Source organism: Lupinus angustifolius, chromosome LG04, assembly GCF_001865875.1.
Source record: "Lupinus angustifolius cultivar Tanjil chromosome LG04, LupAngTanjil_v1.0, whole genome shotgun sequence".
NCBI classification, from domain to species: Eukaryota; Viridiplantae; Streptophyta; class Magnoliopsida; order Fabales; family Fabaceae; genus Lupinus; species Lupinus angustifolius.
In genome coordinates this window covers 7576236-7689974 of record NC_032012.1, presented here as the reverse complement: position 1 = coordinate 7689974, position 113739 = coordinate 7576236, and the positions used below count along the sequence as shown (strand labels likewise).

At 33.5% G+C, this 113739-nt stretch overlaps 7 protein-coding genes and 1 pseudogene across 11 annotated transcripts in view; 1 reads left to right on the top strand and 7 right to left on the bottom strand.

The window, feature by feature from the left end:
* The window catches only part of LOC109345432 (uncharacterized mitochondrial protein AtMg00810-like), a 16017-nt gene extending 10805 nt beyond the window's left edge, over nt 1-5212 (bottom strand). The window contains exon 1 of the mRNA XM_019584425.1: nt 5208-5212. The gene's annotated coding sequence lies outside the window, so the exon portion shown is untranslated. The remainder of the gene's footprint in view (nt 1-5207) is intronic.
* On the bottom strand, nt 9257-33340 carry LOC109345428 (probable serine/threonine-protein kinase At1g54610). 3 transcript variants are annotated; one of them, XM_019584417.1, is made up of 9 exons: nt 14719-14882; nt 14634-14652; nt 13757-14207; nt 13115-13399; nt 12687-13004; nt 11593-11820; nt 10881-10981; nt 10511-10628; nt 9257-9921 (listed from the first exon to the last, which is right to left on the bottom strand). In XM_019584417.1, the coding sequence occupies exons 3-9, from the start codon at nt 14135-14137 to the stop codon at nt 9592-9594; spliced, it is 1761 nt and encodes a 586-aa protein (XP_019439962.1). In that variant the 5' UTR covers nt 14138-14207; nt 14634-14652; nt 14719-14882; the 3' UTR covers nt 9257-9591. The 3 variants fall into 3 exon arrangements, with proteins under 3 accessions (XP_019439962.1, XP_019439963.1, XP_019439961.1); XM_019584418.1 differs by lacking the exons at nt 14634-14652; nt 14719-14882 and adding an exon at nt 33328-33340; XM_019584416.1 differs by having other exon boundaries at nt 14636-14882.
* Nucleotides 18653-20222, bottom strand: LOC109345429 (RNA-binding motif protein, X chromosome-like). 2 transcript variants are annotated; one of them, XM_019584419.1, is made up of 2 exons: nt 19018-20222; nt 18653-18936 (listed from the first exon to the last, which is right to left on the bottom strand). In XM_019584419.1, exons 1-2 carry the CDS (start codon nt 20028-20030, stop codon nt 18855-18857), a joined length of 1095 nt encoding a protein of 364 aa, XP_019439964.1. In that variant the 5' UTR covers nt 20031-20222; the 3' UTR covers nt 18653-18854. The 2 variants fall into 2 exon arrangements, with proteins under 2 accessions (XP_019439964.1, XP_019439965.1); XM_019584420.1 differs by having other exon boundaries at nt 18653-18953; nt 19071-20222.
* Nucleotides 23463-65583, bottom strand: LOC109345435 (protein MON2 homolog). The gene is made up of 44 exons (XM_019584430.1): nt 65296-65583; nt 63031-63216; nt 62697-62786; nt 61515-61588; nt 61207-61362; nt 60926-61046; nt 60688-60743; nt 54599-54653; nt 54436-54492; nt 54217-54318; nt 53126-53206; nt 52976-53028; nt 51058-51127; nt 50662-50725; nt 48510-48658; nt 48288-48415; nt 47654-47711; nt 46678-46775; nt 46481-46565; nt 46270-46335; nt 46132-46191; nt 44541-44627; nt 42807-42993; nt 42544-42587; nt 42337-42468; nt 42123-42254; nt 41981-42033; nt 41850-41898; nt 40357-40415; nt 40032-40171; nt 39778-39950; nt 37773-37901; nt 37598-37683; nt 31100-31215; nt 30900-31012; nt 30588-30711; nt 30300-30421; nt 29297-29465; nt 28976-29195; nt 27023-27344; nt 24902-25041; nt 24190-24311; nt 23888-24095; nt 23463-23692 (listed from the first exon to the last, which is right to left on the bottom strand). Exons 1-44 carry the CDS (start codon nt 65398-65400, stop codon nt 23587-23589), a joined length of 4947 nt encoding a protein of 1648 aa, XP_019439975.1. The 5' UTR covers nt 65401-65583; the 3' UTR covers nt 23463-23586.
* On the bottom strand, nt 72544-75055 carry LOC109344812 (benzyl alcohol O-benzoyltransferase-like). The gene is made up of 2 exons (XM_019583554.1): nt 74501-75055; nt 72544-73705 (listed from the first exon to the last, which is right to left on the bottom strand). Exons 1-2 carry the CDS (start codon nt 74960-74962, stop codon nt 72830-72832), a joined length of 1338 nt encoding a protein of 445 aa, XP_019439099.1. The 5' UTR covers nt 74963-75055; the 3' UTR covers nt 72544-72829.
* On the top strand, nt 85081-87054 carry LOC109345426 (probable rRNA-processing protein EBP2 homolog). Of its 2 annotated transcripts, none has more exons than XM_019584413.1 (2): nt 85081-85163; nt 86018-87054. In XM_019584413.1, exon 2 carries the CDS (start codon nt 86022-86024, stop codon nt 86865-86867), a length of 846 nt encoding a protein of 281 aa, XP_019439958.1. In that variant the 5' UTR covers nt 85081-85163; nt 86018-86021; the 3' UTR covers nt 86868-87054. The 2 variants fall into 2 exon arrangements, with proteins under 2 accessions (XP_019439958.1, XP_019439959.1); XM_019584414.1 differs by lacking the exon at nt 85081-85163 and adding an exon at nt 85209-85227.
* LOC109345425 lies at nt 88815-92944 on the bottom strand (annotated as a pseudogene).
* LOC109345424 (40S ribosomal protein S24-1) lies at nt 98935-100778 on the bottom strand. Its single transcript, XM_019584411.1, has 5 exons — nt 100554-100778; nt 100418-100459; nt 100045-100215; nt 99281-99367; nt 98935-99188 (listed from the first exon to the last, which is right to left on the bottom strand). Exons 1-5 carry the CDS (start codon nt 100623-100625, stop codon nt 99147-99149), a joined length of 414 nt encoding a protein of 137 aa, XP_019439956.1. The 5' UTR covers nt 100626-100778; the 3' UTR covers nt 98935-99146.

Below are 113739 nucleotides of genomic sequence, written 5' to 3'. Positions count from 1 at the left end.
TATTATATATATATATATATATATATATATATATATTTATTTATTATAATAATATTTTTCAAATTTAGCATTTGTTAGTAAAAATTTGTTTCATTTGTGAAATTTTTTATTATTCTGTCTGATTATTAAGCAACGTCACATATTAAATTTGATTATAGAAACAACATTTAATAGGAGAAACAAATATATATTTAAAAAATTATTAATTTCTTATATATAAGGTGAGAGAATAGAAATTATTATTCTTTTGCCAACAATGTATGTGTGTAATCAATGAGTACATATAATGTCTCTTAATTTTACAACTACACACAGATACTTATAATTAAATGTTAGTTATTGGTTATATGATCACTTTTTAATTTTGATGTTCAGATAAAATTTAATTATACATATTAACTATTCTCGTGTTTTTCTTCTTCACAATAACAAATGTACTCACCCAAGGAATTCCCTATATATATATATATATATATATATATATATGAGGTGGAGGGCAATATTGATGTCCAACTCCCTTAAATTATCCGTATTTTCACCAATTCAAAAAGTAATTTATCATGAATAAAAACAAACATGGGAAAATTGTATATTTACTAATAATGTAAAAAAGAAATATATTATCAACATATCATTTATATGTTAATATAATTGACTTTTAAATAAAAGTAATATATATGAATATTGTATAATGTATAGTAGGTGGATTTTTCCCATTGACAATGTATATATTAAACTCAAAATAAAAAGAGGGTTATTAGTGTGGAGTGTCTTAGTAAGACATAAGAGGGAGGTATAAGTCAATGAATGAGTTTATTTGACAAAAATATAAATCTCATCCTTTTTTATTTAGAGAGAATTTCAAGTGAAAACTTTAGGATTATAAGCTTTTAAAATCCTTAAATTGACTTCGGCATCTGCCTTTTCTGCCTTCTTCAACTAACTTTTTAACATTATATTAATTTTACTAAACACGCTCAAATGAATGACTAATTAAAGAGAGAATTAAAAGAGTTAATTTATGATAAAAATATATACATGAACAATATGTGAAATTTATATATTGACATTACATCATTTAACATTTTATTATTATTAACTTTTAAAAAAGTAATACAAAAATAATAGATGATATATTGACTATATATATACATTTATATTGTCATTACTATACTTTTAGTTTATATCAGTCTTTCTACGTAAAGGTATATAGTTAGCTGTCACGCGCGTTTCATCTCGCCTACGACCTCAATCCCATTCTTCGTTTGGTTAGGAGAAGAAAATAAGAAGAGAGAAATATGTGAGAGAGAAAATGAAAAGAGAGAAATATATGAGAAATAAAGTGAATTTTAGTGTTGTTTGGTTGTATAAAAAAGAAGAGAAAAAGGTGATTTTTCTCCCCCACTCTTCTTCACTATAAGGATTTGTTGTATGAAAACATTTATATGTCAATTAAAAAAAATTAAATATTCATTTTCTCAATATTATTGGTCCAGGACATGGTTTGAGATACAGTTGGTCTCTCCTTTTTTCTCTCCCTCCCTCAAACTCTCCTAAACTAAATGAGAGAAATATGATATTTTTCCAAAACTTCAATCCTTTTTTTCTCTTTCTATTCTTCCAAGTAAAGGCTTAAAGCATATAATTTGAAATAGTATAATAACATGATCGTGCATGGAATGTATACACTTTTTCTTGGCCCCTCCACCTCATAATGGTGTAGTCATGTACTATCCAAATTATATTGTTGATGTTTAAGATAATAATTAGAGTTTAAGAAGTCAAAAAATTGTGTAAAAAATGAATACAATTTGAATAAACTAATAATATTTAATGTGTGAATTGAAACCTAAATTAAAAATAAAAAGATGATTCACTTACTTCAAGAATAAGTTAAAAATTTACCTATATTAGTCATCCTAAAATGAATGACTAAGATATAGAATATATTTTTATGTTACTACTGAAATAAGTGAATCATATCTATAAAAAATAAATATGATGTCATAAAAAGAAGTAATAAATAATTATATAATTGAAGAGTAAAATATCACTTTTAAAAAGTTAAAACATAAAAAAAATTATGGAAGGGGAGATGTATACATCATGATTTAATTTATTATTATACCTGAATCCCTGTGAATGCATTATTCTACCATGATTTGGTGACATATTGGACATTATACCTTATATTTTAATATATTTATTCTCTGTTTTCATTTCATATGGAGACTCAAAAGGTTGGGACATCATGAGTATAATGACGTTAAATTTGTATCAATTTATAGTTATTTAATTTAATGATTGAATTATAGTTAGTTTATTTCATTTTTATATAGTTTAACTAACTCGCGTTAAAAAAAAGTCTATTTACTAATTATATGACGACATATCTATAAGTCATGAATGACTTTTGAGGTTGTTAATATAAGCTTAATTTTATTTAATGACACGCCAGTACATATTTAACACAATTGGTGTATCTAGTTAAGATATATATTATTTTTAAGATAACTATTATTAGAGCATAATACCTTTCAATGACACAAGAATGAATGAACGTGCTCTCTATATTTTTTTTCTTCACAAACAATAAGTGTTCGTTTGGAACACAATTGAAATTGGCTAAGAATGTGATTTTATGTCTGAATTATATAAAATATTAGAATATAGAATTTTAAGTTCATATCCAATTCCATTGTTTGGACAAAAGATAGAGTTTAAAAAAAGTAGTAACTATATTTTGTTTTATATTTTCAAAACTTAATTATAAAACTTCAGAATGGCTAGAGAATTAAGAATACTTAGTATAATGTATTTTAAGATAAAAAATATGTCAATATGAAATAACCAGAAGATAATATAAGGAAAAAAAGTTAAGTTGTGCTTACCCAACTTTTTCAATCTTTTAAAAAGGTTTTTGAAAATAGGAGCAATGTTAAAAAATGAAAAACTTAGACGGGCGACTTGTCTAAAGTTTAAACAAATCGGAGAATTATATGATTAATTCGTAAATAGATGAATCTTCAAGTCAAAACTTAAATAACAATATATAAATACACATAAACTTGAATTGTGATAGTTTGGGAGATAGGAGGAAAAAGAAAGGAGATGGATGAGAGGGCAAGGAGGGGGAGGAAGGGAAGGAGAAGGGAAGACAAATCCAAGGATATTTGGAAGTGTGGAATTTACATAAGAGGTGAATGAATGGTTAATATAATACAAAAATACTATTCTACCTCCCCTTTAAAAAATCAATAGTACGTTACATATTATATGTTATAGAATAATATTTTAAAACAATTCACATTTTAAAAATTATTTCAAATATTGTGGGACTCTGATATTAATTTTAAATTATTATTTTTAATAAAAATTTGTTTAAATTTAGACAAAATAATTTTTAAAAAACAAATTTATACAAACGAATATGTAAAAATCAAACAATAATCTCAAACAACATCAAAAGACTAAAATATAAGTTTAGACAAAGTAATTTCAAGATGAATATAAATAACCATTCAATGATTGAGTTAATACAAACTACATGAACATATCTCATTCTACAAAAGTAAGAATGTAGAGTTCATCTATATTCTTAAGTACATTGATTTTACTCAAATTAATTACAACTAACATAAAAATATGCAAACTTCCACCACTTCAAATATTGAGCAATTTGATTTTTTTTGCAAAACTATTCTCAATACCTGCAAATAAATAAATAAAATGGACTTAGAAATTTATATTTGATAGAAGAGAATATGCAAGATGTAAATAAATAATACGATACACAAGGAAACTAGGACAAGTACCTCGAGGGCCAACTGGACCAAACACCATCTCGAGTAGTAACTCTATGCGCTTGTCCGGAGGACATCCAATTACTGCTCTAATCCTATCAGGATTGTCAAGTAAATACAAATATGCACGAGTGAATACATGTCTTTCAATCTTTAAATCCTCCAAATTTCAGCTTCAGAAATTGGAAGTTTTTGCTTAACTTTATCATACACAATGTTTCCCTCTCTAATAGCTGATGCAAGATCTTGTAGTGATACCTTTATTCCATCAAATTCTTCATCATCCTTTGATTTTCTTGACCTTTTAGCTTGAGTGCGAGTTCCTTGTACCTCCGAGGATGTTACTTTATTTCCATCATCAGTGCCTTGAACGCTCTCCAATATCACCCCATTACCATCATCAAAAGACTCAGATTCACCCACGAGTTGTCTTTTGTTTCTAATGTCTTTTGCAGTCTCACCATGTTGCCCAGTAGCTCTATCCTTTCCACACAAGATCATCATCTTATCATAATTTGCTATAGGTTTTTTCATCCATTCTTGAGCATTAGGATTTTTCTATCACAAAACAAAAAAATTATTTAACCAATATATGCTTATCCACCTAATCCTCTAACCTTCTAAAATGCATGCACACATAATAATGTATTGAAACAATATGAATTTTAAATTTTATTATAATATGAATATACAATAAAATTGAAAAATACTAATATACTTCAATTAGTTGTTGTCAAACTTCTTTTTCAGCACACCAATGCTTTATCGTTGGATCCCAAGCAAATCCACTCAAGCCACTTTTGAACAAATCATAGCATTTAGAAAAACGTATTTTCACTAACTTCCAACGCCCTTTCACTTTTTCTTTTCCAAAAGCTCTTTCAAAATTTTCCTCTAACTCTTTAACTATGGTATCATAAGCAGTTGTAGTAAAAATCCCATTCACTCTATTTCCCTCATTTTGTTGATGCAAAAAAGCTTCAACAAGAGCATTATCCATGTCATCAGTCTATATCTCTCTTTTAAGCTCACTTTTTGTCTCGGCCATAATTCCTATAAAGTTGTCACAAATTCATGAAATACATATCCATGACATACATCACCAATTCTTATATTAAATAATCACAAATACGTCAAAATTTTAAATTAACATCCAAAAGTATATCAAGTCATGAAATACATCATAATTTTCCATATTAAAACATTACGAAAATATTCTAAATATTTACACCACAATCACATGTTCTCAAATTAATATCCTAATCAAGACTGATAGTCTGTCCACATAGCAGCAGCTATAGAATTTCTCAAATTCTCTCTCAAACGAGTATGTTCTTCATCATTGTCATTTATTGGTGCTCCATCACATTAAACTACACTTCGATAAGAAATTTCTTCATCTACCTCATCTAACAAATCTTTATCCTCAACGGGGTGTACACCTATCAAGTAATTATGCAAAACGCAACAAGCTATGATAATCATATTTTGAGTTTTAATTCCATAATTTGACTCAGTTCCACTTGCGATAATGGGAAATCTTTTTTTCAAAAGTCCAAAAGTCCTTTCAACAACATTACGTAAGGAAGAGTGACGCATATTGAATAATTCTTGAGGTGTTTGAGGTGGATTTATTGTAGAGAATTCCTTCAAATGATAACGTGCTGATCTATATGAGGTAATGGTAATTAGTCCCTTTCTCAACATGAATCCAGCATCCAAAAGATAATATTTACCTATTAAAACATGAATTGTTTAAAAAAAACATACATAAATGAAGAAGCAAAAAGAAAAAAAGTATATTATCTTAACTACCTCTAGGTATTTTGAGACCATTTATTCTATGCAATGCATATTTCAATATCCTTGAATCAGATGCAGTGCCCTCCCATCCAGGTAGAACATAAGTAAATCTTAGATCAAAAGAGCACGCAACTAGAACATTTTGTATTGGAAAATCCTTCCAACCACAATATTTTGGAGCTTCAAGCAATGACACTTTTACACGTACATGTGTACAATCAATTGCCTCGACACATCCTATCATTACCAATTTATCGTCGACATCAATATGTTTTAATAAGACACATTCTTAATTTTAATAGTAAAATATATTTTACCTTAAAAAATGGGTTAAATCGGTTGCTTCCAAGAATTTCTATAGGGATCTGCGTGCCATCGGGTTGCTTGTGATATCCTTTTTCTAACTCAATTATCGACAAAAGCACACGATGAAAGTGACGACTAATAGTCTCACCAGATCGTTGAAACCAGAATTGAATATGATGATTTCTGACATTATGTGTTAAAATGTAGAGTGTTTTGTCAACTTGTTCCTCTACACTAACCCTTTGTGTTGATCGGAGGCCACCCTCTGATTATAAAATAGCACATAAGTTCAAAAAGGTTTTAGATCTCATTCTTGTTATCTTTTTACCTTCGATAGTATCGAGTTTCTTCATAAATTCCCTTCTTATTCTATCTTTCTCTAATGTCAAAGCACGATCAACTATCATTTTATGAGATCGGATTTTCATTATGTAGTAATAAACTACAATGCTTATAACTTGAATGATAGCCCTTTGACGACTTTCTCTCCATCTAAAGTAAGCAATGCTTCTTTCTTCTCCTTGATCATCCATCTATTATTCTATTTTCATTTAGACAAAGAGAAGATTAGGTCCTAACTAACTTCCACATCATTAGTTCTCCTCTATTTGCATTGCAAAATTCTGGCAACATTTAAATATTGAAATTTTAAAGGAATTATGAATGTGGAATAACATTTACTTACTGATAAGATCATAAGACTTTAATTTCGTGATGACATATTGTGTTTATTATGATTATAAACGCATGACAAAAATGGACACAATTCAAAAAAAGTAAATAATCTCCAAATAGGTTGGACTATCAGTATTGAACAACAAAGCAGATGCTAAAACAAATAAAGAAGATACACCTAAGGTAAGGACTTCAGTTACTTAAATTCCATGTCTCACAACTCTGTTAATTGAGTTGACTTTGAACCCATAAACACCATAAGTATATTTTTTAGATTATTTTGCTGGTATGTCTTAATTAATTAATAGTCAATTTAATTTTATCAAATACTTACCAATTTTCATCTCCTAACTCCCAATTTTCTAGCTTTTAAACCAGTTGATCTCAATAGAGGCAAGCTATTATATTCACTTCACATTAACAGGTGTTTAGCAAATACAAAAGTAGCTTATAAACTAATCAAGTAGCTTTTATCAAAGGAGAAAAAAATTAGTATAGCTACCAAACGTGTATAGTCACATTAATAAGTTCACCTGTTTTTGCCATTATTTTAGAAGTGTGAAAATGAAAGGAATGAGGAGATTAGTTGAGAACTTTAAACCTGAAACAGACTTTAGAAACCAATATAAAATGGACCACAGTGGAAAACCACTTCTCACCTCTCCTTATTTCTATAATATTATGTCTCAAATTTTATATCATTCCATATATCACTTATTTTTTATTGGTCAACAAAGTAAAATATCGATTAAATATATATCACCTTTATATTTTCTAACCAATTAGAAACAAGATGTACATGAAAGGTGAATATCTTTGTCCCAAAAAGTATATCACTTCATATGCCATCTGAGTCAATAGATATACTCCATACATAAGTGATACAAAGTTTGGGAGAGAAGATGTGCTGTGCCGACTTAGCCGGTCCAAATGAACATTAAATGTCGAACTCCATAAATGTTTGAGAAGGAAAGGAACTAGAATTCAGCCAAACGTGTATAGTCACATTATTAAAGTAATGATGATAAAGAATATGCATGATGAAGCATCCACATAAAAAATAGAATGCCCCATATGATCTAACTCAATTTGTCAAGGATTATGTGTTGTCACACATCAAGCTAGTTCATCGTATTATAATATGTACAAGTAAGGTACTAGATTAATATCATGCAATGTGTCATTCTTAGGTGTCACATGTTTATTTTGGGTTGTTGGATTGCAACTGAAGGACGCAGCCTAAGAAAGTACCTTCATGTTTATAGGTTGTAGTTTTGTTGTGTGATACATCTCTTATAGGTTTAAAAAATTGGGTTGAATATAGTATACAATTGTACATGTGTAGGCATAAAATAGTGGGACTGTAATCAATGAAATACATTGGATAACTTTTATTCTTCAGTTCCACCATGCATATATTATGAGCCAAGGGTAGCACAAACAAACAGAACAAAAGTGACAACTCTTGATAGAATGGTAGCTATCAAATAGGCTTTGGAAGGTGAGTTGCTTATGACATTAGAAATATTAGAGGTGAGAATGAGTTACTCGACCTTGGCTAATTTCAACTTGATTCAATAACAATGTTCTCGAGTCAAATTTCAAGTTACATTTAATACGAACTATTTTTAAGTTTAGTAAGACTCATTTAAAATTCACAAACTTTCAAATAAGTTAATATACTCAAATTTATGCAGCTCTTTAACTTGAATGATTATCGTTGATATAAAAGAAAAATGACTTTAAAAAAAAATGAATATACACACTATACATTCATGTATTGATATAAATGAACATACGCTATATAATCAAGTCAGTTCACAAACCTAACCAATCAAACTAAACTTGGCTCAACACTACAAGAAAAAAAGCATCTTAGTTGCAGTTAAAACTATGACTAGTTTACAGAAAGACGTGACAAATAACTAACTACCACACTTAATAGAACTATTGTTGATAAGGGCATGGCGAATTCTTTACCCCGTGTTTGGTCACTGTATTAGTCATGATTTAATGATGAATGTATTTCATATTACCCACACTTCAATATTTTATCTATCACTAAAATTATAATTTCTTTAATTCAGACACACTATAAAAACCCACATCCAAATGATGAATATGGAACTTCTCAACCTTAAAACAATATCTAGCATTCACTTTAACAACAAATAATTACAAATTAAAGGATGTCAAGGAGAAATATTAAGTAATTTCAAATGACATAGAAAAGAAGACATGAAAAATCAATAAAAGTTGCAATAAAAACACAAATAACTATTCAAAACTACTAGTCATCACTTACACATGTGCAATAAAAACAATCAATTAGTTTCGAACTCAAGGATGTGCTATTTGGGTTGCATATGTCAAGAATCTTGAATGATAAGATGTAAGATAAATCTGATCAAATAGGGGAAAAGACTTCCTAGAAAATTCAAGCTGCATTATCACAAAATAATGAAACACTATACTTTATAAACTACTTAGACTTGGTACAACCAAAAAGATAAACCATTTTTACATTCAGAATGCCACCTTCAACAATTTACCTTATACAAATTATTTAGATATAGAAGGAAGGTTTAGAACTATAGTAAGTTATTGGTGAACATGAACCGTGAATATATTTGGACTGTACCTTTTATAAATTTATGTAATAGATATAGTTTCACAACAAATTAAACATAATTCAGCTATCAACAGAGGGTTGAAAAAAGAAAGATATAAATTCACAATGTACATCATAGTAATTCTTTCATCATACCAACAAGATGAACCCAAAAAAAAATCTTTTATCTAGATGAAAACCAATAAATAAAACTAGGACACAAAAATGCTGGTGTAAATATGAGGGAAAAAATGATTTTACCCCTTTGTAACAAGCAATTATTCTTCACTTGGGCATGCAGCAGAACATATTTAAAAGCAGCAAATCCACCAAAAAATAAGGTAGCAGACACATATCCTTTCTTAACTTGAACTCTAAGAATATAATAAATATCTAAGCTATGACTTTCTTTCCTTTAACTTTATCCTTGAGAGAATTTTTATGTGGTTTTGATAAGTCCAATGCATCATTTGCAGTTTGTTTTTTCTTCTTCTTTGGCACACCATTGCTAGCAGAATTACCAATGGGACCTGACCAAGCTTGGAATGGTTCATTTGAATAGATATACGAGGTCGAACCCAAAGAGACATCATGCGGAACAATATCTGGATCAATATGTTGTGAAGATCCCAAAGGAAATCCAAGTTGTCCATCTTCATGTGGCGGAGGGAACTTTTCACTCTTGCTCTTAGCATTTGCATGAGAGACTAGACGCCTTCTCAGCTACACATGAAATCGGAGAAACAATTACATTTTACTTTCAATTATGATTATGCAGATTTTCAATTACAGAAGATTAAAAGTACAAAGAAAAGCAAGCATAAAATAAGATCCTTAAAGCCAAAAAGAAAGGGAGGGGGAAGCAACACACTGCTGCTTGCTTTACTCATCTTCTAGTTTAATGCTACTTTATAAACAAATTGAGCATTAATTCTAAATAATCTAAAAAAAGGTGGCCCAGTGCACGAGGCTCGCATTTAGTGCGGTTTAGGAAGGATAAATGTACACAACTTTACCCCTACAAACGGAGAGACTGTTTTCAGGATTTGAACGCGTGACCTCATGGTCACTAAGCAACAACCTTACTGTTGCACAATCTATTTCTTGAAATTGTTATTCATGCATATATGTATCCAAATGAGAAACAATAGGAAAGTTCAGTTCCCAAATCTTATCAGTCTCCCTACTTAATCATTTCACTTCTTTACGCATTCTTCAATGATATAATAATCTCAAAGCATATGTGATTTCACAAAACAAATTAGAAGACACATACTTTTGGTTATCAATAGAAATAGTGTTTTTAACATACATCAATATTGTATTGAATCTCAGCATTGGCTCCAGGAGCAAGAACATGTTTTACAGCACGATCACGAGTACGATGCTTCTTTGCACCATCACCACGAGCTTTGCCGGCAGCTCTTAATCTGACCATTCACATTCATGGTGTAGTTCAGAGTTAGTCAAACATAATATAATGGCTAAATTATGACTTGCAGAGTTGCAGATGCTAATCAAAAACGAACAAAGGAACACTTTTCACTCTACCGATGACCATAATTGTCAGTGTGTTTGGGTGGGTATGTGTAAGTTAAAGCAAACTACAGTTTATCTATTCAGTGTCTTTAACATGTTTACATTCCTATACTATGCAAAAAGCAAAATTAGAGCACGGATACCTCCTTGCTTCATCGTCCCGTCGTTTAGCATCCATTTCCTTGGTGGGGGGATATTTTGGAAGACTAGAAGGATCACAAGCACAAGGTTCTGTGGTAAAGAACTGCAAAATCATAGGATAGACAAGCAAAGTAAATGTATATATAGTAGATATAAAAAATAATATCTAAATTCAAAAAAGATAGCATCTAAGTCAAATTCAAGACAAGATTCATACAATTTCATACACCTATATAACATTAATTTTGGAATCTCTACGTGTTTTATCACGAGATCATGTAAAACATGCCAATCATTCCATTGATTAGGGTCTATTTTACTTATTCTTCCAAAGAAAACAAGACCTCCACAGTAGCCCACACACCCAGCATTTTATACCTAACCAAACTTGTTAAACCCTATTCAGAAAAGGAATATATATTTTAAAAGAAAAAAGGCTTAAGAGAGGGCCATTGAAGATTTGAGGACTATTCTAATATAACAGTACTTTATAACATTCATGCAAACAAGTCATAGGGCTTTGTGAAATTCAACATGCATTTTATATGTTTCAAAAAAGAGTTTCAAGTATGTTTTCAGGAAACCTATATGCACCAAAAATGAATCAGGAACGACTAGATTAAGACAGTCTAAGTGGCATCAAATCATAATTAAACAAGTAGAACTCTACACGAGCATTATAACAGCAAAGAACAGAAATTTTTAAAATTCTACCTCACTTCTTAAAGCAACCGAGGCACTCCTCCGTTCTGCTGGATCAATAGCAAGAAGAGTATCAATAAGGGGTAGTGAAGAAGGTGGAAAATTTTTAAATGTCTCTCTTATGCATCTCTTGTATGGTTCTCGGGGTTTAAACAAAGTAGAGTTGGGCAACTTTGATTTCTTCCAATACTCATCAGAAGGTGAACCACAGAGTTTGTATATCTTATGTAATTGTTCCACCTACATAAGTATTCAAGAAAAGGGTCAGAAGATATACAATGGAGATTTCAGATATAACCTTAATGCAATACATATTCCATTTAACCATGTAAGAGACGTTCGAACAAAATATAAGATCTAGTATACCACTTAAAAGGGGTGATTTACTCGGAAAAAAGTTGGAGATGGATTTAAATGATAAACACAGAAATCTTGTAGAGGTTGTAATTTGCTAGTCATCACTCCACATTGCATGATTAGATAACTGAACCAAAATGACTATTACTATCCTCATAACTGGCTTTTCTAAATACTCACAAATGCATGCCTAGATCCTTCTACTTTTGAGAGGCCATTATTTGATTTACCATTAATCCAATCCTTAATGGTATGGGCAAGCTATAGCTTTATAATAGTCAGGTAGGTGATAATAATTGTGTGCTGTTCCCCGATCAAGACCCAATTGCGCTTCACCACATGATTCACCATTTCACCCCAAGAAATTTTTAAAGAAGTATCCTTTGATCATCATTCAGCACCCCTATTAAAACCATGCCCCTTACAGAATTAAAAAAAATATGTACTCCTTTTTAGTTTTTACCCAGTATCAGTACATGTACACGAAACAACTTGAACAAAGGGCCTTAAGAAGAGACTACAGATGCTGTTTAAGGCCCTTTGTACAATTTGATTTATTGAAAAACCGGTAGATTCTTCCATTAGGATATGTAAATTAATGAAGTCATTCACAGACAAGAGATTCAGAAGTAATGTCTCTTTCGCTGTTTCAAAACACAAAACTCATTAAAGTACCACACTACTGTCAGGCAGAAATTCAGGGTAGTAAAAAATCCCATAAGCCAAAACAAGGCATTTTAGGTTTTCACCTCTGTACGACCAGGCATAATTGGTTTCCCAGCAAATAACTCTCCTAAAATGCAACCAGCACTCCAAAGGTCCACACCAACACCATATTCTGTGGCACCGAGCAGCAACTCAGGAGGCCGATACCAAAGGGTAACTACACGATTAGTCATAGGATGCTTGCGGTCTGGATCAAACAAAGATGCAAGTCCAAAGTCGGCAATCTTGAGTATTCCTTCCTCGTTAATCAGAAGATTTGATCCTTTAATATCACGGTGAAGTACATGTCTCTTATGACAGTGCTCAAGTCCTGATAGCAGTTGATGCATGTAACATTTGACCTGCCATACGAGATGCATCATATTTGGAGACATCAAATATTGCCACTTTTAAAAAAAGAGAACCAAAGGATATCTATTTTCATAAATTAATAAGGCAAACCAGGTCTAACCTGAGGCTCCGAGAACTTGATTTCAGGACTTGCAGCAAGTCCAGCTAAATCATGCACCATGTAATCAAACACCAGATACAAACTCATGGACATCCTCGATGTAACTAAACCTTCTAGCTTTATAACATTGGGATGATCCAATCTTCGTAAAATAAGAATCTCTCTAGCCATGAATTTTACACTCTCAGGTTCCAAATTGTCAAATCGAACCTTCTTCAGTGCAACAATCTTACCGGTCAACATATCTTTAGCTTTGTACACATTACTATATGTTCCTTGACCAATCTAATATGAAGGAAAAATTAAAAGAAAAAGGAAACAAATATGAGAAGACAAGAAATATTGTTGAAACAAGAAAATAAGAGATTCTACACTATATAAGTCTTTCGACTCAAATAACAGACTTTATTCCTTATAATCCTGCCCACAAAATGATCAGTCCAATTATGCATCATGAGTTTGGACAACACAATAACAACATCAATCATTCATAATCCTCAATGATGAACTTTAAACCACATCCACATATCCCTAATATGATATGACCCATTAAAGGCATTTCTATTTCAAGTTAACTGTAACGTAAGCGCCCGGAATTAAAGTGACTGAGAAATTCAAAACTCCGACCAAATACAAACCCACCTTATCAATTTTCTCAAATGTGTCAGCTTTCCGCGGAGTCCATCCACTAAGTGCTTCCCCACACACTGCTGTAAGCCAAGATGGCCACCCAGCTGCTACTTGCTCCCCCTGCAAATGCTTCGGGGGATTACTTAGCCTAGGATTCGGCTTTAATTTTCTTCTTCTTTCACCTTGTGGCCGCTGAGTCTGAGTCGCATCATCACCAGATTCACCACCCTTCTCTTCCTTCTCCTTCTCACCATTCGTAACCTTTACCACATTTCCATCAGCACCGTTGGTGGAGCCTTCCTCAACCTTCCTGTTTGACTTAACACTCAAATTCTTCTCCTCCTTCGCCTCAGAGACTATTCCCGACACTTCTCGGCCAATCACACACCCCATTTTTCTTAGAACCTCTAAGCTTCATTCCCTTGACATTGTTTGTTAGTGATCAACAATCACCAAAATTAATCTAATAAAAACACAACCACAGTTAGATTATGAATAAGCAGCATGCTTATACCACTATTTAACTTGGCAATCCTACACTTAATAACATCATCTCAAGAAAGCAGTAAACTTTAGTATAAATCATATGATCAAACCAATTTGAGATCAAATTCAAAGGTAAAAACTTTTCAAGTTTAGAATGATCACAAGATGCAGGAGCACAATAAGAATCAGTAACAAAATTAGAATTCAATTGAGGTCAAAAGTAGCAAGATTCATTCAGTGGGGTTGTCAAAGTGATCCAGATAAAGGGTAAGTGAAAATGAAAGTTTTTATTTTTATTAATCATTGTTTTATTCCAGATAAAGCACATGATGGGGTTGAAGAGCAAAAACAGAAAAGAAAAAAAAAATTGTACTACGTTGTGGCAAAGAAGAAAGAGAAACTTACAGTAATAGTGATTGAAGCTGTAATAATTTCTATAAAGGGAAGATGATGAGGATAGTTGTCTTGTTTTAGAGAGAGAGAGAGAGAGAGAGAGAGAGAGAGGTTGTTTGGTTTGGTGTTTATGTTTATGTTTCTTTCTTCAGCTTTCTGAGGTGTTTGGTCTTTTGCAGTGTTATGTTGGCATTCAGAGAAGAAAAAGAGAAAGGAATGGAATATAGAGAGGATTAGAATTAGATCTTCCAACTCTCAATAAAAATAAGTCAAAGCCCCAAACTTTCTTTATTACAAACTCATTTCTAGTCATTTTAATTTTTTACTTTCTGCATTCTTCCATCTTCCCATGTTGATGACTACTACCATTTTAGTGCTTTTATTTTAATTTCTAGCCATTTAAATGTCTTTTGTGGATATTTTTATATATACATTAAAGTTTTGTAATTAATATATCTATTTGCATTAAATTTTTATTTGAAAATAAATGTTAAAAAAAGATACGAAACAAGTATTAATAAACATTTTAATTTTGTTACAATGTAGAAAAATAATAATTTTTTTCCTATTTTACCGTTTGAATTTTATTCTTAACTTTCATTATTATCATCATAAGTGCATTATTCAAAAATATTTATATATTACTTTCTTAAAAGTGTAAATGAACATATGTTTTGAAAAATATTTTATTCTAACTAATAGTTATTTTGAAACGAGATGAACATATCATAATCCTAATGTAACTTTGATTCTCTGTAATAGTTATAGGTTCTGTTTTTACTCATTATCTCACCTTATTAAATAAGTATTACTAAATATATAAAAGTACTAATTAATATTGTTTTGGTTTTCTAAATAGACCTATAAATAGGGGAACATGTTTTTGCTAAAAAAACAACTTAAAAGGAACATAGTTACTAATAACTTTTGAAATCAATTAAAATAAAAATAAATTATTTTTAATTTAATGTAAAAATTAATATTATGTTTGAATCTCACATCACATAAAAAAGTTGGAGAATATATTTACATCATCAATGTTTAATTATTATCGACCATTATAAAAAAGTAATACATATAAATAATATCTGATGTATTTATCATGTAAAAAATAAATTTACAATATATAAATATTAAATTAAAAAAATATCACGAATAATACAAGAAATTATATTTTTCTAGTCTTGTTTTAAAAACATTTCACTTCTTTAAAATGTTCACATGTAAGATAAAAATATCCAAACACAATTCAATCAACATGCTGAATGGCACCCTTTGGTATAAAGGCTACAAATAGCCAAATGGGTGAATCACCCATCTTAATTTGAGCAATGATTTTTTAAGGTGTTTATCAAATTAGCCAGAAAATACTTAGTTGCTTATAGAATATTTATTTATAGTTAATATCACTTTTTATTGGAATTCATATGGTTAGTTATTATGGTTTCATATCTGTATTTATTATTGATTTATATTTTTATTAATTTCATAACTAAAGTTACAGGTTCAATATAATTATATAGTATATCTTATAATGTTGTGAGGAATAGATAAAGTGATTTGATTGAACTCATCGTTGATTGGACTTGAAAATAATTTTGATTTACAGTTTTAACTAAATGAGGGATTAAAGTACTATTTGAACCGAGAAAATTCTAATTCGTCCATATTAAACCTGATTAAATTGGAATAATCAGGAAATTGAACAGACCAGTTTACCTAAAATAAGAAAAACGAAATATTACTTAAATGTTTTGTTTTATTCCAGTAAAAAATAGAGATATGTTATTTTAATATAATTTCTAATTATTTAAAAAAATTATGTATATATAATTGTGTATTTATAGACAATTATTAATTATATATAGAATTAATCAGTCCAACTGCTAGGTTTAATCACTTAAACAAATTAAACCTAATATAATTTTTTTCTAATATAATTTTCAGCTTAAATTTTACAACATTGATATATCAAACTATAAAAGAATATATGAAATGTATTAATTGATTGCTAGAAATAGTTAATTAGTTTTTAAAATTTAAATATAATAACATAGTATATCAGTGTTAAAGAAGGTAACGATAATTTATTAAACAAATACAGCCTCTTGATTATTTTTATGTGACTATTCAATTATTTTAGAATTTTTAGATGGTTAGTTTATTTTAAATCTTGAAAATCGTCGAATCTTAAGTTTAACTAATATAAATAAGCAATGAATAAGAGAGGAAGAAAATAAGTGACAAATTTATAAAAATGCAAGTTAATTTGTCATTATAAGCAACATGAATGAGCTTGTTAGCTTATCATCAATTATGAGAAAAAACTTCTTTAGAAACTAGAGATAATCAATTAAATCTCAAACAATACATTAAGAAATTAGTTCGAGTTAAAATTTAATTAAATAATTATTAGGGATATCACAAAAAACAAAATATATTTATTTTAAAATATGACGGATTGAATATGTCTCTAAATTTTTTTCCTACTTAGACATGGAAAATCTTCACAATCCAATCACTCTTCAGCAGACTTTTGATTTCTTGTATCAATGTAGAACAATCACGACTGGGAAAGGATGAATTAAATAGGGGAAACCAAATCTTACTAATCCATCTCAAGAAGTACCGAACGATACGTTCAATTTTATTCCAAAACATGCTTGAAGCTTTAGATATTCACTATAATAATTCACTCATTTACCATATGTCTATAAGATATTGGATTTGTGATAATTCAATACACAATACAATAGATAGGATAAATACTCAAAATTCATTACCCTTTCAATCCATTCACAACTACTTCTTTGATAACCTTATAAATCACATTACACAAAGAGATAGGACAAAATTCAGTGATTTTGTCTGGGTGTGCATGGTTCAAGTAAGGAATGGGAGTAATAATAACCACATGATTAACCTCCTCAACTTTACCCGGATTAACAAGCACATATATAACAAAACTGAAAACGAAGTGTTATTGTATTTTACTTTTTGTTTGATTTCTTTTACTGCACTTCCCTCTTTGGTATTGGAGGAAAGGATACCAACTCAATATTTTTGCACTCAATACCAATGCTCTTATCCATAATTAAATGCAACTTTATATGTTAAGATGTGGCATATAGATTCTGTTCATGACCCTAAGTTGAGAAATTACACTACACTCTCAATGAAAGCATAGAATCATATTATGTGGATTGTGGATGGAGGCCTAAATTCCAATGCTTTTTAATGATGTATATTACAAATTAAAAAGCAAGAAAATGATATTGAATGAAATTCAATATTGGATGGATGAACTACAAAGTTTTAATGAATTTTTTATATAAAAGGAAGGAAAAACTAACTATGACCAAAACTAACTAACCAACTAACCCTTTTATTCTTAGGAACTAATAACTTGGGTTAAAACTAACCCAACAATACAATTGGACATATTCACACACTATTATTTACATTGATACAATATATTTCAACAATGTATTCTTTCTACTAGACTTACATGCTCGTTTATGTTAGAGCCAACTTCGATTACAAAGAAAAATAGGGTAACACAAAATAAAAATAAAGAATATGAACTGATTTCAACATAGATCACATGCTAATGATTTCTCCAAGATATGTCAAAGATAAAATGATAAAAACAGCTAGTTATGTTATTTGCACAGCACATGCATAGTTATGTTAGATGGGAGACATTGCTTTGATACGTTTTGTCAATAATGACACTTCTTTGAAGCCGAGTTGTTAGAAAGTAAGTCACATATCGCCTAACTCATTTTTATGAATGATTTAAATTTCTGTTGGACTACTCTTCTGGTTATCAGTTGGTTTTGAAATGAAACCTTAACACAAGTCATGCTCTTCATACAATTCATAGTGTAGAAACATATGATAAATTGGTTTTACTTTTCACTGTCATTGTTTTTCCTCAAATTTTCCTGCATCATGGCCATCTTGCTAGGCCAGTCAAGTATTCACAACATAGGCCACATAGTCATCAGTTTTATAGACATGATCCACTAAGAAAGGATAGTAAATTATTTAGCACACCACATGTTTATTCAAACCTTACAACATCTTATATAATACAAGAGCTTATCTTTAACACTAAGCGCATACATGATGCATATCACAACAGAAAGGTAAACACATACATAACTTCATAACTAACCAAAAGGACACCTTAGAAGCCTTCAATACAGAACATTGTTGATACAGATTTTCAGACCCTCCTCCCTCCATACCTCTTCTCAGCTTCCCTACTATCGATGATTGACGCGTTTCCATATCGTTCTGCATATTCCCTGCCATCAATATTATCCCTATAATCAGCCACATGTGTTAATGGTGTGTGTGGTTGTGATAGATGGTTAAAGCTTCCAGACCACCCTGTAGCATCTCGATTGTCCTTGTTTGGAGATGATTGCTCAATTGGCACCGAGTATCGAGAGTGGGGAGTACCTATGTTGCCGAATTTGCTAGTTGGCTCATCATAGTTGTGCCCTCCTTTGTTGTTGTGGCCACTCAGATTTGCAGCCTCCTTCAACATCTGCACAGCCATGTCAATATCATTTGTTGGGTCACTTAGTTGAGTTCCTTTTCTTGGTGACACAGTCCAAGCTGTACTAATATTTGGCTTCCCAGGGATGATTTTGTTTGGGACTTTGCCACTCAGAATAGGACTCCCAAAGGGCTTGTACCCTTCTTTTTTGCCATAATTTCCGTAGTCACCATAGCCATTGCCACCATGGAAACCATCATAGTTGTCATTTTTAGTGGTACTTCCATAGGGTCTGTGCCCTTCTTTGTTAATATAACCACCATAGCCATCATTAGCTCCATTATAACCATCATAGTTGCTATTAGACTTGTACCCTTCCTTGCTATTATAGGCACCATAATCATTAGGATTATTATAACCATCGTAGTTATCATTCCTAAAGGTAACTCCGACTGGCTTGATCCCTTCTTTGTGGCTACCATAGTCACCATAACCACTACGACCATCGTAACCAACCAGCTTGTGCCCTTCTTTGTTGCCACCACGGTCGCTATAACCATTAGCACGATCATTAAAACTTACTGGCTGTGGCAACTGGCGCCGATCAGTTGAAGACACAGGAGTGGACCTTTTTGGATGGCTAGCTTCATTCTGCACCTTGGTGAGGAACTCATCAACTTTACTTGGAGAGCCATAGCCATCATCACTAGCAGGATAATCATCAACATAAGGTTTGGTAGCAACTGGCACTATTGTTTTCTTCGTAACTTGGCCCTCTGAGTTGCTATTGGTGTTGGGGACAAAAGGGACAAATGGCTTAACAACAGGACCGCGTGTTTCATCTCTCACTGTGTTGTAGGTGGAGATGCTTAGGTATGTGTAACCATACCCTTCCATGGCTTTTGGTTCTCAAAGACACCCCCTCTATATATGTTTTTGGTTTTGATAACCCTTTAAAATTAAAAGTTCCTACAACAACTACTTATATATAAAAAAGATTATGATTTGAGGCTAGCTAGAAGTAATTCCAACCAAAAGATTGAAGGCAAAAGATTCAAACTTAGCGTGCTTTGAGAGAATCATATGCCAGTTACACCATGGTCTCACAGATATGGATTATATTCATGTTCTTATATTAATTAACTATATAGTGGGAGTATAGAATCTTATTCTGGCAATAGGTGGATAAGCGTAAATTCCAATTCTGGTAATGCATTTTCATGTTGGAGTCCAACATCAACAGAACAAATAGAAGTAAAGCAAGCCATGCCAAAAAAAACAGGAAAGAAGAATATGAACTGTTTTTACCAAAGAAATCTACTGTACAAAGGAATTTCAGTGAAGCTTGACTTGGAAGATTGAGACGATTTCTCTGTAATATTATTTAAACAAAATTATGTCAGTCACATCTGAAATGAACTATTGAATAACCTACAAATAAGATCTGATAAAATTATCAGGGAACAAGATGATTAAAAATACGAGATAAATAATTCACAAGTCACACTAAATACTTAGTTGTCTTTCTGCTTTTTACATGGTGGAAAATGGTCATGTTTCCCATCTTTAACCCAAAGTCTACATGGTTATTCTCCACAAACTAATAGGTTAAAGAATTGGTGCTCCACTTTTGTTGGTGATGCACCCAAGTTAGCACAACAGTTATATTCTGCTTTATCACAGATAGTGATATCCATTTTTCTCATTACCATTGAAATCTCACTTCTTTTCCAATTTAGAACTTCTACCCTTTCTTCCTTTTCCCTTTGTTTGTAGAAAAAGTGTAAAATTCGCTAGGGTGAAGTGTAGTAAAATTATCACATCAGATTTTATAACCTTTAAATGGCTCAATGTAAGCTTATTTCAGAAGCTTTTCTGATAAGCTTGTTAAAAAAAAACAAAAAAGAGCATACAGCAAGATCACAAACTAGTTACATAAACTCTTCCAAACACATGCTTAAGTTCTACATGATAATATAAACTAAAATAAGTTCTCTATAAACTCTTCCTAACTTACAGTAACTTGCATTCCACTTCTATGTTACAATGTTACAGTTTTCCTAACCAGATGGTCCACCCGAACAAAGGTAATGCTCTCAAATCGCAATTACAACATCCCTACTTTCGATTTCCCTGCAACACCAGAATGATGTTGAAACTGAAGTAAAAGTAACATGGGACCTTCTAATTCCATGCTTACCAATCAAGAAATCCTAATGAATATATGGAGGAATAACACATTAACCTCATAATTGTGTCTGATTCCAATTCGGTTGAAACATACTTGCTACTGTGAGTTCCTGTCCAGCAGTAAATACTTTTCGTGATTACATAAACAATAATGAAAATAAAATGATATCATGGTACTAATCTTCCATATTCATTTTTTATTAAGCCTCAAAAACCCAAACATAATTCTTCCACTATCAAGATTCTTTATACCAAGCTACCATTTATTTCTACCAATCTCTTTTTTCTAAATTTTTTATACAGGGTAACATAATTTAAAGCTTAAAAAAACATTCTCTCTCAGTTTTCACTCTCACAGTTTAAAGCTTAAAAAAATAAGAATGGAATTTTAATCTCTCTCTCTCCCACAAATCTCAACCTCTACTCACCACACATTCAAATAACATGCAGAGGATAGTAGGAGTCTGATATGTGTTTCTCATTTTGAGAGCATATTTGACAGTGGCATGCATGGTGACTGGTGAGAGTGAAGATCAACAAATATGATCATGATGATAGAAATGGGTTGGAGATGAAGGTGTGTGTGATGGGGTTAAGAAGAGATTTTCACTAACAAATTAAATGATGCATCATGCATTCAACTAAGCAAGTTTCCTTCAAATTCAAAGCATTTGTGACACCCTTCAAATATCCCTATGCCATAATTTGTGACATCGTCTGTGTTGTAATTAATTCAAAGAAATTAATTATAATTTGGTGAAATATCATTAAGTTTGAGTTTTCTTTACCAATCACAATATAACAGTGGCATATATTATAGGATATTTTTTTTGGGTACATATAAAGATGCGTGATATGTATGTAATTTTTTAATAAAAAATGATTTCATTAATAATTAATCTCACCTTATGTTATCACTTATAAGAATAGAACACATTATAATGCTTTAAAATAATCACAGATATTCTTTGAAAAATCATTTGTAAATGGGAGAAAGATGTCTTACTCGCATTTTATTTGTGAGGAAGACAAACTAGCTCACAGACAATACCTATTTTGCCATATCTAATTATGAGCATCAAAATTTTCTCTCAAGTATTTTGGACAATTTCCTACAAACCTAAACGCTACCCATATTTAAGTTAGAAAAGTTGGCCTATCTGTTGGTGGTAATATTTTTACATTTCTCATGTTGTCGACGGATTATAAAGAGTGACAAATGACTGTTAGGAACGAGCGATATCAAAATTGTCGTTGGTAAAAAATAAAAATGAATATCTAATATATTAATAATAACAATGGATGTGCAAAAAGACTTAGAGTTTCCCAATATTTCTTTACTGTTTAACTCTATTAATACATTCTTATATTTACATAATTATTCTCCAAAACATCTTTTTGCGATTAGATAACCATCGTTACTTTTTTTTTGGGTGCAATAAGCATCATAATTTAAAAATGTTTATTTTGATATTAAGCGTAATTATTCAAACATAAATTTGAAAATAAAATTGCACCGAAGGAACGCATTGAAGATCTACGAGGTACCCTACAGTAATGTTCTCAATAACACATCAATATACTATTTATGCAATTGGGGTCTGGGACAGGATCCAGAACACATGTTCTATTTCAAAAATTATATTTAGAAGAATGTAATGCCAATTTGCATGTGAGTCTAAAATCAATCTGATATAGTGATATGTATACACATCTTTGACAATTTGAAGAAGCATGAAAGGTTTGTATCCAAAACCAAACCAAAAATAAATTGGGGAGGGGGGTCCTAGTTAACAAAAAAGGCTGGGCCCAACATCAGACTCAGTTCACACTATGTGATTGAGTACAACAAAAATGACAAGGGGAATGTAGATCCTCTAACCAAAACATAGGTTTCTTCTTCCACACCTTTTGCTGTTCCTGTCTTTAGAATATCTGGTTGTACATACCACACTTAATTCTCTCAGCTGCTCAATTTCTCATTGTTCTCCAAGTTTGGCTCCAAATAAATTGTGCAGCCGGAATGGTTTGGAAATGGACTATACGGAAAACTTTGGCTGACTTAAAAACCAAGGTAGGCCAAATATGGGGCAGAGAAAGAATGGTCGCCACTATTCATGATATGCAATAGCATGAGAAGAATGGAAACCTCCTACATGTGTTTCTATTGTAGTCTACAGAAAAAATTTACAATGCTAGACAAGAGCATAAAAGAAAGACAGGGCTGCGCTTACAACATTTTAAGCGAAGACTAAGCATGGGCTTATCTGGAAATAATTGTTTCATCCGCTAAGTTGAGCTTTTCCAGAGACAATTCTTTCGCGACTAATCGAAGCAGCACTTGCACTAGCTCCCGTATTCTTATTTCTCTGTCCATCAATAGGAGAACAAAACTTAGAAACAGGAAGGGAAGAAAAAAGTGCATCATGCTTAATAGAGTGGAGCATAAATGAATATTTTGGGATCTCAGTTTTCAATCTCCACTCAACCCAATGATATACACTCACAAGATTCTACTGGTGCATGCCAAATATAAAGCACGGTACACCCAAATTTATGTTTACCTTGAAGTAACAAGCTCACAAAAGGAAGGTAATAGCCCAAACAGATGGGGACGGTTGTCATGCTTCTCTTTCTCCTCTGCTAAGCCACTTCTCAAAAATGGGTGCAAGGGGAGAATGGATGTCGCATCTGGATGAATTACAAGACATGCCAGTTCTTGGAGGCAGTAAATAATTTCTTCAAGTCTTGCTTTTGGTAATGGATAGTCACCTAAAGGAAAAAAACAATAGTCAAGTGGGTAAATAATGGGAGATGAAAGGAAGATTATTGATCTTGATTATCATTCATCAGAGAACAACCTCACCTAAGTCATTTTCATCTGTCAGAAACCTGCTCAAGATGTTTTCACATCTGGTTATAAGCACCATAATTGAGATTTTGCTGACTTCAACTCTTGTCGCATTCCAATTGACTTCATTGGAGTAACTAAGAACATGTGTAAAACTTGTCAACATAATCATTTTAATAGTTAATATAGTAAAAGTAAAGAGAGAAAGAAACAAGGACTTGAGATTAAAGCTGTTTAAAATCACACTATAGTAATAAAGAACAAGTGAAAGTCTGCATTAGATGGCATAGTCCCTATATTAGCTATGGTGAACTGATCAGATCTCATCAATGGAAATTTTGAGAACAGAATGATGCCAGTATTCAGGTCTCTACCAGTGTTATTCTAAATCACAAACATATGGGATAAGTTATTCATCCAGCAATGAAATCATACCAAAACAAAATGCGGAAAGAATAACAAAAATTGTAATTAGAGCATTTTTCTGATGAAATTACACAAGCAATGCATCCATTAGAAAAACAATTCCACACAAAGCAGACCAATGTATATAAGAAATGGACACAAAAGCATAAAAGCATCTATGACATCCATGCCATCATTATAGATGAAAATTAAATTGACTGCTTCCCCAAAGTTAGCTGCCGAAGTAAAGGATACTTGACGCTCATATACTAGAAATTCAAAGTTATTAATAATAATTAAATAAGCCGTCAAAGAATGGCACCTGCTCAAAGAGAATAACTTCTGTAAACAAGTTAAGGAAAATCTACTGCAGTGTGGAGGCATAAGCTCTACAGTCTCGACTGGTAATGAGCAAGTGCGCGATGCACAACGGTCCAATGTGGAGACCAGTCGCTGCAGAATCTGAGGACATTTACAATATTAGAAAGGTAAATTAAAATGTCGAACTGAAACCTCAAGATAATGGTAGCCTTATTGGACTATATGATCCAAAGTGCAACTGTGCAAGAAAACCTCAAAAATAGTCCATTCATGTGATTTTTGCAGTTAAACAAGCAAACAAGAATGGTTGCAGGAAATATATTATCAATAGCCAATTCAGTTATTACTGGCAAATCATGCACAGCAGCTGGGACACCATTCCATAATAGAGCTAACTCAAATAAATAAAATTTAAATTCCAAATATTAAATAAATAATTTACACAGCAGTTTCTCCATAACTATTGGCATAATCAGCAGCACTGCCATGCACAGTATATTCGTTGTAGAGGGGCAGTTAAATGTTGTAAGAAATATACTAAACCTTAAGGGTGGTATGAAAGCTTTTTCCCTCCGATGCTTATATACACAGTAGGCAGTAGAATTAGAGCTATAATTGTTTTATGTTACAATTCAGAACTGTAAGAATCATCATTATCAACTATTTCAATACATCTTTTGCAGCTTAAAGGTAGCTGGTTCAGAAGTTTACGCATTAATTTCTTTAAACCACATTCCAAAGAGAAACGTTTGCAGGAAATTGTTGGACTAAACTTTTGAAGTATAAACATATAATATTATCATTTGACAAAGTAACCTTGACTTTGGCATTGATTAAAATAGTTAAAATTCTAGATTAGCATTCAACTTTTGATAAATTACACATTTATGGATACATGTAAGTATAACTAAAATTTATGTTTGGAGAGGGTGAGTTTGAGGCAACGGTAAGGTTGTTGCTTAGTGACCATGAGGTCATGAGCTCAAATCCTAGAAACAACCTTTCCACCTGTAGGGGTAAGGCTACGTACATATACCCTCCCCAGACCCCACTAAGTAAGAGTCTCGTGCATTGGGCCACCTTTTTTATTAAATTTAAATATTTCCCACCCTTTTTATTAAAATTTAAATATTTCCTTATTTAAGTTTGATGCTAAATGACCAAGATGTTATGGATTCGACTCTTGGAAACAACCACTCCGCTTGTGGGGGTAAGGTTGCATGTTGTGTAAATCTATCCTCTTAGGATTCTACTAGATGGGAGCCTCGTGCATTGAGTCAACCTTTTTATATCCATATTTAAGCTAGAAACTAATGACATTCTACGTCTCAATAATAACTACTTGACATTGTATATCTTTATAACTGCTAGCTCCATATACGATTAAATATATTGATATTGGGTTCTAAATATCAGAGAATCTTGCATGTGGGCATGAGAATATGACAGACATTATATATCTTTATAACCACTAGCTCCATATATGATTAAATGTCAGTGTTTTTTTTTTGTTCAGCAATATTCTAAATACCAGAGAATCTTGCATGCAGGCAGAATACTGCACACACCTAACATAGACATGGCAATCGGGATTATGTTTTCTTGAAGCAGCCTGATCAAGCCGTGATAAAGCTCCAGCCTAAACCAAGTAATAAACCCTCTATGCTCACATCAGCCAAGCCCTTATTTCTATGTTGTAGATGAGGAGCTCAAGGCCATATAAATCCCATACCGAATTCCAATGCTTCCAGATGTGGGACTCAATTCACATACCTTGCAATTGGACCCTAGCATCCCACCGTGCTCTGAAGCTCCGGCAACCACGTGGGTTGACTCTGCACTAGCCCTGTGACTAGTAAGTGACAAGCATGCAATGTCAGTGTCACCACCCACGGCATACCGGAAAACATTGATATCAATTGTTACGAATCTTGGGAGAACCACAACACAAAAACTAGCCTTTGTGGTTGGAGAGCGGAAGACCACATAAACCCCATACCATAATCCTATACCTTATAACTGGATCCTAACACTACAAGTAATACATTGGATCGACATGTTCATAATAACTTCTTGAAGTAACAACCACTATTAACATTATTATAACTGGTGAAAAACTTACATCCTTAGGAGCGTCAATTGGCAACTTGAGTACTGTGTCACCCAGAATATTTAAGATGGACATCTCAAGAGACTCATCAGCCTCTAATACCACTGCTGAGAGAGAATTTGAAGGAAGGGCTCTTCCACAGTATCCAATAAGGAATATTTCATAAACATCTGCAATTTCTTTCCATATACGTGTTCTGACAGGTTTACTAATGCTCAAATCTGGACCTTCGTTGCTTAATTTGCTGACATAGTCAACGAGAATGCGGTTGAATGCTTCAACCGCTAACCTCCAAAGTGCAAAATCTGGATTGTCTCTTCTTGTTGTCATACACCTGAAAAGTAACATAACAGTATTATAGCACAGCACTCATAAATATATGAACAAAAAGGAAGATATTACACACACCAATAATGATGCTTGCATGCCATTTTCTACACATGCTTATGCTATTTCCTTTTTAGGTAAAAACACAAGAAAAACACAGTCCAAAAAATGCTCCATCTTTTCTATCCCAAATTAGAGAAGTGTAAAAATGGTTTCAATTTTATGGTTTACAAATATCAATGCCCATTACACACATCAACAAGGTTATATCTTAAATCTATTAGAGTCCCATATAATTTGGCATAAAAGAAAGAACTGGTGAAGTAGTAAAACATCCACAGCCGTCAATTTCAAGCGTAAAGGTTTAGCTTTAGGAGAGCTACTTCAGAGGTTAGTGAGTTGTAATCATAGGCATAAGCTATTTCTCTTTTATCTCTCTCCTGTTGGGTTTTTCCCTCTCTGAAGCATTTCAATTATAGTTATATGTTAATATACAATAATTGCCTACGGAACTGATATTTGTGCTCTATCTGGAAAAGTTGTGTTGTTCCTCTAAACTGATATTTGTGCAAACTGCACTTTAGAGTTAAAGTGCACCAATCTGGACTATTGAAGATGAGAAATGGTTGAGATCATTATACCTTATGTAATGAATCTACATATTTTAGTCTAGAATCTAGATTAATGCATTTTATATGACCCTCACCCCTGGAAAAGACTTCACTCAAATTTTGCAATGAAATATGTTGTCTCCAAAAAATTTCTGTTAAGCTAAAATTATATGATTCAAGGTCCCAAACGTTTATAGTGGCTCCGATGCACAACAAGCCAAAAAAGACGAAAAGCGTCATGCCAAATTGGCTCCCCTGCTTGAGATGGCATTTATGAGGCTTGGGCCAATATCTCAAGTCCAAGCATCTGACCTTAATTATTAAAAAGAGAAAATATAGAAAATGCAAACAAAATCAGAAGGTTCACAATTATTAAGGTTCCAGGAAACTGACCCTTTGTATAAAAAAAATCTATGATTGAAGCACTATGCAAAGAAGTAATGCGATAAAGGCAAGAAAGAGATAAATAAAAAGAGAGAGAATTTCCCTAACCACACATCGTGTCAAAATCAAAAGTAGGAGTCATTCCCTAGCAAAGAAAAAAAAAAGCAGAATACCCACGAAATGAAATTCCAAAGACTCATAAGTAGCATTCACCATGAGATTGCATTCAGTCATTTTTCTTAGCTATGGTTTCTGATTAAACCAGTGACCATGAAGTCACGGGTTCAAATCCCGGAAATAGCCTCTCTGCTTGTGGGGGTAAGGCTGCGAAGATCTATCATCCCTAGGCCTCATTAAGTGGGAACCTCGTGCATCGGCCCACCATTTTTTTTGGTTTCTGATTAAACAAATTAGTAAAAAGCTAATCCCTTTAGCAATTGTAACCTGTAAAACTTTGTTTGGGTCCATTATCACCTTACAGAAGCACAATCTCAGCCTTTTCATGACTATAGTATACAAATCTTCCCAACTGAAAATTTTCAAAAGCACTCTCCAAACCTTATGCAGACTATCCTATCCTATCCTATCCTACCCCTTAACCGTGAAGTAGCAGAAAACAAAGGACATTAAGAGCAATTGCTACCTTCCGATGCTTTGAATAATTTCAGGGTATATGATATACTTTTCAACTGCAGGTGCCTGCAAGAAAAGATCTGCCAGCACAGGAACTAGCTTTTCTGCAAACAAATATTTAGGAATGCCTGCATTGTTAGCTGCAGTTGATCCAGAACCTGGAGATGCTGCTATTTTATTAGGTGATACAGGAATAATGCCATTAGGTGCTTCATGGTTCACTTGAGAATCTGCAAACAAAGTCATAGATTTTACAAGTTCACCCAAAGGAAAAACTGAAAACTAGATCTGGTACAGCCAGATACTTCTATACTTGGGATAAGGTTGGAACCTCTTGTTTGATCTATTTTACCATCCTCATTCTGTAAATAAGAATCCTGTCTAGGAAGATACTTCAGAAACTCTCGAAGAAGAACAAGCCACATAGAAGAAATGTGCTCTGCTGGGCGTAGAAGTGGTAAAATTTCCAGTACAGTCCGTAGCACAGGTGGGATATTCCCCTAGAAAAATGAAACATCATATTCAAGAGTGTTTCTACTTGAAAATAACAATTGTTCTACAAAAGCAACTACTATATATGTTCTTTTGTTTATACTTCAGTATTCTTGCTTTTAAAGAGCCTATTATGATTTCAACATAAGATGTAGTGTAGATTGTACACAAAATGTTTTCCCTTTCTTCCACTCTGCAGTGAACTAAATATGAAGTGAAGAATTCCCAAGGTTACTCCGAAGTTACCACTTTGTTTTTACAACACCGACCCTGCTGCTAAGTTAGTATAAAGTATTAATGAAGATGACAATGAAGTTAGACGCAAAATATTCTGAATGTACAACAAGATAAGCAGAAGTTTACAAAATTATATGAATCAATGTAGCATTCCAATTTTGTGCTGCATTTCTTGCTAATGCCCAAACACCTTTCATCTAGCATATTATAACTTTCAAATAGTTTTGCATACTTTTTCTCAAGTCATGAGAAGCATGATAGTCAACCTTTACTATTTAATGACAACATTTGACAGTTCATTTTTTCCAAGGTCATAATACAAGAAAGTTCACAATTTCACTATACCATGTATTCTGCAAAGAATATACATTGGTAATAATTGGCATGTATTATAGATTGATACAATATTTTTCATTTGAGTTATGTATAGGATCGATAAACATGATTTACGATAGAGCATTATGTGTCATTTGATTCATATAACCGACCCCACCTAGTGGGATAAAGGCTTGGATGTTGTTGTTATTGTAATGTATAGGATAATTGCATGCATCATATTTCCCCATAAGAAAAAAACTTAGAAATAAGTTATAAAAAATGCTTACAAATTCAATTTCAAAGTTATCATTAGTTAACATCGCTTGCTTCACAGCCAAGTCTATAATTGCTATGAATTGTGTGTACATGACATCATTGAACAATTCTTTAGCTTGCACATGGAGCTCTCCTGATAGAATATCAAAATATTAGAGTAAAATCAGTCTAAAATGAATATCGCTATCTGAAGCTAAGGTGGATATGCTGCAGATAGAAACATAAAGTCGTGATTATTAATTCATGCATAATGTATACATAATTAAAATCTGGATTAATAAAAAAAATCAGTATATTACCGAGACCATGCAAAATCTCCTGCTTGACTTTGTCAATGGCATTGCCACTGTAACTGGATGGCCTTTTCAGAACCCGCTCGTAAACATCAATCACTGAAATAAGGTAAGGCATCGGCATATTTCCCTAATTCATGAGCTTCTATCAGTACATAAAATGAGTATATGCCACTAGTGCAGCAATCTTATATTTGCTAATTATTTAAAAGTGAATATGGCTAGTGCAAAGGACAGGGTACTCAAGTAGACATAATTCAGCTGTCTATTTTTCATCTACAAACAGAAGATCAGCCTTAATTCAGTCCTTTTCCCTACCTTCGACGAATGAGAGTTAATAGTTGTCTGCAAACAATTTATTGCTGCAAGTGCTACCTCTTTGCTACCATTTAAAATGCTATTCTCAACAAATTGAAGCAATGATTTCCAGCCTATGTAGAACCACATTAAATCAGGATAACTTATAAATTACACCAAATGAAACTATCAGATACATCAAATTTTAATAATGAACCCACCAGACCAGAAGTTACTTAAGCTTTTGAAAAAAGGAAAGAACAACCGTAATATACGTGCTATTCCACCCAGAACCAGCACAAGAGTTTCATCCCACTGCTTCTGAGCTGTGTTACGACTGCAAAGCCAAACAAAAATTCCGAACATAAGTATATCACAAGCAATTTTTGAAAGTGTTATGAGATTAATGAAGAACTAACTATAGTGCACCTACAGTAAAAGGTATCTATGCCATTATGTGTTCATAGTACCATCATAAACACAGGTGCTGGGGTTAGGTTCTTAGATAAAAAATCAGATTTTATCTTATCTTTCTTGTGCTTTAACACATGTACAATAATCCATTAATCTCATTGCAAGTTGTGGTCTGTTGAGCTTGTTAAGTTGTCATTCATTGAACAATACAAGTTTTTTGTTGAGTTTGTTAGTTTGTTGCTAGTTGTTCTTGAAGTACAAATTGTCCTCACTGGAGCTCTGTTTTGCACCAGTACGGGCATGGGGTACGACATTTTCTTAAAAAGTAGAGCACGGGTACATTAATATATGTATATAATTAATATATTTAAAATATGTATATAAATTAATATTTATATAATAAAACATAACAAAAATGCGCAAAATTATCATAAACAGTATCGTACATCAGTTTTAAAAAATCATCAGTATCCTTTTAACTAATACTCCTGCTATCCCATTTTAACTGTCACTTTATCATTTTTATGTTTTTCCACATTGTTTGCCAAATTAGGAAATCAAGGTGTTTAACTTATTTTTCCCTTTTTCACTCATTGCATTAAATAAAGTGTGATAATGGTGAGTATGAGTAGTTATGGATAACTTAGTCAAAATACATTATTTTACATTGGTAATTATTAGAGTAGTTAAGTTTCAGTACATGTTTTCAATTAAATGTATCTGGGCCCTTATCTGGCCCATTTTTAGTCAAGATACATTATACTTTAAGTTTTCTGCTCTTATAAAATAGAGCATGTGGCTATTGTTTTCAGATAATAATAATAACAAATTCCCTTTTCTCTCTCTCTCTCCTATTATTCTTCCTTCTTCTTCTCGACATTCTTCTTCTTCTCTCTGTAACTATCTCTCATTTCTTCTACATCTTCAAATTCAAACATGGTATCAAAAGCTTATAGATCCTAAAGCTCCATGGATTCTTTTCCGCCGACGTCGCCTTCTCTTTCTCCTCGACCTACGACGGTGGTTCCTCCGGCAACGGTCACTTTTTCTCACAATGTTTCAGCCAAGCTTTCGGAGAAAAATTACTTCATATGGAAGCAACAGGTTGAAGTCATTTTAGCTTCGCATTGGCTTGAAAGGTTTGTTGTAAATCCTCAGATTCCTCTTCGTTTTCTTTCAGAAGAAGACCGTGAACTTCATAGGTTGAATCCCGCCTTTCTTCAATGGGATGAACAAGACCAACATTTGGTCTCATGGTTGCTTCAATCGCTTTCTGAATCGGTTCAATCACGAGTTCTAGGGCTCAAGCATGCCTGGTAGATTTGGGATGAGGTTCATACATTCTTCGATTTTTTGATTCGTGCTCTGAGCTTCGCACCATTAAGAAAGGAACTCAAACTAATACTGAATTCGTATCCCGTGTAAAGGCGTTGATTCACTCTCTTGCTGCGGTTGGTGAGGTAATTTCTGGTCGTGAACAAGTTCGTTTAGTACTTGAGGTCTTCCTTCAAAGTATGAATCTTTTGTCACCACTATCAATAACAAAACTGAGTCTTGCTCGTTTATTCAACTGGAGTCTCTTCTCATGGCTCATGAAACTTATTCGGAGAGAATTCATCCTCCTACTAATGAAGTCCTTTAAGTTAATGTTGCTAATTCTTCTCTCAAAAATCAGTTTTCTAATGCTGCACATCCACAGTCTCAGATTCTTGGTTATGAGGCTGTTTTTCCTTCACCTGCTGAATATCAGTTCTCTACTACTGAGTATCAGTCCAATAGAGGACGTGGAGGTTATTTTGGACGTGGCAGGGGGTATCGTTCAGGACGTGGTCGTAGTACTGTTCGCTGCCAGCTTTGTTCTAAACCTGGTCATGAAGCTTTGCAATGCTGGTATCGGTTTGATCTAGTATTACAATCTGAAGTTCCTCCTTCCCCTGTTCAGTATGCTCAGCATGCTTCCCCTGCTCAGCTTGTTCGTCCTGCTCCTCCTCACTATGCTCCCTCACACTTTCAGCATAAGTATTCAGGGCCTTACAGTAACAATGCTTCTCCTCACGTGTCCTCACTCTAAAAAATTTACTCCTGGTTCCTTCTATAACTAAGAACCTTGTTAGTGTTAGTCAATTTGCCAAAGACAATTCTGTTTATTTTGAATTTCATTCTCACTATTGTTGTGTAAAATCTCAGGTTGATGGTACCTTACTTCTAGAGGGAACACTTGGTCCTGAAGGGTTGTATGTCTTCACCGATCTCCAACTTCCAGTGTCGCTGTCGTCTTCGGCTTCTAGTACTAATAGTCCTAATGTACCTTCGTGTTGTAATTCTTCTGTTTCTTCCACATATACAAACTCTAGGAATGATACTTTGTATTTGTTATGGCATTCTCGGCTAGGTAATCCGAATAAAGAGGTTGTTCAACATATTTTGAAATATTGTAAACTTCCTTTCATAAATAAAAACAACATTGTTTATTCCACTCCTTTTGAGTTGTTGTTTATGGATCTTTGGGGACCTTCTCTGGTTGTGTCGATTTCGGGGTTCAAGTACTATATGTCTATTGTTGATTCTTGCACTAGATACACTTGATTTTTTCTCCTCAAGCAAAAGTCTTGAAGTCCTTAATATTTTTAAGCAATTTCACATTATGATTGGTGTTCAATTCAAGGGAGTCTTAAAATCTGTCCAAACTGATTGGGGTGGGGAGTTTTGTCCTTTTGCTTCTCTTTTACAAACTGTCAGTATTCATCATAGAGTTATTTGTCCTTATACTCATCATCAAAATGGGGTGGTCGAAAGGAAACATTGGCATATTGTTGAAATGGGGTTGACATTGCTTGCCCAAGCTTCTCTTCCCTTAAATTATTGGGAGTATGCTTTTGACACTATTGTTTATCTCATCAATAGAATTCTCAGTCAGTCTATTAAGGATAATGTTCCTTACATGTGTCTATACAAATCCCTTCCTGACTACACTTTTCTAAAAGTTTTTGGTTGCGCGTGTTTTCCTTGTTTAAGACCTTATGCTAAACACAAATTACAAAATAGGTCAGAAGAGTGTACTTTTCTAGGATATTCTTCACATCACAAAGGATACAAGTGTCTTTCTTCTAAGGGTAGGATGTATGTTTCTCGTGATGTTATTTTCAACGAGACCAAGTTTCCTTACACAGTTTCTTCCACACCCACATCCAACCACCAATCTAGTAATAATGAGTGTATTCCTCTCTCAATGGTGTCTCAATCTCCTCCTCCGAGTACCTTACCTTTTTCCTCTACTTCAGCTACCAACTCTAACCCCATTTCATCCTCCACTACTCCTTCTCCCAGTCCATCCTCATCTCCGTGTGTGTCTCGGCCTTCACTGGTTCGAGGTCCTAGTCAGGTGTTGCATGTTAATTTTCACTCGATGCTTAATCGGTCAAAAACTGCCCACTCTAGAACTTTGACATCTCCTAGTGCTCTTACTGCCTATGTTGAGCCGAAATCAGCAAAGATTGCCTTATCTCTTCCTGAGTGGCGCAATGCTATGGAAACAGAATTTGATGCTTTAATAAAAAATGGCACTTGGAGTTTGGTTCCTTTACCAGAGGATAGAGAAGCTATTGGGTGCAAATGGGTGTTCAAGGTCAAAGAGAATCCTGATGGTATCATTAATAAATACAAAGCACGATTGGTGGCTAAAGGGTTTCATCAAAAACCTGGGTTTGACTATAATGAGACATTTTCTCCAGTTGTAAGACCAGTATCTGTGAGGGTCGTGTTAACCTTAGCTCTAACCTTTGGATGGGACATTCAACAAATTGATGTTAATAATGCTTTTCTTAATAGAGTTCTTGAGGAGGTTGTTTACATGCAACAACCAGAAGGGTTCAAGACCTCAGATAGCACCTTAGTTTGCAAGTTGAATAAGGCTATTTGTGGTCTCAAACAAGCTTCCAGGGCATGGTTTGATAAACTAGCAGGAACTCTGTTATCCTTTGGATTCCGAAAATGCAGATGTGATCACTCTCTGTTTCTCTTAACTACTTCTACACACAAATTGTTTGTGTTGTGCTATGTTGATGATATCATAATCACAAGCACTTCTTCTGCTTTGATTAAGCAACTTATTGAGAAGATGAATCTTACATTTGCTCTTAAAGATTTTGGTGCTTTGGATTATTTTTTGGGCATTGAAATTCAAAAACTTCATAATGGGTCTCTTCTTCTTACTCAATCTAAACACATCAAGGACTTACTACAAAAATTTCATATGGATAATATGAAAAGTCTACCTACACCTATGGTTGGAGGATGTAAGCTTACTAGGCATGGGAGCAATTTCTTAGAGGATGGAAAATTGTATCGGTCTCTTGCTAGGACTTTACAATACATCACGATCACCAGACCAGAGATTTCTTATAGTATCAATAAGATTTGTCAGTTTCTCTCACAACTTCAAGAGGAACACTGGAAAGCCTTAAAGCGGATTTTGCGGTATCTACAAGGAACTATAACTCCTGGTCTACTTTTAAGACCGACATCTCCTCATCATCCTCTGTCTCTCTACATTTATTGTGATGCAGATTGGGCCTCTGACCCTGATGATCGAAAATCTACTTCTGGAGCATGTGTTTATCTAGGTCCTAATTTGGTTTCCTGGTGGTCAAAGAAACAAGAATGGGTGGATCGGTCCACAGCTGAAGCAGAATATTGCAGTCTGACTCTTGCTGCTAGTGAAATGATCTGGATCCAAAGTCTTCGTCAAGAATTACAATTCAAGACCTCTGTTCCGGTTGCTTACTATGATAATATGAGCACTGTCTTACTTTCCAGAAATCTTGTTCTTCACTCTAGGACCAAACACATTGAGCTTGATCTTTTTTGGGTCAGAGAAAGGGTAATCAGCAAGCAGTTACTTGTTGAGCATGTTTCCTCTGAGCATCGAGTTGCAGATATTCTCACTAAACCTCTCTCTACTTCCAGATTTCTTCTTCTTCGAGATAAGCTCCATGTGACCAATCTATGTACTGCTCAACGTGATCATAGTAGCTCCAAATTTAGGGGGGAATATTAGAGTAGTTAAGTTTCAGTACATGTTTTCAATTAAATGTATTTGGGCCCTTTCTTTTACTGTTTCCATTCATATTGTATTTGGCCCATTTTTAGTCAAGATACATTATACTTTAAGTTTTCTGCTCTTATAAAATAGAGCATGTGGCTATTGCTTTCAGATGATAATAATAACAAATTCAATAACAAATTCCCTTTTTTCTCTCTCTTTCTCCTATTATTCTTCCTTCTTCTTCTTCTCGACATTCTTCTTCTTCTTCTCTCGGTAACTATCTCTCATTTCTTCTACATCTTCAAATTCAAACAGTAATAAACACACATTCAATAATTGCCATAATTAGTGTGCATTATGATAAACCGACAATTAAAGTGGGATGGTGGGAGTAGTTAAAGCGCAAATCTCAATTACAGTTTTATCAGTATCCACAAACAACAAAACACAACTCATACAGTGAGCAAATAGATGTGAGTCGGCGAATCGTGATTTCAAGTTTGGGTTCGACTTCAAGTTCATAGGTACTTCTGTGGACTGGAGTTCGGATTCATTTTGGATGGTACTTCTATGGCTCGATTTCAATGTTGAGCTTCAAGTTGGATTTGGGGGTTTAGGTGAAATAGAGAAAAGGGGAGTTCGGGCACCATGTCATGTGTTTGTGTGAAATGCACAACACAACAACATTAAAACCTAAAAAAATACCCAAAACGACACTGTTTTGGGATATACATGCCCCAGATACCAACCAGAAATATTCAAATCGAACCCGCAACGTACCCAAAACGAATTTCTTTTTTTTTTGGTGGATGGTATGAACCCATGCATCACAGCTGGAGCTACATGAGTCACAAGTAGTTGATTGAGCTTGCTAAGCTGCAAGTTATGAATCTTAGTCTTTTTGCCTCAGTTTAAGTTTTTAATTTCTTAAGTTTTGGTTATAAAAACTAGCTGAAAGCCTTTGTAAGCTTCAACTCAAGGAAGAGTGCAGCGTTATGTAATTAAGAAGGAAGTTAGTTGTAGAGTACCCAAACTAAAGGGAGTAAGTGTCATAACTTAGTCTATTATTAATGTCAGTATAAATACAAGTTAGGGAGTTTAAAGATCAGTGTCATGTACAAGGTTCCAGAGTCATTACAGTAAATGTTTTTTCCTTACTTTTCTCTCCACATTCCACTCTTCCTATTTTTTTCAACCAAATGTATCACTGAGGCCATAAATAAACAAATCTGGAAAAGATATTCAATTAAATTTCAAATACCTATGATGTATGAGCATGTGAACTGCTTTTCCTCCTTGAGTTCCAAGTTCTTTCCCTTGCCATTCATCTTTTGATGAAGTAGCAGCCTACTTGTCAAATGATCAAATTTTCTAAGCACATCAGCTTAAGCTAAAGATAAGCTCTCAAATATCGACTAATAAGAATTTCAGCTTACCATATGAGAAGCACGATCTAGTGTAGGAAATACATAATTCCAAAGACAGTTTTCCCACATGCACTTCGAAAGTTTTTGCCCATGAGTTCCTAAAGTTTGGAAAAGTGTTCTGACGGCAGAATTCCTCACCTACAAAACAAAACTTCCATTAACAGCAAGTTTTCACATCCAGCAGACACAATGGAACTAACTAGCTTCACATGATATCATCTCAGTTAGACAATTTGTATGTATACTTTAATAATTGCTACAAAAGGTAATCTATAAATGTTGAAGCACAACTACTTTTTCCAATGTGATAATTAATGAAATGAAACCAACTCCAAATGCAATTCATACAAGAGAAAGCACTAAAATGAGAACACAGACATCTCAATAAGAAAAGGATGAGCATATCTAGAGCAGAAAAGATGAGTGATGCCAGAATATAAGTACTTAAATTATTATTTAACAAATCAGAAAAAAGAAAATCTACATATGGATGCTCCTTTCATGTTCCAACAAATACACTTGAGAATAGTTGATCGTGGAGAGAATAAGATAAAATTAATGTTCCTTTTACTTACGATTATAGATCTTATTACATGATAGTTATCTAGGGCTGTTTACTATGCTGTTATATAAATTTTATTCGGTCTTAAAGCTAGTTTAGTAATTTTTGTAATCTTGTTTTGGGCTGGGATTGGTCGAGTTTATGTTAGTTACGTGTTAATTTTTTATGTTCCAAATTTCCCTTACTGCTTTAGTAATTATAGATAGTAACTGGTGGTATTTTGGTCTAGCACTCTCCTTAGGGACTGTTAGAATTTGATGATGAGGAGAAGAAGTAGTGATGATGAAGGAGGAGAAGAAGAGTGAACCGTAAAGAGAGAGAGAGACGAAGGAATTAAGAGATAAATAGAGAGAGAAAGAAATAAGAGAATGAATCTGTTTTTGTATATTGAATTATTATTTGGCAATGAATACATGCTCTATATTTATAACCACTATTTTGGCCATATTTTCATTTGATGTTGGACTATCTTAACACACCTCACACCCAGAATAGGAAAATTGCGGGTGGCCAACATCGTGATTGGATTTGACTCTGATATCATATTAGAATTGTGGAGGGTTGGGCATCATAACACAACCCCTCGTGCACGACTAGACATATGGAGTGTGAAGTTTGCAAGTCTGGATATCTGCGGGTGACTCCATATTAGAATTGATACCATATTAGAATTGTGCACACTACCTATGATGATGGACGCCCAAGCCTTATAAGCACTATTTTGGCCATATTCTCATTTGACGTGGACTACCTTAACAATTTATAACCATCCATCTAATGGTGACTCCATTCTCAGCGGTTGAGATAAGTACCAAGAAACAATAAAATGAGAGGGGTTTCAATATAGAAGTCAAGTTCTAAGACCATAAAAAACAAAACAGAAATATAACACGTAAGCTTATGTGGCTTCATGAGTTCTGCTTACGTTGGTTCAAATCCAATAGAAGAGTCCTCACTCCTCAGTACCCAGACCCAGGGTCCTTGATCATGAGATACCAATTATACATGCAAATATTACATCGGTATCTTCAAAAATCAGTGACCTCACCTCTGAAAATTGCTTATGCCAATCTTTCAACTATTGTTCTCTCATTGCTAATATTCATATTGAGTTGAGGAAAGGAAGCCATTGTCTTTCAAAAATCACAAGAGCAGTGTTACATGAACTGAAGTGTGCTATATCTAATTAGATTCGAGACAGACAGAGAGAGAGAGAGAGAGAGAGAGAGAGAGAGAGAGAGAGAGAGAGAGAGAGAGAGAGAGAGATTCAGATGCACATGTAATGGTTACACTCAGTGAAACACCATTGTTAATTAGCAATATGGCAAAAAGGTAATCCATATATCACATAAAGGATGTTTCGTGAACCTCCTTCTGGAAGAAGACCATAAAAGGAAAGGTAAAGTGGACAACTGACAAGTACAAACAAGATTGTAAATTTATTCATCGTACCTCTGGTCTCTCATCAGCCCCAAGGTTTTGAAGTAATGAGAAAACGGAGAACATGAGCTTCTCATAATAAACCTCATCGATACAAGAACCCTGGTCTCTCACATTGTTAGAAATGCTACTAGTTTGATTCTCCATCTTTCTGCTGTCTATCTGCTTCACTGTGGAACCAACACCTGAAAGGTTGAACCATTGTAAAAGAACTAGTATAAATTACAACAGTTTGTGAACAGATGGTTTGACAATAAAATCTAAACCTGTTTCTTTTTCTTCGGAAGGTCCATTGAGAAGGCCCTTCGCAATGAAATCAGTCATAGTCCACAAGAGGCCAACTGCTGTCAAGCTTATGTTCAACTCTGTCTTCTGAGCACTGTATGCTCCAGTCACATCAATACACCTGTTTTATATGTAATATGATGCATATAAGACAACAGAGAGAACCCATCTAGTAGCTGATGTATGTGCACCCACATGCTTGCATGTAAGTATGCATGTCTAACATGAATACATCAACAAGAAACTCATAAACTAAGAAAACATAAATTTTATATGCATGTACAGAGGAAAAAGTTAGAATCTCACACTTGAAGGCAGTCTGTAGGTAAGGTAGACAGTCCATCATTCATTATCACTCGTAGGTTCTACAAAGAATTAAAAAAACGGAAAATCTGCATGTCATAATGTAGTAGAGAAGAGGTTAATATAAAAAAAAACTAGTTTTTTGGGAAACCGATGCACGAAAAAGAATATGAAACTATAACTAGTCATGCATACAACAGGTTTCAGAAAAAACATCATGGAAAGAGATTTAAGAAACCGATGCATGAAAAAGAAATTAAAACAACAAGGGATAAGAGGAATAAAATCATAAATGGTTGCAATTTAAAAAGGTTCCCCAAATTAACTAGAACATTTTAAAGTAATAAGAATGAAAAATGATACACGTTAAACACTTATAAGCATGCACTGATCAAATGACAGATTGGACTCAAGCCTTGTAAATTTGATCTAACATCAAAAGCATGACGATAAAGAACTGTGTGCCGAAGTACATAGAAGTTTGATACAAAAGAGAAACGAAAAAGCGAAGTCCTACAGAAAATAACTCTGCTTATCTGCCAAGTGCCAACATCTTTAAATAAATGAACAGTCTAAAAGGGAAAACACCAACAGACACAAATCAAGGTTAAATAACTGCGGAGATGATTTTTAGAAAATGAAAGATGTACTTATTATCCAATAACATGAAATGTTTTTTTCTCTGAAAATTATGATATTTTTTAATTAAAAATGGAATATATGTAAGATGGCAATACACTAAAAAACAAATAGTAAAACAGAAAGAAAAGAGAAAATTCCTCACGAAAATAATAACACCAAGTTTATCTACTAACATTTGTAAATAGACATACTTAATGGAAGGACACAAATCAAGGTTAAATAACTGCAACGATGATTTTCCCATGTTTCAGAAGTAAAATTCATAATCCATTCATTTTTAGTAAAAATAAATAAATGACTTCAATTTAGCTGATTTATATGTATTGTTAACGATTTAATCAATTAAAAGCAGAGCAACCCACTAATTTCGAAACCTATGTCAAGGTTATTTTATAGAATTGGAAACATGAGTAGCTAGAGAGAAGGGTGAATATACAACTCTACACCAAAAGCCACACCACAGCAATAATGCTGCAAACTATCTTCTCCCTGCAGCCCCTCCCACTACCTTATTGTTCTCCCTTTCGCACAGGGGAGAGACAAATAAAGAGGAGATACTTGGAAGAGCATATCATTATCTACGCACATGTTTTTCAAGTGGCATTTGTGAACGGTTATAATCAAAGCAAGCATTGGGCAGCCTAGTGCACAAGGCTTCCACCAAGTGAGTTCTGAGGAGGGTAGATATACGCAGCCTTACCCTCTCAAGCGAAGATGTTGTTTCCATGATTTGAGCTCATGACCTCTAGGTCACATGACAAACAACCTTACCGTTGCGCCAAGGCTCGCCCTCTTTTTCGAAAGAGGGGCAAACAGAAATGCCCACCAAATAAATTAGTCACATCCTTACTGACCTGGAAACCAAGAGTAACAAGATCCTTCTCTGAAGCATCTGCTACATACCTTACATTAAGACAAAACTACTAAGGTTAATGAATGGATTACCAAAAGCTAGGCACATAAAGGGGATGATAAGATGGCCAACCTCAACATTTCGAGTATGTTAGGCCAGCTGTAATGAAGTTTTTCTCCGTATCTCTGAAGAATTCGTAAAAATAAAATCATATAAAGAGAGGAAATCCAAAAGTACCAAAGACAACAAAACATAACAATAAGCAAAGTGATACCTCCAGGACATGCAACAGAATTTTCAAAGATCCAATGCGAACATCTATGCTTTGAGTAGAAAAGTAAAGAGCCTTTAGTGGCGATATAACACAACATTCAAGAGACCTCAACTTATCAAGATTGGCTTCCACCTGCTTATCATGGACACACATCAAAACCTGTATTGAATAAAATATGGGGTTACTGGCTATTAAAAATGTTATAAGGTCTCACTTCCTGAGATGTTTCAATATACTTGGATTCCTTGTAGTCTTGGAATTGATCAGAACCTAAGACTGCAGATATAGATTGATCAAGTGCATCAAGTGCCATGTTTCTCAAATGTGGATTAGAATTATCAGCAAGCTGCAAAAATAAATCAAAATATCAAAAGGGGTGAAAATGAAACTAGCATTGCCACATGAGAGAGAGAGACGAAACCTCAAGAAAATGACTAACAACTTGATCCCAAAATGGTTCCACTCCTGTAGTGAATAATAATATAAAAATCTTAATACCTTCGCTCAATAATACATTCAAGAACAAAAATATTCATAAAACCCAAATAAGTAAATGGAATATAATATCACAAGAATCTCTCGTTGAAGAATGGACAACATGACTCACATGAGAATGAACAATTAAATAGCATACAGCATAAAAGTACATTTTCTATCGTGTTTAAGGTTATTGAAGCTACATACTATGAACATTATTCACAAGGATGGATATCATTCTTTCCACTGAAAAGCTGATGCTTCCAATTTTTTGACTAGCTGTTGGTCCCAAACCGCTTGAAGTACCAAGCATGCATTGATGTGAAAGTTGACATAATGCAGAGAGGAGGGATTTTACAGCAGATATATGCATCAGAGCGGAGCTTTCAAAGAGCTTTCAAACAAAAAAGACATACCGGGTTAGAGCAAATAGCCTATATATTCTGAAATTTTAGTAATTGCTGAAAGTCATTTTCCATGTCTGCAACCAAACAAAATCAAAGTTGATTTACTCACCTGAGAGTTTAAAGAAGAGAGTATATTGAAGTCACTGTATTGGGCAGATGATTCCCTTGTGAACTTTGGGACAGGGGTAGAGACCTCCTGCAGATTTAATGGTTATATACTCTGTAAGACTCTGTTGAAGTTAATTGAGAAAGAAAATTCGAACAAACCTACGCAGCGAATAAAACTTATGGCAAACAAATTTTATTTTATTTTTGTGAAACAGAGTCATATTGGAAAGTCTTATTAATTGTGGTTGGGCCAAACTCATCCCAAAAAGCAAGCTCAAAGGGTGAGGGTTGCCCAAGCCTTTATAAACGTTATCTTTGGTTGTTGCCCGACCGGTGTGGGATCTCAAGACCACCCCCATCACGCCCAGGCTCTGTATCTTGTGCGTGAAGTTTGTATAGATAATTTATTTTTGTAAGTGGTCCATCTTTCGTACTTGGATTAGCTCTGATACCATCTTATCAATGTAATTGGGCCTAACACATTCCAAAAGCTAGCTCAAAGGGTGGATGGAGGTTGACCAAACCTTATAAATGATATCTTTGGCCATTGCCCATCCAATGTGGAATCTCAATAAGAAGAAAATAATAGAACATGAGAGGATGAGAAATCCTCGACGGTGGAGACAGAGAAGGGAAAGAGAAAAATCAGACATCCAAATCAAAAACAATAAAGCTCTCCAATCCCTTTCATGCATTTGCTATGGACAATCCCTGAAACAGACCTTTTACCAATCACTAAAGATATGCCAAAAGAAGAATCATGTCCTAAACGAGATATGTTCAGTGAAAAGACTTCTTGCCATATACTTCGAAGAGAAGAGTAAACAGCGCGTCCATAGTCATTCCATGATTTGTTTTACAAAAACTCCTGAAATTGAGCCCAGGAAATTGATGTAGCTATAGGTCAGTGGAAAATTGCAAGCAACCATTTCATAGCTAGATTGACATGATACGTGTCAAGGGAGAGTTTTATAGTCGCCTAATTTTCAACAAATCATTGGTATATCATCTTATTGAGGAAAAAGGAAAGGCTTAAGCTAGGAAGGGGTGACATGAAAAAGAGGTTTGCTCTAGTTGAAGATTGAGAAAGAAAGTGAAAGCAGAGCTTCCACGAATATTTTCCAGAGGTATAAAGAGTCCATACTCATCTGATCCACTGAAAAGCTGATGCTTCCAATTTTTTGACTAGCTGTTGGTCCCAAACCGCTTGAAGTACCAAGCATGCATTGATGTGAAAGTTGACATAATGCAGAGAGGAGGGATTTTACAGCAGATATATGCATCAGAGCGGAGCTTTCAAAGAGCTTTCAAACAAAAAAGACATACCGGGTTAGAGCAAATAGCCTATATATTCTGAAATTTTAGTAATTGCTGAAAGTCATTTTCCATGTCTGCAACCAAACAAAATCAAAGTTGATTTACTCACCTGAGAGTTTAAAGAAGAGAGTATATTGAAGTCACTGTATTGGGCAGATGATTCCCTTGTGAACTTTGGGACAGGGGTAGAGACCTCCTGCAGATTTAATGGTTATATACTCTGTAAGACTCTGTTGAAGTTAATTGAGAAAGAAAATTCGAACAAACCTACGCAGCGAATAAAACTTATGGCAAACAAATTTTATTTTATTTTTGTGAAACAGAGTCATATTGGAAAGTCTTATTAATTGTGGTTGGGCCAAACTCATCCCAAAAAGCAAGCTCAAAGGGTGAGGGTTGCCCAAGCCTTTATAAACGTTATCTTTGGTTGTTGCCCGACCGGTGTGGGATCTCAAGACCACCCCCATCACGCCCAGGCTCTGTATCTTGTGCGTGAAGTTTGTATAGATAATTTATTTTTGTAAGTGGTCCATCTTTCGTACTTGGATTAGCTCTGATACCATCTTATCAATGTAATTGGGCCTAACACATTCCAAAAGCTAGCTCAAAGGGTGGATGGAGGTTGACCAAACCTTATAAATGATATCTTTGGCCATTGCCCATCCAATGTGGAATCTCAATAAGAAGAAAATAATAGAACATGAGAGGATGAGAAATCCTCGACGGTGGAGACAGAGAAGGGAAAGAGAAAAATCAGACATCCAAATCAAAAACAATAAAGCTCTCCAATCCCTTTCATGCATTTGCTATGGACAATCCCTGAAACAGACCTTTTACCAATCACTAAAGATATGCCAAAAGAAGAATCATGTCCTAAACGAGATATGTTCAGTGAAAAGACTTCTTGCCATATACTTCGAAGAGAAGAGTAAACAGCGCGTCCATAGTCATTCCATGATTTGTTTTACAAAAACTCCTGAAATTGAGCCCAGGAAATTGATGTAGCTATAGGTCAGTGGAAAATTGCAAGCAACCATTTCATAGCTAGATTGACATGATACGTGTCAAGGGAGAGTTTTATAGTCGCCTAATTTTCAACAAATCATTGGTATATCATCTTATTGAGGAAAAAGGAAAGGCTTAAGCTAGGAAGGGGTGACATGAAAAAGAGGTTTGCTCTAGTTGAAGATTGAGAAAGAAAGTGAAAGCAGAGCTTCCACGAATATTTTCCAGAGGTATAAAGAGTCCATACTCATCTGAATTAGATGACAGATGAAAAGATTCTAACATTGGCAAGAAAGATTTCAGCCTGTAGCTTTTATATCAAGCAAATTCCTATCCAAAAAGTCCTTACGGAATCTGATTCGAGAATAATCAACTTAAAGGGGGGAACTCATACAAATGCCAGACGCTGAAATATTTCTAGTCAATGCTAGAACCTTTCTTCCCAATAACAAAACCTCTTGTCAATGCTGTAGGCTGAAACCTGTTGCCAATAAAACTACTATAATGCCAGAGGCTGAAATCTTTCTTGCCAACCTAAAGAAAGATTTTAGGTTTGTAGTGCTGTTTTACAATAGAAATGTAACATGTGCGACATCTCACCGATGAAAATCCAACATGTATAACAATTGTTGCACATTGTATTTTTGTTGAGAAATGGCACCACAAACAGCTAAGTCTGTCCAAAATAAAATTACCTGAGTAGTAGCATGTGGGGAATGAATTGCTCGATCTAAAGCTGCTAGAGTTTCCAACACCTGCATTTATTCGCCATGTCCCACTCACTAAGACAAAACTCAATCTAATGATAAGAATAGAAAAGTATGATAACGCACCAAAACCCAGGATGGGCCCAAAACATTATGCAATCGATGAGCAATGTTGAAGAGAGTTCTCAAGGCCTAGTTCACAAGATTAATCAGGGTGAAATATATGAGCAATTTCAATCAAATTTACAGATCCACAGAGAAGAAATGAACAGTAGAAAACCGAAAGAAATACAGTCTAGTAACAAATTGCCATAAACAGAACCAGAAAGATGACCACCTGTACATTTTTGGGAGTGAGCACAACGCTATCCCTTTGGTCAACTGATAATTCTGTCCGCTTTGATACCGGAGATGGCAAAGCACTGCCAAAATATCAAATTTTAGCCAAACTCTCAATACTGCCAGCCTGAATTCTGGAAAGACATTAATAAATGATGAGCAGAAAGCAGCAACTGAACACTTAAAACACCATACCTCCTTTTTTCTGTTTCAACAGGAAAATTGATGGTAAATTTGCAAAGGGATGCGAGAAACGAGTTTAAAGGTTCTACAGCTCGGAGAATCCCACAAGCCTGTAGAATCATGTCATCCATCATCACATGTCTGTATTTAAATATACATGTATATATGATTTTTAAAAGTTCAAGTTGGTTTCAATTTCTAACAACAACAATCAAGCATTAGTTTCACCAGGTTGGGTTGGCTACATATATCATGTCAATTGACAAAACGTTGATCTCTAAATCTTTCGTAATTATTTGCCTCTAGAAATTGAACTAACCTCCATTTGGTCTACTCTCCTTATTGGAGTTTCTAACGGTTTCCACCACTCATACTCAAATCATCTAAAGCGTGATTTTGTCATCTTGTATACGATAGGAGCTACATCAACTTTCTCTCAAATCTATTCATTCCTAATCATATCTTTTGTATTGTGTCCACTCATCTAACATAACATTCTTATATCTGCTACAATGAGTTTATTCTCTTATTGACGTTTACCGTCCAACATCAATCCCATATAACATTGCGGGTCTTATAATTATGCAGTAAAATTTCCCCCTTAAGCTTTAGTGGCACTTTTCCATCACATATGACACCTAAAGCACACCATCATTTCATCTACCCCGCTTGAATTTTGTGCTTTATATCTCCCTCAATTTCCCCATCGTATTGTATGATTGACACATGATACTTAAATCTAATGATTGTTGGTATGGTGTGATCTCCAATTTTTACCTCTACAATAGGGTTTGCGCTCTTGTCAAACTTACACTCTATATATTCCGTCTTATTTCAGTTTATACGAAAGTCATATGCTTTTGAAGTTTGTCTCCACATTTCTAGATTTTGATTTAAATTTCCCATCAACAAAAATATTATTTCAATTTCAAATGTGACAAGTAAGAAAAAAGAACAAGAACTGAGTCAGAGGCAGGGACTGAGTTACCTGAGTGAATGCCTGATATCCCTTTAATATTTCCAATACAATGGCCTCTCCTTGTGACCTTCAAATTAACGAAACTCAGAAGTTAAGGAATTTCTTGAAATCATGACAGGCAATATGTAGTTAGGAATAATTGAAACTATAAAAAGGGTGACACAATGCATGAGGCTCCCACCTAGTGGGATTTGGACTGGATAGATGTACGTAGTCTTACACTCTTACCCTGGCAAGCGAATAGGTTGGTTTCAGGATTTTAACTCATGACCTCTAAGTTACAAGAGCAATAAAATCAATCTTAGATTACTGAACAAAATTTTACAGAATGAGTTTCTCACAAAATCCATCTGATTATTAAAAGTCCTGCCATGCTGCTCAAAGTCAAAATTTCATAAGAATCAGATTCTGAAACAAGTTTGTACTCCAATCTATGTGTCTTAATACTAACATTTAGTATGGTTTTCAAAAAATAAGAAAATGCGAACCATATTTATGCATGCCCAGGTTTCCTAGCATTCATAATTACTTATCAATCAAAAGGCACATTTAGTAGTACCTTACTGAATGATATAGGTAATAGAGCTTTCCACCAGTGTTAATTGTTATCTATATAATATAAAATGCATGTATAAAAACAAACCTCGATAGAATAAGGGATAATGCATCGAGTATTGTCAACCACAGTGAATCCACCATTGAAATGCAGAGAACTGCAGTTTTACCAGTCCATTTTAATGGTGGATCGTTATCACCTCTAGGAGACTCAAGCTGCTTGGACATAGAGAAAGCAGACCAATAAAGAAACATAACCAAAAGAAAGTAGAAAACGGAAATGAAAAACAGAAAAAATGTTAAAAATTACCTCTCCAACATCTATGGCTTCATCTGTTAAAGTTGCAACAGTAAAGACAGCCCCTAACAGACCTTCAACTGCCAAAGTTATGGCATGTGCTTCACTGGCAACTAAAACTGCAGCATTTGATGCATCATTGTCTAGACTCCATTCAATGCCTACAGAAGGAACAACATCTCATCTGTTACACACATCAAGGATCATTCAGATGCCATGATGTCCCGTACCATTATTAGACTTATATAACTACCAGGGCTAAGTAATTGATACACTTAAGACTTGAACAGGATTGGTAAGTTTTAAGTGGGTTTAGTAAGAACACAGAATAGTATAATATTAAAAACAATCAATTTCAGCAAATATACCATGCCACATATCAAATATTTCTTTTACAGTGACCTCCAAGACCACCTCTAATTTACATTCCAGAACATATGCCAGTTGGTAAAATATAACAAATACCCATTTCTCTCCTAGTGTCTACTTATAAACGTGAATATAAATTTATGCTATATTTGACACATGAAAACCAATATAATTATTAAGATAGAAATACAAAAAAACACATTTACACTGTGGAGAATGGAGATAGATCACAGAAATAGATAGCCAAGGAGCTCAGAAACTTATTAACGACAAAGAACCATGTAACATAGCTTAATCTGTTCAGTAAGAGCAATAGAGCGATTCTTGTATTTCCACCACATCTTCACTTTGAAGCTAAAATGGAATTGAAACATAAAGGAAGTATAAGGTCAACATTACCTTGTTCTGAAATTTAAGTAGGTTAAAGTTACATTTGGTTTGCTAAAATGGGGTGGAGAGATAGAGAAGGGCCAAAACTGTGTTTGGTAACAACCTTTCCACCATGAAAAGGGAATGAGCATTACTTCATCTAAAGATGTTGAAATTGGTGGGATAAGATGAAAAAGTGAAAAGAAATAATATATTTCAATGATGTAACTCTAAATAATTGTGATCTTGTGATACAAAACAAAAATTATTCTTCTCTTTGTCTTGATAAAATAACATCACTCTCCTTTCCATGCGAATAATATAGGCCAACAGTACAAGTGTGGTACAAGCGCAGCCCGTTAACAATCCATCCCTCCAAATTGGAAGGAAACCTGCTACATTCCATCATGGATTAATTCATTACCATTATACCCCGAAGATTTCCTTTTGAAATGATGATATCCCCACCCAATCACGCATCACCACCATCTTCAACCACCATCCCTTCAGCAACATTACCTCTGCTGGTGCCACTGCTACCACAGCCACCAAAGTGTTACATTCTCCACCACCATTGCCACCCACAGCTTACTCCTTACTTCAAGCCGATAATGTCATGAGCAAATTGTTCTAGTTCTATTCCAAGGTAACTAGGTTAGGTGTATTAAATATAGACAGAATAGAATAGTCATTCCCACCCTTGACAATACCAAACATGCTCAAGGGAATAATTTTTCCACTCTACCCAATTATGATTGACATGGTCAGTAAGCCAAATTAACATAAAGGTGGCCAGAAATGAACTGTGAACAACTTGGTGGAGCGGTGAAGATGTTGTCTTGTGATGTGGACGACAAGGAGCCAAATCTTGGAAACAACATTTCCGCTTGCAAGGATAAGGCTGCATACATTTACTGTCCCTAGACCCCGCCAAGTGTAAGCCTCATGCATTGGGCCGCCCTTTTATATATTGATAGTTTAATTAACTTTTCAAAAACAAAAACAAGAGTTCATGAGAATGGAAAGAGAACACAAAAATATAAGAAAAGCCATCTTCTTGGAAGAAGCCAAGCAACGAAGGGCAGAAAACATAAAACGACAGCTCATAAGGCAATCAGCTGTGATAGTTCTATGTACAAGTCAAAGTAAAATACAACAAGCCCATATACCAAGCCCAGTGATAACATGGAGGGATGCCTTAAAGATACGAAAAACTACTTTTCCAAAATAAAACCTAAGAAAAAGTCCAAGAAGAATCAGCATAATATTTAATGAACAACTTCTGAAAGGAAAGATGTTAACAAAGTACCATGCAAAATAAACACAGTTGTGGGCAAACAAAGGGAGTCAAAACAACTACTTGACTTGGTAAAAAGGAGATATATGTATTAATAGAACTTTTCAGCGTGAATATGAAAATCAATACCTTTGGCTTTGCTACTAAACATCCCTGCAACAGCAACCAGGCTCTCCTCACTTGATTCTTGAACCTACAGAATGCATTTAAAGTTTCTTCTAAACAAAAAATTTATATTGAAATCTAGACAAAGAACAGAGACACCCCCCAGTCTTCAAATAGTACATGCATGTCAATTAGGAGATTGGTGAAAAACTGTATTAGCAATAATGAAAGTAAATTTCATTTTACCAGCAGACTTTAAGTACCAATACATGTATCAGAAAAATTGGAAATGAGATCCAATTAAAGTCAGGTACTTCAAGTAAAACAACCAGAGCTATACCATTAAATTTTTCTTGGTAGCTTGACTACAGAAACATGACTGTAAAAAATGGATTGAAGCCTGTGCTGCCAAAATCATACCTGTACATTTGAAACAACTCTTGCCAGAGCTTTGACCATTCCCTCCACAACATTTGTATTCTTAGGGTGCCTACAACGCCAATGGATAGCAGCAATGAATGCATAATAATGAACTTATACCACACTCTTTTAACCCAAATCTTTACGCCAGAAATGTCAAATCCTATAAATATGATAATGGCTTTTGCCAATGCCCAATATTTAACTGATGAGAAAAGAACACAAAATGTTTGGATATGGTACTAAACTCCAAAATGTTTGCACTGCATCATGTGGCTACCACTAACTAACTAGAGAAGGACAATCTCATGTAACAAAGCACAATATAAAAAAATTCTTATGCCCATAATACTGGACAAGCTATAATTCTATGTGGAATTTTATATGACTACTGATTCTTATACCACCTTTGCACATGTGGAATTTTATATGACTACATGTAAGAATTTCCAGTGCAATCTTACCCAAAAGGGTACTTAAAAGGGGCACACATTAGAAAAACCATAAAAGAAACATGTTAGATTCCATCTTAAAACCAAATGGTATTAAGTGGAGTTTCCCAATGGGTATATAAACTGCACCCAGGAATTGAAACAGGCTATATGGGACTTCCAATACCCCCTTCACAGACGCCTACCAAAACAGGCAATAAACAATGAAACTATGGGATTGGACTCTTTCTGACGGATAGATAAAATGCACCCCACAAAATTTGGTGATGTAGGACTTCTAACATCCTCTCCACGTATGTCCTCCAAAATAGACGGACAAATGACAGTATGTCAAAGTTGGCCTCTAGCTCCGATATCATGGTATATTCCATCCTAAAACCAATTGGCATTAAGTGGAGCTTCCCAACAAGCATATTAACAGCATCAGGAATTTGAGGCATGTGATGTGAGACTACCAACAAATTACTAGATGAGAAGCGAAAAGTACAAAAGAAGAGGGTAAGACATCCTCCTAAAAAAACAAAAAAAACAACTAAAAACTAGTGACAGAGCTATGCAACAAAGCATGTTCAACTCTCTTAGCAGAAATGGCATCTCCAGTAAAAAATCCATGGGCGGAACAAAAAAGAGAAGCCAAAAATATTACACCATCTCCTAACAAGTATAGGAGCAAAGAGACACTAATATCATATTATTTTATTTTTTTATAGAATAACAGTAATTTTAAACCACCGATCAAAAAATTTAAAAAGAAAAAAATTATAAGTGAAGGATATTTGGGTCTTTTTGCAACCAACTATAAGGCTTTCAAGTCATCCCACTGTCAGATTCAAAAGCCGACATTTAGAAAAGAAAATGGAACTCCACAGCCCATAGGTCATTCACAATCACAACCCTAGCACACTCGCATTTTCTTGGTTTGTGATTCACATCCTTACTACTCGAGCCTTTATAGTGGGACTCGTCTTTTCTTTTGTTTTGTGATTCACGTTCTTGCAAGGCTTTTAATTTATTCTCCCTTTGTTTTCAAATTAGACACTGATTGAGGGAGGTACAGGTTGGCGTTGTATTGGTTGATACAGCAAAGGGAAAAGGTACATGTAATAGACATCGATTCCCTTTGCTTAGTCGATGAAGTAAAATTTTTTTTAACTCCATTTTGAAGAAGGATTGGGAATAAATGTAGACCTTGGTGTAGGTTGAATTTTGACAAAAAGTCTAGTTCTCAATTACCGATTTATAAATTGGCAATAGGTTTGTGCAAATTTGATTCATAGAAACAATTTTGTGGCTAGAATCACCAAATTCTTTAAATTTTTCAATGGGCCCAATAAGCAATAAACTGTCTTGTTTCGGATACATACATACAAGTGAGACACAACATTCGAATAATACAAGGCATACTGATAAACCATTGCCCCCTAGCATTATTCACAAAACCATTAAACGAAAGAAAAAGAACTTACATATCAAAATTTTGAAAAAGTATACGCAATGTGCGTGCCTCAATGCAAAATCCCTAAACACCACCAGTTCTAGATGTTAGGTTAAGGATCACAGTAAATCAATGACTCATGAAAGAAAATTAAAAGAATGATACTGCAAATCAACATTACCCTCAAAATCTCAAGAACAAGAATGCGATGCCATAATGGCAAGTCAAGAAAGGTAACCTTCAATAACATACTGAGAAAAACCTGTGCATTAAAAGAAAAGTTTAGCAACTGCAAATATTGTTGAGAAGCTATATACAATATATTAACTGGGATTGACAAGAAAGGTCATCATAAATTACTTGTTTTGAACTTTGAAGCATTAAACTCGAGTGAAAATGTAATTTTAGCCTATAGACAAGAGCCACAAGATAGAGTGCAATATGGAAGACTACAAACAATATTCTTAATTGCTTGATTACTCCCAGGGTCTTACAGAAATGAAATGAAAACTCATGGCACATAAGTATGATATTAGAATGCACTGGCTTGGAGGTCTCCTGTTCCATTGTGGAAACATAGAAAAATGCAGATAAGAACTTTGGTAGATTACGTGCAATACACTATCTTCAAAAATTAATAAGCAAGATAGAACGAAAGGCCTAGTGGAAGTGTGTTATATTTGCAGGGCCGTTGTGTGAGTATTAAGCATGAGAAAGAAAGAAAAATCTCGACCAGAGATCTCGACAAATATTTTCTTTAATAGGATTGCTTTCATGGCCTTCGTGGATTTCAATCAATAATGTCTATAAGGAGGGGTATTTAATGGAGTTTCAGAGAGAGAAATGGAGTAGACTGCAAAAGTCTCTTGAGCTAACATCTTTTCTAGTTTGCCTTTTCTGGCTCTTTCTTTTTCTTTCCTTTTCTCTCTGATGGGATTAGGAGGAGGAGAACTCCTCCTTACTTCCTTTCTCTAATTTATTAAATTCATTGTGATCCTAAATTTTGGTTGCCACTTAAAAATTAGATTGAATTTTTCTATTCAGTCTAAACCAGATATAATAAAAGCATTTGTATCTTTATTATCAACAAAAAGATAGATCCAGTTGAAAACAACTCTTTGCACTCCTGGGGTACAGCCTCGGAACATACAGTTACCAAATATATCCCGGCCATCAGAAAACAAAAAAAAAACAGAAACCTGCAGTGACTATTTCAATAACTTAATTAGCATGAGAGAAGTGGCTAGACGGAAAAGGAAATTGAAAACTTGCCTCACATTCAGTGACAAGGGATGAACTGTAAAGCCTTATAATATGAGCAACTGAGCGCAAGACCAAACGGCGAAAGCTAGGCTCACCAGCTTCTCCTTCAAGCTGATTAATATATTAAAGAATTATGGCAGTTAACCTTTTTACACTCAATAGTCAGGAATGAAGAATCTCAATGGCGAAACAGGATAATCATATGACATGTGTTAGGGCACTAATTACCTCAGCATTGGTGCGAAGTGAAGTCATCAGAAGTGAACATATCTGCCGTCGTAAGGCCTGACAAGTTTTTGAACAAATATATTAACACAAGACCAAAAGATTTGTTCATATGATTAAAGTAAAGGCCAGCAAGAATATTCTGATTTCCATTGAACATATTCACCTGTTCATACGGTAACAAGGTTCGGAAAACACCCACATAATTGGACAAGATGAACCTGTAAAGCATGACAAGAGAATTAAAATGAAGATCGATGAATGAAGATCAATGCACATTCGTATATTATTCCAGTGGAAAAATTAAAATGATTTCATCATCATGATGACAATTCAAAAGCAACGGTATGACCTAGTTTGTGGAATATATGTGTCGATGGCTTGATACGTGATGTAAGCGGAAACAGGTGAATATATAACTTAATGTTGATAGTGTAAAGGTTTTTTTACATTGTCGCTTGTCAACCAATCATGAATTATCAAATCACTAAAAATATTTAACGTTCAAATAACTACATGTGAAGACATACATAGGGTGATATGATTGGCAGTGCCAAAACAATACCCAGACAATGCATCAAAATAAAATTCATTAAAAGAGTTATCAGAGTTTTAAAAAGTTAAGGCTAATAAATTCAAGCAGCCTAGTTCCATAATAGACTATGACTGACATAATAATAAAAGAATGTACAAGAGGAAATTTTCATTAGAGGACTGCATGAGGCATGTGACAAACCATTTTGAAGCAAAAAATTCGGGAAGCAATCATGATGCAAAATCTCAAAACTGAACAATCAAAATTAACAGATGAACCAATAATTTAACTTGCACAACAACAACCAAGCCTTTGTCCACTAGTTGGAGCTGACTACATAACAAATGATGTAAGAATATTGGGATTTATGCACAGTTTGTACACTGACTGTACACGTCGTAAGGTTTGTTAGCCTTGCCTTTAATCAATCAAAGCTGTTAAGCCTTGATGACGTGGCCTGTATTCTCTGAGTCCTCAGTTTCTATAAATAGAAATGAGGAGCTCTTATTGTGTAAGAAAAACAGTTTAACAAATTACAAACTAACTGAATAAAAGTTAGTTATTCTTTTCTCTCTAGCTTTTGTAACTGCCTAGTCTTCTTCTTCTTTTGATATCTTTACATGGTATCATCTCCAATGGCCAACGCCATGAATGATCCTCCTGTGGAAGCTTCTTCTCCACCTCCTCCTTCAGATTCTGCTGCGCCAATACGTGTTCATTCGTCATTCTTCTCTCTGCAAGTTCCAACTGCGAAATTGACTGAACAGAACTACCTCACGTGGAGTCAGTTCATGCTCGCAATGCTCAAATCAAACCATGCTTTAAGGTTTGTTCAATCTACTGAGATTCCCCCGCGTTTTGTTACTAATTTGGAACGGGAATTAGGTCATGTGAATCCTTCATTCACAGCTTGGGAAGAACAAGATCAAGCTGTATTCTCGTGGATCCTTAATTCAATTTCTGAAACTCTACACCCTAGGGTTGTAGGTTGTGTTTATTCTTGGCAGTTATGGAATGAGTTACTTGCGTTCTGTAACTCTCACACTAAGGCTAGGAGTCGTCAATTGAGGTCTCAACTCAGATCCCTTACTCAAGGTTCATCGAATATTTCTGAATTTTTCTCCAAAGTAAAAACCCTAACTGATTCGTTAATCTCAATTGGTACTCCAATTTCGTTAGAAGAGCATGTTGATTGTATACTCGATGGTTTGAATGAAGATTTCCATCATGTTATCACCTCAATTGAGAGTCAAGTTCATCCTCCTTCAATTCACGACTTGGAGCAGTTTCTTCTCACCTTTGAATCAAGGATGCTCAAGAATAAAAATAAGTCTGTTTCAGATGCTCTGTCAGCTAATGTTGCTGCTCATTCTCCTCCTCCTCAATCACCAAATTCTGTTACTATGCCTCTTCCTATGCCTAACATGCAATCAGGTGGTTACTCTACACCTTACAAGTCTTCTTCACGTTCATTTCAGACTGCTTATGGAGGCTTCTTTCCTAATCCTCATACTGGTTTCTATCCTCCTTCTCGTGGTGGAATTTGGAACGGGAATTAGGTCATGTGAATCCTTCATTCACAGCTTGGGAAGAACAAGATCAAGCTGTATTCTCGTGGATCCTTAATTCAATTTCTGAAACTCTACACCCTAGGGTTGTAGGTTGTGTTTATTCTTGGCAGTTATGGAATGAGTTACTTGCGTTCTGTAACTCTCACACTAAGGCTAGGAGTCGTCAATTGAGGTCTCAACTCAGATCCCTTACTCAAGGTTCATCGAATATTTCTGAATTTTTCTCCAAAGTAAAAACCCTAACTGATTCGTTAATCTCAATTGGTACTCCAATTTCGTTAGAAGAGCATGTTGATTGTATACTCGATGGTTTGAATGAAGATTTCCATCATGTTATCACCTCAATTGAGAGTCAAGTTCATCCTCCTTCAATTCATGACTTGGAGCAGTTTCTTCTCACCTTTGAATCAAGGATGCTCAAGAATAAGAATAAGTCTGTTTCAGATGCTCCGTCAGCTAATGTTGCTGCTCATTCTCCTCCTTCTCAATCACCAAATTCTGTTACTATGCCTCTTCCTATGCCTAACATGCAATCAGGTGGTTACTCTACACCTTACAAGTCTTCTTCACGTTCATTTCAGACTGCTTATGGAGGCTTCTTTCCTAATCCTCATACTGGTTTCTATCCTCCTTCTCGTGGTGGAAGAGGAGGAAGACGTGGTGGACGTAACTCTAAGTTTGGAAGGATTTCACCACGCTCTGGCAGTTACTTTTGTGACTATTGCAGAAGACCAGGACATGATGTGTCCTGGTGTTACTATGCTCCTTATGACAGTCACCAGGGCACTCTGAACCCTGCTCATTTCTATGGCTCTCCATCAGGACCAACTTATGGTTTTCCTAACATGCCTACATCTCATTCTCATCCTTCTAAACAATACACTACTCCTCACCAATATCATCCTCATAACTATGCTCCTCATTCTTCTGTACCTGGAAATTCCTCATCTACTTATCACAGAAATGCTTCTCATATGCATCATGAGGGCTCTGCTTTTCCTGCTCAGTATCAAGGGTATGCAATGAATGCTCACACTGGTCATGACAATTCTAAAGCCTCTATGTGGTATCCAGACTCAGGGGCTACTAATCATCTTACAGCAGATCCAACCATGCTTCATGAACCTACTGAAAACTTTGGACCAGATCAAATCTATATGGGTAATGGTACTAAAGCCTCTATTTCTTCCTGTGGTAATACCTACTTTAAGTCTTCAAATCCTCTGGTTTGTCTCTCATTACAAAATCTTCTTCTTGTTCCTACTATCACAAAGAACTTAATGAGTGTCTCTCAGTTTGCCAAAGATAATTGTTGTTATTTCGAATTTCATCCTAACTATTGTCTTGTTAAATCACAGGATACTGATGAGGTTTTGCTCCAAGGGTCTCTCACTTCAGAGGGTCTCTATGCATTTCCAAGTCTTATTCCTAAGTCAGCCCAAACAAAGTTCTCTGCTGGTCCTACCTCTCATAATGCTTCAGCATTAACTTCAACTACTGTCAACACTAAGTCTAGTCCTTTTCTTTTATGGCATTATAGACTAGGTCATGCTCACAAAGCTATTGTCAAAAATGTATTGACCAGTTGTAATCTGTTACCCACTCCTTCTCTCAAAAATACATCCCCCTATTTTCTTCTGTACAATACAAAACCTGATTACACATTTCTAAAGGTTTTTGGTTGTGCATGTTTTCCCTTGTTAAGACCCTACAACAACCACAAATTACAGTTAAGGTCATCTCAATGCACATTCCTGGGATATTCCTCTATGCACAAGGGTTACAAGTGTTTGTCAAAAGAGGGTAGACTTTATATTTCAAAGGATGTTGTCTTCAATGAAAATATTTTTCCCTATGCCTCTGTCTCAGTCATACCAAACAGTTCCAAAAAGGAGTTTCCTGAATCAACCACATCTATTACTCATGAGTTTATCCCTAGAGTCACCTCTCCTCATATGTCTCCTTTATCCTCTGCTCAAGATGTGTCACCATCCCCTGTTTTCTCAAACTCTTTACATACTCATGTCCCCACTTACTCTACAAACACACAAATAATGTCTCCTTTCAGTCAATTATCCCTCACATCTCAAAGTCTCCTTGAGTCATCTAGTCCAGAGTCTACTAACCATACCAACACACATAACAACTCTGCTTTAGTACCAACTCACCCTATGGTCACAAGGTCCAAGTCAGGAATTGATAAATCCATAGTTCCTAGAGAATTTCTCAGAGCTCTCTTGGTTCAAACTGAACCTACAACTGTAAAAGAAGCTCTTAATGATCCTGTTTGGAAAAAGGCAATGCAGGAAGAATATGATGCTCTAATCAAGCTAGGAACATGGTCTTTGGTCTCTCTTCCTCCTAATAAACGTGCTATTGGTTGCAAATGGGTGTTCAGAGTAAAAGAGAATGCTGATGGGTCTCTAAATAGGTATAAAGCTAGGCTTGTAGCTAAAGGGTTTCATCAACAACCTGGTGTAGACTATACTGAAACTTTATCTCCTGTGGTCAAGCCTATTACAATCAGAATTCTTCTTACTCTTGTTGTTACTTATCAGTGGCCTTTAGAACAATTGGATGTCAACAATGCGTTTCTTAATGGGTTACTGAATGAGGATGTTTACATGGTGCAACCTGCTGGTTTTCAGAATGGTGACAAAGGTGTAGTTTGTAAACTTCATAAAGCTTTGTATGGCCTAAAACAGGCACCAAGGCAATGGTTTGAAAAGCTTAAAGGTACTCTAATTCAACTTGGGTTTCATATCAGTAGGTGTGACAATTCTCTCTTTATTCTCATCAAATCAACATATAAATTGTTTGTTCTTGTGTATGTTGATGACATTATTGTCACTGGTTCATCTAAACCTCAAGTTATTAATATCATTGACAAGCTAAGTCACAATTTTGCTCTAAAAAGATTAGGCCCTCTGGACTATTTCCTTGGCATAGAAGTTACTCATCTTCCTGATGGTTCTTTATTTCTCTCTCAAACCAAGTATGCCAAGGATCTTCTACAAAGGGCAAACATGCTATCTGCTAAACCAAGTACAACACCTATGGGGACTTCGTGTAAACTAACCAAGTCTGGTTCAAATTCTTTTGAACATCCTAGCTTATACAGATCCATTGTTGGTGCTCTACAGTATGCCACAGTTACTAGGCCAGATCTTACTTTCAGTGTCAACAAAGTTTGTCAATTCATGAGCCAACCTCTTGTTCAACACTGGATTTCAGTTAAAAGAATTCTAAGGTATCTACAAGGCTCTACTTCCTTTGGCCTACATATCAGGTCAGCCACTTCCTCTATGCCTCTCTCTGTTATGGCATGCTGTGATGCAGACTGGGCTGCAGATCCTGATGATAGAAAGTCCATATCTGGAGCATGTGTATTCATTGGACCAAATATTGTCACTTGGTGGTCTAAGAAACAACAAACTGTCTCTAGGTCTAGCACAGAAGCAGAGTATAGGAGCCTAGCCCTTGCCACTCAAGAAGTTATCTGGATTGAGTCCCTATTTTCAGAACTTCAGTTCAAACATCAGACTCCCCTGATTTTGTGTGACAATTTAAGCACTGTGGCCATGGCACATAACCCTGTGCTTCACAATAGAACAAAACACATAGAACTGGATTTGTTCTTTGTCAGAGACAGAATCCAGTCCAAGGCTCTTCAAGTGAAGCACATTCCTTCTGAACATCAAACTGCAGATGTCCTCACTAAACCACTATCAACAACAAAGTTCACTGCCATGAGGAAGTGTCTCAGAGTCATTGATGGTTTATCCCTAAAATAACTAGTAAACCAATGTATTCTTTTCTTTTGCAAAAAGAGATACATGGTTTCAGGGGGGGTATATTAGAATATAGGTTTTGTTAGCCTTGCCTTTAATCAATCAAAGTTGTTAAGCCTTGATGATGTGGCCTGTATTCTCTGAGTCCTCAGTTTCTATAAATAGAAATGAGGAGCTCTTATTGTGTAAGAAAAACAGTTTAACAAATTAGAAACTAACTGAATAAAAGTTAGTTATTCTTTTCTCTCTAGCTTTTGTAACTGCCTAGTCTTCTTCTTCTTTTGATATCTTTACACTATCAAATATGGATGCGAAGAAACTGAAAATGACATAAAATATGTTACAAAAAAGTCCTTACTCAAGAATATCAAGTGCAAATGCCCTCTGATTAATATTAGCTTGTAACCAAGTCGCCTGGAGAATAGATGGGAAGTTAATAACATCATGAAAAATGTATTTAATAAATATCAATGCCATCACTAATAGCATAAATAAATAAAAATGAGCATCTAAATGGTTTCTAGATACATAAAATAAATCCCAAAACATGTATCTAATAATGTAGGAGAAAAAAATAGTTCCAAATAAGCACATACAGATCCACCTGCGGCAAGAGATGTCAGGTCTTCAAGCAAGCGCAACCCAAGTTTTCCAGTTTCAGTTAAGGTCTCCCTCATCAATGAAGACCCTCCAGAAACAGATTCATTATCTAATGAGCTGTCCAAGATTATGAACATTGTATAAGTACAAATCTTGAGAATCAAGTAATCAACTTGAGACAACATCATTAAACAAGTACTGTATCTATTAAAAATACTATACTAAAAGGTAAAAATTCACTTCAATATAGGAATTGTATTCATGGGAGAAAACATACTCAGACAAATTGATGCTACAGTTAACATCACCAGTAACTGTACTTGTCCGGGAGAGCTGACCTCCAAAACAATATTTTCCGGAAGGAAGAGACTCAGCCAAAACTACACGGTCAAAAATCAAGGCCACTGCTTGCCTGAAGGTAGCTCCAGCAGTACTGCAAAACAATTGCATAGAACATATACAGACAAAAAAAATCACATCTCTAGAAACATAAAGCAACTGGCAGATATGATATGAATATGGACAAAAGGTCTTCATGGAGAAAATCTAGTTGAATCTCAACATGATTTTAAAAAATCTGCTTACTTCCGCACACTATCATAAGATCGGGTGTTTTCAAGAAGCCTGAGACAGATGCCAAGAGCTTGAGACATGGTATCCTGAAACTCATAAAATGCCAAAATAAAATATTTAATTGCAAAGTTTATTAACTTGCTTTCGGTGATAAAAGAACCAGTCACATATTCAAACTCCAAAGGTAATTCCAGACTGTTTATTTCTCAGATAAAAAACACTGACTTCTCAAACTGCAAGTGAGTTGCCTTAAGTGATATGCCAACTGTTTGCTCGTTGATAGTGTGTAAAACTTTATGCTAACATGATTATAGCAGTAGCTCAAATTTATATGTATCACATATTATTTTCAAATTATAGATGATGGTGACAGTGTATTGACTCATTCAACAGTTCTAAGAAGAGTGTGCTTGGATAACTACGAAATAGATTATTTCAATAATCAATTATATGTATAATTGACCATTGTTAAATTCTACTTAGTATAATCTACTTTTTTTGGGTCTGTTCGTTAAACAACAATTTTAAAATAATCTCTTCTGCTTGGATCGCATAAAAAATCGCTTTTAGAAGTATGAAAAATGGTGGTTGTTGATGAGCTAATCTATATTACGCAAACATGCACTCAGACTCATAACTAAACAGATTTAACTCATTCGTCCCAAATGTTCTTAATAAAGTTAAAAATAGAAAAGGGGTAAAACGTTATTTAGGTCCTTGAAAGACTTGTGGTCAATCAAGTTAGTACCTTAAAGATTAGGTCTACCAAATCAGTCCCTGAAAGATCAAAATGGGACCAAATTCGTTCCTGAGACAAAAGTGACATGCATCTGGAATGCCACGTTAGACTCAAGGACGAACTTGGTGCCCATTTTGATCATTCGGGGACTTGGTTGGTGGACCTAAACTTTGAGAGACTAAGTTGGTAGGTCGTGAACCTTTCAAAGAGCCAAATGACGTTTTACTCATAGGATAAGGTTCAATCTCTCCAACATGGAATTCCTTCATTGGAATGTATTAACTGTATCACACAATGAATGTCACAACATTATCTTTATTTAGATCTACTAAACTTTCTATCGAATTAGAACTCTATTACATTTAACAGAGTACAATCAATTTACCAACCAACCTCCAACTACATATAATTTATATTTGTGGTGAACATATATAGGTCATGTAGTAGAACCTTACCTCGCTTTCAGGGTGTAAACGCGACTGAAATATTATTGATATTGTTTGAAGGGTCTTGAGCTGAACACCCTCATCCACCATTTCTGCATGCTACAGGGGGCAGGTGATAAGAAAAGGATAGATTGGCAGGTTATCAATGCATGAGTTGGGTTTCTAGCTAAAATGAAACTTAAACATCATGTTTCAGCTCTTGCATAAATCCACAATAACTAAATCATCAAAGTACTGACAAGATTTGTATAATTAAAAACAGCTAGGCCGTAAAATGAACACTACAACACGAGATTGGAAGTATCGAAACCATCATATGAACTAACTAGTTATCGAAACTTACGTCTTTCAGTGTCATTAGAATCTCTCTCAGAGCAGATGGAGAAACAGCATCATGAGATATTAATTTTTGCAAACATGAAAGTCCAATAATGCTAAGCTTGACTGTTCGGACCTCACATGCCATCAAAAAGATTCGCAGTATGTCCTCATTGTGTGCAATTTCACTAGGACTAGACAATGTACGAAGCTGCAAGTTCAAAATAAGAAATGTGAAGATTTCATAATTAACATCTTTCATCTAGAAGAAAAATGGGTAAAGAAGTGCACACGAGTGTCACTATGAAATGAAAACTGCTTACTACACCTCTGCATCTAGCAGAATAAATAGAGAACGCTGCCATAGAATTCTCTGTCCCTCATGCCTCCCTAGACACTTACTTTAGCATCATTCAAAAATTCAAATGACATATTACTCATTTTTTGAGAACCAGCATCAAGCAACCTACAATTTAACTCAAAAATCACATGCAATAGCAACCAGGAAGTGGAAATCAAAGTCCACACAGTCACATTACATTACCTCGCAAGCGGAGAGGTTGTTTCCATAATTTGAACCCATAACCTCTTGGTCACTAAGCACCGAACTTAGATATGAAAATATTTAAATTGTAATAACATTTGTTGGGAAGTCTCACATTCTCGCATCATTCTCTTGGTCATATTTAAATATATGTTGGGCTACTCATCTAAATGACAATTGGTTTTGAGATGAAACCTTAACTTGACATCAGAGTTAAAGTCCAACTTCTCTTTGGTTGTGATGGCCAAGAGATGCCCTTTCGTATTGGGTCAAAGGTAACTCATCACCTGGTCCAGCGGGCTTCTATGGAGGGGTCATGTTGGGAAGTAAATCTCATATCGTCTACCTCCTTGTCTCGACAATGGTTTAAAATTTAAATACATGTTGGGCTACTCCTTTCGTTGCCAATTGGTTTTGTGATGGAACCTTAACAATGACCGACCACTGCAATGCAATGTTCTAATTTGAAAAATCAAATCAAATGCAGCATAATCTCGGAGGTGCAAGACTTGTGAAGTGGGTCACAGACACAACATTGAATTCAAGCATCATTCAAAATTTCAAGACAAATCAAATCACATATTCCTCAACTTCTCAGCAACTCGCATCAAGCATTGAGTATAATTCAAATTAAAGCCTACTAGTCAGTAATCAAACTCCATTTGAATAATTGTGATGATCTAGCAACCAAGAACTGAAAATCGAATTCCACACAGTCACATTATCTGTACTTAAAATCAGCTCCTAGAATAAGCAAACACGGCAGTACAAGATCCAATTTGAGAACTCAGATAAAAGTGCAGCATAATATAGGTCTTTACCAAACATGTGAAGTGAGTTACAGATATAGCATTGGAATTGGGCATCATTCAAAATTCATAAACGAAAATCACATGTTCCTCATTTCCTGAGCAACGAACATCAAGAACTGAAGTCAATTCAAATTGAAACCTACAATTCAACTCAACCAAGCACTATTTGAGTAATTGTGATGATCTGGCAACAAGAAATGGAAATCGAAGTCCACACAATCACATTATCCTTGTCTAAAATCAGTTTCTAAATTAACCAAACACTGCAGCACAATCCTCCAACTTGGAAATGCACCATGATCTCAAATGTTATACTTATTGTTCCATCCCAGTGTCAGGATCGATCAACACCGGTCGGCCACTAGGAACGGGGCTAATAACAAGCTGAACAAGATCTTGTCTTACACGACTGCCGATCACTCGAAAGGTCAGCCTAGGTGCCCAGCCAAGGGAAAAGACAACAGGATACGGCCAAGTCAACACCTACTACGCTGGAAAACCTTCCTTCACGCCAAAGGCAAGGCCACGCCACCTGAGCAGAAGACATGTTCATGTTGCCCAAAGAGCATAGGTAATCTAGCTCCACAGCATTGTACTGATAGGCGGCTGAAAAGGATGAACCACATCATCCATAATGATGACAGACCTCCCTTCGGAGTTAAGATTACTGCACCTCATACTATAAATAGTTGAAGCTAACCATAAGGGAATGGCATGTTTTCTCACTCTACTTTCTCTCTCTAAGATATACCTATAAATACCTGCTCGATCTTAAGGCCAGAAACCGACCGGTTCAGCAGATTATCCAGATTCCGACAAACCTCTTTCAAAATAACACTTAACTAACAGCTACAACCAGACGCAATTCAAGATCACTAATACGTAGCGAAAAATGTGAAACGAGCTACGGAAATCGCATTGAAAAGTAACTAACCTTGAGAATTGCGTGTTCGGCGCCGTCTTTAACAGCAGGATAGCGACGGCGAGCTTCAGCAGAGAGAGCGCGAAGATCGGATTCCAAGACCGCCATGAAAGCCATCTCGGAAGCTCTCTCTTCAGCAGATAGGAATCTCAGAACGATGAATGACTATTGATATGAGTATTGTGAGGTTTCAATACAGAGAAGGTGGTGAAGAATTGCAGTGCAGTGGTCGTAGATCTTGACGCAGAAAGGGAGGGACATAGATCCGGTGCAAATCACACGTGCGAATGCGATGTGTGGGACATGGTCCATGAGGGAGAAGGGTATTTGGGCTTTGAAGCATGTGCTCTCTGATCTCCTGGCCCAAAGTACCTTTCCTTGTGGCAGTCCATTCTGTTTTTTTGTTATAACCAAGATAACTGTTAACTTGTATTCTATTTTTAGTGTATGTATATTTATTCCAACAAGTATCACTTCAAGTAATTAAATATTTGGCATTCAGCTTAGTATCATTTTAGGAATCCAATAGGGTATTCCATATTATACTAACGTCTCCTTTTGTGTTTTTGTTTTTTCTATTTTAGAAAGATATATTTACCTTTTCATTAATGTTTGGATTGATTGGTGAATATATGAGGAAAGGGTGGTGTTACCAAAGATATCAAAAATTGAAGGTTTTTATGACTCTAGATGATTTATTAGAGTGATGTCAAGAGATTGAATACAAAAATGATTTTGTTATTGTTGACATTAAGTTTGATGGCATTGAATACTATAATATAATAATGATAGCAGTTATAATTATTCATTATTTATTTATTATTGTCTTCAAAACCAGTGTCTAGTGTATATACATAAGAAGATATGTAGAAAAAAAATGATGTAAAAACATAATTATTCAAAGTGCACAAAATTATATTATTCTCCTTCATCCAGAACTAATATATTTTTCATGATAAAAATTATATAAATGGATTTTGAATCTTATCTTTGATAACAAATAATATTTATCTTACACGTGATAAAACAATTGTTTCAATAAGAATCTAAGTCGATCCAATTATATGAGATAAAATTTGTATGAGAATTTAATTCTAACAATTGTTTCAATAAGGATCTAAGTCAATCAAATTATATGAGATAAAATTTGTATGAGAATTCAATTCTCAGAATCGTTCTCTCTTTCACATCCACTAAGAATGTTAAGATTCAAAGTAATCACATCTTTCGATGTATACAATATGAAAAAACACTTTTATAATGAATATTATTCAGATTTCAAAAGTAAAAACACCCTTTTTCATATAGACTCATCCTCAAAATATATTGATTTAGAAGCCCATTCCTATAAAACTAATTTTCTTAAGAAACCGGCCTCATTGATAACTCGATGAATCGGTGAGAAATCTTTTTCCGCTACGTGCTATGCTGGAAGCATGGGCATGGCCTACTAAACAAGCAACATCCTTGCCTAATAAACAAGTAACATCTATTTGTTTGGGACCAATCCATGTGAGGTGTTGTTGAATCTTTACTGGTTGAATGGTTAGTTTGAATTTTAACCCCGACATATGTAGGCATGTAATATGAAAATAGTTCACACCCCTTACAATAGTTTTGTCACTTGATTTGTAATAGAATAGATCACACTTTTTTCATAAATATATCATTTTTTTTAAAGTATATTTAGCTTAATATATCAAATTTTAGGTCATATAAAACATTTATTAAACCTAATAGAATAATAATATTTATATTATTATATATTAATATAACTAATATAATTATATATTAATTTTAGATATAAAAGTATAATTTATTTTTTAATGTTAGATGGCTTAATTTAAAAGAAAACCTATAAACATATTTAGAGAAATACATTACCTATATAAATGTCTTATAGTATAACAAGTTTTTCAATAGATTAATAGGTATGTTTTGTTGGAACACAAATGCAAAACAGAGAAAGTAGAAGTTGTTTGTGAGAAGAAGAAAAGAAAAGACATTAGGAAGAAGAAAAGAAAGTATGCAAAATCAATGAGAGTAATAGAGAGGAGATTATGCAGAAAAGGGAATTCAATTGTATTGATTGCTTGCTCAAGAATTAACACTACCATTTATAGTAAGTTTGAGTCCCAACTAACTAACTGATTTTGAAATACTACTATTTTTAACATCCCCATAATTCGAAAATCAACAATAACAGCAACAAGGACAGCCACAAAATTCAATCAATCTCAACTTCTTGTACACCTATTTTCCTTCTCAATTCCTTGAATCTCTCTATCTTGAGAGGCTTGGTCATAATGTCAGCTAGTTGAAGCTCACTTTTGCAGTGAGAGAGCTTCAGTTTTCCCTCTGCAACTTGCTGTCTAAGGTAGTGATACCTTGTCTCAATGTGTTTGCTTCTTCCATGTGAGACCGGATTCTTTGCCAAATCAATTGCTGATTTGTTGTCTATCAGCAACTCCATTTTGTCTTCAATGTCAATGCTTAGTTCCATTAGCAAAGCAGAAAGCCATATTGCTTGGCAAGTAGTGGTACAGGCAACAATGTACTCAGCTTCACAAGTTGATAGAGCCACAACCTTTTGCTTTTGAGAACACCATGACATTGGAGCACCTACTATCATAAATACATATCCCATAGTGCTTTTTCTGTCCATCAAGTCCCTACACCAATCTGATTCAGAGTAGGCTAAGAGTTTTGAGCTAATCTTGTCACTTTGATGAGGGAAGCTGATACCAAAAGCAAGAGTCCCTTTCAGGTATCTCGGAATTCTCTTTGCTGCCAACATATGGGAATGCCTTAGATCACACATAAACCTGCTGATTAGTCCAACACTATAGCAAATCTCTGGTCTTGTATGGTAGATATATCTCAAGCTGCCAACCATTTGTCTGAACAATGGTGCATTTACAGCTTCTTCATGCTCACCCTTGTCTAGTTTGAGGTGCATTTCAGCAGGAGTTTCAGAGGAATTGCAGTTGATTGATTCCTTTGATCAATAAGTCATCCACATACATGCATGTGAACAAGGCATCACAAATCTGGTTCAGTGACTTGACGTAAACACCATACTGGACCTCACACTTCTGAAAACCATAGCTAGACAAGAATTTGTCAATCCTTTTGTTCCATGCCCTTGGGGCTTGCCTCAAGCCATAAAGTTCTTTCTTTAGCTCGAGCACTTTATTCTCATTTCCTTTGCTGATGAAGTCTGGTGGCTGAGATACATAAACTAATTCCTCCAAAGGGCCATTCAGGAATGCAGATTTAACATTCAATTGCCAAAGACTCCATCTGTTCCAGCTAGCTATTGCAAGAATGAGTCTTATAGTTTCAAATCTTGCTACTGGTGCAAACACCTCTGAGAAGTCTATTCCTTCCTTCTGCATAAAACCTTTGGCAACTAGCCTTGCTTTGTGTTTAGCTATAGTGCCATCTGGTTTTAGTTTCACCTTGAAGATCCACTTGAATGTGGTTGGCTTCTTCTTATGTGGTAATTCTGCCAATTCCCAAGTATCATTCTTCTCTATGGACTTGATTTCTTCAAGCATGGCTGCTCTCCAAGTGCTACTATTTACTGCTTCTTCATAACTGATTGGTTCAATATCAGCATAAAATGCCATGTGTTGAACAACCTCACCTTCCTAACTCACCAAGTTATCTGAATTTAGCACATAGTCTGATAGCCAAGAAAGATGATTCTTTGTCCTTGTTGATCTAGTGTTTGCTTGTTGAGTGTATGCAAGTGTTTCTCTTCTCAGTTCAGATGTCTCAACATCATTCTCCCATTCTATGTGTAGTTTTGCCAAAGGGTCAGAATTCTTTCTTATTTAGCTCATTAACTGACCTTGCTTCATCAAACTGAACATCCCTGCTAAACATCACTTGCTTGGTTTCAGGGCTATACAACTTATAGGATCTTGTGTTGTTGTAGCCAAGGAAGATCATTGCTTCACCTCTATCATCCAGCTTTGTTCTCCTTTGGTCTGGTATGTGTCTATAGCAGATTGAGCCAAATATTCTCATGTGTCTCACTGTTGGTTTAATTCTTGACCATGCTTCCTCATGAACTACATCTTCAAGCCTCTTGGTGGGACATCTGTTGAGTATATATGCAGTTGTTGAGGCTGCCTCTCCCAAAAATTCATTTGAGAGTTCTTTGCTTCTCAACATGCTTCTAACCATATTCATTATGGTTCTGTTTCTTCTTTCTGCAATCCCATTATGTTGGGGTGTGTAGGGGGCAGTCACCTCATGCATAATGCCTTGCTCACTATAGAATTTGCCAAATTCTCCTGAGTTGAACTCACCTCCACCATCTGTCCTTAGGATTTTTAGGCTCTTTCCTGATTGTTTTTCTACTTGAGCCTTGAACAGTTTGAACATTGAGAAGGTCTCATTTTTGTTTTTCATCAAGAACAGTCAGACCCTTCTACCTAGCTCATCCACAAATGTAATGAAGTATCTGCTCCCTCCCAATGATGGTGTGTCAAGAGGTCCACACACATCAGAGTATACCACATGTAGAAGTTCCTTGGCTCTTGATGGTGTATGTTTGCTGAATGAAGATCTTGGTTGTTTGCTTATCACACAACTATCACACATCTTCTTAGGATGTTGGATTAGAGGTAGCCCTGCAACCATATTTTGTGTGTTCAACTTACTCAAATCTCTGAAGTTTAGATGTCCATACCTCATATGCCATAACCATGAATTTTCTGCTAAGGATGGAGTAGACAAACATTGAGATTCAATGGTTGCTAAGCTTATCTGAAATGTTCTATTTGGAGCCATTGATGCTCTCATTACCAACTTCTTCTTTTGATCATAGACTTCTAGAGATCCATCAATTAGACCCATAGAGAAACCCTTTTCAAGTAGTTGCCCCATGCTAATCAGGTTGCTCTTCATGTTTGGCACATAGAGCACATCTGTTATTATAGCATGTTTACCATATTTTCTGTTTATCAACACATCACAAGTGTCTTTAGCTTGGATCATTATGTTATCAGCAAATCTAACATTACTCTTCTTCCTTTCATCAAAGTTCACTAGCCATTCTCTATGTCTTGTCATGTGGCTTGAACACCCTGAGTCTATGTACCACACATCATTGTTCTTGTTTACTTGGTTTGTAATCATCATGAGCAATAAGGGTTGTTCTTCACTTTCAGTTGTTTCTTCTTTGACCATATGTGCTTCTGTGTGTGACTTGCCTCCATCATTGTTTGATCCAAGAGAGGCCCTGCATTCATTTGAGAAATGTCCAGTTCTATTGCAGTTGAAACACTTTACTCTCTTCCTATCAATTGATCTTCTGCCACCTCTCCATTGACTTAAGCTTCCTCTTCTTTCTGAGTCTTGTGTGCCATGACCAGTTTTGTCATGATCCTTCTGCTGGAAATTCTTATTATTTCCTCCTCTGAAATCTCTTCTTGCACCCCTGCTTCGAAATCCATTCCTTCCATTCAAGCTCCTTCTATCTGTGAGTTGAGCTTGTAGTGCTTGATCAACTGGTCTCGCATTGGACCTTTTAATGAGTCTTTGCTCATGTGCTTCAAGGGATCCTTGTAGATCTTGTACCTTCATCTCTTCAATCTTCTTTGATTCCTCAATTGCCACAACAATGTGATCAAATCTTGGCGTCAATGTTCTTAGGATCTTCTCAATTATAGATTGGTCACTGATTTTCTCTCCACATGCCTTCATCACATTAGTATGTGTGATCACTTTGTTGAAGAATTGTGCTACTCTCTCATTGGATTCCATCTGCATCAATTCATATTGGCGCCTAAGTGTTTGCAACCTTACTTTCTTCAACTGTTCTGCCCTCTGGTTGCAAGCTTCAAGGACCAACCAAGCTTCTTTTGAGTTTTCTGCACCAGAATTTTTTTCAAAATGTGCTTCATCCACACATTGATGCAATAGGAACATTGCCTTGCAATCCTTCTTCTTGTTCTCTTTGTGCATTCTTCTTTGTTCTTCTGTTCCTCCTTCAATGAGGGGTTGGAATCCCTGCTCAACTATTTCATCAACTTCTTGGTACCTCATTAACGCCTTCATTTGTACTCTCCATTTGTTCCAATTATTGCCATCAAGAATTGGGAAGTTTGCTGGGAAGTTGTCACTGCTCTGTCCCATACTGATTCACGCTTCTTTGTGTTCTTGTTTTCTTCAACCTAGCTCTTGATACCAAATTTGTTGGAACATAAATGCAAAACAGAGAAAGTAGAAGTTGTTTGTGAGAAGAAGAAAAGAATGTATGCAAAATCAATGAGAGTAATAGAGAGGAGATTATGCAGAAAAGGGAATTCAATTGTATTGATTGCTTACTCAAGAATTAACACTACCATTTATAGTAAGTTTGAGTCTCAACTAACTAACTGATTTTGAAATACTACTATTTTTAACATGTTGTAGACTTTAATTAACAAGCTCATATATTATATAGGCTGGACCATTTAAAATAAAATTCAGCTTATTTTCACAGCAACATAACTTTCGGTTTGCGACCAGCAACCATTGGAAAGTGGTTCTTTAAAAAAAATTGAACGATACATGTTATAATTTATTTCTTATATAAAAAATTATAAATCAGAAACCACTTTGGACTTCACATTTCAATATTGGAGAGGATCTCATTTTCAACCATTATTTGAAGGTACTACATAAGTAATTGTGGAACAGAGTATTTGATTGGCCATTGAAAATTGGTAAATTCTCATGTTATTTTATTCTCTAAATTTTACACGAGTTTAATATTATTATATATTGTTAATATATAATTCATCATTTATATATATTATTTATATTATTTTTACAAACTGGAGATTTAGTTAAAGAAAAGACAAGGTTGTTTGGGATAAAATTTGGAGGGTAGCATAAATATGATGCTAAATTAGTAAAAGGTTGCAACAAAAATATTGAGAATCCCTCCTTAATTGATAGAAGAATATGATAATTGAACATTGGTATATGACCATTGAACAATTGACTGTGAAGGAGCATATGACCATTGAACATTGTCATATGATCCATTAATTACATATAAATGATTACATTTTTAAAGTTTTGTAATTATTAATTGAGTCTAGAAGATTATTAAGTTCAATATAATGGGCAAGTTAGAGTAAGTGATGTTATTCTTCTGCATGTCATATGACAAGATAGCATTCTAATTAATTTATTAAGTGAGTATGATATCCATATGTACTCATCCATATATTTATTTATTTATTGTTGCATTCCTGCTACAGCCGTGAAGCTATGTCTAACTTAATTAAAAATAGAATAAATTTATTTAGTAGAAGATCATCATCATTTTTTAATCCATGCAATCATGATAATAAGACAAAGTTCAACTAAGAACTTTCCCCAACTTAAAAAACCATGACACTAATTACCCCTCTCACTGTGACTTTATTTATACATATGTAATATAATTCACTCTAGGTGGATTTAATCATACATAATATAAACTTTATAAGGTAGACATATAATTAAGAGGGCACACACACACTCAAGCCTTTTGTGGCTCTCAATTAAGCATGTCATCCAACTCTTTAGCAAAGATTTTCATAATTGGACTAGGCAAAGAAACTAGAACCAATATACCTTCCACCCCTTCAGAATTTTTATAAGGAACATGAAAATTTACTGATGGAAAAGCCCCTGCTCCAGCTTTAGCAATTCCACCATAAAGTGCCTTACCCCATCCAAAATCTACATCTCTAAATCCTGCTTCAGTTGTATCCAACACAAGGATAGAATTTACTATTGTGAATAAGGGAAATCCTTTTGTTACCATTAGATCTGCCAAAGAATGCATGTATTCATCATTGATTTTACCAATTGCATTTTTTATTAAGTCTAGTGCATACTCGAGTGGTTCTGTTGTAAGTTTCCCTGCAGTGGTGACCGCTGCAGCGAGAGCAAAACAGTTTCCATAATAACCAACGGGTAATGGAGGGTTAAACTTGTCGCGTGTATTGGTTACGCACAACATTCGAACATCTTCTTCTGGGTCTAATTGAAGTGCTTTTGTCCGACAACGCCAAATGTATGATGTGAGGACCTCAAAGGTGGATGATGATTGACTAATATGATTAGGAAGCAAGCGACGGATAGTATCTATCTGGGCTGGTCCAAAGAAGAAAGAATGTTGTGTAAAATCAGTAGGAACAACATTGCTGGTATCAGTTAATTGTTCGTATTCATGGTGGCTTTGTGTAACTTGTGGTGGATCCCTTGCGATTAAGAGCTCCCTACGCCACACGGGTGGTGGAAGGGAAGGTTCGTGACCTGCAGCAATTTGGGCTAAGGTATACATGAATAGAATCACACCACCTCCATCGGTCATGGTATGGTTGAAGCTGAGGGCAAAGCTGAAACCACCACACTTGAGACGTGTAACCTATCATTTGAGATACAAAGCAATGGAAACATTCAAATGTTTATGCAATAAAAAATATATACTCGAACCTGACATTATATTAAAGTAATTTATTTTTACTAAAAAATATTGAAATGATATAAATACTACCTAGTACCTATCATGGCTGCTTACCTTAATGACTAATTTCTGTAGGTCTTTCAAAAAAATATTAGCTTATTTTATGATTATAATTTTGTTATTTTCAACTACCACCATAGTTGAGTTTTTTTAGTATTACTAAGATTATTTCTTCACTTTTTTTTGTAAGGAATTAATACATTTTGGTTTTGTGGTTGTTCCTCCCAACACGTATCGCTTCCAAGAATTGAATCCTTGGCTTTTTTGTCTTTCTATTAATGTGGCGAGACTTACACCACTAGACCAACGACGTGTTATGTTGTCTTTTTTAGTTTTTTTGTACTACCAATGGTATCCTCACCTTTTTTGGTAAGGAACTAATTCATTTCAGATTCGTAGTTGATTCTCCCAACAAGCGTCGCTACTAGAAATTGAACCATCAACCTTGGGATCCAGTTGTACCTTACGTTAATAGACCAACTCCTTGTTGGTAGGCTGTCTCCTTGAGTTAAAACTATATTATACATAACAATATCAATTTCATGTTTTTTAATATCATTCTCTACTTAGATGCCATATGAAAAACTCGTTAACCTTTGTTTACCCTTCAAAGGATCATAGTGATTTAGCATGTCTATTTTCTCTTCCACAATGATGAAATGAAAGATAACAAAGATTATATTTAGCGTGTTTAACCTGTATAAGAAGAATAGGAGAATTAATAACTCCTTCTGAACCTGGAGCCTCATAAAGGAGTTCTTCAAAGCAAGGAAATGGAGATTTAAGTTCACCAAATTGTTCAAGTGTAACATCTGCATCAGCCTCAATGAACATCACTCCCTCTTCATTACAATCCACCAAGAGTTTCCCACCAGAGCCTTCCCTAACCCTACCAGCAAGTGGGTAATAGGGCACAAGTGCTCGTGAAAGTGCATCTCTAATGGTTTTCACTGGATCTTTTCCTTCATTTGATGGATCATTACTGTAGAACTGTATGACTGGAATATTGACATGAATACCACTTTGAGCATCTATGTCAGAAAGTTGCTTTATTTCATGTGGGGTAGGGGTGGCTGGAGCAACTAACTCAGGTTCTTTTCTGTGCACTGTGAACACTAGAGGGGGAGATGAAGGTTCTAAGTTGTTAGAAAAAGCCATTATTGCTTGTGAAGGGGGTTGGAAGAAGAGTAATGATGGGTTGAAGTGTTGTGAGTGAATGGGGTTTGGGTTATGATCATGAAGGATTTTATAATGGAGATGAGGCTTGAAAATCATACGTATGTTTTGTTTCTAGAATAAAAATAAGTTATTGATTGATGATGGATAAGGCTAAGTGGAAATAAATTTGTATGTTATTTTTACACCCATATCGTACTATTATGGATGAGATTTAAGTTATTTCAATTATTCCTTTTTTAAGTATTTGCAAGGGATTGTGTTAATTTTATGTAAGTATTTATCTAATTTACATATACGTTATCTTTATAATATTATAATCATTATATTATATTTATTATCTCTCTTATTAACTACTAAAATCGGAAAAAAAAAAACCACGATTAATATTGTCTTAATTCCATAGACAAACAATTAAATATGTTAGAAAGACAAATAAAAATTATGAACTTGTATCATCTAGTAAATCATAATTAGGAGTGTGAATGAGTCACATGAACTCCAATATTAGGGTTCATGCTTGGCTTGTGAAAATAAAGAGGTGGGAATGAGATATAAAGCTTGAGCATGATTCATAAAGCTAATTTAAATCTTTTCCATATATTATTCCTTTACCAATTCCCTAAATTATTCTTTATGTATAATATCAATAAACATTGTTCTAACAATGTATTGATCTAATGGTATAAAATTTTACTATATCCTTAAATAGATCAAAATATCAAAAATTTGTTTCCCGAGAGTAATACTAGTTATAAGATATATTTATACATCTTAAAAGAAATTAGTCCCTTAAGAATAAGATAATTAAATACTATTAGTTATACAAAAAAATTCAACAGTCATTTTATATTAAAAATATAAGTTCAAAGGGGGAGGAGGCCCAATTTGCAATGGTGAGGTCTTGTGTTGTGTCATTTTGGGCATGCGCATTGTTAATGTAGTTGCTTAATCATATCTCCCTAGGATTTTTAATTATTATCACTAGCGTGTGTACAGGCATTTCGTGTCTGCCGATTAATATTGTATAATATTATGTATTTAATTCTTATATATTTCATTTTTTATAATTAGAATATTTTTGTTGTATTCAGTGTACTTTATATTATAATTTTTATGTCTTTATGATAATATTTAGTTTATGTTCAGAAATGTGGTTAATTAATGTGTTGGTAGCGGTTAATTAGGATTATATGGTTTTTTGTAAAAATTAAATAATGTAAAAGACAAAATAAGAAATGAAAATTACATCATGGTGGAAGTCACATTACATTTTGGCTTTATATATAACTAGTATGTATAGGCACTTAGTGCATACTACATATTCAATTTTTATATATTATATTTTTTTTGTTCATGAAAATGTTTTAATTTAAGGTGAGATATGTAGTTAATTAATGTATTGGTGGTAATTGCTTAGGATTATATAGTTTTTTTGTAGAAATTAAATAATGTTAAGGGTAATATAAGAAATGAAAATTACACCATGAGGGAAGTTATTTCAAGTTTTGCCTTTATATATAGTATAGATATAGATAATTAAAAATGAAATGGGTGGTTGGGATGAAAGTTTATCCTAAATAAAATAGTAAATATTTTAATAATATATAGGAATAGTAAACGAGTTTTTCGCATAGGAAGTTATTAATATCAAGTTTATAAAATGTACAGTGACATCTTGATCCTTAATTTTTGAAATGTACAGTGACATTAGTCCTTCTATCTTTATGTATTTACTAATATTAACGGAGTTGATCAACCGTGACCACATAAAAACAATCTTTGTTGGAATTTTGTATAACTCATCAACACAATATCATTTTCCCTTTATTTTTTCAATATTTTAAAACAAAACGGCTTCATTTTGTATTAGTTTTTTATTTTTAAAATTGCATGTCCTTCTTCACCACAAATATTGCAACATCCGTACCATGTTTTCACTTTTCCTTAAAATTTATAGAAAAAATGTATATACTGATAATTGGGAATTTTTATACTGTCATTATATTATTATTTGTCATTCATTTTCAATCATCATTAACTCTTACATATAAAGTAATAAAAATGAATGATTGATAATATAATGACTATATATAAATCTTTACATTGTCAGCACATAGATATTACACTCTAAAATCTATTATTATAACTCAACATATATCGATATTATTAATATTATCTTGATCATCAAACCAATTAAGATATTGATATAATAGTACAATAAATATTTCACTAATTAAAGCATATTAATAATAAAAGTTATATTTATTTATATAATAAATAAATATAATAAGTGGCTATATTATTTACTTGGGAAAATGGTAAAAATATATAATTGCAAGTAACCTGGTGGTAAGTGGTGATGCATTGCAGTCAGGGACATTTTGATTCGAAACTGACCATTTTAGTTCAATTTTGATAAGCTTGCATTGGTTTTCAACGATTCGTATGCATAGCTAGTCCAACTGACTACCCATATTAATCAACAAATAAATTTGTTGGTTTTTCGGTTGAATTGATCTGGATTAGTAACTATGAGATTTATAATTAAATCACTAATGACAAAGATTGCAGTTTATTAAAAGTCATAATCTCTATTTAATTAACTGCTGGTGGACATCATTAATATAAGAGTAAATATCTATTTTAGTCTCTCATATTTTTCGATTTTATCAATTTAGTCTTTAAAAAAAACCTAAAGTGGTTCCAAAAATTTCAAAATATAGGTCAAATTAATCATTTTTAGTATATTTTATAATACTTTATAAGAACTAAATTGATCCAAAAATGATTAATTTACCCAACATTTAAAAAATTTAAGAACTATTTTGATTTTTTTTAAGAACTAAATTGATCTAAAAAGATAAGAAATGAAAATGAGTAGTTACTTTTAATATAACAAAAAAAAAAAGAACACCACATGGCTTACCTGCCGTAAGGTTCACGGAATAATTTCCTCTATAAATTTGGTAGCCAGTTAGGGATTTTATCAACCAAACATTTCTTGCCTCTCCATACGAAGCACGAGTATTATAGTGATCCGACAATGGTCTTTAATTGGCACTATCAAAAGTAGTTAAGGTTTTTAATAAACTAAAGTTAGGTCAACATCCCATTAGGACATATTTGTCGATCATGACCATTGATTTAATAATGTAAGGTCCTGTTAAATCTCCAAAATGATTAAAAAATTCATAATTTTGATTCTTATAAGTGATACTTGTTGAAAGATATCAACTCATCTCGAAAGAGATTAATCTCTCGCCAAAAGATCAATGAATACTTTCAATATTACAAAAAGATATATATATTTCTCAATCCTATCTTATGGAATTCAAACTAATTATTATAACATATTTATCAGTAGTTCATTAAAAAACACTTTTAATACTTTTACTTTTTAAGGTGTAGTTTTTCAAGTTGAAAAAAATTTGTATGAAGACGCATGTAATATATTATATTTGAAGACAAGTATATTTAAATATTTTGATGTTATCATTTAAGATTAAATTTAATTAAAATTAAAATATTAATGTATTGTCAGGATCTTATTAGTTGTCTCTTCATGGTTGCGTCTCCACATAAGTCTTTCTCTTTAAACTTTTAGGGTTAGTTTGGGAGTTAGATTTTGAAGGGGAAGGGAGGGGAATGAAAGGCTTGAGAGCTATGAAACAAGTGTATTTTGTGGTTCTCAAGCCTTCCCTTTCCCTCCCCTCCAAAATCCAACTCCCAAACTAACCCTTAGGTTATATTGTTAAAGAGCGACAATGGTCGAGGCTTCCACGTATGGTGTCTTTCCTTTATTTCTCTTTTGCTTTTAATTTATTTATGAGTGAGTAGCTCTTAGGAGTGGGCTATGCCCTTGATACATTGTCATGAATAATTGATTGTTTCCATCTTCTTTTTTTGAGATTGCATGTTACTCATTCAGTTGACAGTAGACATTAGGATTGGAAACGAGTTGAATCAAAGTTCAACTCGATAAGAATTAGTTCATCTCGAAACTCGATTCGAGTTCGATATGAGTTATTTTTTTAGCTCGAGTTCGATATGAGTTATTTTTTTAGCTCGAGTTTGACTCGGTTAAAGTTCACAAACTATTCAGTTCAGTTCGAATGGTTCATTTGGACAACTCAAATAATTAATTAAAATTTAAAAATAGTGCAAAAAGTTATATATATATATATATCGAGTCAACTCGTGAACCTAACAAGTCGAACTATATCCAACTCAAGTTCAGATCGTTTATTTAATTAACGAGTTCAATTTCCAGCTTAAGTTCAGTTCATTTGGTTCATGAACCAAGTTTATCGAGCTAAATAACGAGTCGAGTTTCAAATAAATACCGAATTGATTCGATTCACTGCTAGTCCTAGTTAACATATTCATATAAAGTATTTGGGGGACAATACTTCAATCTTTTATGAATACTGGATATATTGGATTGCCATGAGACATAGTAATGGACATGGTTGAATACAATTATCATGATAGTAAATTTGAATTAAGTGAAAAACATATTATGTATCTTGGAAGAGAACATTATCTATCTCTCTATGATTCACCCTTAATAATGTCAAGCTTTGTTAATGATGCGGTCCGTTAAGATTCATCTATGTCATTGTGGTACCCACTATTGTAGGATCTTCCTTATGTGAATTATTTAGATTATCTAATCTAAACTTATTTGATCAAACAATATATTTTCTGTTTTTTTTTTATCTTTATATTCTCTTTCTACCAAACTATTTCATACATGTTAGAACTAATTGAATTGAGTTATTAAGTGGTATTTTAAATCCTTGTAGATTTGATGCTCATTATCACTTTAAGAGGAAACCTTACACTTGTATAATCCATGCATATTTTTTTTGTGTTCTTTGATATTGATGTGCCAAATATAATCTTAATTCTTAATTATGTTGTATTTAAGCACAATTAAATTACAATTTTGTTTTCTCTATGATCATCTAGAGGTTGTTAATCGAGTATATGTAAAGTACTAGCAATCATGAGACTTTTGCTACATGTGGCCCATAAATTGAAAGGACTTTTCCTATAAGGGAATATAAAAAGGGAAAGAATGAGATAATGGCGTAAATGGATACAAACCGTCACTCATTAAGAGACCAACAAGTTTGGGGAAGAACCATGATAAAAATTAAAGTATAAGTGGAATAGGAATCTACTTAGATAATTCTTTTATTTGAGAAAGAACTTTCTTAAAAAGTGTCTAATTATATTCATCTTCTCTCATACCAATCCCAAGTTCCTTATCCGTAAAGGTTAGTCAAGGCTAAGCTAGATAGACAATTTTAGGGAAATTTTTAGAAATATTTAAGAAGTTGTTTCTCAATGTGCTCTCCATTAAATAACTAACAAATGTCTACATATCTTAAATTTCTACCCACAAGGTGTTGATATAGTGATGTAAGACTTTATTGAATTCTCAAATAGAACAAAAAAGGTCAAAAGTTTAATATTGAGAATAATATTTATTGGAATATGCAATCACATAACTTGAAAATGATTAGTTCCTTACCTATAGGGTGAGATAATATCATTGGTTAAACCAAAAAATATATACCAAATTTCTTAATCAATCTAAAAAACTAGAGAATTATGAAATTGTTGGTTAAGTGAGGAATACAACGCTTTAATTCAAAATATATCTTATAAGCTAAAAGGTTTTGAGTAATTTTTCCATTTTGTGTTTAATATGAAATTACAGCTTTAATAAGATTGTAATTGATTTATGAACAAGTATTAATATCATGTGTGAGAAGTTGGTGAACATATCCATCACTTTTTTAATATACATCATGGATGATGTATTATTAAGGTACAATGTTTCTTATCCAAATCAATTTTGTGATACTCAATGGATAAAGATTCTGAAATCCCTATCATTTTAGGTAGCAAACTTTTTTATAGGTGCACTGACTGAAATATTATCTGAGAGTCGTTAATAGGGGTGAAGTAGGTACATATAAATTTCATAGTTTTAGGGGGGTTGCCGAGTTTCATAATTTTTTCTTCTCCCTAAACCAAACTCGTCACTCCTGTATAGATTTTAGGAAATATTAATTTTTTTTAAAGTCTCCATTGACCAATTTCATTATTTATCTATTAACAATGTAATACAAAAAACTCATTTATGCTACATATCATTCTCTTATGCCACATGTCACTTTCTCATTTCCTCATGCCACATGTCACTTTCTCATTCTCTCATGCCACATGTCACTTTCTCCTTACATTTTTTCTTTCATGTCACATCCTCCTCACATATTTTTCTTCCCACTTTTTATATATAATATATTTTATAATTAGTGATCGGTTCATGTCGCTACCCCACTAAAATTTAGTGTTTACAACATCTATGTTTTGTTATGTTAAAAAGTAATAGTCATTGAACATTAGATGAAATGGAAATCATTTTTCACATTCAAATTATTTCTTTACATTAATCTATCTACAAAATTTAATGTATATCATTAATCTAAGAATAATTGTACTTTTTCACCTCATCAAAGTTTTTTGACATTTTTCGCACTGAATTTTAATATTACAATTCAGATTATTTGAATTTTAATTTTTCTCTATTAACAACGTAATAAAAAAAAACTCTCTTATGTCACATGTCAATTTCTCCTCACATTTTTTCCTTCATGTCACATGTCACATCCTCCTCACATTCTTTCCTTCCTACTTTTTATATATTTTATATGTTAAATTGTACTTTTTCACCTCATCAAAGTTTTTTGACATTTTTCGCACTGAATTTTAATATTACAGTTCACATTCTTTGCATTTTAATTTTTCTCTATTAACAACATAATAAAAAAAACACATTTATGTCACATGTCAATTTCTCCTTACATTTTTTCCTTCATGTCACATGTCATCTCCTCCTCACATTTTTTCCTTCCTACTTTTTATATATTTTATATGTTAATAATAATTTAATACTAATTGTAGAAAATTCAAATTAAAAATTATCAATTTATTTTTCTTATGTGATTAAACATGCAAATACACAAGTAAGATTTATATTCTTAATAATATGAATGTATGAGTAATATGTGCGTTTTAACTATGCGAATACATGGGTAACATGTGTTTTCTTAGTAATGCGAATGTACGGGTAACATGTGTGTTTTTAGCCATGCGAATGCACGGGTCACATGTATTTAATTACTATCATTATATTATTTAATTAAAAGATAACAATGGTATATATATTCATGAAAAATATATGTATTTTAATTAGTAATATAACAAATCAATTATTAGACTCTTTTTATTATTTTGATTAAATTTATCCAAAAAAATATCTGTCGTATCCTAACTTAGTGTGTTTTTAATTTATGAGTTATTTTTATACAATGATTATTAGCTAAAACATAATCAAATCTATTAACAATATAATAAAAAAAACTCCCTCATGCCACATGTCACTTTCTCCTTCCCTCATGCCACATGTCACTTTCTCATTCCCTCATGCCACATATCACTTTAAGCTAAAAAATAAATCTTTATGATTTTATATGATACTTATAAACGTAATCACAAGAAATATGATGTAAAAATAACTCTTTATATTTATAATTTTATATAGAGAATATAGAGGTGAGATATTATCCAATACAATTTGAATTTTATTTATTAAGTTATTTAAGAATCAAATATTTTCTATAATCACATTTCAACAAATAAATGCTTATACGAACGCATTTATAATTGTTAATATTCTACATATACGCTCAAAAATCAATGTTAATATTGCATCTATATGAATGAGAAATATAATGTTTCAATACATGATTTATTGATATTATAAAATATGTGTATATTATATTTGCATTATGCATAAACAAAGAAGCGACCCGTGCAAATGCATGGGTACACTGCTAGTTTCATTTATATATGAATATATTATACAAATATGTAATGTTGTAGAACTTCTTGCACGGGTACACTGCTAGTTTCATTTATATATGAATATATTATACAAATATGTAATGTTGTAGAACTTCTTGCACGGGTACACTGCTAGTTTCATTTATATATGAATATATTATACAAATATGTAATGTTGTAGAACTTCTTACCAGAGCAGTTTCCATTGTGAGTTTCTATTCTTCTTCATTATATATCCATTAAGAATATGTTCATCTCTTCTTAATCTGTGATAATTTTTAATAGTAAAAATTTATTTGAAGTGTCTATTAGAAAAGAATGAAGTAGCCACAAATAAATTTTGTTGTTTGATAAGAATATGAGAAATAAGAACCCATGTCAAGTGTTAAATGTATTTGTATTATGTATGCTTACAAAGACATTATACTTCATACTTCATACTTCATACTTCAGTAAGTTGAGAATTTGACACGTGAAAGATGAAAATCACCAATGTTAATGGAGGTTTTTAAAAAATTAATATTTCCTAAAATCTACACTGCTAGTGACGAGTTTGGTGTAGGTAGAAGAAAAAAATATAAAACTTGAAAACTCAGCCCTATAAATCGTCACCTCAATTGACAATTTCCAAAAAACTAAACTAGAAAATTAATTAAAATGGTGTACCAAAACTACAACATGTCACTGAAGATGCACCTATAAAGTAAATTTGCCCATTTAGGTAGAGCTTTTTTTAAACAGGGCATGTGCCACCATCGATGACAATCCCTGTATGTCATGTTCATGCCCACAGAATATCTGTCTAAATTGTGATGAATATGGACATGCTCGTTTTTAAATATGACATGAAATATCATGTTTTGTCCACCCTAAACATGGATAAAGTGGGTTTGCGGGCCGTCGTAAACAAAACTAACAAATATATATACAAATTTATACACACTTTATATAAAATAAACAATATATATTTTAAATACAAATATATTTATTGTAATAAACAATCATATAAATGGAATAATAGTTAATACCAAAAATACAAAAGGAACCATATATATAAAATATATTAATACAAAATATACAGTGTACATAATTTACTTACAAAATACAAAAGAAATAGTACATTGGCATATATCTATACTATATATATATTTGTACTTCTATATACTTGGAAAACATGTTGTAACTATCACAATGATATAATTTTTGTTTTCCTATTTTGCTCTAAATACTTTTTAATTTCTACAAAAAAAACTCTATAATTATATGTAACCACCACCAACATATTAAATATTCTCTCGCCTTAATTTGACAATTAAAATATGATAAAAATATGTAATATGAAATGCATCCAATAAAATTACAATATAAAGTATATTCAATAAAAAATTTATTATGATTTACAAAAATAAATATATAAAACTTAAATACTTGACACTAGAAAGTAAACGGTAGACACGAAACGTGTGTCACCATAATAATATAATATAAAAAAATATAATTACATATACATGATAAAAAATGATAATATTTTCTTACATTTGATATACAAATGCATATATAACACATGAAACAAATTTTCTCACATTTAATAAATACATATACTTTTATATATTTGATGTTCAATACTTTATCTAATAATGTCCGCGAACTGCCCGTTTTGCACGTTAGAAATATATGAGAAGGAATAAGACATGTTGGATAAAGATTTTAGGAAAAAACGACACATTTTTTTATGTTTTGCGAGCATGGGGGCATGACCCATAAACTTTGCCCACCAATGATAATGAGTAGGTTGAATTTAATATTACTAATTCTATTAAATAATATGGATCTTGCTCAGTTCGAATTGTCCATTTGGACAACTCAAATAATTAATTAAATTTTGAAAAATAAGATTATATATATATAATAAGAATAAATATAAAAAATAATTAATAGACCATAATAAACATAAAAATTAGTTTATATATATATCGAGTCAACTTATGAACTTAACAAGTCGAACTATATTCAACTCAAGTTTGACTCATTTATTTAACGAGCTCATCATTTTTAGCTCAAGTTTAGCTGATTTATTTCATAAACCAAATTTATTGAACTAAATAACAAATTGAATTTCAAACGAGTACCGAGTTGATTCAGTTCGTTGTTTTGGTACATTAACAAGAGAAAGAATTAATAGTGGAAATTAATAAACACTTGTGTGGTATATGTTGCATCTGTGCTAAACCCTAAACCTCTTACAACTCCTTCTTCCACCGTGAGTCCTTATCCGCTTCCAATCTCCGTCGCCTTTATATTGTTTTACGGTACCCTTTCCTATTGTAAGTGTTCCTTTCATTTCGTTATAAATAACCATATTTATAATTGTTGATGAAGGATCAATATTGTAACTGTTTAAACTCTGTTCCCTCTTGTCATATGTTTTAGCTTGTTTAGGTGAATTGAAGTTTTTGGTTTGTTTCAAAAGTAGTACCACTTTTGTTTCGGTGAATGTAAGTTTTGTCTTTTGTTTTGGTGAACGAGTTATAGATTTGTTGTTGAGTTCTCATTTATTGTTTTGTGACTTGTGAGATCCAAGTGAAAAGAACATTATTTTATGTCAAGAGGATTGTTGGTTCTTAGTTCCAGTAATTAGAAAGGAGAATTTGAATTACTCTGTTGATCTTACAATATGTCAGTTATGTATTTGTTGTTATAGTAATTATCTGTGTCAATTTACATGTTTAGTCCCCCATCCCGCAAAAAATAATGATTTGAAAAATACCGTAGTTACATGGTTCGCGATACCAGTTCCTGTTTGCGGAACCCGGGTCCATTGGATACGTCACTTTTTGCATTACTATTACAAAGACTTATGTTATATGGAGCCTGTTATGTGGCATGCAGTATGCCAAACCCAGTTCGTAGACTATATGAGAGAAGCATGTAACTATGCTGAATACCCAGTTTAAATGTTTAATACATTCAGCGAAATAAGCATGGATTATTGTGCTCTCTGTCTCTCTGAACTATGAACACAATATATGCTGGGTTCTCCTTGTAACATTGTACCTTGAATGTTCTTCAATGAGGTTCTGTTTTGGTCTAATTTTTTTATAAATAATTGTATAGGTTAATGGAGGTTCCTTTGGTAAATGATGATACAAATATTGATAATGAAACTGAAGATTTGAATGAGGAGATGTCACCATCTGAATCAGAAGATGAAGTGAAATTATCTGAACCATCCGAAAATGCAATCAATAACAGAGATGCTCTATTGGATAAACTTGGAGACATAAGTTGGCCAGAGAATGTGGATTGGATACACAAACTCTCCATTGATATTGATCAAGAGCAAGAAGTAGATGTCAACGATGACTTGGCACGGGAGCTTGCTTTTTACACACAGGCATTGGAGGGAGCTAGGCAGGCATTTGAGAAACTTCAGTCAACGCCTTTGAGACCTCCAGATTGTCATGCAGAAATGGTGAAGACAGATTACCACATGGTTACGGTTAAAGGTCACATATTAGCTGAGAAGAAGAAGGTGGAAGAGGTAGACGACAGAAGAAAGGTCAAGGAGTCCCAGAGATTGGCCAAAGAGAACCAGGCCCAGAAATTGAAAGAAAGGGCAGATGAGAAAAAGGAGGATATCGAATCTGTTAAGAATTGGAGGAAGCAAAGGCAACAGAGCAGGTTTGCTGACAGCAACGATGATGCAGATACGGGTTTGGACTTAGAGGATGGAAAAGTATTTGAGAGGTCAAAGAAGAAAAGGCCCGGAGTGTCTCCGGATGATCGGTCTGGAGGGAAGGCAAAACAAACTGGTGGAAAAGGAAAGTTTCAAAAGAAAAAGGATTCCAAATTTGGTTTTGGAGGCAAGAAGGGAATGAAGAAGCAGAATTCATCTGACACCACTAGTGATTTTGGTGGATTCAAAAAGGGTGTTTTCACTGGAAATAAGAAGAGAAAAAGGTAATTTACATCTTCGATTTGTTTTCTGATGAAAGTGTGTCATCATGGGGTGTGCCATTCATTGTATTTTCATATACTGTTTTAGTTCAAGTTTCCTGGAATTAGTTATTGTAACTTGATTAGCTTTTTCGGCAATTATAAACTTCTTTATATATCTACTGATTCTACTCCAATATTTGATGCTTTGTTCATTTATCTGTTACTTTATGCTGGCCATTGCCGAAAAAGTACTTGTTGGCTAATTTGTAGCTTAAATTAGTTCAAGAGCTCGGAAAATATAAATAAAGGGAAAGGAATTCTTCATCATAAAATCTTAGAGCCAAGGAATTCTTCTAGTGTCTATTTGGACAGAGTCACATAGGACTTCAGTCGGTAAGGAAAGGGAATACATAGTTTCCCTTTATCTTTGAAACCCCTCCAAAATCAATTCTTAAACATAAGCAAACCACTTTTATATTACTCTTTTGTTAGAGTAAATTCAAAAATCAAATCAAATTTGAGTAAGAATCAATATGGTGGTGTTATCATAGTAGTTTGCTAAACTAATACCACCTCTTTTGCTTAAGGTTAAGTCGAATCTCATTTATTTTGTCATTGAACTGTTTTTGTTAGCTCATATCTTTATCTAAAAAAAGGAAGACAGAGAAATTGGTGAGGTATATATTCAACTTATATAATTTTTCTTCACTTTTTTGTGAGCCAACCCTTCTCAGCCTGTATCAAAAGTCAACCAACCTGATTTGATTCATCTTGACCATTCTACTAGTTATAGTTCAGTTAAAGTTGTTTGGATTCATAGGCTAACCCAAATTAATGAACACTATTAAAGACAACCGAGGGGTATTTGGACAAAGGTCAGAGACTTCTAGTTTTGTTTCCTTGTCTTATATAATGTAAAATCCCTACGAATATTTGAAGTCAAATGAATGAAAAATTCATCTGACACCACTAGTGATTTTGGTGGATTCAAAAAGGGTGTTTTCACTGGAAATAAGAAGAGAAAAAGGTAATTTACATCTTCGATTTGTTTTCTGATGAAAGTGTGTCATCATGGGGTGTGCCATTCATTGTATTTTCATATACTGTTTTAGTTCAAGTTTCCTGGAATTAGTTATTGTAACTTGATTAGCTTTTTCGGCAATTATAAACTTCTTTATATATCTACTGATTCTACTCCAATATTTGATGCTTTGTTCATTTATCTGTTACTTTATGCTGGCCATTGCCGAAAAAGTACTTGTTGGCTAATTTGTAGCTTAAATTAGTTCAAGAGCTCGGAAAATATAAATAAAGGGAAAGGAATTCTTCATCATAAAATCTTAGAGCCAAGGAATTCTTCTAGTGTCTATTTGGACAGAGTCACATAGGACTTCAGTCGGTAAGGAAAGGGAATACATAGTTTCCCTTTATCTTTGAAACCCCTCCAAAATCAATTCTTAAACATAAGCAAACCACTTTTATATTACTCTTTTGTTAGAGTAAATTCAAAAATCAAATCAAATTTGAGTAAGAATCAATATGGTGGTGTTATCATAGTAGTTTGCTAAACTAATACCACCTCTTTTGCTTAAGGTTAAGTCGAATCTCATTTATTTTGTCATTGAACTGTTTTTGTTAGCTCATATCTTTATCTAAAAAAAGGAAGACAGAGAAATTGGTGAGGTATATATTCAACTTATATAATTTTTCTTCACTTTTTTGTGAGCCAACCCTTCTCAGCCTGTATCAAAAGTCAACCAACCTGATTTGATTCATCTTGACCATTCTACTAGTTATAGTTCAGTTAAAGTTGTTTGGATTCATAGGCTAACCCAAATTAATGAACACTATTAAAGACAACCGAGGGGTATTTGGACAAAGGTCAGAGACTTCTAGTTTTGTTTCCTTGTCTTATATAATGTAAAATCCCTACGAATATTTGAAGTCAAATGAATGAAAAGTTAGTGAAGATAATAGATTACTGGATTGAAAAAAAAAAAAAAATCAGATACTGGCAATGCTACAGATAGATTAATTCATTACACAACACACAAAGCATGTGAAAGTGTAAGTACAAAATAGACCCCAGTGACATCAAGAAAACAAATCTTTTTTCCTTTATTTTAATTTTTAAAGACACTGACATTATGTTCTGTCCAATAATTTTTGCCTATGCATTATATTATTATACTCCTTTTGGTATGGTATAAAGTCCATAGAGAACAAGAAATTATACTGCAAGTGCCTTTTGGGTTTCTGTTGTTAATCAAATGTCATTTGTTCAGCTTCATGTCTAATGGATTCAAACAATGGTGAAGATAAGTAACGCTCTCCAAAACTGGGAAATACCACCTGCATAACAATATGAGCAAATAAATAACTTGCTTCAGCATACACATTCAAACAATACCTATATAAATTATCAGATAATTGTTTTTATATATAATTAAGAGTATCCTCTCATTCTATAGGTAATAAATTAATTTATTTCAAAGTATGTAACTGTTCTCTCAATAAACATTGCTCACAAAAATGGAATATTTGACCTTGGCTTAGTTCGATACTTGTGGATCTAGTGGGTCCTACACCACTAGATCAACGACTCATTGGTATTATCACATAGAGGAAGAGTAAAATATCAGGTTTGTATCAAAGGAAGATCAATAATAATAATCACTCCAAAATGACATGTTATATATCATCAACAGAACATGATAACATCATGGTGCATGAATAGAGTAACAACTGACACTCACAACAATGAGCTTTCCTGCATTTTCTGGTCTCTTCCCCAATTTTATTGCAGCTGCTGCAGCAGCTCCTGATGAAATCCCCATCTGTAATATTATAATCAGTGCGAAGAAGAATAATATGAAGAGAACTATATAAATAGCACTGTAAAACAAATAAGAAGAACTGCGCCATACCAACAAACCTTCTTTCAAGGCAAGCAATTTAGCAGTTTCTATAGCTTCTTCACTTGATACCTGCAGTTTACAAACCATGTCAGGCTTAAAAGAATACCTTGTACTAATTGCTAGCAGAGTAAACATTATGCATATGTTGAATATCTTGTAATCATTGAGGACCCATGTGAATCTTAGGCCATAATAGAGAAGTTTAAATAAGCTTAAAATTAAGGAAGTTGTGATTCTTTTTAAATGATTAAGAAAATATGACTTGATTTTTGAAACACAAGTAGACCTGCATATAATCTAAATATGTCAAGGTTTATTCCAGTACATTAGCTGCAATATATTGGTGTTGAGAGTTACCTGAATAACTTCATCAAGGAGATTAACATCAAGTACGTTGGGAATGATACCATTACCAATCCCTTGGATTAGGTGGCTACCTTTGATATGCATGCAAATGTACAAAACAGTCAGTTACACAGTCTCATTTTTAGAACAATTATTTTTAAGAATTTATGTTTTAACAATTTTAACTAATAACAACATTTAGTAGCTAGATTCAGAGCAAGGTCAATCAATAAGAGAAGCTAGTCCAGCTTTGATTCCAAATCCACAATTTAACAGGATTTGTCCAATTAGAAAAAGAAAACTTGCATATGTCTAATTGTGTTCCCTGAATTTCAAGTGTTGTTTGGAAGCAACAAAATCAAAGAACTAAACATTTTTCAGATCAACCATAATAAAAGGCACACAAAGCAACACACTTTTATGAGACAACAAATGTGGAAAACACCAGTTTACCCTTTATTTTCTAATTTTTTTAGCCATATTCACTATAATTGTTATTACTTTTCAAGTTTTAAGTACTTGTTATTACTTTTGGATGACCCTTTTAAAGATTACTATTTAAAAAATTATGGGTTGATGGTAAAATCACCTGGCTGCCCTCCACTCAAGACTGCACTTTCAGCTGGTTCTACACCATATATCTAGATTAAAGAGTAAAAGAAACATATAGTTAGCATGATTATCAAGAAAACATAACTCCCTCACTTCTCTTTTCCAGCTTTGAAATGAAAGAAGGCATGGTATAGAAATAGACCTTGATCTCCTGATTTCTCTCCTTGAGGAACCTCCCAGCACCTGTTATTGTACCACCAGTTCCAATCCCTGCCACTAAAGCACCAACTTTCCCTCCTGTGTCCCTCCAAATCTCAGGTCCAGTTGTCTCATAATGAACCTATAAGGATGTCAATGGTCAATGACAAAAAATAGGCTCGAATATAAAAAAAATCCTCTTGACATATATCCTACACTTTCGATCAAGGTTGCGTTTGACAGCATTGATAGAACAGTTACACTTCTTTGGGCGGAACCAAAATGTTCTACTTAATAGTCTGTGTATTTGTATGGAAGTGAAGAATACCTTTGGATTAGCAAGATTATCGATCTGGCGAAGCATAATACTTCCGGGCGTCTTGGTTATTATCTCCTCGGCCTTCTGCAGAACTGCAATAGTTCCTTTGTCAGGGTCTGTGAGATGCACCTCAGCTCCAAAGGCTCAAAGTACAATTATTCGCTCAAGACTCGCAGAAGCTGGCATAGCCACTATAACTTTGTAACCTTTCAATGCTGCTATGAATGCCAATCCAATGCCAGTGTTACCACTTGTAGCCTCAACAAGAACACTCTTTTCAGCCATTATTCAGAAACATCAAACTTATTTAGATCATACATTCAACAATACTTGCAATTCTGAATAAAACATGCACATTAGTTCTGATGGATGGTTTATAGACTAATAAATAGTCCATTAAGCCAAGTTGAAGAGGAAATAATGAAATGGAATTTGAATAATGTTCAAATAAAACCAAGTTGTAGAAGTGCATAGCTACAATAATACATACCCAAGGCTACACTAAGAATCACTAGATATGTAGCTTTAGTATTACTAACCTCTCCAGATGTAATGAGACCTTTATCCTCTGCATCTTTAATCATACTCAATGCTGTCCTGAGTTCGAACAAGAAGATTTTCATTGCAAATTCAAAGATGAAAATCCTAAAATTGTATTTTTCCAAACAACATTTTGTAAAAGGTAAAGCTATATTCTTGTCCCTCCATATAGCACTAGTTTTCAACTTAATGCTTACATGTAAAAAATCAATTCAATCCCTATATGTGTTATTTTGGATTTGATCCTTTTCATTTAATATTGGTGTAACACTTGGAGTTAAGATATAGGGACACCCATGAAAATGATTGTTCCATATAAGAACCAAAGTGAAAATGATTTCCACACATAGACCAGATAAGTATTATTGGTCCCTATATGTGATGTTCCTTTTCAATTTGGTCCTATACTTTAACATCATCAACAAACAATGTTATGAGTTATGACAACAACAAACTATAATGACCAATAAATGTACATATTGGGACTGGATTAATATTTTACACATAGGGAACAAGTCACCAAAAGTATATTTTAACCTTTGTAAAATAAATGAATTTCATGCCTATCTTTGACACTGGAGCAGGGTTGCATGGACTCTAACTTAGCAGCAATACGAGCTACACATCCTTCCACAATGTTGTTGAGATATACCATTGGAGTATTACCTATTAACTACACAAGGAAAATATAAGAAGATAGTTATTCAACTTTTTTAAACATACAAGCATGGTAGAAGGTAGAAGGTAGAAGGTTGAAGAAAATAGTTATCAAGATAAAGTATATTACTTCAGTGACATCTTTTTTGATTGCACACTTTGGCTCCATGTCACTTAATCTAGAAGGCCTGTAAGCCAAGCAAAAGTGCTAAAGGAAATGGTTGAGAATATGAATGAACATTTATGCAGACCATATAAAAATATACATCACTAATAAGAAGTCTGCAGAATAAGAATGATTAAGTGTGCCTGATTGGTTCCCTATATACACAGTTTATAAACAATCCAATCAAATTCATTCAAAAAACCAAACTTTTTTGGTTTATTTCCTCTTAAGGTTAAAAGGGAAGCTAACCAAGGTTCATCAAACATAAGAAACCACCAAAACAGTTATTATTCAATTAGCCAATCATGTCAGAAAGAGAAAAAGTTCCAACAATTGAGCATACATAAACAAATACTAAAGCAGAACACACAGTAATATTGGGAAACTAGAATTACCAAGTACCCAAACAACCAAACCCAAAGTGTTGGAGTAGAGTGAAATAAGTTGTCCATTATAGTATACTATCTTCATTGGAATGAGAGGATCATGGGTTGTTTCAGATAAGGATTATCTAAGCAGATAATAAGTGGCTATAAAAAACCTCATAGGAGTGGTAGGAGGTATTTTTCTGTAACTATATAACTTTGAGTAACGTTTGAAGTAGAGAAAAGATATCAAACATCCTTGGAGTTTTCCTCATATTTCATGAGCAGGAGGATCACATTTATTATACTTGAAAATTGATCCATGTTTTGTCTTGAATCATAGAACTTAGTTATCATGAGAACAAGACAGAAAACGAATCACTGAAATATTGGGACCATCGATGAGAAACAGGTTATTGTATTGGTTGGTTAACAAAGGAAATGGCTAGACAAAATAGCATATCACAATGTGCTTGTCCCACATTGGGTAGTTACAAAGGATGATACTAAGTTTGTAGTTATATATTATTAACAAGTATGGAGAAACATTACGATGTAATAGAGTCTCATGCTTATTGCCTTTGTTGCACTTCGTGGTCTCGTTCTGTAGAAGAGTTTATGTTTTTTAATTTACCAAGTTATTATAACTTAAAGTAAATCAAGTGTATTACACTTTATGAAATTATAATATCATGTATGGTTTTTTTAATGTTTTCGTTGTTATGTATTTATTGGCCAAAAAGTTATTAGTTAATGTAAAATCCATTATTATATGAAGTGAGAGAAGTTGTCCATTATGGTATGTTATCTTCAATTCTTCATTGGATTGTATACTTATCTATATTTAAAACCACGACCTCCCTTGGGATTTGCATTGTATGAATTGTGACTATAATGACATCATAAACATCAAGATACAAGTGCAATGATAAACTGCATGAAAGTCATTCTAATTTTTAAAACTAGAGGATGGCAGATATAATTAAGTTAAACAGAAGGGAAATCAAATTAAGGAAAAAACAGTACATATGAATTGCGACAGAAAATATTTTCCTCTTCATTTTGTATATTTAAGGCATGTTGGCCATGTTTAGTAGGAATAACTATACTGAAGTTACTTTAAAGTCATTAACAAGAGCCTCAAATTATCATTACCATACTAGCAAACCTTCTTTCAAGGGCAAGCAGAAACCTTAACATGTTTCAAGACTCCGAGATGTTATTCCATGTGTTTCCGTCATTGCATGATGTGTATATATATTCACACAACGCATGCCAAGGACTTGATAGCTTCCAAGTGCCAAGACAAGGGGAAAAAAAGCATTATCAAGATTCAGGCATGATTACCAGACTTAAACATGAAGCATGTATAACAATCAAGAGTTGCATTTAGGTTCAGTCGCAGTTAAAATGAGACAGTAATACTATTTTCTTAACTCAAGATCATCTCACTTGAAGCTTGTAAGATACTCTGAGTAAACTATTCAAGCACAATTTCTATATCAAGGAGTCTACACTTTTGGATTGATTTTATCTAATATGTTTTCATTTGCAGCCACATTTCTTAAAATTATCCATGACATTTTTTGTTTTTGTTTTTTATGGTCTTTGATCTTAGTCGACTACATTTAGTAGGATAAAAGCTTGGTTATTATTATTAATCTTTGATCTTGGCTAAAAGGCACCATCATCATGTGTGTCATGACTAATTTAGTTTTTTTTTGTTTCCCACATGCATCTTTGCACACTGGAGGCAATCATATCCGAGTCGAGAACATCCACAGGTACGTGAGACTAACTTTCCTAGCTGATATTTTTTCCATCTAAAAGACTCGAATCTGACACTTTACTTAAAGGGAATCAAATATGTACCACTTGAATCAACGCTCGTTGATATGACGTCTAATAAGATGTGTGTGTGGTAATTGGCTGAGTTACTTTCGATGATGCTGATTCTTAAAATTGTTTAGCTCCTTTTATGTTGTCATTTTGTGGGAATCTGTCAAACTTGTTTAGGCCCTTCTACACTTTGCTAGTGGTTCAACTATTTATTCAGTGAGTTTTTTGGAACAAACAACTACACCACACTATTTTAATATTATTAAATGATACTTATTTATTATATTTCTTTCTCTCTCTTCTAATAACTCCATGTGATAAAAAGAGGTGGAGACACAATAGGACGACCTCACCTGCCACATATTCTCTTCATTGTATCAAGAAAAGAGAAAAAAGAAAAAAGAAAGACTCATGTGGAGATGAAATCATCTGGAGATAACTAATAAAATTCTGACAACATATTAATATTTTAATTAATTTAATTTAATTTTAAATGATAATATAAAAAATTATAAAATATACTTATCTTTAAATGTGACATGTTATATACGTTTTGATTAAGTTTTTCTCTCAAGAAAACATTTCAGACCCAAAAGATAGGAGTGTTTGCCTAAGGTCTCCCAAATGGGATAGCCTAACTCATAATTTGTACCCAATTATGCATCCAAAATTGATAATTTAGTTTCATTATATATGAACTGAAGACCCCTTCAATTTTGATTCCGATGTGATCTTTTAGTTCCATTTATAAACGCATTAAGGTGGTGATTCTGTGCTTAAACAAGTTAGTATGTTATATGGGAATGCTATTGGACAATGATTCCTCAAAGGAATCATATCCTCTTATATTCAGTGTGTTTCACACATAAAAAAATAGAGTATGAAGCACAACCCACATATATATTTCATGTGTAGTGGTAGCAAATGGATGCGACAAGTTTTGAATATAACGAATCAACCATGTATTATTATTATTAATAATTGTGGGGATGTGGTTGCTTATAAAGTTTGAAGCTGAGGCCACATACGTTGGTTATGAAGTTTGAAAATCAGAATAAATAGTCCCACATCGTTAGTGTTAAAATAGATGAGGAAGCAGGAAGATATAAAAGGAAAAGGAAGTGTTACAAAAAAACTTACATACCTGGACGGGGTCAATGGGTGATCAAGAAGGCTCATGGCCTAGGTGGATGGCTTCCATTGCACTCTGGAATGTGCATCTGCCTAACATCTCCCTTGTGGAGACTGTACGTCATAATTTCTGGCAGTGGGGGCTGTGTTCGCGCGCTCCCTCCAATGTTATTTCCAATGTTTTTTGTTTTAGTGTCTAATTCCATTTCTGTTCACTGAAATTAAATCTTATTTTTGTATGTTTATCTGGATTTTTAATCTACATGTTTACCGGTTATTGTTCACATTCACGATATGAAATAGGTTTGCTCCTGCAGTTAGAGAAATGAGTTTTAAGGTTATATCTGCGAGTTCAATTTTGGAGGAAAATGAAAGAAAGGAGAGTCATGAAATACATTACGAGACAAATCAAATATTATTTTTCCTTTCTTTGCCTCCAAAATTCAACTCTCAAACTAACCCCAAGAATTGTAAACAATGGTGACTATGGTGGTGATGAAGATTGGAGAGGAACTGAGGATGTGAGAGTGATGAAGGAGTGTAGAACAAAAATGAGACATTTGTAGAACATCTGTTAAGATATATCATTGGCAAAATAGAGCTTGATTAAGAAATAAAAGGACCAAATCACTATTTAAATCTGGTTAAAGCTCATAATTTATTTCATCCTTTAAAACAGTAAGAGTTTGATTGAATCTAGAACATATGAAAAGCCAAACTAGGATTTGTGTAGCGAAGAAACTAACATGGGTTCTTGGCAATAGTGACTATCAAATAACTCAGTGGATTCAAATACTACAAATGTGCTGCCTTATTTAGATTACAAGCATATTTTTTCTAGGAAATAATGGAAAAGGAATATGCAAGCGAAACACAAATTGCTACTTGAAATGCTGCAATTGCTCCAACCTCAGATTTAACAACCAAGAGAAAAAGTAACAGATTGAGATGGTTTGGGAAGACACCAATAAATGTTAGTCATGTAAATGGAATATGGTAAATATACTAATGTAGTAATCTTGGTGATGGTGATGGTAATGTTCTGGTGAAGAATGAACAGGTTGAGAATAATTGTGATGAAATAGATAACGAGGTGCCAAAGTGGTTGCGGTTATGTAATGGCCACAAAAATGGTGATAGTGCTATTAGTATACAAGGTTTGGTAGAGGAGACAATGATGTTGTGTTTCTGTCCATTGTTTAAGGAAGTGTTGGATAAAGAACAGGAAGGGTCAGTTGAAGGGTTAGAAGTGAGAAACCAATGCCTTTATGCTGTGGGGAATTGAGAGAGGGGATGATTTTGGAGTTGTTGCAGGGTCAGATCAAGGCTATATTGGAGGACCTAAAGTCTGGCTGAGGATGACTCAGGTTTTATTCTGCCCAAAAAGTTATAGCTTGTGGTTCCTTAAACACAAATATTGCAATGAATTGAGGGATGGAGTAGTAGAATAGTTCTAGCATTTTTCTCTTGTTCTGTAGCAGACATGGAAGTTAATTATACGTTTATACTATATATTTAGTTGCATGATGGGTGTTTTGTTACTTCAAGATGAATTATGTTTCTTCGACATCAAAACAGGAATATCATACAAAAATCTAGGATTAAATAGGTTGTTGAAAACTTAATACCAAACTAGCATCACATTTTGAGGGGCATTTTAAGGTATGCGCCATCTAACCATTCACTATTTAGATTATGGCAATCAGCAGAGGAAATTTGGTCTTTGTTTCCTCAAATACTTTGTTCTACAATTAGAGCACCAGTAACATCGGTCTTCACAATTAAAGAATCTGTCTGAGAAACATAAACCAATTGTTATTGCAATGAAAAGCCCACATAAAACGTACTATACAGTTTTGGCGTTGTGGCATACTGGCATACACTGTTTAAATGTTATTTATAAGATGTCAAACTTTTATTTGTAAAGTTTAGCTATCATGCTAAAAAACTCGAGGATGATTTATTTTTCCCCTGAACTAGTGACAAACATGAAGCACCTATGCAAATGAAAGACATTTTCCATCCACAATCCTGCATAACGTTTTGTCCCCCACACAGCCTTCAAGGCTTCAACATGACAAAATAAACAAGCTCAGATTTTAGAGTATTCTGCAATTTAAAGCTATGAATATGACTAACCTTGTCAACAATCCATTAATATAATAATAACAGATTACCATCTCTTATACAAGCCTGTACCTAGGAATGACAATGAGTATCCAGACTCGTCGGTAGCCGTAAAAAATACTCACGGTGGATTTGGTTTGGGTTCATATTTTTGGATCTACAGATAAATGAGACCCAAAATTTCAAGAACCATTGTTGGATGGATCTGAGTCCACACAATAAACCTCAGACCTACTATTTCTTCCTAAATATATATCTCAAATATATATCTCATATACACGGTTATATTATTGATTCATAAATATGATTGATAAGTTCTTAAACTAATGTTACATTATTATGTTGATTAAACAATTTTTATTAAAACAAATTACATCATAAAATGTTGAAATTGTCAATTTAAAATATGTTTAAAATTAAATTAAATTTTGTAATTTTTTAATTGTTGATTATCTAAATAACATAAAATTATAAAAAACGAATACACAATTACATAAATTAATTGCAACTATTTTTTAAAGTTTTTAAATTTGTAGATACCAACAAACCCAGTGTGTAGACCTCTGGGTAGCAAACCAAGCGGTCCAAAAATGAAGCACAGATATGGGGAATGAACTCCCCAGATCCAACCACCCATTGTCATCCCTAGCAGCACTCCCTTGTTTCTAAAGATATGGATAACCAGATCCAAAGTGTGATGTCTTTCAACTTATTTGGGTTTTATATAATTTTGAGAAAAAAACACTGCCAACATATTACTCAAATATGTGCATAGAAGACCGTTAAGGAATACATGGTCCAACACATAAAATTCATTGTTTCATTACCAGTTCATGCATAGAAGACCTTTAACAGTGTGCAACTTGTTACTCTTCAAAAAGTTAATATGATAATTTTCAAGCGAAGTCAGAGTTCATTATCAGATTCAGTAAAATTTTGAAAGCAGGTGAAAGTGTTATACTGAACAATCAAAACTGAAAGGGCTAGTACTCAATCTCAAGTTATAATTGAACAATAAATTATAGAAGAATCCACATTTAAAGCCAAAAATGTCAATTCTAGAGAGCTATCCAAAATTAAAATAGCCATCAGAAACTGCCAACAGCAAAATAACCTTAACATTAGAACAGAATAAATATATGAAGACTCATTTCTTCTTTCCCGCCTTAGCAGCATCAGCTGCCTTGGTCTGCAAAGGAAACCAATGTTACAGTTATTATTTGCTTAAAAGAGAGTGTGACGAAATAAACAATCCTCAGCAATAGAAGGTGATCATATTACCTTCTTAACTCCACGGATCTTCTTAGCTCTGTTCTTTCTCTCCTTCAATTGCTTCCTGGACTTTTCTATCTTGGTATCAAGTCCATTCTGCCATAAGAGGACTACACCTTAGTTTTCACACACAAAACAGAGCACTGATGTCTTATATGAGAAACAACTAAAAGTAATGACAAAAACTGTTCCAATTTTCAAAGATTATACAGAACAAAAGCATACATTACAAGAAAAAAATATGGGCAGTTTCAGCTACTAAATTCACAAGCAATAGTGGCAATATTATTTTTTGTTAGTATAGATATGGTACGTAAGGCTCCTTAGCTACAGGGATGTAGCAAAATATACCCATGCTTTTTTAGAATATACAGAAGTGTCATTCATCATATGGTATACACAATGAAAATTTAAAAGAACAACGGTCCCAAAAATACTCTGATCTAATCAAAAAATTAGATAAGGACAACAGTCACCCTCAGAAAACTAACACTATGTAGTACAGCAATAAATTTATTTACCTTGAAAAACTTTGATGTAAAGGCTAATAAGTAATAACATCAGACATAAAAAATCTTAACCAATACAAAATGCCCCAACTAAGCCCCATGCTCTAGGAACATCGAAATTAAAACTTGAAAATGTAATAGCAAAATAAGAGAATCGACAACAAAAGAAACACAATATTTCACAACAAGATATCCAATAAAAAAGGATTTTAAAGGCACAAATTGTTAATACAAAACATAGATGAAGAGATTGAGAAAACTTACCCTGATAAGCCTGTACTTAGGCTCATACTTCTTAGCATTTTCAACAGAGTCATAAATCAAACCAAAACCAGTGGATTTACCACCACCAAAGTGAGTTCTGAACTTGAACACAAACACAGAGTTGGGGTCCTTCACGTCATAGATTCTAGCCAATTTCTCCTTCAGTTCAGCCTATTTTTTCAAACATAAAACAACATCAAATAATGCAATTCTAAACTTTCAAACAATAACTGCTTAAAAATCTAACTTTCAACCAATAACTGCATAAATATCTAACTTTTAACCTAAAATGAAAGAATTATCAACTAAAAAAACTCCGAACACTCACTGATTCAATACCAACAAATGAAAAACAAAACGCAAAAAAACCAACCTTGGACACATTAGCCCTCCCTGGATGAAGAACATCAATAATCTGCAATACACAACAAAAAAGGTTAAAAATCAGAAAACTCATTGACCATTATTTAAGATCAGAAAGGGTAAAATGGGAACAAGGAGAGACTCACGAATTGCTTCCTTGATAGGAGCCTATTGGTCATGAATTTTCGGGTTCGGATGGTAACGGCCTTTTCCGCCATGATGTGCTGCGCCGCCGTGTATGGTATTCAAAAACCGGTAATGGCAGAGAAGAAGTTCAGCTTCAACACCACACAGCAGCAGAAAGTGAAATGAGAAGAAACCCAAACCCTAGTTTTAATATGAAACCCAAACCCTACTCTGCTGCATCATGTGCGATATCGGTGTGGCCCATTTTGTGAGCCCATTTATAGAGCTTGATATTGTTTTGTAGCCCAAATTCTACCCGCTGTTTATATTTTTTATTACTATATGCACATATATTGTCAATCCAGAGTTTTTTATATGATTTATCATTCATTTATATTATTTTTATCTATATCTATATCTATACTACTAATAAAGAGAAAACACAAAATAACCATTCATCATGGTGTAATTTGTGTTTTCCTATTCTGCCCTCAATATCTTTTTATTTATAGCAAAAAACCATATAATATTATTTTCTTATTTTATCCTTATTATCTTCTTATTTTAAAAGTGTATTTAAAAAATTGAATATTAGACCAATTGAATAAATTCAACCGTAAATTTAACGCAAAAAATTATATTTGAATTTATAAAATACAAACTATACATTACAAACGATAGGAAATCGGGTTGACATGCACGACAGTGCGTGTTTATATGTATGTCAATATCTATATCTATATATTATATTATATCTATACTATATATAAAGCCAAAACTTGAAATAACTTCCCTCATGGTGTAATTTTTATTTCCTATATTGCCCTTAACATTATTTAATTTTTACAAAAAAAACTATATAATCCTAAACCAATACATTTATTGACCACATATCTCACCTTAAATTAAACATTATCATAATCACACAAAAAAATAAAGTACACCGAATACAACAAATACATTTTAATTCAAAAAATGAAATATATAAAAATTAAATGTGTAGTATCACATAATATTCGCCGGCAGACACGAAGTGTCTGTACACACTAGTTATATATAAAGCCAAAACATGGTGTAACCACCACCATGGCATAATTTATATATTCCTATTTTGCCCTTCAAAATTTTAATTTAAAAAAACCATATAATTCTATATTACCACCTCAAATATATTAACTATAAGTTGCATATTTATACTACTTAATAAATGAAAAACCTAACCTAACTTTAATGAAGTTATTTTTGGTTTTCCTATTTCATATTTTATAACTTCTAATTTTATTGTATAAGTTATACTTTCATCTTTATATATACTTATACTACTAAACATTTATTTCATATTTTATAACTTCTAATTTTATTTTATAACTTCTAATTTCATCTTTATAACTTCTAATTTCATCTTTATATATTCTTATATTAATAAACATTTATTTCATATCGATTATAACTTTCTAATTTTATTTTATAACTTCTAATTTCATCTTTATATATACTTATACCAATAAACATTTATTTCATATTTTATAACTTCTAATTTCATTTTATAACTTCTAATTTTATCTTTACTAGCGTGTTGACATGCGCTACCATGTTTGTCAACCCGCTTTCCTATTATTTGTAATGTGTATTCTACATATAAAGTTGTATTATATATTGTAATTTGCAGTTGAATATATATTTGTTTGAGGTAATTGTTTGATCTTAAAGAAATGATACATATACAATTGTGTTCATCAAGAATAGAGTATTGATATCTTCACTTAATTTTATTTTCTAGCGTGTTAACAGGCATTGTCGGGTCTGTCAACCCAATTTCCTATTGTTTGTAATGTGTATTCTACATATAAAAGTGATTTTTATTTAATTAATTAAAATTTATTGAGTAAATCTATTGCATTGGTCACAATGTATATCCATTAAATTAAAAAATAAGAATGCATGAAATATATTGTATTAGTGACAATGTATACAATTGAGTAAAGAGTATGTGAATATTTGACATTTAAAACATTCAGACTACACGTTGCAAATAGTATGAAAGAGGGTTGACAGACACAGTAGTACCTGTCAACACGCTAGAAAAAATAAAATTAAGTGAAGATATCAAGACTATTCTTGATAAACACAATTGTATATGTATCTTTTCTTTATGATTGAACAATTACCTCAAACACATATATATTCAACTGCAAATTACAATATATAATACAACTTTATATATAGAATACACATTACAAACAATAAGAAAGCAGGTTGACAGACACGGTAGTGCCTGCCAACATGCTAGTTATATATAAAGTCAAAACTTGAAATAACTTCCCGCATGGTGTAACTTTTATTCCTATATTGCCCTTAATATTATTTAATTTTTACAAAAAAACTATATAATCCTAAGCATATACTACCAATATATTAATTAACCACATATCTCACCTTAAATTAAACATTATTATAAACACACGAGAATATAATATAAAGTACACCGAATACAACAAATACATTTTAATTCAAAAAAAAAAGAAAAATATAAAAATTGAATATGTAGTGTCACAAAATATTCACCGGCAGGCACGAAGTGCGTGTACACACTAGTAATTATAATGTACAAATATTTATCATTTGTTTATATTTTTTAAGAGTCAATAGTAAATAAACATGAATGATAGATAACACAGTGACAATATATAAAATTCATACACCATTAATTGATTCTTCAGTTTGACTTAAGAGTAAATAATAATTAACATATGAATGATATATTAATTGTGTGACTTTTTTTTTACAATATCAGTACATAAATATCAAATTCTTGTAATAATATCAATAGTAATCTACATTAAGTAATAAGCATAAATATCAAATTCATGTAATAATATCAAAGTAATTGTGTTCTATTGAAATTCATTTCCTCATAATTGATAATAAGCTAACATGCTCACTCATGTTGCTTATAATGAAAATTTAACTTCATTTTTTTATAAATTTGTCGCTTATTTTCTTCCTCTCTTATTTGTCACAATGTCTATGGGATTGTGTTCCATAAAATGATTACAAAGTGTACTCAACATAACCAAAGGGCGTTGGTTCAAGTGTACATATTTGATTCCCCTTAAGTAAGAACTTGGGTTCGAGTCTTGTGGATGGAAAAAATGTCTGTTGGGAGAGTTAACCTCACATACCTGTGGATGTTCTCACTCGGACATGATTGCCTCAAGTGCGAGAATACCTGTGGGAAACAAAAAAAAAGTGTACTCAACATTGACATATAGTGTATAATTATAAAAATATAAATCCATAATAAATACATATATGAAACCATAATAACTATCCATGTGAATTCCTATAAAAAGTAATATTAACTATAAACAAATATTCTATAAACAACTGTCAACACCCAATTTTGTCCGACCCAAAAAATGGCCAAAACATTTTAAAAGAAAAATAATAAATTTTATTTATTTTGGTATTTTCCGAAATTTTAATATTTAATGAATAAAAATAATTAAACTATTTTTATGAAATTTTTATATCATTATTTTCGAAATTATTAAATTTAAGTAAGTGAGAATATCCTTTTAGAAGCTTCATTTTCAAAAATAAAAAATAAAAAATAAAAACATATAACAAAACAAAATAAATTAATGTTGTTAGGGTTCCTAAATCTAAGTGATTAGGTTAACTAAAAATTCAAAAAATAATAATACTAAATTTATGTTGATAAGGTTCATAAATCTCGGTGATTGGGTTAAAAAAAATTCAAAAATAATAAAAATAAGAAAAAAACAATTAAATTAAAATAGACGCTAAAACGCCTATAACCATTTTTCTAAAAAAAGAGGGTAAACATTATATTTTATTATTATTTAATTTTTAATTTTTCGAATTTTATTATAAAATAAATAAAAGATAATTAAAAAATATTTTATTAATTTTTATAATTAAATTCGAATTTATAAAATAAATAAGATAAGTGACATATTCTAAATATCCCTTTTAAATTCCAAATAAACAAAAAATAAATTTTTATTTTTATTTTTTCGAAAATATAATTTTAAAAAATTAAAACATATTCACATATAATTATTTATTATATTTTCGGAATTTATAAAATATAAAAAGTACTTAAAATATATTTAATTAGGTTTTAATTAGATTTTTCAAAAAAAAAATGCTTTGGTGGGTGGTTTAGACCCCACAAAAAAGGGAGAAATGAGCAATCAAAATAATTTTATGTTTAGAAATTGTTTAGGGATTAAGTGGTTATTAGTTTAGTATAAATAAGGTTATTAGAATTAGGTTTTTCTTCTTCTCTGGCGTTCCAAAAAAAACACTCTATAGACTATACACTATAAATACTGAACACACTGAAATGCACCAGAAATACACAATAATGCCTTTTGTTTGAGATATCACGAAGGGAAAGTGCAAAGATGAGAGATCCAGTGTGGGTGAGAGCATTTTTGGTTAATGCAGTCATTTTAACAGCAATCCAGAGCCATGGATTCTGCATACTTTTTCCTGCCATCAAGTTGACTCCACTTTGTCCAATCACAAGGCGAAACACGTCCCAACTCCACTGCACCCGTCCATACCTAGTCTGCACACCACATGAACAATGGATCTCCTACCAGCGAGACCACGTTCTATCCCGTGCACCCTACCGATCTACCAGCCAGGACGCGCCACGTGTCCAGGCATGTCAAGTCTTCAAGCTTCATCCAGTCAGCTCCTGCCACGTGTCCCACAAACTCCCATGTTATCCACACACTAACCCATTTTCATCAATGCATTTTCTACCATTCCAAAGGCAATTAGGTATCATTTTTTTTTTACCAAATCTATTTTTTTCTTTTACTAGTTAAACTATACAATGTTGTTAACAAATAAATGTCAATTTATTTTTTCTCTAAATAATTCATAAATAATTTGATTAATTATGTTATACATTAATTAATATTAACAGTAACCAATTAATAATATAATAAGTTATGGAATAAGTAACTAACAACAAATAAGAAAATCATTTTTATGTAGATAATAATCAACCAATATTTTTATGTTTTTTTTTACAATTAAATAATCTTTTACCTTTTGTAAATAATTAAAATTACTTGATTAACAAAAATTTGAACATTTTTTATAACTAAAGTTACTTGATAGGCCGCGCTACGCCGCTTCTTTTCAATCGATTGTCCACTCTTTCTTCTCAAATCATATTCGAAAGGTCGCGCTACACCGCTTCTTTTCAATCGATTAAATCTCAAAATTGATTAAATTCTATTTTCTTAATTAAATAAATAACAAAAATTAACGAAATAGAAACTTTTTTCATCAATAAATAAACATGCACAATTTACATTTTTGACTAAAAATATATTTTCTTTAATTAAAATACACTAAACCAACAAACATTTTTCTACCTAAAGAACTACGTAAGCCTTAATTCCCTTAAAAGGGATACGTAGGATCGGAGTCAATCTTGTCAGGCATAATAATAAAAAAACTATTTTTCTTCTTAATAATTGATTAATTAATCATAAAATTTAATAATAATAATAATAATAAAGTCATATATTTTAATGAATAATACTACTTAAGCCGAGCGGGTAGGGTGCTAATACCTTCCCTACCTTGTAACCGACTCCCGAACCTGGATATCAAAAATCCAAAAGCCCAAGTAATTAGGCTAAAAAGATTTTTCTACATTTTTAACTATAAAATATAGTGACGACTCTAAACAAAGTCGTGCAGCAAAAAATCGGGGCATGACAATAACTACGTATTTTTTGGCCAATTTGATAAACATCTTAAAAAATCATTGATCAAATCAAGATGGGTCACCCATTTGGCTATTTGTAGCATTTATACCGAAGGATGGTCTATCTTTCTAGCCATGCAACATGTTGACTGAATTGTGTATGGATATTTTTACCTTACATGTGAGTACACTATAAACACTATTAAATTTAATAATAAGATGTACTCACATAATGAGAAGTGTGGAAATATTAAAGAAGTGAAATGTTTTAAAAGATGAATACAAAAATATAATTTTGTTGTATTATTAGTGATATTTTTTGAATTTAATATTTGTATTATAAATCTATTTTTTACATGATAAATACATCATATATGTATTACTTTTAGATAATAATGATCAATGATCAATAATAATTAAACATTGATGATATGTTCTTAGTTGATATTCTAACTTGATGTGAGATTCAAATCTAATCTATACTTCTATTCTATCTATATTTATACTTCTATATTATATTATATTATATTATTATATTTCTATATCTATACTTTATATAAAGCCAAAATATATTATAACTATCTACATGACATAATTTTCACTCACCTATTTTGCCCTTATAATTAATAATTATTACAATATTTTTTCGTACAATAAAAAATATAAATGAAGGTTAGAGAAAGTTACATCTGTTGCGCCCCGATTTTTAGCTACGCGATCTCTTAGAGTCGCCACTACATTTTATGGTTAAAAATGTAGAAAAATCTTTAAAGTCCAATCACATTGGGCTTTTGGATTTTTGATATCCAGGTTCGGGAGTCAATTACGAATTGGGGAAGGTATTATCACCCCGTTCGCTCGTAATAAAATGGTACCCTAACTAATTGCATAAATTTAATACCCTTAATTTATTTAAATTAAATCGCTTCAACAAAATATTTTTTCATTTTTTTATTTGTGTCTGACAAGTTCATATTGCTCATACGTATCCCTGGGTGCAATAGAGAAATCCAGACTACGTAGTTCTTTAAAAATTAATTTGGTTAGATTTAAAAAGAAAGTTCAAAATTGTTTGGATTTATTCGAAGTTGAACTAATAGACGAAGAGTCAACATTGGTTGCTTACCCTCTCTTCACTTCGATAGATAGCAGAAGCAGTACAAATGACCGTGACCGATTCTCAGCTCGAAATGAGGAGAAAGATGCAATACGAGTCGTAACCTCGGCTATTGAATCCCAAAATAATTAAAACATTAATATTAATCTTATTTTAAAAAATAGAATTTAGAAATTTATTTGAGTTTAATTAGAGTGGAATTAATAGATGAAGAGTCAACATTGATTGCTTACATTCTTCCTAGTTCGATAGATAGCAGAAGCAGTACAAATGACCGTGACCGATTATCTACTCGAAGCAAAGAGAAAGACACAATACGAGTTGTAACCTCACCATTATATCCCAAAAATAATTAAAATTTATTATTATCATTATACCTTTAAAATAAAGTTTAGAATTTGTTTGAGTTTAGTTGGAGTGAGATTAATAGACGAAGAATCAACATTGATTGTTTACCTTTTTCTCATTTCGATAGATAACAGAAACAACACAAGTGACCGCGACCGGTTCTCGACTCGAACTGAGAAGAACGATACAATACGAGTTTTAACCCTGCTATTAAATCTTAAAACTAATAATTAACATATTGTTTAAGAAATTAACTTGAAACTTAACTACTTTTTTTTTTGTTTTTTAAAAGAAGGAAATCAATTCAATTCTAACTATGTAATAATGCACTACTAATCCTACCAAAAGAGATTGAATTCTCTGTTAGCTAATTTTAATAAAGCAAATAAATATATCTTCACTATTAAAAATAGGCACGTAACTTTTGCATTTTTTTTATAAACTTAACTTAACACCAGTGGGCTTTTGGGTTAGGAGTCTACATAAAGTCTTCAACTTATATTGGGAGTGTGTAATTAAAAAAGGTTAGGTCATCTTCTTAGATTAAAGACTTGAGAAACTTCAGCAAGAGGGTCCTTCCCTTTTAGTGACTTCGGAACCGTGAATTGATGGAGGAATACTGCTCCGACGAAGGGATGATGCGGCTTAGGCGATGGAAATGGCAGAGGGAGCCGCATTCCCCGCGTTGGTGGCTATGGCTCACGAACTTGGGGCGAACCGCTTGCCTCAACACGGTTTGGCGGAGAACATGGAGTCTCCACGACTCCAGTGGTAAGAAGAAAAAAAAGTCTTTCACTATCGCGTCTCTTGATCCAGTATTTTCTTCTCTGGTTCTCGATCTTATTGGCTATGGTGGTTTGCGGTAATTAGTGACGGTGAGGAGCGGTTCTTGTGCTCTAATGGTTGAACTCCCTGGTTCTATGGCCTTGGTGGTGGCTATGGTTCCCCCCGAGGTCAACTAGAAGTATTAGAAGGATAGGGGGAATGATGAAGTGAAATTGTCTTCTTTCTTCATTTTCTTTTAATATTGTTTTGCTATGTTAAATGATAGAATGAGTAGACCTGAACATGGGTTTATGGGAGTGATGGCAAAATGATGTTTATGTTGAGAATGTGAGAAATTGTAAAAAAATCAATGAATATGGTTGAAGGAGAGACAAATTAATCTTTTTTATCTTTATTGTATCAGTGCTATAAATTGGGTTTCTAATAGTTTTAGTGCAGCTTTCTGTTTTTTTACGTTACTCCCTGTGTTTTTTTATGCATTTTTGATACAAAACTTATGTACATACTAATGAAGCATGATAGAAAGATTGCAAGGAAAACTTAGAAACTTGGATGAAAACCTTTGAAGACTTATTTCCCTTTGAGAATAATACGACACTAAAGAATAAACAAAAATTCTAAAAAAAGAATCACAATGAATGATTTGATGACATATAACATGTTAAAAGACTAAAGAAAACAAAAAACACAAATAAATATTGGTACACGTGATTACCAACCTTTTTAGATTCCTAGCTTCTTTCCTTTCTTTGCACTTTGGTTCCCCCTATTTCTTCAACGTATGATCTCCTCTTCTACCGTTTCTAAATTTTAGAATGGGTTTTTAGACTTGTTATTAGATGATCTGGTTTTGGATTAATGGTGCAGGGTTTCTGGATTTACTACGGATGATCTCTAAAATGAATTTGTCTCTGGTCACTTTTCAATGTTCTCTCCTTTACTCTTTTTCTCTCTCTCTTTTACGTGTTGCTGGTATCCCCATCTGAAAATCTTCTTCTTTCTTTTAAAATCTAAAAACCAGGAAACCACTCTTCCTAAAAACTGGGTAACCACCCCCACTTCCACAAAGTGGTTCCACCCCTTTAGGCATTATCTCCCATCCAAAATCCATTTATCGTTTTAATATAAACTTTTTCAATGCAGATTTTTTATTTTTATTTATTTTCGGATTAAATATTTATATAAATAATTATAATAGAAATCAATTTGTTATTTTATTTTTATTATATATTTCACATTTTCGAATTAAATATGAATATATATAATTAAAATCAAAAATCAGTTTATGGGTATTAATAAAAGTGTCTCTTATTGCAAAAAAAGACAAACCTATGACGTTAATATATGTATATGATTAGTGTGATGAGTTGATAATTAAACTTAAATGCCAAAATTCTGCACAAAATAACTCTAATAAATATACACTGGAGTCTATTTTAACTGTTGAACACTAGACCGGACAAAAGTGAGTATTCACAACTGTCCCTCTTTACTTGTTGCTTACTTGATAACAAGCAAACTGAGGTTCGTGAGATATCATGGTAAGTAACCAGTAAAGAAATGAATGCTAATTTTGTCAAGGTCCATAGAAATTTCCTTGACAACATCTCATTGCTTGAAAATGTTTATCGTCTTGAAAGCGAAGTTATTTTAAACATGATCTAAGTTTGCTCTTGGGAGGTGTGACAAAGTTGGATGTGGACCAAAGACACAAGTTGGTATAATGCTAGAATTTGTAGTGAAAAGGTGAAACCAAAGATGCAGGTTGGTGTACTGCCAGAATTTGGAGACATAAGGGTCAAAGCCAAGAACACAGGTTGGTGTACTGCTAGAACCTGGAGTGACAAGTTAAAACCAAAGACGCAGGTTGGTGTACTGCCAGAATTTGGGTTGAAAAGGTGGAACCAAAGACGCAGGTTGGTGTACTGCCAGAATTTGGGTTAAAAAGGTGAGACCAAAGACGCAGGTTGGTGTACTGCAAGAATTTGGAGACATAAGGGTCAAAGCCAAGAACGCAGGTTGGTGTGCTGCCAGGACTTGGAGTGACAAGTTAAAACCAAAGACACAAGTTGGTGTACTGTCAGGTTATTCATTTTTTTAAAGAGAGTTTGTGTATCGATCATGCATATATGCTTACATTTTAGGAAAAAATGTTTTTTTTGTTTTGTTTTGGAGTCAGTTATTTGGTATCCCTAGTGCATATCTCAAACAGTTCGGGTCTCGACAAGGACTTTTTGGGCTTGTAACGTGGTCTGGTTAGGGGTTTACAAGAAAGAAAAGGATATAAGGCTCAAATGATGTGTTTCTCACCCCCAACTTTCTCCATATTCTCCATAATCCTATTTCCAACATATCTTATATTTCAATCATGGATACGATTTCCATTCCTTTTTGGAAAAGAAAATGTTTTGTAACCATTCTAGTTTGAGATTTTTATTTACCCTAGCTTTTTCCTAAGGTTTTACTAAAACTCTTAGCGAGTTCTTCTTATAATCCATTTGATCCACTTTTAGATCCTTTGAAGATTTGTTGGAAGACTACCCTTTCCCCGGTTTATTGGTGTTTTTCGAAGGTGTTGTGTTTTTTTGAATAATTTTGAACAAACTTCTTTCATATTGTCTTGGCTCAAAAAGGGTGACTAGGGATATCTTCATTGGTGTTTGGAATAACAAAGAAGCCTTGTGTCATCAACACGACATATTTGGGGGTACCCACCATGTGGGATTTGTTTACATCATCCTCCTAAGAGAGTGCGCAAAAGTATGCAAAAATGCATGATCAATGCACAAACTTCTTTTTTTGTTTTTGTATTTGTTTTTGTTTTGTTTTTTTTTGAAAGGTCTCTCAAGCATAATATTTCTTCACGACATCTGAATTTACCGAAAGAGGTAGATCATTTATGTCCATAGTGGTCAGTATCAATGCTCCTCTAGAGAACGCCTTTTTCACCACGAATGGTCCTTCATAATTTAGGGTTCACTTTCCCCTATGGTCCTTCTGTAATGGGAGTATCTTCTTAAGCACCAGATCTCCCTCTTGAAAATGGCGCGGTCGAACTTTCTTAGCATAAGCTCTCATGAGCCTTTTATGGTATAATTGACCATGACATATAGCAGCTAATCTTTTCTCTTCTATCATGTTCAGTTGGTCGTACCGTGCTTGGATCCATTCTAATTCATTCAACCCTGATTCTGCCATGATTCTGAGTGATGTAATTTCTACTTCAATTGGGAGCACTGCCTCCATTCCGTACACTAGCGAGTACGGTGTTGCCCCAGTTGATATGCGTACGGATGTGCGATACCCATGTAGAGCAAAGGGTAACATTTCATGTCAATCCTTGTATGTTACCACCATCTTCTGAACAATCTTCTTAATATTTTTGTTTGCTGCTTCTACTGCTCCGTTCATCTTGGGGCGATAAGGTGAAGATGTATGATGCTTGATCTTGAATTCACTGCACATCTCGGTCATCATCTTGTTGTTCAGGTTTGTAGCATTGTCCATGATGATCTTGCTGGGTAACCCATATCTACACACTAACTCCTTTTTGCTAAATCGTAGTACCACTGTTCTGGTCACATTGGCATATGAACATGCCTCAACCCACTTTGTGAAGTAGTCGATGGCCACGAGGATGAAACGATGTCCATTGGAAGCCTTCGATTCTATTGGTCCGATAACATCCATCCCCCACATGGAGAAAGGCCATGGTGCTGAAAGGACATTTAGAGGATTTGGTGGAGCATTGATATTGTCTGCATAAATTTGACATTTGTGGCATTTCTTGACATAAGTACAACAATCTGTCTCCATTGTCATCCAAAAGTAACCTGCCCTTAAGATTTTTCTAGCCATAGCATGACCGTTTGCATGAGTTCCAAACGAGCCTTCATGCACGTCCTTGAGTATTACTTCGGCTTCTTTCTCTTCTAGGCATCTGAGGAGTACCATGTCATGATTCCTTTTGTAAAGAACATCACCATCTAGAAAAAAACCCATGGCTGGTCTTCTCAAGGTTCTCTTATCAGTTTCAGAGGCACCACCTGGATACTCCTTTTTCTGTATATAGACCTTGATGTCATGATACCATGGCTTTCCATCTTGCTCTACTTCTAGAGCACAACAATGGATTGGTTGATCTCTACTTTCTATTTTGATGAGAGGTTGATCTTTCCCACTGATATGGAACATTGAGGATGCCTGCAAACCTAGGGCACATGCTTCATATTCGGCTATATTGTTGGTGCAATCAAAGCATAACCTAGCAGTAATATGAGTGAAGTCGCCTTCTGGACATACGAGTACGACCCCTATGTCGTGTCCGAGTGCATTGGATGCCCCATCGAATACAAATGTCCACACGCCATCTTTTGTTGGTTCTCCCAAGGATAGACTCATGATACACTCATTTGGGAAACTCTTGGTTCATTGGTTCAGTCTTCTCTATGGGTTGACTAGCAAGATAATATGCAAGGGCACTACCTTTGATTGCTTTCCGTGTCACATACACTATATCATATTCTGACAATAAGACCTGCCACCGAGCAATTCTCCCTGTTAATATTGGTTTCTCAAAGATATATTTCACAGGATCCATCTTCGAAATCAACCAAGTGGTGTGACTCAACATATACTGCCTCAATCGACGAGATGCCTAGGCTAATGCACAACATGTACGTTCTAGCATTGAGTATCTCGTCTCGCACTCAGTGAACTTCTTGCTTAGATAGTATATGGCTTGCTCTTTTCTGCCTGATTCGTCATGTTGGGCTAAGACACATCCCATAGAGTCCTCTAGCACTGTTAGGTACATTAGAAGAGGTCTACCAGGTACTAGAGGCATCAATATTGGGGGTTTGGTCAAATATTCTTTTATGCTTTCAAAGGTTCTCTGGCAATCGTCATTCCATCGAACTTCCTGACTCTTCCTTAATAGCTTGAAAATTGGTTCACATGTAGCTGTTAGCTGGGAAATGAATCTGGATATATAGTTTAAACGACCCAAGAAACCTCTGACTTCCTTCTCAGTTCGGGGTGCTAGCATTTCGATGATTGCTTTGACCTTCTCGGGATCTACTTCAATTCCTTTCTGGCTGACAATGAAACCAAGGACTCGCCCCGATTTAACCCCAAAGCTACATTTTGTAGGATTTAGCTTGAGGCTATACTTTCTGAGTCGTTCAAACAACTT

Bases quoted from the DNA above. Each gene is read 5' to 3' on its own strand.
- LOC109345428 (XM_019584418.1), bottom strand. From the start codon at position 14,137: ATGGGGTGTGTGATTGGCCGAGAAGTGTCGGGAATAGTCTCTGAGGCG. The intron at 13,400-13,756 runs GTGGGTTTGTAT...CCTTCATATTAG, and splicing joins CATTTGAGAAAATTGATAAG to ATTGGTCAAGGAACATATAG. The intron at 9,922-10,510 runs GTATGTTAAAAA...TTTCATGTGTAG, and splicing joins AGATTCAATACAATATTGAT to CTGAGAAGGCGTCTAGTCTC.
- LOC109345424 (XM_019584411.1), bottom strand. From the start codon at position 100,625: ATGGCGGAAAAGGCCGTTACCATCCGAACCCGAAAATTCATGACCAAT. The intron at 100,460-100,553 runs GTGAGTCTCTCC...TGTGTATTGCAG, and splicing joins TCCTATCAAGGAAGCAATTC to ATTATTGATGTTCTTCATCC. The intron at 100,216-100,417 runs GTTGGTTTTTTT...TTGAAAAAATAG, and splicing joins GGAGGGCTAATGTGTCCAAG to GCTGAACTGAAGGAGAAATT.
- LOC109345435 (XM_019584430.1), bottom strand. From the start codon at position 65,400: ATGGCTTTCATGGCGGTCTTGGAATCCGATCTTCGCGCTCTCTCTGCT. The intron at 53,029-53,125 runs GTAATGTTGATT...GGTGGTGTTTAG, and splicing joins TTGTTCTTGAGATTTTGAGG to GGATTTTGCATTGAGGCACG. The intron at 42,994-44,540 runs GTGAGTAAATCA...TTTGTTTGAAAG, and splicing joins TCTCTTCTTTAAACTCTCAG to CTCTTTGAAAGCTCCGCTCT.
- LOC109345429 (XM_019584419.1), bottom strand. From the start codon at position 20,030: ATGGAAGGGTATGGTTACACATACCTAAGCATCTCCACCTACAACACA. The intron at 18,937-19,017 runs GTCTGGAAGCTT...TATTGATGGCAG, and splicing joins AATCGAGATGCTACAGGGTG to GGAATATGCAGAACGATATG.
- LOC109345426 (XM_019584413.1), top strand. From the start codon at position 86,022: ATGGAGGTTCCTTTGGTAAATGATGATACAAATATTGATAATGAAACT.
- LOC109344812 (XM_019583554.1), bottom strand. From the start codon at position 74,962: ATGGCTTTTTCTAACAACTTAGAACCTTCATCTCCCCCTCTAGTGTTC. The intron at 73,706-74,500 runs GTTAAACACGCT...CTCAAATGATAG, and splicing joins CTCCTATTCTTCTTATACAG to GTTACACGTCTCAAGTGTGG.